At 42.2% G+C, this 138,731-nt stretch overlaps 2 protein-coding genes across 4 annotated transcripts; one reads left to right on the top strand and one right to left on the bottom strand.

Annotated features, from left to right (window-relative positions):
• Positions 1-56,581: 56,581 nt before the first annotated feature.
• KCMF1 (potassium channel modulatory factor 1) lies at positions 56,582-130,173 on the bottom strand. Its single transcript, XM_081254589.1, has 7 exons — positions 129,850-130,173; positions 85,908-86,075; positions 81,971-82,110; positions 68,149-68,265; positions 64,851-65,034; positions 61,342-61,624; positions 56,582-57,205 (listed from the first exon to the last, which is right to left on the bottom strand). The coding sequence occupies exons 1-7, from the start codon at positions 129,863-129,865 to the stop codon at positions 56,944-56,946; spliced, it is 1,170 nt and encodes a 389-aa protein (XP_081110715.1). The 5' UTR covers positions 129,866-130,173; the 3' UTR covers positions 56,582-56,943.
• A 273-nt stretch (positions 130,174-130,446) lies between these two features.
• Positions 130,447-132,743, top strand: LOC308627997 (uncharacterized protein). 3 transcript variants are annotated; one of them, XM_081254571.1, is made up of 2 exons: positions 130,447-130,991; positions 131,187-132,743. In XM_081254571.1, the coding sequence occupies exons 1-2, from the start codon at positions 130,484-130,486 to the stop codon at positions 131,273-131,275; spliced, it is 597 nt and encodes a 198-aa protein (XP_081110697.1). In that variant the 5' UTR covers positions 130,447-130,483; the 3' UTR covers positions 131,276-132,743. The 3 variants fall into 3 exon arrangements, with proteins under 3 accessions (XP_081110697.1, XP_081110698.1, XP_081110699.1); XM_081254572.1 differs by having other exon boundaries at positions 130,447-131,053; positions 131,144-132,743; XM_081254573.1 differs by having other exon boundaries at positions 130,447-131,059; positions 131,144-132,743.
• Positions 132,744-138,731: the final 5,988 nt, after the last annotated feature.

The following is a 138,731-nucleotide window of genomic DNA, read 5'->3' as shown; positions in this document are numbered from 1 at the left end:
TTTTTTTTCCTGTGGTCCATAAACATGTGAAAAACCTATCGTATTAGTTTCCCATGGTTGCTGTAACAAATCACTGCAAACTTGGTGGCTTAAAACACCAGGAATGTATTCTCTCACTGTTCTCGAGGCCGGAAGTCCGAAATGAGTTTCACTAAATCAAAATCAAGGTGTTGGCAGGGCCACGTTCCCTCTGAGGCTCCAGGGAGCATATATACTCCTTGCCTCTCCCAGCTTCTGGTAGCTGCCGGCATTCTTGCGATCTCATCGCTCCGGTTTCTGCCTCTGTGGTCACATGGCCTTCTCGTTTGTCTTTGTCAAATCTCTCTGCCTCCTTCTTACAAGGAAGGACGCCGTGATGTCGTTTAGGGCCCACCCAGATCATCCTGGATAATCTCCCCATCAAGATCGTTAACTTAGTCACACCTGCAAAGACCCCATTTCCTTATAAGGTAATATTCACAGGTTCCAGTGATTAGTACACGGATCTTTGGGAGTGAGCCATTATCAACCTACCACACCCATCAACCTCGAAGAAATACAAATTGAAACAGCGCAGAGATACCATTTTTCATCTATCAGATTGGCAAAGGTAGAAAATAGCAACACCCAGCTTTGGCCCTGGTGCTGAGAAACATACAGCTGCTGGGCATACTTCTGTGTAACGTTTCTGAAGGGAAGTTTGGCAACAACTATGAAAATTTTTTAAAAGTGTAAACCCTTTGACTCACTGTGCTTCTAGGATTTTTTTCTTTTTTTTTTTTTTTGCGGTATGCGGGCCTCTCACTGTTGCGGAGCACAGGCTCTGCGGCATGTGGGATCTTCCTGGACCGGGGTATGAACCCGTGTCCCCCGCATCGGCAGGCGGACTCTCAACAACTGCGCCACCAGGGAAGCCCTGCTTCTAGGATTTTATACTAGGGAAATAACAAGGTACACTAGGAAGCCTGTAGAAGTGTCGTTATCACGGTGAAAAGCTGGAAATAACCTCAAGGTCCCCAAATAGGGAATTGTTAAATAAAATCATTTTATTTGGGACTTCCCTGGTGGCACAGTGGTTAAGAATCTGCCTGCCGATGAAGGGGACACGGGTTTGATCCCTGGTCCGGGAAGATCCCACATGCTGCGGAGCAACGATGCCCATGTGCCACAACTGCTCAGCCTGCGCTCTAGAGCCCGTGAGCCACAACTACTGAGCCCGCGTGCCACAACTACTGAAGCCTGCGCGCCTAGAGACCGTACTCCACAACGAGAGAAGCCACTGCAATGAGAAGCCCGCCCGCATAAATCATATCCTATGCATATGTAGCACTCCATCAATAGATGTTGAATTAATGAGCAAATGTATTAATGAACTCACATCTTAGAGGAAGTCCTGAGGTGTTATAGAATGGTGGAAATAATTATAATGGCCAATATTAAGTCACTAAGTTATTCGTTCAACAAGTTATTGTTCACCTACTACGTGTCGGGTCTTGTGCTAGGAGGCACTGGAAACAGCAATGGACAAAATAAAGCAAATTTATCCCTGGGAGGAGGGATAAATTAGAAAGTTGGGATTAACGTGTACACCCTACTATATATAAAATAGATAACCAACAAGGACCTACTGTATAGCACAAGGAACTATACTCAATATTTTGTAATAACCTATAAGGGAAAAGAATCTGAAAAAGAATCTATCTATGTCTATATCTATATCTGAACCACTGTGCTGTACACCTGAAACTAACATGACATTGTAAATCAACTATACTACAATTAAAAAAACAAACAAGCAAACAAAACCAAATACCGCTGTCCTCATGGAACTTACGTTGTAGTGGGGGAGAATTTATTCAAAATCTACTATGGTTTCTCTCAACTCTTGTCCCTTTGTCTGTTATCACTAATTTGGCATTTACTGATATATATTGAACTGTGAATCATATTTTCATGTATGTATGTGCTGCCTCTGGAGCCAACGCTTATACTGAGTGGACACTGCACGATAGATTGGCCAGGAGTGAGTGGAGGGAGGGGACTAGTTAAGGGGCTAATGTAGTTGTTTCGGCTTGATCTGAACTAGGGGAATGGCCAGTGGGAATGGACTGAGGGGAGGGATCTGGGGCTCTAAGAAAATTTATAAGGAGAGGTCAAAAGAACTTGCATACTAAGGAAAGGGGGATCATCTAGGGTGACTGGGGTTCTAAGCCAAGGATGACTGAGAGAACTCTATGTCACTGACTTAAAGAAAACCAGGAGGGGCTTTGGGGTTATCGGTAAGGAGGGAAGATTTTTATTAAGTAAATTTTTATTGAAGTTAAACATACGTGCACAAAACTGCAAAAAAGTGTAAGTCACAGTTGAATGAATTTTCACAAATGGAACATGTCTGTGTAACCACCACCAAGATGAAGATTTAGAACGTTAAGAACAATCTTCATGCTCTTCTCAGTCTTTACCTTTCCCTAAAAGTAGTCCCGATTCTGATACATATCACCATAGATTAGTTTTGCCTGTTTTTGAACTTCCTATAAGAGGAATCATACAGTATTTTTATCTTCTTTTGCATAACCTTATTTCTGTGAGATTCATCCGTGTCATCGCATGTAGCAGTAGTTTTTCTTCTCTTTTTTTGAGTTGCTGTATAAATTATGTCATATGAACACACCACAATTTCTGTACCCATTGTTTTGTTGATGGATGTTTGAGTATTTTCACATTTTTTGGCCAATACAAATGATGCTGCTATGAGCATTGTTCTCTACATTGTTGGATACTCACTTCCATTGAGTCCTAGGAGTGTAATTGCTTTATCTTGGGATAGGCATTTGTTCAGCTTTGTTAGATTTTGCCAATAAATTTTCCAAAATGGTCATACACCAATTTACACTTCCACTAATAGTATAGAATAGTTCAATTCCTCCACATTCTTGTCCATACCTGGTATTGTCAGTATATATTTTAATAGCTTTAGCCATTCTGGTTGGTGTATATTAGTAACTCATTATGATTTTAGTTTATATTTCCCCAAAGACTAATTTTGTTGACTACCTTTTCATATGCTTTTTGGTTATTTGGATATTTTCTTTTATGAAGTACCTGTTTAAGACGTTTGCCTATCTTTCTCTTGGGTTGCCTGTTTTTTTCTTATGGATTTTTTTTTTTTTTTTTTTTTGGCGGTACACGGGCCTCTCACTGTTGTGGCCTCTCCCGTTGCGGAGCACAGGCTCCGGACGTGCAGGCTCAGCGGCCATGGCTCACGGGCCTAGCTGCTCTGCAGCATATGGGATCCTCCCGGACCGGGGTACGAACCCGTGTCCCCTGCATCGGCAGGCAGACCCTCAATCACTGCGCCACCAGGGAAGCCCTTTCTTATGGATTTGTATGAGTTCTTTATATATTCTGGATATGAGGATCTTGTCAGACATGTCTAATACAAATATTTTCTTCTAGCCTGTGGCTTGCCTTTTTACTCTACTAATGATGTCATGTGAGGAATAGAAATCTTAAGTGTAATATAGTCCACTATATCATTCTTTCCCTTTATTTTAGTGCTTTTGGGTCCTGTTTAAGAAATCTTTGCTCACACCAAAGTCATGAAAATATTCTCTAGTATGTCCTAGAAACTATATTGTTTTACATTAAGTTCAGATCTATAATCGATCTGAAATATATCTTTGTGTATGGCTTGAATTAGAGGTCACGGTCCTCCCCTCCGTGTGGTTGCCAGTGCCATCCTTCCCCCTTTCATTGCAGTGGCACCTTTATCATAAGTGTAAGTGTGGGTCTGTCTCTAGATTTTTCCCTTAGTCTATCTGCCTAAACTAGCACCCGTGACACGTTATAGATGTGTAACAAGTATTGAAATCTGTTAGTGAAAGTCTTTTGACTATTCTTCAAGATCATCTATGCTATTTTTGGCCTTTTAAATGCCATATTGTTTTAAAATGTAGGTTTTATTATTATTATTGATGTATAGTGAGGCCAACAGATCAGGAGATGACTTCCTTTGAAAAGATAGTTTGTTATTCACAGTCCCAAGAGGGCGGGACATGCCAGCCTACACAGGGCCACATGGAGAAGCACCAGGGTTGATTAGGAGGCAGAAGGAACAGGGAGAAAGCGTGGGCCAGAATCTTTTTTGTGGTTTTCCTGGCAAAGAAGGGGAGAGGCAGGGTAAGCAGGCTAAGCAGCTTTGGGATTGGCTTGCTGGAATAATTTCAGCAAGCTTTGGTATATAGACTCTGTCTTGAGTTATCTGGTACCTGGCTCTGGGATGATTAGGGCAAGGAAATATTGGCCTAGAGTATAAGAGCCCAGTGAGAGCCTAGTAAAGATGGTAGTTGTGGAGGTATGGGTGTTGGATTGTTTGATTTGGACATGAAAGGCTCATTCATAGGAGGGCATTTGCTATCTCTAGGAATTAGCTTACCTTGGGAGGGCAGTCTCTCCTGGATTAGCAAGGCCCCCAAGATATGAAAATGGCATGAAATATAGAAAATAAAAAACATGATTAATACACGTATAAATTTTAGAATCAGCATGTTAATTTCCACAAAAAAATCTGCTCGAATTTTTTTATTAGCTTTGTATACTGAATCTATTGATCAATTTGGAAAGGATTAATAATATTCTATAATATTAAGTCTTCCCATTGATGAAACCAGAAAATTTTTACTTTTTCATATTAATTGAGGTTTTCTTTAATTTCTGTGGGTGATAATTTTTAGTTTTCTATGTAGAAATGTGCATATCTTTTGTTCAACTTATTGCTAGGTATTTTCTATATTTTAATACTATCTAAATTGTACCTTTTATTTCATTTTCCCATTATTTATTGCTGGTATGTAGAAATACAATTGATTTTTGTTATATTGAGCTTGTGTTATATTGATCTTGTGCTATAAAATGAGTTGGTAATTATTCCTGCTTTCTCTGTTCTCTGGAATAGTTTGTATAAGATTGTATATTATTATCCTAGGGCTGCCCTAACAAAGTGCCACAAACTGGGTGGCTTAAAACAACAGAAATGTATTCTTTTACAGGTCTGGAGGCTGGAAGTCCAAAATTAAGGTGTCAGCAGAGTTAGCTCCTTCTAAGGGCTCTGAGAGAGAGTCTGTTCTCTGGGTCTGATGCTGAATTTTGTGTCAACGTGACTGGACCACAGGGTGCCCAGATTAAATACTCTTTCTGGGTGTGTCCATGAGGGTACTTCTGGATGAGATTTGCATTTGAATTGGTAGACTCAGTAAAGCAGATTTCCCTTCCTAATGTGGGTGGGCATCATCCAAACCATTGAGGGTCTGAATAGATCAAAAAGCAGGGGACAGGAGGATTCAGTCCCTTCCAGCCTGCCTGTTCAGCTAGAATATTGGCCTTCTCTGGCCCTTGGACTGGGGTTCACACCATCAGCTCCCCTGGTCCTCAGGCCTTCAGACTTGGATTGGAATTATACCACTAGCTTTCCTGGGTCTCTAGCATCTGGTAGATGGTGGGTCTTAGCCTCGATAATCACTAGAACCAATTCCTCATAATACATCTCTCTTTTCCTCTCTCTCTGTATCTATTTATCTAGAGATAGAGAGATCGATTGATCTAACAATTTATCTATGTCTATATCTATTTATATTCCTATTGATTATGTTTTCTTTGAAGAACCCTAACTAATACACATTTCTCCCCTAGCTTCTGGTGATGGCCAGCAATCCTTGTTGTTCCTTGTCTTGTAGACACACCAATCGAATCTCTGTCCTCATCTTCACATGGCATTCTCTGTGTCTTACATGGCTGTCTTCTTATAAAGACTCAAGTCATATTGGATTAGGGCTCATCCTACTCCAATGTGATCTCATCTATAACTAATTACGTCTGCAATGACCCTATTTCCAAACAAAGTCACACTTTGAGATACGAGGGGTTAGAACAACAACATATCTTTTTGGGGGAACACGATCCCCCAAATTGTATTATTTTTTCCTTAAAAGTCTGAAAGAATTGATCAGTGAAGCCACAAGGGCTTGGAGTTTACACTGTGGGAAATTTTGAAATTATGGGTTCTACTCCTTTAATAATAATAGAACTATTCAGGGACTTCCCTGGCAGCCCAGTGGTTAGGACTTGGCGCTTTCACTGCCGTGGGCCTGGGTTTGATCCCTAGTCGGGGAACTAAGATCCCACAAGCCACGCAGTGTGGTCAAAAAATAAATAAAGGGCTTCCCTGGTGGCGCAGTGGTTGAGAGTCCGCCTGCCGATGCAGGGGACACGGGTTTGTGCCCCGGTCCGGGAGGATCCCACGTGCCGCGGAGCGGCTGGGCCCGTGAGCCATGGCCGCTGAGCCTGCGCGTCCGGAGCCTGTGCTCTGCAATGGGAGAGGCCACAACAGTGAGAGGCCTGCGTACCGCAAAAAAAATAAATAAGTAAATAAATAAAAATAAATAAATAAATAAAGGATTCAGATTTCTCAGCTCTTATGATGTCAGTTTTCATAAGTCGAGTTTTTCAAGGAATCCGTCCATTCATCTAAATTTTCAAACTTATTGGCAGAGTTCTTCATAATATCCTCTTACTTTTTAACTGTCAATATGTTCAATGTCTGATGTTCCCCTTTCACTACTATGATATACCTTCTCTCTTTAAAAATGTATCACCTAGGGCAGTGGTCCCCAACCTTTTTGGCACCAGGGACTGGTTTCATGGAAGACAGTTTTTCCACGGGGTGGGGGGCGGAGGGTGGGGGGGTGCGGAATTGTTCAGACGATGGGGAGCGGCAGATGAAGCTTCGCTCACTCGCCTGCCGCTCACCTTCTGCTGTGCAGACCAGTGCCGAACAGGCTGCGGACCGCTAACAGTCTGCAGCCCAGGGGTTGGGGACCCCTATCTAGGGGACTTACCTGTTGGCCCAGTGGGTAAGACTCTGTGCTCCCAATGTAGGGGGCCCGGGTTTGATACCTGGTTGGGGAATTAGATGCTGCAACTAAGAGTTCGAATGCTGCAACTGAGAAGTTCGCGTGCCTCAACTAAGAAGTCCTTGTGCTGCAACTAAAGATCCCGCGTGCAGCAACTAAGACCTGGCACAGCCTAAATAAATAAATAAATAAATAAATATTTTTTTAAAATCACCTAATTTCCAAACATTTGGAGATTTTCAAATTTTCATTTTCCTTTTTAAAGTTGTTTTTTAACCTATCTCTGCTGTGGTCAAAGAACATACTCTGCATGGCAGTTCTTTTGAAATTTGCATGTGCACTTAAAAGCATGGAGATTCTGCAGCTGTTGGGGCAATATTCTATGTATGTCAAGTTTGTGAATTGCATTGTTCAAGTCTTTTGTATCCTTGTTGATTTTGTGTGCCTTGTTCTATCACTTAGAGAAAGAGATATGTTAAAATTGCCAGCTATGTTTGTAGCTTTTGTCAATTTCTCCTTTTAGTTATTTTTTTCTGCATAGATTCTGAAGCTATGTTATTAGGTGAATACAAATTTGAATTATTATATCTTTCTCTTTTTAATTATGAAATGTCTCTCATATTTTTAGTAATATTATTTTTTAAAGTTTGCTTTGTCTAATATTACTATAGATGAAGCAGCTTTCTTTAGGTTAGTGTTTTCACCTTTATCTTCTTTTATCCTTTTACTTTCAACCCACTGTATCCTCATGTTACAGGTGTAGCTTTTGTAAGAAGCATAGAGTTACCTTTTTAAAAAAATTATTTAATTAATTTATTTTTGGCTGTTTCTGGTCTCCGTTGCTGCGCTCACGCTTTCTCTAGTTGTGGTGAACAGGGGCTACTCTTCATTTTGGTGCGTGGGCTTCTCATTGCGGTGGCTTCTCTTGTTGTGGAGCATGGGCTCTAGGGCTTGGGCTTCAGAGTTGTGGCATGCAGGCTCAGTAGTTGTGGCGTACGGGTTTAGTTGCTCCGTGGCACATGGGATCTGCCTGGACCAGGGCTGGAACCCGTGTCCCCTTCATTGGTAGGCGGATTCCCAACCACTGTGCCACCAGGGAAGTCGCTATAGTTACTTTTTAAAAATACAATCTAAGAATTTTATCTTTAAATTTGTTTTTTGTTGGTTTTTTTTTTTTTTTTTTTTTTGGCCACACCGAGTGGCTTGTGGGATCTTAGTTCCCCAACGAGGGATTGAACCCATACCCTCAGTAGTGAAAGTGCAGAGTCCTAACCACTAGACCACCAGGGAATTCTCTAAATTTTGAGTATTTAGATAATATACATTTAATAAAAGTATGAATACATTTGATTTTGATCTATCATCTTAAAGCATTTATTTTCTCATTTGTTCTTTAATATTTTTCTCCTTTATTGTTCATTACTTTGTTAGTAATACATTCTTTAATGATTCTGTGAATGTCATCCTAGAGAGGACAACATGCATCCTTGAATTACTAGAGTGTACCTTAAATTAGTACCTTTACCATGTCTCAGCTAACCCTAGTACAGCTTAATTCCATTATCCTCTGTCTGCCTTTTGTGCTATTGCTGTCATGTATTTTAATTCTACATATATTTTAAACCACACCAAATATTAGATTATTGTTTCAAACATCAGTAGTCGTTTCTACTTATTTACCCATATACTTACCTATGCTGATGCCTTTCATTACTTCCTATTTTATCATGCTCTTACTTGGGATCATTCTTCTTCCGCCTGAAGAATCTCCCTTTGGGGAATTCCCTAGTGGTCCAGTGGTTAGGACTCAGTGCTTTCACTCCTGGGGCCAGGTTCAATCGCTGGTCGGGGAACTGAGATCCCACAAGCTGGGCAGTGCGGCCAAAAAAACAGTTCCCACAGAATAAAGTCATGGTAAGGATTAAATGACATAAACATTTAATAGAGCTTAGCACCATAGCAATTATACAGTAAGCATTCAATAAATATTAGTTTAAAAAAAGAAAAAGAAATTCCCTTTGTTTCTTCCAGAGGAGGTCTGCTGGCAATAAATTCTCAAAGTTTTCGGTTTTCTGTAGTTGCCTTTACTTTGCCTTCAACTTCATTTCAGTTCCAAAGTGAACATGTCTGTTTGTCAAAGCCTGGGTTGTATATCCTGTATCACAGCTGCAAGGGAGACTGGGAGAGTGAGAGCAACAGGAGCAGTCTTAGGTTAGGCTCTCAGGAAACAGCTTCTGAGAAGATTTATGTGCAGGTTTGTTAGGGAATGATTTTAGGAGCAACATCGGTAAGTTAGGGAGGGAGACAGGGTTGAATTAGATGGAAAAGTTGAACTGCAATGTAGTTGCAACAGAGGACTCAGTTGATTCCTAGATCTGGAGCCCTAGAGCTAGAATATTCCTTTAGACTTGCCCCCAAATGAGGCGAGGGGCAGACTTTGTACTCTTCAACATTGATAAGTCATTGAATATGGGCTGCCACCAGACAGCCCTCTTTAGCCCCGAGCAATTTCTAGAGAAAGATTCAGCTGTGAGCCATTGGGAGCCAATACTCCTGGCAGCTGAGGAAATGAGTATCTCAGTCCTAAAGAGGGAACTTTGTGTGGCACACCACAGCATTCACTACAGTCTATCCCTTGCACCACTTGGATCTGCTTTCTTTGTATAGTCAGTTCACTCCATCTGGGAACAGCTCCAGGGTTCTGAATAATCTTCTTTCCTGGGAAGACTTTTGGGAGAAAGGTTAGTGGGACAATCTATAGCCCTCACTGCTTCAGCTGGTCTCAAGCCACAATCTCTAGTCTAGCCACATTCTAGTCTCAAATTCAAGATTTCTCTCATCTTCAATCTAGATGGCTTATCTGATGGATGGCCTAGACCCTCATGACTGGGTAGTTTGAGCCCATTGTCACCATACTTTTCTTGGACTTTGGCTGCTTCCCTGTCCATTTACCATAAATATTGAGCAGGGAGTACCAAGAGATTTCTCAGTGAATCAATCACTTGGGTGCAAAATGCATTCCTTCCCACCTCCACTGAGTAACCACAACCCCACCTCCTTCTGATGGTCACAAACATTTAATTACTTCTGACAGTATGGTTATTCCTTTCCTTTTTTGCTGATTTCTTGGCACAAGGAGCCCAAGATGATGGGCAGTAATGTAGGGAACACTTACTATGTCCTCCGGTGGAAGCAATGCCCTCTGGGAACCTGGATCTCTGGAACTTAAAATTGAGGGGATGGGAAGCTCAAATCCCCCAGGTGGGCCAATGAGAGTGATAGTAGGTGAGGCCACTCCTACTTACATCTCTTGGTTTCCAAAGTCATGTAGTCTGTCTATTATGGATACAAGACTATATAATGAACATTGATTTAGGGTATATACTACAACCTGGAAGATGATGTCCCATTCTTGTTGAGCATCATCTCTAAGCTAGTACCTCAGCTATTCCTTCAAAAGGCTATTCCATCACTTTAGTAGTCCAGAAGCTTCTGAGTGCTGTGGTATGTGTGGTGTGAGATCAGTGGATCCCATTGTCATATGGTGATTGCCACACCTCCCTTGCTGTAAGTTAGGTTTCTTGATCAGAGGTGATGTTATGCAGAATTCCTTACTGGTAGATCACTCTTAAGTCATCAGATAGGATGCTTCCGAAGACACCGCAGGCAGAAAAGCAAGACTATATCTAGAACATATGTTAATGAAGCAATGCTCCTTCCAGAGGGATGCAATAGTCAGCTTGGCTCCAACTGGCTGGTTGGTCTCCTTGAAGAATGGCGCTATACTAGGGACCCAGCATTGGCCTCTGCTGGCAGATTGGGTATTGCATAGCAGCTATGGTGGGTGGGAGCTCATGCTTTTGGGCTAATGAATAGCCACTAATCCTTCCACAATGCCTATTCCATTCCTGGGATGATTGTGCCAGCACTTGGATGGGTGAAAACAGTGGCTGGCTGACATCACCTGACTGAGTTGTTCTGTCTGATGGCTCTTCTGTGGGTAGATGTTCTCATGTGGTCATTGAAATGTAGTACAAAGACATTCACACTTTTGCCCACTTCCTTAGGTCCATCAGTACCAGGAGTTGGCAAACTAAATCCACCCACTGCCAGTTTTATAAATAAAGGTTTAAAGATGTGGCACATATATACAATGGAATATTACTCAGCCAGAAAAAGAAACGAAATTGAGTTATTTGTAGTGAGGTGGATGGACCTAGAGTCTGTCATACAGAGTGAAGTAAGTCAGAAAGAGAAAAACAAATACCATATGCTAACACATACATATGGAATGTAAAAAAAAAAAAAAGGTTCTGAAGAGCCTAGGGGCAGGACAGGAATAAAGACGCAGATGTAGAGAATGGACTTGAGGACACGGGGAGGGGGAAGGGTAAGCTGGGACGAAGTGAGAGAGTGGCATGGACATATACACACTACCAAATGTAAAATAGACAGTGGGAAGCAGCCGCATAGCACAGGGAGATCAGCTCGGTGCTTTGTGACCACCTAGAGGGGTGGGATAAGGAGGGTGGGAGGGAGATGCAAGAAGGAGGAGACACGGGGATATATGTATATGTGTAGCTGATTCACTTTGTTATAAAGCAGAAACTAACACACCATTGTAAAGCAATTATACTCCAATAAAGATGTTAAAAAAATTATAAATAAATAAATAAATAAAGGTTTATGGGAACAAAACCATGCTCATTTATTTCCATGTTGTCTATGGCTGCTTTTGCACAACAGCGGAGTGGAAGAGTGGCATTGGTGACCATATGGTCAGTAAGTTTAAGATATTTGTCCTGACCCTTTACAGAAAATGTTTGCAGACTCTTCATCTACCTACCACCAGTATCTCTTGTCTACAATCTTCCAGTCTTTTTCCTTTCAGGTCCTTGATCTATTTGCCATTGCTGTTAAGTCTGTATGTATTTTTACCTTGGGCCACTTCTCTTTCTACACAAAGTAGATGACCGCATGTGCCACCCAAAACTCTGACCATTGGGAGGATTTCCCCTCAGCACTCTTCCTGGGTCACTGCCGAGTGAAACTGTTCTGTATCAGCAGCGCACTTTTGGCTTTTACACCAGATATCAAGGCAGTTCATCCAGGAATCAACCTTGGAATTTTGCCTCTTCCATGAGCGAGTAGTTCTAGGAAGACGCATCAGTACAACAGTGGAGGATGACATAGTGGTCTAGGCCACTTGCTTGTGTAGCTTGCTTTGGCCTCTGACCCTACTTGCTATGTAATACTGCAATTTTATAACGGATTGCTGCTGAGCTCACTCAATCTTGTAACCTGGTATGTCTCACAGAAACCAGCTCGTGATAGGCAGTTCTGGCTCTGTGGTCACCTGATGTCCCATAGCCACATGTTCCATCTCTACTGTGGCCCAGGAGCACACCGGGAGCTGTTTATTCAGTGGCATATAGTTGTCTTGGGTTTGCCATATACTCCTTACATGTCTTTTTTTTCCACTATAGAAACCTCTACTATCACAGTCTCCTCTATAACATGGCCCACATGGCAGGGTGGCTTGTAATGTTACGTGAGCCAGTTGCAGAGGCTTTCCTTGCTCTGGGCCCCACTCAAAGTTGTCAGCCCTCCCTGTGATCCAATAAATAGGTCAGAGCAGGTTTCCCCAGGATGAAACATACTATCTCCAGAACCCAAAGAAGCTACCAAGTATTGTGCTTCTTTCTCAACAGATCCTTAAACACTTAATTGATGTGGTGGGCCCCAAAATCTTCCTAGGATTTATCTCCCATTCTCTGGAGAGCATGTATTTTACCAAGGTACCAACATACTTCCCACTTCTTGCTAATGTGCTTCAATAAACATGATGTTATTGACATAATGGACCAATGTGATGTTCTTCAGGATGTTCAGATAGTCCTAATCTATTTGGACTATATTATGATGGTGTGCTGACTTTAAAATATGTCTAGAGGGACTTCCCTGGTGGTCCAGTGTTTAAGACTTTGTGTTCCCAATGCAGGGGTTTGATCCCTGGTTGGGGAACCAAGATCCCACATGCCATGCGGTGCAGGCAAATAAATAAATAAGTAAATAAATAAAAATATGTGCACAAATCTTTCATATTCTTTGCTTCAAGAGGTGGAGCTTAATTTCTCTTTCCTTGTGGATCACTTGTTCTCAGGGAAGTTAGTGGTCATGTTGTGAGCAGACATGCAAGCAACTAACGGAAAGGCACATGTGATAAGGAACTGAGGCTTCCTGCCAACAGCCATGAATGAGTCATCTTGAAAGTGAATCTTCCAGCCCTAATTAAGACTTCATATGATTGCAGGATCTGTGGATATCCTGACTGCAACCATGTGAGAGATCCTGAGCCAGAACCACCCAGCTAAGTTACTCCTGCATCCCTGACTCATAGAAACTGTGAGATAATAAATATTATTGTGTGCTCCAGGGCTTTTGTGACATGGTGCCATGGGATGCCTGCAGAAACCTCAGCATTCATGCATGTGCAACCCTGAAGTGTGGGGTATCTTGGTCAATGGGGGATAAAAGCCAGTGGATAAAAGCTTCTCTCTTTCATTACCTGGTAAATGCTTCAGAATATATCATATGGCTTCTCAGATGGTCCCACAGAATCAAGCACTAGTTACCTATAATGGTGGCCAATTTGTTCATGCATCCGTGTACTGGCTTTCCCTGTTTCTCTGTTTCACTCCCTCTTATTCCCTGGGATTGTCTTTCCCCAAAACTATTTGTACAAAATCTTTTGTTTGTTTTCAGGGGAACCCACAAGATAATGTAAAAAGGCACCTGACACAATTCAAACCTGATTTTATATACTACCCAACAGTTAGCATTGTATCTTACTTAATGTAGAAATATTGAAGTTAGGAATAGTGTTACTATCTCCATTATGGTTTAACATCATTTTGGCAGTATTAGCCAACACATATTTTACAAGGGAAAGCATATTAGATAAGAAATATAATTGAAAAGGAAGAGGTAAAAATGACCTCTGTTTAGCAGCATGCCCAGTGGGCCTGTGGATCTGTTCCTTGTTCCAACAGTGTTTGGAGGGAAGAGACCTAGGACTCCAACCTCTGACCACCCTCCAACCTCCTTTCCAGCCACAACCTCCAGGACCATCTTCTTGGCCATCCCCTGACTCTGGGACCAGCCAACGCAGAGGTTAGCTCCTTATTGCCCACCAACATGGAGCTCCAAGATTCATCAGGATTATTCCACTTAGATGGAGGCCATTGTCAACTGCCTGGTCAACCTGCATCTGCTGGCCTCCTACACCCACTTCTTTCTGGGCTTCTATTCTGACCATGAGAATGTGGCTCTGAGGGTAGGAGGCCCTTCTTATGGGAGTTGACCAGGAGAAGTGCCAGCGTTCCTCATGTCTCTTGAAGATGGAAAACCAGCACAGTGGCTGCACCTTCTCCCAGAAGGACCTGCAGAAGCTGTCTCGAGATGAGTGGTGTAAAACCCTGGACACCATGGAAGCCTCTGTGGCCCTGGAGAAAAACCTGAACTAGGCTTTTTGGGATCTGCATGCCCTGAGCTCTGCCTGTACAATCCCCACCCCCATCTCTGTGACCTCCTGGAGAACCACTTCCTAGATAAACAAGTGAAACTCATCAAGAAGTTGGACCACCACCTGACTAACTTCTGCAGGCTGTCCAGCCCCTAGTCTGAGCTGGGAGAGCATCTCTTGGAAAGGCTCACCCTGAAGCAGGACCAGGAGCCGCCAGAGCCCAGCAGCCTCTGAGGGATCCCTCTGCTCCCCACCCGATGTCAGAGCTTCAGCCTGAGCCTGTCTCTGTAGCCACTAGGCAGCTTTTTAACCACCCTGGAACTTTCTCTCAAGCCTTAGACCAAATGGAAACAAACAACAACCCTATCTCTCTTTGCAGATAATTGTTTAGTTGGAACATCCAAAAGGGTTGAAGGAAAAACTATCACAAATGATAAAAATATTTAGTAAAGTATGATATAAAATTAACATGTAGAAATCAATAGCCTTCATATATACAGACACTAAGCAACTAGAAGATATAATGAGAATACACATTTAAAATAGCAAAAATAAGGACTTCCCTGGTGGTCCAGTGGTTAAGACTCTGTGGTCCCAATGCAGGGTGCACGGGTTCCATCCCTGGTTGGGGAACTAAGTTTCCGCATGCCGCGTGGTGCAGACAAAAAACAAACAAAACAATAAAATAGCAAAAATAGAATAAAATATCTGTTGTAGATCTAAAAGAAATGTGCCAAACCTCTGTGAGTAAAAACTATGACACATACGTGAAAGACACAAAAATGAACTGGAACAAATAGAGAGATGTACCATGTTCTTGGATTGGAAGACTCAGTGTTGTAAAGACGTCAATTCTCCCTAAGTTTAGTGATATATTAGTCATGCTCTCAATAGAAATTATCATCAGATTTTGATTGTTTGTTTTGTAGGGTTGAACAAATTTTTTTTTTTTTTTTTTTTTGCGGTATGGACCCAGCTGCTCTGCGTCATGTGGGATCTTCGCGGACCGGGGCACGAACCCATGTCCCCTGCACTGGCAGGCGGACTCTCAACCACTGCGCCACCAGGGAAGCCCCCAAATTTTTTATATAAAGTCTATTCTTCCAAAAAGGAAGAATAAACAAGCAAGAATTGCTAGTAAAATTCCTTAAGAGAAAAGTGGAGAGTCTAGCCCTTAAAGACATTAAAACATTATGGAGTTTTTATAACTAAAACAGCATAGAAGTGACACATGAACAGACAGACCAATGAAATTGAATAGAAATCCAGAAATGGACCTAGGTGCAAAAGGAAATTTGGCATACAAGAAAAGGTTGTATCTCAAATCAGTGGGGAAAAGACAAACTTTTAACATATAGTGTTGAGACCATATAGAAAAAGATAACATGAGATTCATGCTTTTAATATACCAAAATAAATGATGAATGAGTAAAAGATCTAAATGTGAAAAATGAAAATACATAAATACTAGAAGAAAACCTGAGTGCATTTCTTTATAGCCTGGGAATGGGGAAAACATTAATAATTTCACAAATCAGAAGAAATAGAAGAAAAGATTGATAACTTTAACTGTAAAGATACAAATATGCTTTGTGGAAGATAAATTAAGAGACAGAGAGAAAGAGGATACCATAAATGTTCAAAAGACAAATTGACAAATGGAGAAAAGGTATTACAGCTTGTATCACAAAAGGCTAATTAATACTCCTAATGTAGGAAGTGCTCCTGATTTTTATTTTTTAAATTAAATTTAATATTTTAAAATTAATTTATTTGTTTTTGGCTGTGTTGGGTCTTCATTTCTGTGTGGGGGCTTTTCTCTCGTTGCTCTGAGCAGGGGCTACTTTTCGTTGTGGTGCGCAGGCTTCTCATTGTGGTGGCTTCTTTTGTTGCAGAGCACGGGCTCTAGAGTGCAGGCTCAGTAGTTGTGGCCATGGGCTTAGTTGCTCTGTGGCACGTGAGATCTTCCTGGACCAGGGCTGGAAACCATGTCCCCTGCACTGGCAGGTGGATTCTTAACCACTGCACCGCCAGGGAAGTCCCCCTGATTTTTAAAATGAGAAAAATATACAAACATAGTAGACAAAGAAATGCAAATGGCAAAGATGCACAGTCTTTTTCATAATAAGGGAAATGTTTATTAAAATTACCCTGAGAAGGGCTTCCCTGGTGGCGCAGTGGTTAAGAGTCTACCTGCCGATGCAGGGGACACGGGGTCGTGCCCCAGTCCGGGAGGATCCCACATGCCGCGGAGCGGCTGGGCCCGTGAGCCATCGCCACTGAGGCTGCGCGTCCGGAGCCTGTGCTCCGCAACGGGAGAGGCCACAACAGTGAGAGGCCCGCGTACCACAAAAAAAAAAAAAAAAAAAAATTACCCTGAGATAATATTTCTCCTCTAAGATTGGCAAAATCCAAACGTTGACAGCATACTCTGATGGTGAGATGTAGAGAGTTAGGCTCTCTCATACATTACTCACGGAATGCAAAGTGATACAGTCTTTATGGAAGGCAACCTGGCAATATCTAGCAAAATTAAATACGCATTTACCCTTTGATTTAGCAATCCTACTTCTAGGAATTTATCACAAAGAGTCACAGGTAAAACTATGAATGACACACAAACAAGGAGTTCATTGCAGCACTATTTGTGATAAAAAAAGAGTGTATCTTAAGGACTGTCAATAAGGACTGGTTGAATACTATATCTGTGCAATGGCATACTATACAGATGTAAAAAGCAATGAGAAGAATCCCCGTTGCTATGGTCTGAATTGTGTTCCCTCAAACTTCTTATGTTGAAGCCCTAACCCACAACGTGATGATATTTGGAGATGGAGCCTTTTGTTAATTAGGTTTACATGAGGTCATGAGGGTGTGGCCCTCGTGATGGGATTAGTGCCCTTCTAAGAAGAGATACAGAAGGGCTTACTCTCCCTGCCTTGTGAGGAGACAGTGATCAGGCAGCCATCTGCAAGCCAGGAAGTGAACTCTCACCAGAAACTCACCATGCTAGCATCTTGATCTTAAACTCCCAGCCTCCAGAACTGTGAGAAAATTAATTTCTGTTGTATAAGCCACCCAGTCTATAGTATTTTGTTATGGCAGCCCAAGCTGCGTAAGATACTACCTACCTCTATGCAGTGATTCCAGGATATATTGCTAAATGAGAAAAAACAAGGTACATAATAGTGCACAGTATGCTGTCCTTTGGGCAAGAAAACTGTGGAAATATGAATATATAAATGTATCTGCTGATATTTTCATAAAGAAAAAAATGAAAGCATAAATGGTTACCTACAGAGCAGTCTTTCCCAATCTTTTTACTCCAAAGGAACTCTTGAAATTATTTTTAGGTTCCAGGGAACCTTGCATAAAAATTGTACCTATAAAAAAAATATATTGTACCTACAGCTCATGATACATTAGCATGATTTGTAAAATGTAGATATAATCATTCAATAATAATTGACAGTGCTCTTTCGAGTAGAGAATTTTTTTTCTCCTGTGGAGTGTGCATTTTGCTTAACTTATTAGCACACTCTTTTTTTTTTTTAATATTTATTTATTTATTTTTGGCTGTGTTGGGTCTTCGTTTCTGTGCGAGGGCTTTCTCTAGTTGTGGCAAGCGGGGGCCACTCTTCATCGCGGTGCGCGGGCCTCTCACTATCGTGGCCTCTCTTGTTGAGGAGCACAGGCTCCAGACACGCAGGCTCAGTAGTTGTGGCTCATGGGCCCAGTTGTTCCACGGCATGTGGGATCTTCCCAGACCAGGGCTCGAACCCGTGTCCCCTGCATAGGCAGGCAGACTCTCAACCACTGCGCCACCAGGGAAGCCCGCACACTCTTTTTTTGTGGTTTCTCCAGTCACAAAGGATATCAACTCCAATGCAAGTCACTAGTGTAGGTAAAGGAACTTTCAGCCTTCATTTCCTGGTTGTCCAGTGGTTAGGACTCTCGCTTTCACTGCAGAAGGCCTCGGTTCAATCCCTGGCTGGGGAACTAAGATCCTGTGAGCTGCACAGCACAGCCAAAAAATAAAATTAAATTAAAAAGTCCAACATGACTATTTTACATTATTAAAAAAGATCTAAAGTCTTACTTCAAATTTCAACTATACAAGATGATAATGAGGTATGCTATGTGTTATGTGTGTGTTTTTTCCCAACTAAAATAAGAAAATGACTTTATAGCCAAACTCTCTTGGAAAAAAAAATAAGTAAGCTAAGCTTAACTTTCTGGAAATTAATTGATTTCTTTCCTTTTCACAAAATTGTAAACAGTTTTATTGAGATGTGATTCACATACCATGCAATTCACCCATTGCAAGTGTACAATTCAGTGGTCCTTAGTATACTCACAGATATGTGTAATTATCACCACAGTCAATTTTAGAATATTTTCATCATCTCAGAAAGAAATCCCATACCCTTTAGCTGCGACCCCCACTCTCTCCCTTCCACTCCAGCCCAAGGCAACCACTAATCTCTTAAATGGAGTTATCTACTGTGTGGCCTTTTGTGACTGGCTTCTTTCACTTAGTTCATTCACATTGTAGCATATATCAGTACTTCATTCCGTCTGATTGCTTAATAACATTGCATAATATGGATATACCACATTTTGTTTATAGATTCGTGAGTTGATAGACATTTGGATTTTTCTACTTTTTCCTGTTATGAGTAATGATGCTATAAACATTCATGTACAAGTTTTTTTATTGTTGTCATTATTGTTTTGTTTTGTTTTGTTTTTTTGGCCACGTGGCTTGCAGGATCTTAGTTCCCTGACCAGGGATTGAACAGGGCCCACGGCAGTGAAATCACGGAGTCCTAACCACTGGACAGCCAGGGAATTGCCATGTACAAGTTTTTATGTGGACATATGATTTTAATTCTCTTCCACCTAGGAGTGGAATTAACTTTATGTTAAGTTTACATACGTTTCCATTTTAAGTTTACATATATTAACTTTATGTTTAGTCATTTGAGGAAGTGCCAGTCTGTTTTCCATAGTGGCTGTACCATTTTATATCACCCCCAGCAGTATATGAGAGTTACAATTTCTCCACATCCTCACCAACACTTATTATCTGTCTTCTTGACTACAGCCATATTAGTGGGTGTGAAAGGGTATCTCACTGTAGTTTTTATTTGCATTTCCCTGATGACTAATGATGTGTAGCATCTTTTCATGTGCTTATTGGCCATTTCTATATCTTCCTTGGAGAAATATCTATTCAGAAACTTTGCCCATTTAAAAATTTTTTTAATTGTTGTATAATACACGTAAAACTTAGCATCTTAACCATTTTTTTTTTTTTTTTTTTTTTTAAATAAATTTATTTATTTATTTATTTATTTTTGGCTGTGTTGGGTCTTCGTTTCTGTGCGAGGGCTTTCTCTAGTTGTGGCAAGTGGGGGCCACTCTTCATCGCAGTGCGCGGGCCTCTCACTGTCATGGCCTCTCTTGTTGCGGAGCACAGGCTCCAGATGCGCAGGCTCAGTAGTTGTGGCTCACGGGCCCAGTTGCTCTGCGGCATGTGGGATCTTCCCAGACCAGGGCTTGAACCCGTGTCCCCTGCATTGGCAGGCAGATTCTCAACCACTGCGCCACCAGGGAAGCCCAATCTTAACCATTTTAAATGTACAGTTCAGTAGTGTTAAATACTTTCACATTGTTGTTCTTTGCCCATTTTTAAATTGGATTATTTGTATTTTATTATTGAGTTGAGTTGTAAGAATTCTTTATTTGTTCTAGATAAAAATCCCTTATTATATATATATGTACATATATATATATGTACATATATATATATATATATATATATATATATATATATATATTTTTTTTTTTTTTGGCCATGCCATGTGGCATGTGGGATCTTAGTTTCCCAACCATGGATCGAACCCACATCCCCTGCATTGGGAACGCAGAGTCTTAACCATTGGACCACCAGGGAAGTACCCCAAATCCCTTATTAGATATATGATTTGCAGATATTTTCTCCATTCTGTGGGTTGTCTTTTCATTCTCTGGGTAGTGTTTTTTGAAGCACAAAAGTTTTAAATTTGGATGGAGATTAATCTATTTTTTCTTTTGTTGCTTGTGCTTTTAGTGCCATATCTAAGAACGCATTGCCAAACCCAAGGTAATAAATATCTACCCCTATGTTTCCTTCTAAGACTTTAATAGTTTTAGCTCTCATATTAGGTCTTTGATCCTTTTGAGTTAATTTTTGTATATGGTGTGAGGCAAGATATCAAATTCATTTTTCTTTTCGTGTAGCTAACCAGTTGTCCCAGCATCATTTGTTGACAAAACAATTCTTTCTCCATTGAATGATCTTGGTGCCTTTGTCAAAAATCAGTTGACTATAGACAAATGGTTTTATTTCTGAACTCTCAATTCTATTCCATTGATCAATATGTCTATCCTTATGCCAGTACTACTCTGTCTTGATGACTTTTGCTTTGTAGTAAATTTTGAAATCAGGAAGTATAGGTCTTCCAACTTTGTTCTCCTTTTTCAAGATTGTTGTTACTATTTTGGGTCTCTGTCAATTCCAAATGAACTTTAGAATCAGCTTGTCAGTTTTTACAAAGAAGTCAGCTGGGATTTTGATAGGGATTGCATTTCATCTGTAGATCAATTGGGGGATTTTGTCATCTTAATAATATTAAGTCTTCTGATCCATGATCACGAGATGTCTTTCCCTTTATTTAGCTCTGTTTAGTTTCTTTCAACAATGTTTTGTAGTTTTCAGAGTATGAACTCTTTGCTTTTGTTAACTGTATTCCCAGGACTTCATTCTTTTTGAAGCTATTGAAAATGGAATGGTTTTTTAATTTTATTTTCAGATTGTTCATCACAAATATATAGCAATGCATTGATTTTTACATGTCAATCTTGTATCCTGCAACCTTGCTAAACTTTTTATTAGTTTTCATAGTTTTTAAAGTGAATTCCTTAGGATTTTTTATATGCAAGATCTTCTAATCAAGATAGTTTATGTCTTTCTTTTCATCTGGTTGCCTTTTATTGCATTTTCTTGCTTAACTGCCCTGGTTAGAGCCTCGAGTACAATGCAGTTGTTGAGAGTGAACATTCTTGTGTTGTCCCTGATTTTAGGGGGAAAGCATCTAGTTTTTCACCATTAAGTATGATATTAACTGTGGGGTTTTTGTAGATGGCCTTTATCAGGTTGAGAAGATTCCTGTCTATTCCTAGTTTTTAAAGTGTTTTTATCATGAAAGTGTGTTGGGTTTTGTCAGATGCTTTTCCTGAATCTATTCAGATGATCATATGGCTTTTGTCCTTTATTTTATTGATATGGTGTATTATATTAGCTGATTTTCATTTGTTGAACCAACCTTGCACTCCTGGAATAAATCCCACTTGGTCAATGTGTATAAACCTTTTTATATATTGCTGTATTTGGTTTGCTAGTGTTTTATTATGGATATTTGTGTCTATATTCGTAGGGAGATATTGGTCTGAAGTTTTCTTTTCTTGTGATGTCTTTGTCTAGCTTTGGTATCAGGGTAATTTTGGCCTTGTAGAATGAGTTAGGAAGTATTCCTTCTCTTCTATTTTTTGGGATGAGTTTGAGAAAGGTCAAACACTTGGTAGAATTCAATAGTGAAACCATTTGATTCTGGGTGTTTCTGTGTTGGAAATTTTTAAGTTACTGATTCAACCTCTTCACTTGTTATATGTTTATTCAGATTTTCTATTTCTTTTGAGTTCGTTTTGGCAGTTTGTGTCTATCCAGGAATTTGTTCTTTTCATCTAGGTTTACAGTTTGTCGGAATATAATTACTTGTACTTTTCTAATTCTTTTTATTTCTGTAAAATTGTTAGTAATGTACCCTCTTTCATTCCTGATCTTGGTAATTTGAGTCTTCTCTTTTTTTCTTGGTCGTCTAGCTAAATGTTTGTCAATTTTGTTAATCTTTTCAAAAAAATAACCTTGATTTTGTTGATTTTCTTTATTTTTTTAATTCTGTATTTCATTTATCTCCATTCTTATATTTGCTAATTTCTTCCTTTATTTGCTTTGGATTTAGTATGCACTTCTCTTACTAGTGTGTAAGGTGGAAGATTAAGTTATTCATTTGAGACCTTTCTACTTTTTAATATAGGCATTTACAGCTATAAATTTCTCTCTATGCACAGCTTTCACTGAATCTCACAAGTCTTAGTTTGCTGTGTCTTTGTTTTCATTCATTTCAAAATATTTTCTGATTTTCCTCTTCATTTCATCCTTGACCCAATTGTTATTTAGGACTGTGTTGTTTAATTTTCACATATTTGTGAGGGTCCCAAATTTCTTTCTGTTTTTGATTTCTAATTTCATTGTGGTTGGAGAACATACTTTATATTTCCACACTTTTAAATTTATTGAGGTTTGTTTTATGGGTAGCATGTGGTCTATCTTGAGAATGTTCCATTTGCATTGGAGAAGTTCTATTCATTTGTTTTTGGGTGGACTGTAGATGTCTGCTAAATCCAACTGGTTTATAGTGCTGTTCAAATCCTCTATTTCTTTGTTCATCTTCTGTCTACTTGTTCTAACCATTATTGAAAATTGAGTACTGAAATATCCAACTATTACTTTAGAATCATCTATATCTCTTTTCAATTCTGTCATTTTTTGCTTCACATATTATGGAGCTCTTTGTTAGCTATATATGTGTTTATAATTCTTATATCCTGTTAATGAGTTATGTAGCAGCTCTTTGCAGCAGAAAAAGTTGTCTTGAATTCCACCATTATTTACAAATATCACAAATGTTAAGGAGTGATATTTATTGGTGAAGTCTGTTGACTCACCAGCCTGGATAGAGATGTTGTTGATTTTAGTGTATTACATAAAACGTCTTTGGCATCATGTGACTGTCATCAGCACAGTGCCTTATTGTATTTTGGGGGAACAGAATTTTTCCATTTTCTCACACTGTACCCTGTTTCAGAGCTCAGTCAACTCCCATCTTACATCTGGTATTATTAGATTCTCACCGACAGTATGACCTTTTTATTCCTGGGCAACAAGCTCCTGCTTTTGGAGCTTTTTCACTGTTTATAATTTTTTTTAATGAAAACTTTACTCTGTTTAGAGATTCCAGTAGCCATTTACAATAAGTAGCCCCTTTACTTGTCAAATAGCTGTTATTTGTAAAGTGCCTTTCAATTTTGGAGCCTGCTATAGACTAATATTTTGTGTCCCCTCACAATTCGTATGTTAAATCCTAACACCCAATGTGATGGTATTTGGATGTGGGGCCTTTGGGAGGTGATTAGATCATGAAGGTAGGGCCCTCATGCATGAGATTAATGCTCTTAGAAAAGAGACCTTTCTCTTGCCCCTTCACTTCCACACAGTGAAAAGACAGCTCTATGAACCAGGTAATGGGTCTCACTGAATCTGCCAGTGCCTTGATCTTGAACTTCCCAGCCTCCAGAATGGTAAGAAATAAATTTCTGCTGTTTATAAGCCACTTGGTTTATGACAGTCTGTTATAGCAGCCCAGATGGACTAAGAGAGAGCCTTTGCTGAATGTGTAAGTTGTTCACTGCAGACAGTGCACAAAGGAAGAGAACACCTCAAATTACTGGCCCATGTAAAACCCATTCATAAATATATTTCATTATAAAGATGAACTTTTTATATCTATTGTCCTTTAGTGCATTGAAATGACTTGGAAGACTGAAAACCTTCACCATTAACTTAATGAAAACTGTTTATAGACCTAGGCCAGAATCCTCCTTTTCTTTTTCACACTGCATCTTCAAAAATTACCATTTGGGGACTGTCAAACATGTTTGTAAACCACAAATGCTAGTGCTAACACAATATGTAATATAACTGGAGGGACATATTAAATACCTACACAGAAAAACTGAAAAAATACTGAATGCATCACAATACACATCACTTTTAACACACGCAATACACATTTTGCAATATTTACAACAACTGCAAAATGACAGGGGTGGACAGCTAAGTTGCAGCTCTAACAATTCCTTTTTCAGAATGAAATCTTCCCTTTTATATTCTGTTAAACTGGTAAGGCTGATTTGCCCTATGAGTAAGAGAGCAGTATGTAAGGAGTAGTTGGGGAAGGAAATTTGAGTGGGAGAATATGGTGTCTTATAAGACATCCACACATTTTTTGATACTTTTCCCTTCAAAAGGTGAAGCCTACTTGCCTTCTCCTTAAGTATGAGTTATTTTTAGTGATTCACTTAGTGACTATCATGTGGCAGAAGTGACAGTGTGTGATGTTCAAGACTTGGACTCACAAGGCATTGTGGCTTCCTCCTTCCTCTCTCCGTTGGATCACACACTCTGGGAGAAGCTAGCGGCTGTGTTGTTAGGACACTCAAGCAGCCCTGTGAAGAGTCCCACTTGATGAAGAATCAAGGTCTTCTGGCAAAAGTCATGCGAGGGAACCATCTTGGGGGTGGATCTTCCAGCCCCTGTCAAGCCTTTAGATGACTGAATCCCCAGCTGACATCTTGACCGCAAACTCATGGGAGATCCTGAGCCAGAACCTCTTACCTAAGCTTCTCTCAAATTCTTGGCCCACAGAACTGTGACATGATAAATGTTGGCTGTAAATTTTGGAGCAATTTGTATGCAGCAATAGATAACAAATACAGATTGGGGCTGACATCATTAGCTTACCAGCCTCCTCTCCATATAATACAGAGTTCATGCTTTATTAGGAGTCTCCCTTATTTTCTGTCAAAACTGAGGATGGACTCAGCCAAATGAACTCAGTACACTGTGCACTGCCAATAATGTCCCAGTGACATAGCAAGTCAGATGCAAGCCCATCTCCAAAGAGAGGAGAATGGATTCCACCTCTTGATGGGAGAAGCTGCAAAGTCACATACAAAAGGGCATGCATACAGGAATGGGAGGAATTTATGACCATTTTTAAAAGTCTGCCATAAGCAGGGACATCTTATTGTGTCAGAAAGCACAGAAACTGTCAAAGACTAATGGAGCCATTTCAAAAGGGCACAGGAGACAACCTGCAGGGGCTTCCACTGGCCTGAGATGGAAGGATGGAATTTGCTGTAAAATACTCCAGAAAGGGAATTCCATGACAGTCCAGTGGTTAAGACTCGGTGCTTTCACTACTGCGGCCCGGGTTCAGCTGGAGATCTAAGATCCCACAAGCCGCGAGGCGTGGCCAAAAAATGAAATAAAATAAAACAAAGTACTCCAGAAAAAACAAAGTTGGGGTATGCATAGATGAAATAAGATTGGCAGAATACTGAGAATAGTTGAAGCTGAGCAATGGACACATGAAGGTTCATTTTAGTAGTCTCTTTACTTTTGGTATATTTGAAATTTTTCTTAAGCAGAATTTTATAAGACTAGTATGTATTCAAAATTAAAAATGTAGAAAATACAGAGATATCAAAAATATAGTTATTGGTCAATCCCCCCACTCGGAAATACAATTGGTAACATTGATCCATTCTTCTTAGCTGTTCCGAGAACATATTTGCAAACCCTGGCCTGTCCAGCATTGCTCAGGGGTCTCATTAACCATAACTGCACAAATACAGCCTTTTGCCACTCACCAGGGAGCCACACCTCACGGGTACCCATGGGAGAAGCAACTTGTTTGCAAACTGGCACTTGCAATCCGGAGGCTCTGTCCTTGGCACTGTGGCTTTGGGGCACATGTCTGAAACCAGGTTTTTTTTTGCCCTAACTCAGGATTTTACTTGGGCAGGTCCCTTCTGGCCCTCACACAGGTCTCTTCTTGAACTTGTCTAGCTGCCTATCGCTGCACTGTCTGTCAGACCCTCATACCCACAAAGGGAATTTTGAGTATGCCATAAACCTGTACCTGAATCCAGCCCATCCGAAACATACCCTGTATGTTTGGAGGGGCTCTGTGTCCACCTTTTAATTTTAGGGGGAACTGGACTTTTGTTTAATTCATATGGATTCATTTTGCAAACTTAACAAATTGGGATCATACTTTTTTTGCTTTACATATGCTGGAAATATTTTCATGCGCCAGTAAATACACTTTCTAATGTGATTTTTGGTGCTGGCATAATTTTCTGAAATAATAGCCTGCATGGTATACATTTAAATGATTTTCCACAGCATTTTTCACAGTTCTAGATAATGTTGCAATGAATGCTTTTGTAACAAAACCTTCCACTGTCTCTCTATTTCCCTAAGATAGGTTCCTAGAAATGAGATTACTGAATCAAGGTATTTGAACATACGCATGTGTATAGTATGTTAAAGTGTTGTCAATGTGCTCTGTGAAAAATGGTATTTTCCTTTGGTTTGCTTTTCTTTGATTACCGGTAAACTAAAGAAGCATTTCAATGATTTGGGGTAAAATGTCAGGAGATATTAAGGGAAAAAAGGACACAGAACTTTCTCTTCTGAAGGATACCTTTAATGTGCCTGCATCTGCTTTATTGGTGATTGGGAGTAGTAGGGTGTTGGAGACAGACAGATTGGGGCACCCTGGGTAGGTGTCTTGCTCGTTTCATTACCTGTAAGAACAAGAGTCACAGGAGTACTTACCTGCCGTGTCCTGTGACGATCTCACGAGGTAATCCCTGAGAGGCTCAGCTTTTGCCTGCTGTGGAATAAACACATCTCTGTCAGGGTCATGACATGAACGTGACCCTGGAAATATTCCAAAATGTTAACAGAGATTATTGCTGGATGGTAGTATTATGTGTGACTTTTATCTGTGATTTTTGGTCTTCCTTTTTTTCTTACCTTGTTATGCATTTTTGACGTTTTAAAAATAATGATCATGTGTCACGTTAATGAAGTGAAAAGACTTTCTAAAACCTTTTGTAAAAATGCAGCACCCCCCAGCTGTAACCCCTCACTCCCCAAGGTCTGCAAACACTTCAGCACCAAGCTGGCCCCCCAGACAGCTGACACCTCCATCCCGTGACCCCGCAGCTGCCTGCCCCTCGGCTCAAAAGCTGCGTGGAACTGTGTCTCAGGGCCGCCTGCCAGGTGCACAGCTGTGACCCCTTACAGCTTGAGCTGCTCTCGCCATGGCAAATTGAGGGCCTGGCTGGTAGGGGAGAGGGTCCTGCTGGAGTTGAGCAGAGATGGGAGAGCCAAGAACTGCTGTGGTAGCCCCAGCCCATCCGGTACCACCATCTGCGTCTCTGGCCTGGCAAGCCCCAGCAGGCCCTGGATTATTTTTAGAATTGACAGAGGCCTTCCAGATCACCTAGCCTGTGGTTCAGCCTAGGCTGCACATAGGAATCAGGAAGGAAGCGTCTTAAAACACACGGATGCTCGGGCCCCACTCCAGGCCTATTAGATCAGAATCTCCGGAGGTGGCCCCTGTCATCAGCAGGTGAGTCTGATGGTCAGACAAGGTTGAGAACCGCTGAGTCCAAACTCTACATCTTATCATCTGAGATGCTGAGCCTCGTGGTATCACGTGGCCCGTGGTAAGACTTGAACACACTCCGCAGCTGATCATGCAGCGCGAATCGTCACAGTCCTCCCTTACATCTTGAGAGGGCCAGGTGGTTTACAACGATTTTCTGAGACATCATCTCTATTGGTCCACATAACACAGGATGAGGAAGGCAGGCAGGCATTGTCTGTGCTTTGAGGACCAGGACACTAAGGCCCACAAAGGTGAAGTGAATTGCAGGTCTGAGATGGAGCCAGAACTATAATTTGACTTCATTCCCATGACACCCGGAGGCAGGACCCCTTCCAAGGGGAGTCACTCAGATGCAAATGCCTTGAGGGCCTGCATTCCTGAGCCCTGCCCCAGACCCACTGTATCAGCACATCTGGGTGTGGGAGGCAGTGACTGCAGTTTTAAGAAACTCCTCAGGGGATTGTGATGGACACGAAAGTTTGAGGATCATTTCAAGCGCCTCCACGGTGGTGACCTGAGGCTGAATGACAACATGTACGCCTATTTACAATTTAATTTTAATTGTGGGACAGGAGACTTCTGAGTTCAAGATGTCAGAGCAGAAGAACATCTCAAAGAAATTGTAATTAATAGCCTCAGAAAGATAAGATATTACATTCATTAAGTTAGAATACGACAGTCTTTCATTTTATCAAGGAGTGACAACATTGAAAATGGACTCCAAGTGCAACTCCAAGGCGGTGGAGTTACACTTACAAAATTCTGCGCGACAAAGTTTTTAACCCGAGAACTCATCCCCTGCCTAGCCCAACTATCAATGAAGCGTCCATGAAACAAAGACATTTTTCAGGTGTTCACAGTAAAAAATGGACCAGCCAGCAAATAATCACACAGAAGAATGTGTCCTTTCTCAGAAAGCTACTGCGCATCACACCTAGAAACCAACCATTTCAGCCTGGAGGACAGAGAACAGAGATCTCTGGGATGGATGTCTCTGTGAAAACAGTGGACGGGATACATTCGACCCTGTGGAAAATTGTGCTAAGAGACATTGTATAGAGCTGTAGGAATGCAGGGGAAGACGTGGCCAGAGATTCGGAGAGAGCTAAACAAACGAGAAAGAATGATGCAAGGGCTTCCTTGGTGGCACAGTGGTTGAGAGTCCACCTGCTGATGCAGGGGACACGGGTCCGTGCCCCGGTCCGGGAAGATCCCACATGCCGCCTGCGCGTCCGGAGCCTGTGCTCCGCAACGGGAGAGGCCAGAACAAAGAACGAGGCAAACACAAACTGTTATGTTAGAAAGGTAATGTATGTAATCTTTTTTTTTTTTTTTTTTTTTTTTTGCGGTAGGCGGGCCTCTCCCTGTTGTGGCCTCTCCCGTTGCGGAGCACAGGCTCCGGACGCGCAGTCTCAGCGGCCATGGCTCACGGGCCCAGCCGCTCCGCGGCATGTGGGATCTTCCCGGACCGGGGCACGAACCCACGTCCCCTGCATCGGCAGGCGGACTCTCAACCACGGTGCCACCAGGGAAGCCCCAGGAAATGTAATCTTAATACTCTACCTGGCTTAGCTGTGAACAGTATTTCAGAGGCATAATAATGGAAAACCTGATTATCGATTTCACCAAAAAATGGTGATATATTAAAAGGGTAGAGGAATTCAGGGGAGGGTGGGTTTGAGAGAGCTGAAGTCCCTTTCTGTCACAATGGGATGTCAGTGAATAGTGAATGAATAATGAATAAGACTGATTATTACGAGATGACAGAGCATGCATGTTATTTAAAAATATAGAGGTACATGCTAACAAAAAATGAAAACAATTGAAAGGGATAGCTTCTAGGGAGTTGGAGGGGGACAAAGGGGAGAGAAGGGGGGAACCAGCAGGCTAGTGATTTTAGTACAGACTTTTAGCCATTGTTTGACTTTTAAAACTATGTACGTATATTACTTTGATTAAAAAAAAAAAACTCGCATAACCTCCAAAGGTAATTCCAAAAATGTCTGACCCAATAGCATTATTGCTTGCTTGAATTTCAGAAAGGAAGAAGATATTCACAGCACATATACCCACGAAAAGATTTGTAGGGTAACTATATAAAGAACTCCTACAGATAAATAAGATGGCAGGGGGAAACTTGAATCCAAAAGAATAATGGGCAAAAAAATAGAAGCAGGAATCTGTGAATGGCTCACAAATATATGAAACATTTCTCATTAAAATTCAGGGGGATCGAAATTAAAAGCACAATAAGATACTGTTTCATTTTTTCCCCTTTTTTGTCTCTTAAAAACAATGACTTTTAAATATTTTTGTTTTCTTATTCTATTTTTTCCTTCTGCTAGTAGAGAAGTTATATACACTTTAAAAATTCTTTTAGTAGCTACACCTGAAAGTTCGACAGGCACGCTTAAGAAAGCCTAAAGGAGCACAGGGAGCTATATTCAATATCTTATAATAACCTATAAGGGAAAAGAATCTGAAAAAGAATCTATATCTATATCTATATCTATATATATCTGAATCACTTTGTTGTACGCCTGAAACTAACATAACATTGTAAATCAACTATACCTCAATAAAAAAATGTTAAAAAGAAAGCCTAAAGTTACTATCTTAACATTCCTTCTGAAATAATCTAAGGATCTTGTTTATTTGTCCACTATTGTAGTTTTGTGGTTTTTAACCCTAGAAATTAGGCATGATGATGATGATGATGATTAATTGTAATAGAGAGTACTTGTTCAGATTTCCTATATATTTACAAGTTTCTTTGCTCTCCGGTTCTTTTTGCATCTCAGGTCATTTTTCTTCTTCATGAAGTATAGCAGTAAGCACTGTCAGTGCCCCACTCAGATCTCCCTGGGTTGGTGCATCCTCCCCTGGCTGCTGTGACTGTTGGCTGCCAAAAGCCCACAGCTGCACTTTGCCCTGGAGAATTACCTTTAGCCAAGAGAAGCAACCTTACCTGGAGGGGCCTGGAAAATTATTCCCCCCTAAGGAGGCACAGCCAATGACGAACTGCCAATTACTGGGGGTTGGGGGACATCAACCGAATATCAAAGTGGGAGAACTCTGAAGGACTATCTGTACTCCAGAGCTCCCTGTGGGATTAGTCGGATGCTAGATTCAGCTGAAACTCTCTCTGCCTCTCCTGCCCTAACTTGATCTCTCACTTCCTTACAGACTTCTCCTGAGAGCGCTACCTCAATGAATCGTTTGTACAAGGATCCCGTCACAGCTCTGTTCTAAGGGTTTCTGACCTAAGACAGCATCCTACAGAAGCTCCTTTTGTATAGGTCCATGATATACAGCTCTCCCTTTTTTGTTTTCCTGAAACTGTCCATTTCTTCCTTAGTCATGAGAGGCAGCTTTGCAAGGTACACAATTTTAGATTGACATCTATTTTCTTCTTAGCACTTTAAAGAGATCATTTCACATAAGCACATGAAATGATGTTCAGAATCATTAATCAGGAGGGAAATGCAAATTAAAACCACAATGACATACCACTTCACATCCACTAGGATGGCAATAATCAAATAGATGGACAATAATAAGTGTCAGCAAGGATGTGGAGTAACTGAAACCCTTACATATTGTTGGTGGGATGTAAAATAGTGTAGTTATTTTGGAAAGCAGTCTGGCTGTTCATCAAAAATGTCAACATATAATAAGAGACAAGGATATATTGCACAGCCCAGGGAATTATAGCTATTATCTTTTAATAACTTTTAATGGACTATAGTCTGTAAAAATACTGAATCACTATGCTGTACACCTGAAACTAGTATAATATTGTAATTATACTTCAATAAAAAATTCAACATAGAGTTTCATACCCAGCAATTCTACTCCCATTAAAATTTCAGGCCCAGCTCCCCACACACCTCTTTTGCTGCTGGTCCAAGGCTCAATCTCCTGACTGCAGGGCTTCTGTCAGCATTTACTGTCCAGGCAACTCTGCCTTTCAGGAATTTTCCCCTTTTTGAAGGTTTCTCTCTATTTCTTGCAAACCCAGGAAAACAGTACAAACAACGGTTTTTTGTTTTTGTGGGAGGTCATCTAAGAATTCCTAGTCCACCACAGTGCTGGCAGCAGAATTAGATTCCATTTCACATCTATCAGAATGGCAAACACTTTAATACCTGACACTTCAAGTGTTCAGGACTTGAGCAAATTAAACCCCTATGCATTGGTGGTTGGAGCATAAATTGGGACAACCATTTTGGAGAGCTAGTTGTTATTATCTAGAAAAACATAAGTTGCACATTTCCTACATTCTACTCCTGGTATATACTCTAGAGAAACTCTTCCACACATGTCCTAATATACAAGTATAACAACATCTAGCATGCACTGTTTATAAGAGAACTCATTGGAAACAATGTTCATTTAAGAGCGTACATTATGGTATATTTATGCACTGGAATACTATGAAGCAATGGAAAGGAACAAGCCAGAGCTACATGTATTAACATGAATAAATCTTACAAACATAATAGGAGCAAAAAAGCAAGTTGCAGAAAAATACACATAATATGATTATGTTTGCATAAAGGCTAAAACATGCAAAACAACAGTAAATATGACTTATGTAATGCATATGTACATAGCAAGAATATGAAGAAATACATAATAGCAATCAACACCAAACTCAGAACAGCAGTTGCTTCTAAAAAGAAGGGTACGTCTATAAATGGGGAGGGGAACCAAGAGCTCCAACTGGATTAGTATTGTTTTATTTCTTAAACTGCGTGATGAATACATGGCTATTCACCCTATTATTCTTTGTATCTTTTTATAAGTCTTGCCTTGTCATCGAGCCATATTGGTACCTCTGAGTCCTTCTAATGGAGCAAACCCCAGAGTCACCAGTACTGATGCGATTGAGTTCAGTGAGGGAGAAGGTGTGGTGTGAGAAAAGCAGACAGCTGAGGTCCACCAACATCTCTGAAGGCTGCAAAGGGGGGTTTACAAATCCATGGAAGAAGAGAATTTTAAGAATGCTTATTTAGTAGGCAGCTTCTGAAATAGCTCCCAGTGATACTCACCTCCTGGTATTTATATCTTTGTATAATAACCTCCCATTGAACATAGACTAGACACAGTCACTTGATTCTAACAAAGGACATGGCAAATGTGATGGAATGTCTCTTCCCAGCTTAGGCTATAAAAGAATGTGACTTCTGTCTTGCTTGAATTGTCCTATGGAGAGGCCCACTTGACATGGAGCTGAGGGTGACTGTCAGTCAACAGCCAGAGAGGAACTGATGTTCTGAGGAACTGAATCCTATCAACAGCTATGTGGGTAAGATTGGAACGGGATCTTTCTTTAGTCAAGCCTTCAGATGAGACCATAACCCTACTAACATTTTGATTGGACCCTGTGATGGACCCTGATCCAGAGGACTCATCTAAGCAACGCTTAGGTTCCTGACCCACCAAAACTATGCAGTAATAAATGTTGTTTTAAGCCACCAAGCTTTGGGGTGATTTGTTATGCAGCAGCAGATAACTAATGCAGATTTTGGTACCTGGAAAGGGGGGGCTGCCGTAACAAATACCTAAAGGTATGTGGGTGGCTTTGGAAAATAGTGGTGAGCAAAGGCTGGAAAGATTTTGAGGAGTGTGTTAGGAAAAGCCTAAATTGCCTTGAACAGACTGTTAATAGAAATCTGGAGTTCGAGGAGGCTGCCAGTGAAGGTTCAAAAGGAAATGAGGAAAATATTATTAGAAACTAGAGAAAAAGAGAGGGGAGTAGTTGTTACATAATGGCAGAGAGCTTTGTGACACTGTCATCTGCAGTCATGTGGAAGGTAGGACGTGTGCCTAACGAGCTTGGTGATCTGGCTGAGGAGCCGTCCAAGCAAGATGTAGAAGGCGCCTCCCGGTTTCTTCTTGCTGCTCTAGTAGAATGCAAGAGAAGGAGGGTAAATCAAGGAAGGACTTTAAACAAAAAGGAGTCAGGTACACACTACTATATGTAAAATAGATAAACAACAAGGACCTACTGTCTAGCACAGGGAACTACAGTCAGTATCCTGTAATAACCTATAATGGAAAAGAATCTGAAAAAAATATATACATATATGTAAAACGGAATCACTTTGCTGTATACCTGAAACTAACAAAATATTGTAAATCAACTATGCTTCAATTTTAAAAAAATGAAGGGACTTCGCTGGTGGTCCAGTTGTTAAGACTCCACGCTTCCACTGCACGGGTTTGATCCCTGATCCCTGATTCCTGGTCAGGGAACTAAGATCCCGCATGCCTCATGGCGCAGCCAAAAAAAAAAAAAGAGCCAGGACTTGATGGTTTTGAAAGTTCTCAGTCCCTCTAGATGGCAAACTACGCTAAAGTTGAGAAATGACTTCCGAGCACTCCCAGAAAGACATGGTCTGTCAGTTAAGGCAAGGGTATGACTATGCAACCTATTGTTACGACCTCAGAAAGAGTTAAAGAATCAGAGTATTATTCAGTCACATAAAAAGCCTTTTCAAGAGGTTAAGTGCGTCCCTTTCAGATACTCTCTAATCAAACAATAGAATCTCTAGGACATTTAAGAGCCCTGTCCCCCAGCAGGAGCCCAAGGTAGAGAAGGACTAATCTTAAACAGACCTCTGGGAATAATTTTTTTTTTTTTTTTTTTTTTTTTTTGCGGTACGCAGGCCTCTCACTGTTGTGGCCTCTCCCATTGCAGAGCACAGGCTCCGGACGCGCAGGCTCAGTGGCCATGGCTCACGGGCCCAGCCACTCCGCCGCATGTGGGATCTTCCTGGACCGGGGCATGAACCCGTGTCCCCTGCATCAACAGGCGGACTCTCACCCACTGCACCACCAGGGAAGCCCTGGCAATAATTTTTATTGAATGGAATGAACCCCAGTGAGATTCAAAGAAGACCCACAAAGTTTTTAAGAAAACTATGTAAGCAGAAAGACTACTGACTTGGGGCTGAAAGAGACAGGGATGTACAAAATGATAAAAGGCTGCAGGACCTCCAAAGTTTTGCTGAAAGGAAGCAGACTGAGTCAACTATTCAGGTGCAAACATGCACTACCCATCACAATAAAGGAAGGGTGGGCTCAGAGGCAGAAACAGGAGCCTACAGAGAACAGCCGAAAGTCATAGAGAATTACTCCCAGGCCTTGAAAACTAATCAACAAACTTGCAAGCTCTAGCTAGTTGGATTTCAGAATTTTTGTGGACCAACAATTTCCTTTTCTCATTTTTTGAACAGGAATGTCTACAGCAGTTATCCCGTGTCTGTCCCACCACTGCCTGGCGGGGGAGAGGCGGAGGGTTTCAAATAACTCACCTCTTCAGCTTCGGAAATCCACAGAGAGGAGCCATATTCAAGAGCTGGAACCGCACCTGAGCAGCTTCATCCCCAGCTGGACCTGATTTAGATCATGAAATTCTGGACTTTGAGCCGATGCTGTGATGGGAGGAGACTTTGGGGCACCTTGGGAGTGAGAGGAGGTATTTTGCACGTGATAGGGACCTGAATCCTTGAGGGCCAGAAGGTGGGCTGTGGTTGGCCGCTTCTAAGAGGGACCTCAATATTCCCCGCCTCTGAGTATTCATGTCTCATGTAATCCTCTCTCCTTGAATGTGGGCTGCTGGACCCCTTAACTCTTCTTGAAACCAACAGCACTGAAGCCAGCCACCATGGACCAGGCTGTCGTGGTTCAACGCGTGGCCCCGCAGCAGCAGGTTCCCCGAGAAGGGCAAAGGCCGAGCAGACCATGCAGCTCTCCAGGCGGCTCTGCTTCTCCTCCAGCCACTCAGCTGACGGCTGCATGCCTCTTCCCAGGTTCTCTTTGCTCAGTTCGTGAGGGCACCACCTGATCTGTCCTAGGCCCACAAGCGTTACATTCAGCAGGAATCCTGAAGAGGAAAGCAGTCTAGGCCTTCTTGGAAATGTCACGATAAGAAAACAATCTGATTGGGCTTCCCTGGTGGCACAGTGGTTGAGAGTCCGCCTGCCGAAGCAGGGGACACGGGTTCGTGCCCCGGTCCGGGAAGATCCCACATGCCGCGGAGCGGCTGGGCCCGTGAGCCGTGGCCGCTGAGCCTGCGCGTCCGGAGCCTGTGCTCTGCAGCGGGAGAGGCCACAGCAGTGAGAGGCCCGCGTACCGCAAAAAAAAAAAAAAAAAAAAGAAAAAAAGAAAACAATCTGATTGTTCAGGGGCCCTGACTGTCCTTGGAGCCCAGGATCCTCATCCCCTGGACTGGGGGGAGTCACGGGCCCTTCTGCAACGTTGCCAATCTTTAGTCACCACCCTCCTGATCAGACCTGCTGCTGCTATGCCTGGCATCCCTGCCCACCAGCCTCTTCCCTAAGATGAAGGTTGGGCTGGGAGCTGGGGTGATTGACAGCTGGAGCTCCTATGGGGCTTGTTCAGGGAAGCTGGATGGGGGGATCCAGGAGACCTTGCTCTCCCCCGCCAACCCCAGACCCATCGATGGACTCGGAGCATGGAGAGAGGGGTCAGTCCTCCTGGCCTGGATGTCCTCTGCATCCTGCCAGCTCAAGACCCACCTATGTCCACTGCCCAGGGCGGCTGTGCTCCTGAAGGTCCAGCAGCTGGCCTGGAATATTCATCAGTGCCAAAGCTTCCCATCCCGGGGCCTGTGGGTCTCCTCAGACCCCCTGGCACATACCCTTCCCTGCCTTCCATCCCAGAGACCCCACAAGCTACTGTGTACACCCCCAACTCTTCTTCCTCCCCATCCAAATCCTCTCCTTCCCCAGTTTCTCAGTCTTGCGCCACACTGAGCCTGGCTGTCATCGTTTTGATTTGCTAATTTCATCTCCAAAGATCTGATACATAGTGTTAAAAACTAGTTGTAGACATGACTATGTCCAAACATGGGCTAATTTTCCTTTTCTGTTTATACCCTTTATATTGTTCAAATATTTTTATGTCTCTTCCCTTTTGTTACTTTCAAACTCAGGAAGAACAACGGACACCTCCAATTAGGAGGATCATTATTTTCTCTCCTGGGGATCAAGAGCAAGGACTCTGGAGGCTGAATGACAGTATTTGAATCCTTTTCCTGGGTGAATTTGGGCAAAATACTGTATCTCTTTGTGCTTCAGAATTCTCATGTATGAAGTGGGAATTAATAATCATTCCTTTCTCAGAGCGTTGTGGTGAAGATTAAATGAGTTAATGTGTATAAAATCCTGGGAAGCAGAAACTAATAATAAAAAAAAAAAAATCCTGGGAATTCCCTGGCAGTCCAGTGGTTAGGACTTCACGCTTTCACTGCTGAGGACCTGGGTTCAATCCCTGGTCAGGGAACTAAGATCCCACAAGCTGCGCAGTGCAGCAAAAACAAACAAACAAACAAAAACACTTAAAAGTTCTTACTGATGCACAGTATGTCCTAAATAAATATTTGTTAAATAAAAATTTAAAATTCAGCTCAGCTGCCAGTGAAAGGCAGGCGAGTCATAGGGTCCAATGACTCCCATCTCAGCCCCTGCTCCTGTCTCTCCTGACCCACTTGGGACCACGTCTCCCCAGGGTCCAGGTGTCAGAATTGGTGCTAGTTCTGGTTACTACTCCAAGCTATTGGCTCAGACCACAGCCCAACCCTTGGGCCCCACAGGTCCTGTGTGCCTTTGGCCACCTCTATCCTTTGCCTGTGAGCGCCACCCTGCAGACCATCAGGGTCTGCGGACAGGCCATCCCCCCCTAGCTGCCCTCCCATCTGACTTCCCAGGGTCACTGAATCCCCTCCCTGTCCCTTGGGGGCCACCTTGGGACTGTCATCCCGAACCTTGACTGCAACTGCTTGGTCCTCCAACAGCACCATGCCAGGTCTTTAGCCCACCCGGTGTGCTGACCCCTTACCAGGGGGCATGGTCTACGACCAAGTCCCAGCCTTCCCCAGCCTCCCTACCTTGCTGGGTGTGAAGACCACCCCTCCCTGCCAGTGAAGCCTGTGGTTCCCTCCTGAGGGCTAAGCTCTGTCTTCATCCTCTCTCAGCCCCACCCTGCTGCTATGGAGATGGAGATGAACTTGAGGATTCGCTCAGTATTTGGCTCTGGCTGCTTCCAAACTCTCTCAAATAGCTGTTTCCAGGCTATTGTCCTGAAGGTCTCAGGTTTCCACTGGCTGCTGGCTAGAGGTCTACCGTAGTTCTTTGCTACAGGGACCTCTCCACAGTGCAGCTCACAATATGGCAGCTGCCTTTCCCTATAAGTCAGAGAGCCAGAGGGAGCCCGTAGGTGGAAGTCAGGTTACAAAGGTTACAGTAAGAAATATATATTTGGTCTTTGTCCCTGGTTCCTGACACAGAGTTCCCAGATTCCAGGGAATTTCCTGGTAGGAAAGACAGCAACATCTTTTGTTCTCATGAGGCAACTCTCAACAGCCCCTAGATGGCTTCGGGGTGGGGGGGGTGGGCAGGCGCTGGTCACAGAAAGACAAAGGCATGATGGGGGGTTGGAACTTTCAGCCCTATCTTCCCAGTGTATCTGGGGAAGAAAAAGGGGCTGGAGATTGAGTTTACACCATAGTCAATGTTTCAATCAATCGTGCCTACATCACAAAATCGCCATAAAACCCCAAAATGATGGCATTCAGAGAGCTTCCAGGTTGATGAGAACATCGAGGTGCTAGGAAGATGGTATATCCGCAGAAGGCAGGGAAGCTCTAAGACCCTTCCACCATTCCCTGCCCTATGCGTCTCTTCCATTTGGCTGTTCCTGAGTTGTATCCTTTATAATAAATTGATAATAAGGGAGTGAAGTGTCTTCCTGAGTCCTGTGAGCCATTCTAGCAAAATCTGAACCTCATAAGGGGGTCATGGAAAGCCCCAATTGATAGCTGGTTTGTCAGAAGTACAGGTGGCACGCTGGGACTTGTGACTGGCACCTGTGGCTGGGATGGGGGAGGAGGACAATCTTGTGGGACTGAGCCCTTAACCTGTGGAGTCTGGGCTAACTTCGGGTAGTCAGTGTCAGAATTGAATTGAATTGTAGGACACCCAGTTGGTGTCAGAGCTGATTGTTGATATGGGAAAAACTCACACATTTGGTGTCAGAAGTTTTATGAGTAAAAACAGCTTTAAAAAGAAAAGACATAGAGATTGGAAAAGAAGAAATAAAACTGTTTCTATTATCAGATGACATGATTGTCTATATAGAAAATCCCAAGGTGTCCAGAAAAGAAAATCCTTGAACTGGGACTTCGCTGGTGGCACAGTGGTTAAGAATCCGCCTGCCAACACAGGGTACATGGGTTCAAGCCCTGGTCCGGGAAGATCCCACATGCTGCGGAGCAACTAAGCCAGTGCGCTACAACTACTGAGCCTGCGTGCCACAACTACTGAAGTTCGCGTGCCTAGAGCCCGTGCTCTGAAACAAGAGAAGCCACTGCAATGAGAAGCCCGCGCACCGCAACGAAGAGTCGCCCCCGCTAGACACAACTAGAGAAAGCCTGCGTGCAGCAACGAAGACCCAACACAGCCAAAAATAAATAAATAAATAAAAATTTAAAAAAAGGAAAATCCTTGAGCTAATAAGTGAATTTAGCAAGGTCACAGGATACAAGGCCAACACACAAAAACAAACCATATTTCTAGGACTTCCCTGGTGGTGCAGTGGTTAAGAATTCGCCTGCCAATGCAGGGCACATGGGTTCGAGCCCTGGTCCGGGAAGATCCCACATGCCGCAGAGCAACTAAGCCCGTGTGCCACAACTACTGAGCCTGCGTGCCGCAACTGCTGAAGCCCGCGCACCTAGACCCTGTGCTCTGCAACAGGAGGAGCCACTGCAATGAGAAGCCCGTGCACCATAATGAAGACCCAATGCAGCCAAAAAAAAAAAAACAAAACATATTTCTATATGCTAGCAAATGTACAAGTGGAAACCCAAGTTAAAAAAAATCATTTATAATACTAAATACTAGTATTATAAATTGGTACATTTATAGTACTAAAAACATAAAATACTTAGGTATAACCTAATATATGTACAGGATTCGTATGCTGAAAAATACAACACTCTAATGAAAGTCATCAAAGACCTAAATAAACAGAGAGGCATATCATGTTCATTAATTGGCAAACTTAACATAATAAAGATAACAATTCTCCCTAAATTCATTAAACTCAATCCGACAAAAAAATCCCAGCAGAATTTTTTTATAGACCTAGACAAGATATTCTAAAGTTAATAAATAAAGGCAAAAAATAGCTAGCACAATCTTGAAAAAGAGGAATGAAATGGAAGGAATTATAGTACCCATTTTAAAGTTAAAATAACCCAGACAATGTGCTATTGGTGAACATTTAGATACACAGATCAGTGAAATAGGATAGAGAATCCAGATATTGGTCCACAGAAAAATGGAGATTTGATTTTTGACATTTGTTCAACGGAGGAAGGATAATATTTCCAACAGATTATATTGAAATAATGCTACATCCATATGTAAAAAAAATGAACTTCATTTAACTTCATGTCTTATTTTTTTAAATTAAGTCAAATGGATTATAGAGACAACATTAAAAATTTTGTGTATCAGGGCCTCCCTGGTGGCGCAGTGGTTGAGAGTCCACCTGCCGATGCGGGGAATACGGGTTCGTGCCCCGGTCTGGGAGGATCCCATATGCCGCGGAGCGGCTGGGCCCGTGAGCCATGGCCGCTGAGCCTGCGCGTCCGGAGCCTGTGCTCCGCAACGGGAGAGGCCACAACAGTGAGAGGCCCGCATACCGCAAAAAAAAAAAAAAAAAAAAATTTTTGTGTATCAAAGGACACTATCAAGACAACCCACAGAATGAGGGAAAATATTTGTAAATCATACACTTGATAGGGGATTAATATCCAAAAGATATAAAGAACTCCTACAACTCAACAATAAAACAATCAACCCAGTTTAAAAGTGGGCAAAGGGCTTAACTAGACATCTCTCCAAAAAGATATACAGCTGGCCAGTAAGCACATGAAAAGATGCTCAATATCTGCACTTCCACTGCTTCGATCCCTGGTCAGGGAACTAAGATCCCACATGCCTCAGGGCAACTAACCCTGTGCGCCACAACTACTGAGCTTGTGTGCCTCAACTAGAGAGAAGCCCGCATGTCGCAACGGAGAGCCCCGTGCGCCACAACGAAGGTCCTGCGTGCTGCAACTAAGACCTGATGCAGCCAAAACCCCCCCCCCCAAAAAACAAAAAACAAAAAAACAACAAAAAAAACCCTCCAAAACAGAAAAGAAAACCACATTGAGATACCATTATATACCCATTCAAATCACTATAATTAAAAGAATTCTAGGGATTAAGCCAAGTATCAAGTATGTCTATTTCTAAAACACACTGGGGACAAGGGAAATGACCACGGGTTAGTACAAACCTCAGTGGACCTACTGCAAACTGGACATTGGGTAGAACTCTATTTAATGCCATTTACTCCCTTACCCTACATGCTCCTGTCCTAACAAGGGGCCATGATTACTCTTTGGGTCTCAGATTATCAAAGTCAACTGGGAGTCTGCGGGCAAATATCCTCCAAATGTTTACATATTTCCTGAGGCTCAATTACCCAAGTTAATAGCCATAGGTCCCATTTGGGAGAAGGCCAGAAGGAATCATTATCATGTTCAAATGCCATGTGTCACCGGGTCCTTCCTCCTGGAGTTCCAGCCTCATATTTATTTATTTATTATTTCCTTTTATTTTTTGGCCGTGCTGAGCGGCTTTCAGGATCTTAGTTCCCCCACCGGGGACTGAACCCGGGCCACGGCAGTGAAAGTGCCGAGTCCTAACCACTGGACCACCAGGGAATTCCTGCCAGCCTCTTCTTTAGTCAGTGGATTCTGGGCTGGAAAACTGGCTCAGTGTAGAAATAGGCAAGGGGGTGTGGCTTCATCATCATCATCATCATCATCATCCTTGATTTCTTTTTTTTTTTCACTTTTTGGCCACACCACAGCGCATGCGGGACCTTTGTTCCCTGACTAGGGATCAAAGCAGTGGAAGTGCGGATCCTCAACCACAGGACCGCCAGAGAAGTCCCATCATTGATTTCTTTTTTTTTTTTTTTTTTTTTAGATGTTGGGGGTAGGAGTTTATTAATTTAATTTATTTATTTTTGCTATGTTGCGTCTTTGTTTCTGTGCGAGGGCTTTCTCTAGTTGTGGCAAGCGGGGGCCACTCTTCATCGCAGTGCGCAGGCGCCTCTCACTATGGCGGCCTCTTGTTGCAGAGCACAGGCTCCAGATGCGCAGGCTCAGTAGTTGTGGCTCACGGGCCTAGTTGCTCCGTGGCATGTGGGATCTTCCCATACCAAGGCTCGAACCCGTGTCCCCTGAATTAGCAGGCAGATTCTCAACCACTGCGCCACCAGGGAAACCCCATTGATTTCTTTTGATGGTTCAATTTGAGTAGCTCTCTTGCTGCCTAAGCAACTGTTTTGCCTGTGGTTATGCCAAGATGTTTCTATCACCATCTCCATAACTCCCTTCTGCTCTGACCCATCGTCCACTTCAACCTTGCTGCTTGCTGTGATAATTGCAAGCCCCTGGCTTCAAGAAGCTAAGCGCTGCCACCTGTTCTCTATTGCTTTGTAGTCTTACCTGGCCCATTGTTGAGTGAGCCCTTGAAGAGGAGGAAACACTACACTTTTACCCAATTGCCACTACTGCTCTGGAAACCTATACGCGTTAAAAGGGACCCCTTGGAGGCCTCCAAGAGGGTTGGGCAGGGGGTTGCCTTTCCATTTGGTGTTGATGCACTGCCCCCAGGTGGCCACATCCTGAACTTCATCCTTGTTTGTTCTGGAACGCCGGCAGGCTTTTCGGTCCCTGCCATGGAGACCCCCCAACCTCACCCTGCTGGGAGGCACACCCCCGCCCGCCAGCGTGACCCCGGGCAGGTTACTTAACACTTTCGGATCTCGCTTAGGTCCTTTCTAAAATGGGCTAATGATAGTGAATTAAATGAAAGGGTGAAATACTACAACTAAATTCCTGGATCAAACTAAGGACCCAATAAACATTAGCTACGGTGCCGGTGCCGGCAAGCTCAGTTCCTTTCTCTCTAGATAGGGAGGCACCTTCGCTGCAACGCGTGAGGTCCAAGTCACCTGCAAATGTTCAGAATCCATAGTCAATACAAGGCCACCCCCTTTTCAAGGCTCCTTGAAAAACGCTCAGCTTGGTTCTTGCTGGCTTGACTCCGACCACAGTTGAATAAAAGGCTAAAAGTTGCTGAGACGATGGGCAGCTTGGCCCAGATCCCTGATACTGAGACGGTCTGTTCAGAAGTCTCTCACCAGGCAATGCCCTCCTGCTCTTAAAGCTGGAAGGACAGACTTCTCCATGGCTGGGGTCACGGAAGTATGGATTGGCCCCCAGCCTCTCCTCCCTGGACCCGTTGTTGGAGTCTTCTTGGTGTGAGACTGCCAGGTGATTTCACAGACATGACATCTGCTCATTGACACAGCTGGTCTAGGAGGAAGCTATTAGTGTCCGGGTCTCAGAGCAGGAGAGTCAGGCTCGGAGGAAAGGAACTGTGAAATCCCAACCTCACCCGACGCTGAGCTTCATTCCCGATCTGGCACTTCCCGGGCCTCCCTGCCTCTTTGTCAGCATGGAGCCCGTTCATGATGGCTGATCACCAGCCTCGAAGATCAAGAATGGGAGCCCGGCCACCACCTCCATCCCTCCCGTCACTGCTGAAGTGATCCCTTCGACCACAAACGAGCAGAAACGTCTCAGGATCTGCTGCCTCTACTTCACAGGAATTAGCCAAGCTTGTCCATCTCGAGGACAGAAGAGGCAGCTGGAAGGTCAGGGTGGCAACTGAAGGCCTAGGTGACAAGCCATGACCTCAATGTTCCTAATGGGTGATGACCTCCAGCCTTTGGAAACCGCAGGGGCAATTTTGGAGGCAATATTCAAATATAGCATGAAAGCCACCAGTTTAATTTCTAATTTGGAGAAAGACATGTATGTGTATTCCTAGGCCAGTGTTTCTAAGTTATTATTTAAGTGTCCTATCCCAAATTTTCCCAAGGATGACTGTCTAGCTGTCCCCAGAGAGACTTTTCTGAGTTGACTCTGAATTTGTTGTGATAAAGATTAAGGCAGAAATTTCGAGGAGGTCAGAGAAGAACGAATCACACCCCCACCTCCTCTCTTGTCTGTAGCAGAAGATGGTAGTCAAGGCGGGGGGTTCGGGGCCATTTTGAAGAGTTACTCAGTTTTCCTGGGCCCCTTCCATGTATACATATTATTAAACTTTTGTTTGATTTTCCTTCTGTTAAAACATTTTTTTAAATTAATTAATTAATTTTTATTATTGGCTGTGTTGGGTCTTTGTTGATGTGCACGGGCTTCTCCTTGCAGTGGCTTCTCTTGTTGCAGAGCACAGTCTCTAGGAGCGTGGGCTTCAGTAGCTGTGGCACACAGGCTCAGTAGTTGTGGCACGCGGGTTCAGTAGTTGTGGCGCACGGGCTTCATTGCTCTGCGACATGTGGGACCTTCCCAGACCAGGGCTCAAACCCATGTCTCCTGCCTTGGCAGGCGGACTCTTAACCACTGTGCCACCAGGGAAGCCCTAAAAAAAAAATTTTAAAGACAAACTAAAAACGTACATTATTTAAAAACAAAAGAACAAATCACGTTATGTTTTCTAGAAATGTCCTGATTTGAATGTACTGCCACGTCAGATATCATGCCAGATGAAGTGGGCTTTGTCGGATTCAAGTCAGACCACCTGGCCAGGATCTTGGCTCCAGCAGCGGAGGGACCTGGGGAACTTTATTTCATCCCTGCCTCTTAGTGTTACGCATTCCCAAAGCAGCAGTGTGGTGGCCAACAGGGCAGTGAGGATCACTGCTTCAGCTGCCAGGTTGGCCGGCCATTCGTCCACAGGTTGGGCTGCAAGGAGATATTGGGCCCACGTGGATTCAGACTGGGTGTGACACATATAGGCAGCAAAAGCAAAATCAGCATGGTGTCAGCAACTTGCATCCTTATAGGATGACCCTGAGCCAGATGTCTGGGGGACAGATGGCAGGGGCAGTGGGGTGCTCTAGCCAAGCAGTTGTATGGACCGACACAGGGGTATCCTTGTGGAAGCTAGGGAGACGGATGGACACTAGGGCATGGAGCAGAAGTGGCCTAGCAGCAGGCTTCTGAATGGCACAGAGACAGGTAAGAAAGGGCCTCAGGGCAGCAACTCCCCAGGCTGCTCACCTGCTGTTGCCCCGAGTTACTGCAGGGCGGTCCAGCAAGACCCAGGTCGGACTGCGGTTGCCGGCACCAGGGCAGAGGCGCTGCCCTGAACTTAGTTTCATCACCTGTAAGATGGTGAATTAGATATTAAGAATATCTAACACAGGTATATAATTTTTAGGTAAAGTTCACATAAAATTTACCATCTTCAAGTATACAATTCAGTGTTTTAGTATATTCACAGAATTGTGCAACCATCACCACTATCTAATTCTGAACATTTTCTTCAAAAAGAAACCCTGTACCAACTAGCTGTCACTCTCCCGTCCTCCCAGCCCCTGGTGACCACTAAGCTTTCTGTCTCCATGGATTTGCCTATTCCGGTCATTTCATTTAAATGGAATCATACAATATGTGGCCTTTTGTGTCTGGCTTCTTTCATTTACCTTAATGTTTTCAAGGCCCATCCAAGTTGTAGTGTGTGTCAGAACCTCATTCCTCTTTATGGCCAAATGATATTACACTGCATGGATAGATTATATTTTGTTTACCCATTCATCACTTGAAGGACATTCGGGTTGTTTCCCCTTTTTTGCTACTATGAGTAATGCTGCTATGAACACTCATGTATGAATTTTTGTGTGAACATATTTTTTTTTAATACACAGATATGTAGTTTATTTTTTCCCTTACTCATAATTAGTTCTTAATGTTAAGAGTTCAGAAGCCCAGATTTAGCTATGGTTCTATAGGATGTACTGGGAGCCAGAGTATAGATACTGGTTGAAGAGAACATCATGATACAATCTGGATAAGAATAGATAAATATTTTTTTCTGAGAGTAGAAAATTAGTTCCTCTGATATCTGCCATATCACTTGACCTCAAGCCCAACTCTGCTGAAACAGTATAAGACCACAAAATAGCAGATTAAATTCTGTTTTCTTAAAGATTCTGCTTGGAACTACCAAAACCCAAAGGGAAAATATATTTCATTGGGATTAATGGATTATGTCTATTGAATGCAAAAAGTTAAAACTATATTATGTCTACAGTTGTGAACACTTTAGCCAAGAGAGGATGTAATTTTATTTATAGATTCTTGCTTTGAACTGCATTTAACTTTCTCAAAAGTATCTTTGGGCAATAAAACTTGCTGTGATTTTCTAAAACTAATTTTATTTTTGGTTCTGGCTTTAAGTAAGAAAGGTTATAACATTTAAATTTTTTTATAGAACTAAGAACTAATGTGATAATATAATAAGGCTTAGAGAAGTAAAGTTATAGTATATTAGAAAATGGCAAATATGCTTTAAGAGAACATTTTAACATTCACATTTTTTACACTCAAGATCAGGCTTTTTATGGAAATAATTATAATGCCAACTCATTTTAAAAATTGATTTTTAAACTTGAAATTTATTGACACAATTTTTTTATTGTCTACATGTTACTGCTTTATTTTTTTCAGGTTTTTTAAAAAAATTTATTGGAGCATAGTTGATTTAAAATGTGTGCAAATAACTCAATTTCGTTTCTTTTTATGGCTAAGTAATATTCCGTTATATATATGTGACATCTTTTAAAAAATATGTTAATTACAGCTGTATTTATTTATTTATTTTTGAGTCTTACTTTTTAATTTTTTATTATTTATTTATTTACTTACTTATTTATTTTTGCTGTACACGGGCCTCTCACTGTTGTGGTCTCTCCCATTGCGGAGCACAGGCTCCGGACGCGCAGGCTCAGCAGCCATGGCTCACGGGTCTAGCCGCTCCGCGGCATGTGGGATCTTCCCGGACCGGGGCACGAACCCGTGTCCCCTGCATCGGCAGGCGGACTCTCAACCACTGCGCCACCAGGGAAGCCCTTTATTTTTATTTTTTAACATCTTTATTGGAGGATAATTGCTTTACAGTGGTGTGCTAGTCTCTGCTCTAAAACAAAGTGAATCAGCTATACACACACATACATCCCCATATCGCCTCCCTCCTGCACCTCCCACCCACCCTCCCCATCCCACCCCTCTAGGTGGTCACAAAGCACCGAGCTGATCTCCCTGTGCTATGCTGCTGCTTCCCAGTAGCTATCTATTTTACATTTGGTAGTGTATATATGAACAAATGTTTTTAATTCTCTTGGGTAATACCTAGGAGTGGAATTGTTGGGTCATATGGTAACGCTATGCTTAATTCTTTTGGGAACTGCCAAGCTCTTTTCCACAGAAGCTGAGTATTTTATATTGGTGTGCACTTTTAAAATCATAGAAATCACTCTTAACGGAACCTGGCCCACAATAGTCATCCCTTCATCCATAAATATTTATGGAGCACCTACTATGTGCCAAAAACATTGTTGTAGACATAGGAAAATACTGGTGAATAATAGAAAGTTGGGATTCATGTATGTGTATGTTTATGTATGTGCATATGTGTATGTATATGTGTGTATGCATGTGTATGTATATGTGTGTATGTGTTTATGTATGTGTATATACGTGTGTATGAATGTGTGTGTTTATGTATATGTTTATATGAATATGTGTCTGTGTGTATGAATGTGTGTATGTGTGTATGTGTATATGTATGTGTATGCATGTGTATGTATATGTGTGTATGTGTTTATGTATGTGTATATACGTGTGTATGAATGTGTGTTTATGTATATGTATGTGTTTATATGAATATGTGTCTGTGTGTATGAATGTATGTGTTTATGTATATGTGTTTATATGACTATGTGTGTGTGTACGTGTGTGTATGTATGTGTGTGTGAGGGGGAGTCAGATGGTGATAGGAGTGCTGGGAAAACGCTGAAACAGGAAAGGGGACTGGGGAAGTCTGGGTGGGTGGGATCGCTGATTTTAACTGAAAGGTCAGGGAAGGCCTCACTAATGAGGAGGAGGAGGTGAGGGAATGTGGACCTTCCAAGAAAAGGGAACTGCGAAGGCAACAGACCTGAAGCTGTGCTGAGCCCGAGGACAGTGAGGCAGCCAGCGAGGCTGGGGTGGGGGAATAAAGAGAGTAGCAGGGGCTGAGCATAGAAAAGTCACAAGAATTGCATCCTGCAGGGCCCTGGGGCCAAGATGAGAACTCTGGCCTTCACCCCGAGAGAGAAGAGAGTCACTGGAAGGATGTGAGGCATGTGGTGACTGCATCTTCCTTGGGTTCTAACAAGATGGTCCAGTGCTGCGTTGAGGACAGATCCTGAGGAGACAGGGATGCTGGTCAGGGGACCACGGTGATGGTCCTGGCGGGAGATGGTGGTGATCTGGGCCCGGACGGCCGTGGAGATGGTGAGGAAGGGTCCGTTCCTGGACAAGTTGTGGAATTAAAGCCAACAGAGTTTGCTGATTAAATGGATGTGAAGAGAGGAAAAGAGTAGAAATGATCCCAACAGATTTTGCCCTAAGCAACTGAAAAGAAAGCAGACTGTTATTCACTGTGCTGGGGACAGCTCCGCTTTGCTCCCTGTAGAACCTGAGTGCCTGAACAGTGCCTGGCACGTAGGAGGGCTGAACAAATTGAGTAAATGGAAAGGTGGCAGGGTCCTCAGTAGGGCCTTGGTCCACCTCTATTCTTTAGACCTGCGGTCACCTGACCTGGGGTGATACATCCCTCCCCCTGATCTTTTCAGATAAAGAATCTTGAGTTTTTGTGATTTTTACTAGGTCACTGAGCCTCATGGAGATGGTTGCCAGAATCTCTTAGAAGTGTTGGAAGGAGGGCAGGCTAACTGATTCAATGTACTGCCTTTGTAGAAGCCCGCGCCCTGTGCAGTTTGCTCCCAGGCGAATCTTGTGCTGTTCTCTGCCATCTGATCTACCACCTACCATTTATTGAGTGGTTACTTTGTACCAGGCACTGACTGAGCATTTTATTTAATACTATTATTAGTTTCACTTAATAGTGAGGAAATATGCAAACTGTTTAATTAAGGTTAATTATCTCAACTAAGATCACACATCTAGTAAGTGGTAGATCCGGGACTGAAACCCACGTCTGTGCTTGTACCCACTGCACTTTATCTTCTTCCTGTTCTGGGTGGATGTTCACCTGTCAAAAGTGTTTCCGGGGAACCCCTGCATTCAGACAGCGATCGAACTTTTCCAACCCTGAACTTTAGTCCCAGAGATCCATTCTCTAGGTTTCCCCAAAATTTCACCTTTAACTCAACTTGATTTCAAACCCCATCCACTGCTCTTGATTCGAAAGCACACATCTTTTAATCTGTGCTGTGAATTTCAAATTCTAACCTTTTTTTTTTTTTTTTTTTTTTTTTTTGCGGTACGCGAGCCTCTCACTGTTGTGGCCTCTCCCGTTGCGGAGCACAGGCTCCGGACGCGCAGGCTCAGCGGCCATGGCTCACGGGCCCAGCCGCTCCGCGGCATGTGGGATCTTCCCGGACCGGGGCACGAACCCGTGTCCCCGGCATCAGCAGGCGGACTCTCAACCACTGCGCCACCAGGGAAGCCCCCAAATTCTAACCTTTGATCAAGGAACACCATCATCTTCCCTCCCCCTCCCTTGGGGTGAGCGAATCAGTAATCCAGGGAATCCTGCAAATTTCAGACTCTTGGCCAACTATTGCCCGGGACCTGAGGGCTTGTCTAGTAGTCCAGGCATATTCGGGTACTTTTAAGGTGGGAGAGGGAACCTTCAGGTGATAAGCTGAGCCCTAACTTCTAATGCTCAACATTCACATCCATTCTCACCATTCATTGTAATCTTTCCAAGACTTCTCCTCACCAACCTTATTCCATTCTTTCTCCTGACTACCATCTGTTATGGCAGTTACAGAATTTATAAACATGTAAAAGCTGAGCATTTTCCAAATTCTTCATCAAATACTGCCCTAAATTCTAGGTGAAATGCCCCGTAACAATATCTAACTTACAGCAGCATAAGAAATTGTGAAAAGCAACCTTTGTTGCATTCTTTAAGAAATCTTAGCCAATCCTTGGCTGCCTGGAAGGCAGTTTGAAATAGGGCAGTGTGATAAAACTGTCTGACACCAGGGCCACTGGACAAGCACCTGCAAGTCTACACGGTGGGTTGTGGTCTAATCAGATGGACCTGTTCGGTGCTCTGTAGCCAAAGAATGGTGAGGACTTGGGGAAAAAAACACTACAAAGAATTGAAAGCCTTGCTGAAATATACTAAAATTGCTTTTAAAAGATACACTCCGGGGCTTCCCTGGTGGCGCAGTGGTTGAGAGTCCGCCTGCCGATGCAGGGGACGCGGGTTCGTGCCCCGGTCCGGGAGGATCCCACATGCCGCGGAGCGGCTGGGCCCGTGAGCCATGGCCACTGAGCCTGCGCTTCCGGAGCCTGTGCTCCGCAGCGGGAGAGGCCACAACGGTGAGAGGCCCGCGTACCGCAAAAAAAAAAAAAAAAAAAAAAAAAAAAAAGATACACTCCATCTTCCCTCCCAGAGACCACCCCAGGCTCATTAGTCTCAACCCTTAGAGCCCCAGGTTAAAGTGAAAGGCTCTTGTTCAGGGAGATGCCAAAAATTTTATGATTTCACCAATCACTTTTAACCCACTTTTGTTCATTGGAGGCATTTGGCTGTTCACAAAGGGAAAAACCAGCAACAAGCAAAAATCTAACAGGGACTCTGAAGAGGCAAAAAAAAAATGGATGAGGATCAAGCTTTGTCTCTTCTCAGGCCCTGGGTGGGTAGGACTCACGTTGCGCTGACGAAGTTCTGGGGGCTCCTTCCCAATTCCCACTCTGTAGTCTTGCTTGTCCTGGGAGGCTGTGAGTAGGGTAAGTATTCCAAAGTCCTTGTCTGGACTGAGCAGAGGCCACACCTTCACCTCTCCGGCTCAGCAGTCTTCGTGTTCATCCCAAGTGCCATCAACAATGGGTCTTAGGGTAAGCTGGGTGGGTCCTGAAAATTCTGTAGGCAAATGGAGCTAAAACTTCTACGTCACTAGAAGCACTAACGAAATACACACACAGATGGAAGACAGAGGAAATAGAGGAAGCAGAGAGGGACAAGAGGAAGAAGATATTCATGGGGCATTTAAAACTATAGAAAATTCCCTGTAGAACAGCTAAGACACTGGTACCACAGTGTCTGCTGAGAATTACTTAAAGAGGTAATCAACACAGCCACTAACGCTCCACATGAATGAAATGGAAAGTGATGTGTATAACACAAAGTTTGTTTATATATGTACCCCAAAATATATTCAAATCAGACCACACAGATAAACCGGGTGGCTAAGTGATGATGTTATAAAAGATAATCCATGTAAGGATTCAGTGTAAACCAGTCTGGGTGCCTGTTACAATGTAATTCACTTAAAAATACTGCTGTATTGTCAGTGGGATATTTTTCAAGGTAAGGTAAGCTTTAAATCAGACTGGTCAGTGAACAAGGTGGCTGCCATCCAATCTGCTTGCACTCCAGTGACAAGCTCTTTTGCAATGCAGCAGATTTTAATTAGGATGCTGCATATCCAAAGATGGGTTTTTTATTGGTGAAACTAGTGTCTTGTTGTCATGAGAGGCTCTCACAGACAAAATTAAAGGCATTCCAGACTAGGCAGAGCAGCTTATGCAGGATGTTAAGAATCCATGAAATCTTCAGCCGGTAGAGACCGTGGCTGAGGCCTGCTTCCTAGTTGGTCTGGCGCACTTGCTGATTTAGGAGTATTACAAAATCTTACCTTAAGAATATTGTTGCTTCTACCTCAAGTGTTTAAACCTTTTATACAGGGTGTGGTCAGAAGATCTAAAAGGAGAGAACTGGGACTTCATGCAGCTTACAGAATAGGATGTCCCAACTGTTTTTGTGCCGGCTTTGCTAAAACATCAAATTTGGATTGACGTTTTATGTGTAAGGCGGGATTCTAAACATGGGCACTCCAGTCTGACAGCAAGATTTAAAGAAGTAGCTCACTCACCAGATCAGACTGGTCACCCTATCTACCAAATGCAACAGGCTTGGTGACCTTTGCAAACACTCCCAATTGGGTGAGGGTGAAAGGCTCTTCTAGGGGTCATTTCTGATGAATTCTCTTACGGGGGGGGGGGAAATGTCTGTGAAAACCACAAGCTGTAAGCAATGCTTAGGCTTGGACTAAAGCTCTGTACCTACTGAGAGCTCAGAAAGTATACATGAATGAGGAGAGATCAGGGGTGATGGTGGTTTATGGAGACAGAGGGGCCAACAAACCACAGGCCACACCCACTGTCTACAAAGGAAACAAAGGACAGACTAGGTTCTTGGTGGTTCCTAAACTATTAGTGAAGACCTCAGACTCTAGAACTCATCGGTCGAGGTCTGAGAGCAGCCTCAGGAGAGTGTGCGCACGTGTGGCCCGCAGGGTTTCAGGTCACATGTGCACATCCATCAATGTCTGTGCACAACCTGCACACCAAGGACAGCTATCAGGGACACAAAGTCATACTGAAGGGTTTCTTTTTGATTGAACCATCTCTTTTACTAGTTGCTGTAAAGTTCAACTGACTTTATAAAACCTGAGAACTTGAGGGGAGCATCATGCTTTGTAATTTGAGGCCAGCCAAGGCACTGCCCACCTGATAGCAACTGGCTAAAATGTCATGTAGATTTGAGGCTCTGGACCAGCCTGAGAGATGAATAATGTTTCATACTCGAATCTGCTAACCAAGTTAGCAAGGCTTGCTGCAGGGCTCCTTAAGGAACTTCCCAAGCTCATATATTTATTTACAGAACAATTATATGACAGAGATGGGTTGAAAACTAGAACCAATAGTACTACTCAGAAACAAAGACAAAGCATTTCTTAAACATGGTTGAAGCTGATGGCATAGGAATTATATTTTGACACTATTCTGAAAAACAAAGTAACCTAAATTTGGCTTTGTAATACCGTGATAAACTTATTCAGATTAAGGCCACGTTTAAAGCCACAGAATTTCACATTGTCACAAATGGCCAGAAAGTCTGCAAATTCCCTCGCGGTCCAGTGGTTAGGACTTGGCACTTTCACTGCCAGGGCTCAGGTTCAGTCCCTATTTGGGGAACTAAGATCCCATAAGCTGTGCAGCATGCCCCCCCACCCCCCAAATAAATAAAATAAGCATGGAAAAGCAAGACCTTTGTGCCAGACATCACAACTTCAGCATATAATTCTGGGAAAATTTCATACATAGCATTTTACTTATTACTGCACATGAAATCAATTTTGCATGTGCCTCCAAATAAGGGAGAAACAGCAGACCTCGCATATATGAACACTGATGTGGGGCTTTTTGTTACAAAACTGATACATTTGTTAAAGAGCTTTTAGCACCCACTTGGATAGTTTTTTACACACTGCTGTTTCACAGGTCTGTGCTAATCATCAGACTCCAGTTACAGTAGACTTTCCTATTTTTTACCAGACACCTTCAGTGGCAGGGACCTCATTCAGAAGAGCCCTTTTCACCGACCACCTCCTTCCACTATCTTTCCTCTTGACCACCTTTCCTTATGTGGCCTTAAACAGAGCTATGAGTTACTGAAGTCTGTGACGCTCCCAAGAGCCATGGAGTAAAATACACAAGGGAAATGCAATACTTGCTGTGAGGGGCCGTCAAGAGAACTCTTTAAACTCCTTACCTGTTTTTTGTTTTTAACTGTGGCCCACAGACCAGAAAAAATACAACAGGCTTAGTATGATAAAATCTTTGTACGTTATCGAAATTCAAATTGAATGGGATGGATGGATTTTTGTGTTGCTTCTGTTATTCTAATGACATAATCCGCTATCCTAAACTACATTTCTTTGTGGGTCATAGGGAGAGGGACCTTCTCTTCTATTGCCTGAGTCTAATTATAAATGTAATAATCTACTGCGTGACAAACCTAGGCTCCAACTCTCTGGGTTAAAAAAGACCAATACAATCTAAATACAAATCCAAATATTTCACCGTAGCCAATCATAGAAATTGTATCTTACGACAATGGCCATAAAAGTACAGGCATTTCTATTTGTCCAAAAGAGCGGAAGTACTTAAGAAAACTAAATGAATGAAAAACAATCTGAGGAAGCCATGCGGTAGGTTCTACTATTTCAAATTCCAAAATTCCACTGTTCTCCATGATTAACTATCCAGGAGTGGGAAACCCACAAACCCCTACACAGTTACCATTTAGCAGGAATTACTGATACTTTGGGATTCTTAACACACAGCATATTCTAGTCCATAAATTATACAGAAATAGAAACAAATACAGTTTCAAACATTCCCTGTGGGTCTTCCTCTTCACTAGCTTTTTTTTGGGGTGGGGTGGGGTGGGGGGTGGTTTCTCTGTGAGTCATGACATTAAACTTCTTCCAGAACACCTTGAGCAGATTTAAATTATTTCCACGCAGTAAGTGAAGACAAGCACTGCAGAACACTTACAAACTTACACCCTAGACACTCAAAACTCAACAAAACAAAAACCTCTCAAAACTCAGGGTCTGGTCCTTAGAAGTGTGAAGCTGTAGCCAAAATAAACAATGGTATAGTGATTTTCTCTCCTCTACATCACTGTCTTTGCAATTATTTTTATTCAATAATCCCAATAATATGATGTTAATTCAGAAACTAAAGAAAAAGGACACAAGAATTTGAAGGGCTTAAATATATTTTTTATATTGATAATCTGTGTCTTTCTACCCTAATACATTATTATTGATTACATACAGGATGAGGTGAGGTATTTGTAAAATATCTGGTAAAAAATAATATACAGTATTCTGAGATGGAATCTTATAAACCTTTAGGTCCTCTGAAGTGTCAAATTGATCATCTAAATTAAACTGCCCTGACTGGACTTACAGTTGTTCCCTCAAACCATGTTAAAAAAGGAAGGATCTTACATTTTCCCAGAATTTGTGCAGTAAAGGGAAAGAACATAATTGGCAATTTCTATTTCTCACATCCAAAGTAATGCATTCACACAAAATCAGGAGCTTCAAGTCTCGCATGAAACAAACAAAAAACCCCAAAAAACCCCAAACCAACCAAAAGAACTAGATTAGAGATATACAATCTCTGAATAATGGTTAGGCTAATTCACCAACACCAAAGAAATCCAAGTGGTCAACAGTCTTGAAAATGCTTTATTGAAATGTGTGACGTATGTGCAGAAGATGTGTGTGAAAAGACCACAGCTTGAAAACTGGTTTTTGAAACGTCTCAACAACCAATTGAAAAAAAAAAAAAATCCTACTGGACTGGACTTCTAGCATAACCAGAAGCCTGGTGTAAAATTTTCCTTTAAAACATTTTCCATCACAGAAACTAAAGAAAACAAAGCTAGGATACTTGGAAATGGTTGGAGTTTGAAGTTTCAGAGAAGGAGAAGCAACAGTTTTTTAGAAATGTGGGGTGACATCTTTTTTGGATACATCTGGATGAGCATGGACTTCACAGTTCTCGGGAGAACACCGGAGGGTGCTTGAGTCTGTATGCTTGTGTTGAAGAAACAGAGAAACACAGACGGGGAAGGAAAGGACTACAGCGGAAGAGGGGAGACGGAGGAAAGGGCTCAGAGGAGAGAGAGCACTGGAACAAGACATGATTAGGTTAAGTCTAGTTATAAATTTATCAGAAGCTGTGCGCACCTTTTTTAAAAGTCCTAAATTTACATTCCAAAAACTGCCCCCCAACCCCAAACCCACTGTCCCTGCCTTGGAGCTATTGTGAAAAGTCTATGCACAAAAACTGAAACAGAAAATAAAAAATATCCCGGCCCCTCCAAACCCCAAAACAAACCCAAAAGAGTTGTACATTTTTTTTTTACACATAGGATTAATAATATAGGCATATAGGTGTCATGATTCAATTAAAAGGCTTTACTCTTTATGCTGAAAAAAACCCAATAAATAAAAGGTGCTAAAGTTAGCATTAAGAATTTGGTTGTAATATATTGACAAAGTCTGGGAAGGCAAATCCTCAAAGCTCCCCTGATACTGATCTGTCTCAGCAAACTATGAAGCAAATACATAAATAACGCAAAGTATGATTGAGAATGTGAGATTTTCAAAAACAAAGACAACATAATTCAGGTTAACTTTGTTGAACAGTGAATAAATGAAATTCATCTACACCTGAATAAAACATATTTAACAATTGAAAAAAATTTTAAACAACCACAAAAAGTAAAAACTTTAAACAAGTAGAACAGGATTTGTTTTCAGGGCACACAGACGCCTGCAGCAGATTCCCACAGTAGCTGTACTGGTGTGTCTTCTATGGATGAGTTAGACAGGCTGAGCTCCACACGGTAAGATGACTAACAGGGCGACAGGACAGTCACACAGGGCGGAGCGCGACACCGGCTACGACCCCAGGTTCCACTGCAGAGCTGGCTTGTGCGTAGAGGCACACAAAGAAAGGTGATTCAGGCAGACATTATTCAAAAGCTACTTTGTCAAGTAACTCTGTTGCTGCGTAACCATTGAATAATGTTTGGGAAAGCTTTGGGCTTTTATTTTTAAGTTTTACTCCTTGTATTTAAGTTTTTTAAATAACAAGGTCACTAAAACTCATGCACGCTGCAAAAAACCTCATGCAGTAGTTAAGGTAAACCATCCAAGCAGTTTTTATTCATTAATATTCATAAATACACACAGCAGCTTCATTAGAGATTTCAATTTTCCTCTTCAGTTTGAATGTGGAGTATTAGGAGAGCCTTTTGCATGTCAAGGTACAGGAAGCAGAGATCACCCCTGCACTGCTACCTACATTTACCTGCTAGAAGTAAAAATTAGTTAAGTGGAAATGATTATCGTATATATTTTCTCTCTTCCTTTTGAATGTACACAATGTAACAGAGTGACAGACCTGAAATTACAATCACCAAACAAACCCAAGACAGTTGTTGTCCACTTTCATTGGCAAATACAGCACAGAGGACATTGTCTGCGGAGTGGGATGGCATCAAAGAGGAGGTGGTGGAGGCTCATTTCCTTTATTACTCTCTTTTAAATTTAGGTTTTCTAGAGCAACATCTAAAGGCATAATATCTACACAGCCCATAGCACCAAAATCTGCCATCTCCCCCCGTTCATCCTCGTCCGAGGACGAGCTCTCTTCACGAACTAAAGTGGATAGAAGGAGCTCTTGGACAAACAGGCTGCGGTCTGCGCGCTCACTTTCCATGGACTGGCGCTCTGTTTCAGACATTTTAGGATCATTCAACCTGTGTAAATGAAAAAGAAAAGATCTCATTGGTAAAAAGTCAATGAACAACGTCGTGGTCAATTTCTACGATGTCCTACCCTGGACAAGCTTCACAGGTGGCGAAACTCAGAATCTGAGACATATTAATGGAACACCTTGCTCTAATATACCTCCTTAATTACGTTGAGATGAATTCCCCACACTTGCAGCAATACTGTTACCCCGAGGTGCAAGTCTATGCTTTAATTAGATTCAATGAGAAAAAATACATTTACACTTCTCATACTCCCTTTAGAGAAAACTGGGGTGAAAAATTTCCTAAGGAAAACAAAATTTCTAACAGATCAGATACTTGGGGAAGTAGTGATTTCCCTAACCAAAATTTTACCAGTGGGGAGTAAAAAGAGAAGTAGCAACTCTGGTCACAAAAACAAAATCTGCAGTGATTAGAATAGTCAACCGAAAAGAATCCTAAAAGTTCTCTTGGCTTTTCTCTATTATTTCCATCTAATTCTTGCTGAAATGAAGATATGTCCAGAAGACTGGGAGGGCAAACACACACACTCACACGCACGCACGCACGAGCATGTGCGCACCTACGCTTCTACCAAGGACTGTGTAACAGGTCTGACCCAAGGTTTAACGGCCCAGTATGCTCATCTGACAACAGGCACTTATGAGACCTGTGTCATGTTGGGAAACCTGGTTCGTTTGCACAGAGACTGGACGGATGTTAAGAGCTGACTTTTTATTACTAACCTGTTAAGTGACTTATGCAAAATTCTGCTTAGTTTCAGTGCTAATTTTATTTCTCTACATTTTGAGTGGCAAAGAAAGAAAGGGAAACTGGTTGGAGCACTGGGGCCAAGAAAAGCAACAAACAGGGAGAAGATGGTGACAGTGAAAGGAGTTTCAGTAGGCACGCGTGACAGGTGCTCCTCCCGGAGAAGCCAGGTGCACTCGGAGCCCAAGCTCGTCTACACCCCGCACCTGTTCCCTGCTGTCCCACCGATGCTGGAAGGCGTGGGGGCATCCCAAAGTAGCAATGGGGGAGGCATACTGGGCACTCACCATGGGCTCTGCTTTAAGTGCTTTTTGTATGGATTACCTCTTTTAACTCCTACGAGTTAGGTCTCATTATTATCAACTTATAGGCAGAAGAGACTGAAGAGGTTAAGTGACTTGCTCAAAAATCTCACAGCCATTAAGTTCAAAAGCACTCAATGATTAGATCCATGGCTTAGAAAACAAAAGATCTAAATGTAAGAACTGAAAGAACACAAAAGGATCTGGAAGGTAACTACATAAAGGCCATTAAATCCACATTGAAAGGAAATGACTGATGACATTTATGATTAAAACCAAATTAAGAATATAAGGGCTTCCCTGGTGGCACAGTGGTTGAGAGTCCACCTGCCGATGCGGGGGACACGGGTTCGTGCCCTGGTCCGGGAAGACCCTACATGCCGCGGAGCGGCTGGGCCCGTGAGCCGTGGCCGCTGAGCCTGCGCGTCCGGAGCCTGTGCTCCGCGACGGGAGAGGCCACAACAGTGAGAGGCCCGCGTACCGCAAAAAAAAAAAAAAAAAAAAAAAAAAAGAATATAAGAGAGTGTCTAATGAAACAGGAGATTGAGCAATAGGCTACATATTCTCAATCAAAAACTTTGAAAGTGCTAAGAAATGAAATACATTCCACATCTTTAGTTTTGGAAAAGGCCTCAAAAAGAAAAACAAACTAAAGTCAAACCTATTAGGAAGAGAAAGGATGCATAGAAAACTACCTACATAGCAAGCAGGCAAACTAGAAACATACAGGCTGAGGCCCCCAAACCTTCAGAAAGCACGTAATTCTAGTATTACTGTTTTGATTTTTAGGAAATAACTGAGAAAATGTTTCACTCCTGAGGGGGGTAGATAAAATCGGTACTAGGACTAGATGTCTTGATGGCCAAACTTCATTTGGGATCTAGAAGTAACTGCAAAGCTTGTAAGGAGCTTCAAACTGGAGTTAGCAAAACTAGTTGGCTCCATTACCAAGAGACTGGAATCTGACATAGGCACTTACACAATTGCTTTCTAAAAGGTCAACCATTTTTGGATCCCAAAGAAACTGTGTCCCACCATCAGTTCCAAGGCGACAGGAACAAGAATTGCCCCTGGTCAAAGAGACCAAAGATGAGGCTGGGGCCCTACACACATCACATAACAGCTGTGTGGCCAGGGACAAGGATTTCCCCTTGGAAACATCGCAGACCCTCTCCTAGCCTTGAAGATTCTCAGCACACACGTTAATGTATTTGAAGTTCTGAGATGCCCAAGGGTAAATAAACTATTTGTTACTTAGTTTTGCCCAAACTTATTCATCAGGAAAAAAAGTTGAACGTAAGTAACTATTTATATTTCTTAGAATATATAAAGTTCCAGGGAATATTTTTGGGGAAATATTGCCTTAGGTAAACCATATGAGTCAGGATCTAATGACACAATGAAAGATGTAGAAAGTGGTCTACAAATTGCAAGGTACTATGCAATATATAGTATCAGATGACAAAAAGGGGGCCTTCCAGAAGCTACAACCAGAATCCAAGGAAAGCACTCAGAGGCCACCCATACTGTGCCCTGGTTGCTTGCTGTCTGGTCTAGAGTAACTACATAGAGAAAAGTCCCAGATCAAGCTCACTGAGTCTGGAGCTCAGAAAAGAAAAACAAAACCAGAGTGGAGCAAGGGTGGGAAGATGTGTTTTCCAAAGGGCAGTGGGGCAAGACATTCATTCCACCCCCCAGGCCAGCGAACCCTCAGCAGACACACACACTGGTAGGGCTCCTTCCTGAGGTAGGTACCTACATCTGTGGCTCTGTGCTTTCTTTACGCTGAAGCCACATTTTCTGGTAATAATCAATCAGGCACAGTTACTCACTTTGCAGAGAGAATACAAAGGTAAATTTCCCACTTGAAACTTCCTCCTTAGATCCATACCAAATGATCATAAGTACCATTAATTGGGTTTTTATTACATGCCAGATACTGAGCCAGACCATACACATACCTGTATTCCATTTCATCCTCAAAACAATTCTCATTCTAATGCAGCAAAACTCATGGGATATTATAAAACTGAGGTTTGGAGAAGTGAAGTGACTTGCCTAAGGTCCAAACTAGTAAAAGCTGGGGCTCTTGACAGGGGTCCTATTTGCAGAGATCTGAAAACATTTTTTATTCTGCATCAACAATATGTTATTTACAACTATACACATGTGCCACTGTACTAACAGAGATGTTTAAAAGCATGAGATAAAAGAAACATACATAGAAATAGTGTTTTCTTCTAACATCTAGTTGTCACACACATTACTTTTTGGAGGTAACTGATATATTACACATTTTCTTCTTCGTTTCACAGTTTTTAACTTTATATTCCTCTCTATTCCATTAAAAGTCCACATTAGTCCAGGTTCATTATCTGCTGAGCCTACATCTACTCATTACTGCTCTTTCTAAAATTCTTTTATTTTTAAAAGTCACATAAAATGCCTAGGAGGTCTCAGCAGAGGAACATATTTGGTTGCTAATGGTAGTTTTCAGAAGCAAATAAGAACCCTACTCCATCCAGCAGAGCCATTTACTGCGTGTACTAAGTATTTTTTACACTGTGGTGAACCATTTTTTAAAAGTTATTTTGTGTACGCTAACCACAAAAATTTAAATTCCACTTCTTTAGAAATTCTCAGGAGAAAACCACCACGTTATAAAATCTGCTCTTGTACTTTTGGATATTTCACAGCAGACTGAAACTGGCAATAAAAAGACAGCAATGTTAATTATGACAATAAATGTACCTAGTATGTCCCATATATGTAATGATACGATGTTTACATTTTATGGGCAATAGGGAAAAGAAATTCATATCAGATGATGATACACTGTTAGAACAAGACCATCAGCATTCCTAGTTTATCTAAAATAAACTATTATTTTTCATATTTTTAAGGAAATACTGAATATACAGTTTTGATTAGAGATCTGTGAGTTTTAATGGTTTGATCAAAGGCCGAGCCTTTAAGAACACATATAAGCACAAAAGAGAAAAGGTCATCTCAGGCTGCGCGGCGCTAATGAAATACTACTTCTCAAGGTTACGTTAATAGATGAACTACCTTGTTAAAAGAAACTGGGAATTCTGGATAGTTTGCTGACTGCTTTCTGTGTTAGCTGTGTTGGTTGTTGCTGTGGATTGTGTGATTGTAGTGGTGACACTGCTTGTGTTAGTACGCCGGGTTGTGTTGCGTGCAGTCTCCAGTTGTTGCCGTGCTGCCTGGGCGTGCTGCCGTTCTAGCTGCAGCTGCATCTGCAGTTGTTGTAACTGAGAAGCGGAAGGGCCGGAGGAATTAAGCTGTCCTCCTGCAGAACGTCTCACTCCTGATAACTGGGACAAAAGCTCTGCCAACGGAAATGAAGACATTAATGTCTACTGCAATATGAGGAAAACAAAACGCTACAGGTCAGTCTTTTACCAGAGGAACAGTAAAAATGATCGTCAACAGGAAGGTAACCTGTGGCAACATACAGTTTCAGCGTGGAGCTTAATACCTTTTAGGATGCCTCCTAGAGGCAAGAGTTGTGTATGTGTTGTGTATGGGAAATGCAAATACATATGAATATTAGCTCACACACGATTATTTTTAAGCAAAACACAGCAAATTGTTTTTTAAGTTGTTTGCATAATGGGCTGATTTAGTTACACTTTCTCTTAGTATTTTAGTAGGCTAAGGTGGCTCATCTACTGGTCCAAACATAACATAAACCCTCTCAACGTGAGCTCCATGAAAGCAGGGATCAAGTCTACTGTTTACGATATTCCTGGCTCTTAGAACAGCACCTGACACACAGTAGGCAAACATTTATTTAATGATTGAATGACTGTCAGAATTAAATCCAAGAGACCTGCATCATTTCTAACTGTGACGGTTGTACACTTGCCTCTGCCTTCTTTCTCTGGAACCTTCTGGTACTGCTGCTTGAGAGCCCCAGAGCACCACTGCAGTGAGGACCACTGGTGATGCCCAGTGAAGCTGATTAGCTCCTGACTGTACAGCCTATTTAGACGCTCTTGTTTGGACAAGGCTGTGCTCATCAGAAGCCAGGTGGCTCCCTGTCCCTGCCTCGTCATCTAAGTGAGGTGCAGTAGTTGCCTTCTCCCACGTGGAGGGTCTATCTGGCTTACATGGATTTGATGATTGCCCTTTCAACATTCCTAGGCTGGCAAAGCTCTTCACCATTAAAATGCATTTCCAGGGCACATTTCTGCCTTACTGCTCACCGTTGTTTTGTTCCAGGGGCTCTTAACACCATTCTTTCATATAGTCCATCACTAACATAAACTACTTTTCACTGACAGAAAAAAAACTGAATGGAGAAAGTGTCTCAATTGTGAATTTTGCCCCCAGAAATCACATTAACTTTTAGAGCCTGCTACCAAAGACAGCAGGTAAATATTCCTTTTGGATGAAGAAGTATTTTTTAAAGTTCCCAAAACTCAGTTTTTTGGTGCTTACTGCACATCCAAATGCCCAAAGCACATTTGGAATTAAGATTTTACACTGGCTTCCCTGGTGGCGCAGTGGTTAAGAATCTGCCTGCCAATGCAGCGGACACGGGTTTGAGCCCTGGTCCGGGAAGATCCCACATGCCGCGGAGCAACTAAGCCCGTGCGCTACAACTACCGAGCCTGTGCTCTAGAGCCGGCGAGCCACAACTACTGAAGCCAATGTGACACAGCTACTGAAGCCCGCGCACCTAGAGCCCACGCTCGACAACAAGAGAAGCCACTGAAAGGAGAAGCCTTGAGGTGAGAAGCAACTCAACGAAGAGTAGCCCCCGCTCGCCGCAACTAGAGAAAGCCCGTGCACAGCAACGAAGACCCAACGCAGCCAAAAATAAATAAATAAATCTCTTAAAAAAATATTTTACACTGAATATCTCACATTTTAAGGAAGATTTTATGAATAACACTGTTCCTATTTTGATGACAGATTTATACTCAGCTGCATTTCAGGTACGCGTTCCACTGTATGTACACATTTTGGACTTGTACAGGCTCCCTGGACTCTCACTGCCTGCCAGTGCTTACTGTAACTTTCAGGGTCTCAGGCTACAGTGACTTCTGACATTTTGACTGTCAAACCTTGTGTTTTGCTGCTGGCTTCCCAGGTTGGCCGTGCATGAGACCAGTGACTTAGCTATGAACTACATGTTCAAATGTTGTGCTTTTTTTTTTTTAATAACTTTTTTCTATTTATTTATTTATTTATGGCTGCATCGGGTGTTTGTTGCTGTGCGCGGGCTTTCTCTAGTTGCGTCAAGCTGGGGCTACTCTTCACTGCGGTGCGTGGGCTTCTCATTGCGGTGGCTCCTCTTGTTGCGGAGCACGGGCTCTAGGCACACAGGCTTCAGTAGCTGTGGCTCGTGGGTCAGTAGCTGTGGCACATGGGCTTAGTTGCTCCGTGGCATGTGGGATCTTCCCGGATCAGGGCTCAAACCTGTGTCCCCCTGCACCACCAGGGAGGCCCCAAATGTTTTTTTTTTTAAATAAATTTATTTATTTATTCATTTATTTTTGGCTGTGTTGGGTCTCCACTGCTGCACGCCTGCTTTCTCTGGTTGTGGCGAGTGGGGGCTACTCTTCGTTGTGGTGTGTGGGCTTCTTACTGCGGTGGCTTCTCTTGTTGCGGAGCACGGGCTCTAGGTGTGTGGGCTTTAGTAGTTGTGGCACGTGGGCTCAGTAGTTGTGGCTCGTGGGCTCTAGAGTGCAGGCTCAGTAGTTGTGGTGCCTGGGCTTAGTTGCTCCACAGCATGTGGGATCTTCCTGGACCAGGGCTCGAACCCATGTCCCCTGCATTGGCAGGTGGATTCTTAACCACTGCGCCACCAGGGAAGCCCCCAAATGTTTTTTTTTTTTTTTTTTTTTTTTTTTTTTTTGCGTTACATGGGCCTCTCACTGTTGTGGCCTCTCCCATTGCGGAGCACAGGCTCCAGACGCACAGGCCCAACAGCCATGGCTCACGGGCCCAGCTGCTCCGCGGCATGTGGGATCTTCCCGGACCGGGGCACGAACCCGCGTCCCCTGCATCGGCAGGCGGACTCCCAACCACTGCGCCACCAGCGAAGCCCCCCCCCAAATGTTTTTTAAGGTAAGATTTTCCCAAGCTATTAAAACACGAACGTTCCACAATACTATAGTTCTCAAATCAAGGCAAAGACGAGACACTTGTACTTGACTTTCTTCCATGAGAAGAGCTTAATTCTTTAGTCCTGTCAGTTAGTTTTCTTATCTGTGTGCTTGTGGAGGCTGAACCATGAAATTCTGCAGGTTTTTCAACTCTGAAATCTTCTATGATTTTCTTGGGTTTCACTGGAGGCCACAAATAGAACACAGATTGTTCCTTATTCTCTTATACCTCTAAGTACTTAAAGAAATGCCAAAATAATATGAACTACTTTATGTGGTCTACTTTAAGCATATTTTATACTTATAAAATATAGAGGAATTTTGTCAAGGAACATGTGGCGTGTGATAAGAGACTAAGAATACAAATCCTACCAGAAATTTTTAAAGGGAGCTCCACCATCCCCAGCCATTTCCTTTATTCATGTGAAACTAACTTACCAGCTATAGGATCCATGGCTTCCCTATTGCTTGGAGAATATGAACTCTGAGAAGAAGAAAGTCCACCAGTAGAACTGCTAGTAAAGTGCATGTTTGATCTACGTGCACGAGGACCTCCCAATCCCCGGCCAGGGTGAAACATTCTACGTACGTGGCGAACACCACTCGACTCATCATAACTCCAAAGTTAAGGAAAAAACTCAAGTATTTCACACAGAGAGAGAAAAAAGTCACTCGAGTCCTTGCAAGATAGACATGCAGATTTCCCCAATTATAAGCATTTTAAAATAGCACATTTCATTTAGAATACAAATGGTACAACTATATCTATGAGGGCTATTAACTCTAAAAAAGACACTCAGACATAAAGCAACATGTGAGTATGTGTATACTGTGTGTGTATGTTGCGTATGCGTGTGTGTTTTCAAAGAGAAAAAAGTTGTTTCTCCAGGTGGGAAGAAGTTCCTTCCTAACACTGCCAAACGAGGCGAGAGGCACTGCCTGGTCAGACACCCAGGGTGAGACATTCTCTTACCCTCTACTCCGTATTGAATTCCGTATACGTTCATACCGAAGTAACCACAAATAATAACCAGCAATTTTTTATATTTGGTGAGAATTGTGCTAATATACAGGCTAATCAAATCTCAGTGACCATCTGTAATGAGAAACGAACAGTCTAAATAATTTAAATTCAGGAGTAAAAGACTCCTTCTGGCTTAGTTTTAATCTGTCAAGTTTTTTTTTTTTTTTTTTTTTTTTGCGGTATGCGGGCCTCTCACTGTTGTGGCCTCTCCCGTTGCGGAGCACAGGCTCCGGACGCGTAGGCCCAGCAGCCGTGGCTCACGGGCCCAGCTGCTCCAGGGCATGTGGGATCTTCCCGGACCGGGGCACGAACCTGTATCCCCTGCATCGGCAGGCGGACTCTCAACCACTGCGCCACCAGGGAAGCCCAAGTTTTTTTTTTTTCTTCCAATGCTGCTGCTAAGCAGAAAACCAGATTTGAATTTCTTGTACAGGTGGACACAGAGAGAGTAACAGCACATTTATCAAGAAGTCAAAGTTCCAGCAGCCTCGACCACCTTATACACCTGCGTGTGAGTTGCACTGAAGAAGGTCCTGAGGAGCAAAGAGCTGCCGAAACTCACGAAGACAACACTGTGCGTCCTCCACACAGGTGAGTGTGAATGTGCAAGGAGGGCGGGGAGGGGGACTGGGTGAACTAGATATTGTAGCAGGGGAGATCTTCTTTCAAAGCAGCCAATCTATGGGAAAAGAATCTAAAAAAGAGTGGATATATGTACATGTGTAACTGATTCACTTTGCTGTACAGCAGAAACTAACACAGCACTGTAAATCAACCATACTCTTAACAAAAATTAAAAAAAAAAAAGAAACAAAGCAGCCAACAGACAGCTATATAATACAGATTAATTTTTGTGTTGACTTCCCAGGTTTTTCAGCTGATGGTTCAGGAGTCACGTGGGGACAGGGTGGGTGGCTCCACCCAGGAAGCCCTCAGGCGCCACCACAATGCACACTGTTTCATGGTGGTATTCATGACAGTGGCTTGGGTTCTGCAGAAAGTGATGTGATCATCACACTTTGTTTTTAAAAAGTGTACTTTAGGAAGAGTTCCATCAAAGTAGTTTAAAAAAAAAAAAAGTTTGGGTGCTTAAGAGGCTTAGAAGCAAGTCACTCCCTCATGTCAAACAAAATTACCACACAGTAGCACTTGAAGTACCTGAAAAATCAGTTGTATTTCCAGGAAAACTGCTATGCCAACATTTTGCTTTCTAGAACTTAATGATAATACTTGTTAGTAATCTAAAATGCAACACATGACTTCTCTTATTCTTATATTTTGCATAAGTTAATCTTTTCTTGGTAATGAAAGACTCGTAAGAATCTTACAAAAATTCATGTAGATGATATGGGACATTCTACTGAGCGGATACTAATTTCACTAGAGGCCCTTGAACTTGCTGAAAGAGTGCAGGACAACAGCACGGTTTTAAGTTATTTGCCTAGCTTCTCCATGGAGATGGAGTGAAGCATAGATCAAGCATAACTCTGGGTATTGTTATAGGATTCTTTTATACAAAATGAGAAGTGACTCTAAGGCTAAAGTATTCTTGGCCTATTTGGATTTTCACATTCTCTTGGAAAAAACAAAAACAAGCAAGCACCGCTCTCTTCATTTTGCTTTTAGTGTCCCCTGCATCTAGGAGAGAGGCAGAGGGGGTTCCTCTGTTCTTTCCGTACTTGTCCTAGCCTGGCTCAGTCCAGGCTGATATGCTAACTTCTCAGGATGGGTCCATATCTTTATCTTTCCGTTAGTTTCCACTTATCTTCCCCTAACGCTAAAGGGCCATATTTCTAATTAGAAAATTAAGAATTGTGAGCAAGGGATGGGACCTGTACGGCAAGAAAACCACCAGACCAGTTTCTTCCTCAAATAAGTCTAAGCTTGAGTTATGATTGCCAGGAGGCAAGAAAAGGAATCAGAATGAAGTCTGGCAGGGAGAGAGGTTGTGATTAGCTCTTGAATTGCTTCAAACTGCAACGAACACTAAAACCTTTACATGAGAACAGAACCCTACGTTAATAGGTGATAGTTTCAGAAAAACAATTCATAACTTGAAACCAGAAGCACCGAGTCTACAAAATTAATTTACTCTGGGGGGCCAGTAATCTCTTGGAGATTATTAGGGAATACTGACAGGAACTGTCATGAGATTGGTTTGGGAGGGGAAGCAGAAATGAAAGTGGGAAAGGAATTTAGAGCTGGACCTGACCTTATGCTATCCTACTCAGAGACTGGGCAGGAAATGGCTCTCTCTGGAGAAGGAAACTCCAAAAGGGAAGGAAGCCCCACGATGCACACCTGCCCACCATCCAGCCTATAACAGGGTGAGGCAACAGAGAACAGGGGTGGCAAGCAAATACATCCCCCATGTAGTTTATGAACTAGGTTTTAACTTGGATTAGCATTTTCCTCTTTTGTATGAAAACACCCTCCTGAAGACTTATAACCTGGTCAAATTGTCTTCAAAAACATCTGATGGTAACAAACTAAAGATGATGAGCAAGGGAACTTTCACTTACTGAGCACGATTAACGTAACAGTCAGAGCAGAGAAAAAGAGAAATAAGACATTGCATCTCAACACTGAGTCACTCTTAGGAAAAGGTTAAATCAACTCAGATAGTCTGGAGGTTAGTTTTCCGCTTTGGGGATGCCGTCCTTAAAATTCATCGAAATGATACATGTTACAAACAACTTTTCCCCTTGTTGCCTCTCGAAAGGATATTAAATCTCTAGGGGCTCTGTGTTCGAGTGTAAGATGAGCTGCAAAGTCATCCGTGACATGATTAGGATCGCCTCCAGGCAATGCCGCACATATTGGACAAATCTGAAATGAAAGTAAAGAAAGCAGGTTTACTTACAGATGAACACTGATCAGACATCTTTCCGGATGAATACTTTACTGTACATTTTACCTTGACCAGGTTTTAACCAGGCAAAAACAAAGTAGATCCTGAACCAGTGAACAGCTGCGGAGGCTGAACAAGAACCGCAGGCATCAGTGCTGTGACTCCACCGAAGCAGACGCCTGTCAGGCTCAGACAGACAATTCTAAACACACAGATCAAATCTGAGCTCTGGCAACGACTTCCAACAGCCTGGCCGGTTCATCTGCATGGTCTAGTAACACATTTTCCATACAAGTAGTTTTTTAGTGTGCTATTTAGTGCACATTCATGTCTAAGTCCAGTCTTCCTGGTAAAGGCTGAGACATAAGGTTCCCTAAAGTAAGCTAGACTTGAGGGCCAACAGCCAAACAAGACAGCAAAGCTCTTACTAAAAACGCAACTGCAGGAACGTAAATACTTTGAATGTGGTGGGGTAAGGCAGACGATGACGACTGATAATACGCAGATATGCTCTATCGATTCATGAGTGGGACTTCCAAGGTGGCGAGCGGGTATGAGAGACCATTTTTAGAACTCTATTCCCCAGAAGGATGGGAGGTCGGAGCAGGTCAAGGGGTAGAAGCCAACTTCGCTGTGGGCCTGAGGGCAAGGGACAGGAGAAAGAAGAAATGAAATAACGTGTCCACAGGCGGAGGCGGCTGGACAGGTCGGGAATGTGGTTTCCGAAGCAGCCGTTTCAACAGAAGCGGTGAAACAGGACGCAGGAGAGGGAAGGACAGGAGGAACGCACCACGCTCAGGGGAAAGCCCCTTCCTCTTCCAGAAATCCAGCTGGACAGATGATGGCCTAAGAGTGGTAGCCAAGCCTTGAAGTATGAAGAACTTCAACCTTAAAGGACAGAACCAAGAAGAAAGGTCTGGTATCGGCCAAGGAGCGCAACCGAAGGGAGCCACAGGACCTGGACAATGAGAGCTTTCAGCTTCTGCCCCTCCCGGGACAGGAGAGCTGAGGGTGGGATTCATCTTGCCAGTACACGTGTCCTGCGCCTAACTTCTTTCACCTGGAGTAAAGCCGGGCGTCTGGTTGACCTTACTGCCAGCTCACAGCAAGTGGGAGAGGAGAGCGGCACTGGAGATGAGGCGACAGGAAAAAGGCGAGGCCTGGACGGACACCACTGGGACACGGAGGGGAAAACAAACCACGCTGAGTCCTAGAGGCTAAGCGCACACAAATCCCTATCGCTCACGACTACAAAGCAGAAGCTCCCGGACTCTGATGGGACCCCAGGTTCCTCTTAATGTGCAAACAGTCAGCTGTCCTGATGATCTGCCTCGGGACTCTGAGAAATATCTTCAAGAAAACTTAAAGTTGCTCAGGAAAAATAACATTTAAGCGAGACAGTGTGCAAAAGAATTAGGGAGGTCACGATGGGACATACTTGTGAGGCAAATGAGACAAAGTAGATAGCTATGACTGTGTTTTTTCAGAACATGCCAGAAACGTGTTTTTTTCTTTTTCTGGTGCCAGAGAGAAAAGCAATTGGATTTGTTTACAAGTTTACAGATGATCAACTCTCTCCTTACCAGGAACTTGGGTTTTACTGTCTGTACCATTCCTGTGCTGTGACACTGTGGGGTAGAGTCGGATCTACTTATTTTACTTTTCACATGTTTCTGTCTTGTCTAGCTGGATTGTAAACTCTATGAGAAACGCAGGACAGTGTGATTTCTTTCTTGTTTGGGAACTGTGACCAGATTTGCTAAAAGGAAAAAGACCGACAATGTTTGGAGAAGCAGAAACAACCTCCAGTTGCATGTATGAGATTTTTATCCAAAGAGAAAAAACTACCAAAAGGAAAAGGCATCTTCCTTCTAAGATATTTCCTTTTGGATTGGCCTTTGGATAAAATCTATTTATAACCTGAACTGCACAAAGATAGCTACAGAAGTTGCAGTACTGTGAGGATGCATGTAAATGAACTTAGATGAGGAAAGTCTCCTTGAGAACATGCATTCCTGGAAGGAAGACAGAATGGGAAAGTACAGATACCAAACATACTAAGAATGTCCTAATAGGACTGATAATCTCCTACAAACTAGAAAAGCACCTTTGAGTTAGGGATGTAAAATAGAAGGAAAATCAAGATCCTTCAATATTGTATATTAATTTCAGTTCTGTAACTCAAAATCTTTTATATTTCACTATAGGGATAAGGCAGGATGAAGGTATTGAGACTGCTTCACTTAGAGAGAAATAACCCAAAAGCAAACACTTCTCTAGTAACTAGGGATGAAGAATTACCAAGGATAAGGAATTACTGGGGTAGGAGGACCACCTAGTTTGGCAGCTGGCACAGGAAAATCAAGAGGCTAGATGAGAACCAAGTGGAAGATGCTGTGACACTTGGGGCCACATGAAGCTAATTCAGATGAAGACCTGGAAGGGAAAACTAAGTGCCGATGGAACTGGAGGCCCGGTCACCTTACAAGTTTTTACATTTTATACTTAGCAAGCTAACTTATGTTTTAGGATGAAAACCTTGATAAATCAAGGTTGTACTTTCTGAGAGATAATGGAGGGAACAAGAGGAAGGGAGAAAAAGAAGAGCAAAGTGGGGCAGGAGAAGCAGAGAAGAGGTGGGAATAGAGACAGACGCCACCCTGCACCCAGGAGCACAAATGCAGCTTAGCTCTGAGTGTGTCTTTACTTCCCAGAGATGGTACCTAATACCTTTTACAGGACAGGCAAATTCCACACAAAGAATAAGCTATTAACCCTAAAATTATGAGCCTGTCAGCATTAATACTTATCATACTTCTACCACCACATGATATAGAAATATCTATCACCTGAACAAGAAAATTCCATTAATTTTAAGCTAACACACTGGCTTAAAATTATGACAACATTGTAAATCACCTATATTCCAATAAAATAAAAAATCAAAAAAATTACAACAATTTGTCAACGTTAAGGCTTACTGAATTGGCTTAAGTCAGTGCTTCCTAAACGTGCTAAGGATATAATTCATCTGGAGCATTTGTCACATATATAGTTTCCTACAAACGTATGAACACCAAGGGGGGAAAGCGGTGGGGGGAGTGGTGGCGGTGGGATGAATTGGAGATTGGGATGGACATGTAGACACTAATATTTATAAAACAGATAGCTGTATAAAAAATAAAATAAAAGAATATATATATATAAAAATAGTTTCCTAGACTCCTGCCTAGAAAGTGATTCTAGGTTTGAGAATCTGTATTTTGACAAGGGTCCCAGTTACTTTATAATTAGAAAGTTTGGTAAATACTGCTTGAATATACAAAGGTACTGAAAAATAATACTTACCCTGTTGTATGAAACACCAAATGTTGTCCTTAGCCACCCCTCCCCCACATGCTTATCCACAATGTCCTTGCTATTCTCAGTCTTAGCAAATCTTTGCTATTGCTTGAGTCATCCCCTTCTGCGTCATCCTGCCACCGAGGGTCACCATCAGTCCTGCTTGTTACCTGCAGCACCTTTGAAGCCGTTACCCGTGTACTGAGGTGAGACCCCCAGGCCAAAAACGTAATGGAGTTTCCATTTTTCTGCGTGTTCCCAGTGCAGGATGCCAGTGAGTAACCAGTCAGTGCAGATTCTTAACACCGGTGGTCACCTGTGTGGCCAATGTCTAGAACATACCTTCTGAAGTTACTATTCAACATGTAAATGCTAAGTCACTACTGAATTTACAAAACCTTTTTCCCTGTGACAGGCTATGTGCATTAAAAAAGAAATCTAAAAGCAAGCACCCCATACAATTATCAACCAGTCTAAAGCAAGTTCGGATTTCCCCCAGCTTCTTTCTTGAACTCGAAAACCCTCTCCAGGTGGCATTGTCTGGCTACTGTACAGTGCTTTAAAACAACAAGAGAGGAGGATTTAAGTGCCTATGATGTGGTGAGTTCTTTTCCTCTCTCTCTCTCCCTCCTTTTTTTGGATACGCTTCATAATACACTTCTTGCCCATTCTGTTCACTGCTACAGAAAAACGCATTTTAAAAACTGCCTATCTGATCCAGCATATAACCTGGCCTTCACTGAAGCTAGACTGCAGCATTAGAGAGAGACTGGTCTTTCACCAAATTCATTCAGCAGCTGCTGGGGAGCTAGGTAGGTTCTTCACCATGAGGATGATCCACTTCGATGCATCATCTCCTTAGACCACTTGAAACTGCCCTTGAACTCAGATTCTGGGACACCATGCTTCTTCTCAACAGCAAACACCTTAAGTGAAATAACTGCCTTGGCAATCGTCATTTGTTGACTAGGTTTCTGGATCACAAACTTGATAAACTCATTTATTTCTCTGATCTAATTTTACACCCATGAGAAACATTTTCCTTTTGAGAATACATGTTCAAAAGCTGTGATTTCCTTACATCATCTTCTATTGTTACTTTCTGGTGATACCAAATGTCTGAGGCATCATTTCTCTGATGATCATGGTCTTTTAACAGGCAGCAAAAGCTTCTTTGTAATTGCTACCCTTTTTTGATCCACGTTCATCCACATAATCATTACGATTAAGTTCATCCTGTTTCAAAAGAACTATAGAATCACTCAACCCCCACCATCCTTCCCTTCCCAAATGAGAGCCTAGGTGCCATGATGGTGGAGAAAATGTCACTCCTCTGTCCAGGGGCAAGCACTTCTCTTTAGTGTCCACCGAACCAAGTGGACAAATATTCTGGTTTTAAAGGTTCTCTGCTATCTGGCTTCACTTGGCTGATTCAGTTTTCCCACAACTTCACACAACGATCAATGCCTCACCATCCTCTCCACCTCCAGTGTTCTTTCTAACCCTGCATCTGGGTTCATGTCTCTTCCCTTGAGTAATACCATTCCTTCCATGCTGTCCACTTCTTGAAGTAACACCCATTTTTCAAGGCCTACCTCAAGTCACAAAGCCCTGACTCCTTCTTGCATTTTTCTCCATTTGTGTCCGAAGAGCTGGTTTGGTTTTCAGACACGCTATGAAGTCTGTGTGGGGAGAGGCCACGTTTTAAATTTATTATGCTGACAGCCATCGTGTTTCACTCCAAGAATCTGATGACTTCGGAAAGCACTACTTCACACTTGACGTATCAGATGTAACGTTCTTGGTTAATAGTTGGAGAGACACACTGAGAAGTTAGGAATACGTGAAGTCTTGAGAAAGACCAGCAAATGTTTCCCTAAGCTGTCCTTAATAGCTGACCCAGGCATGACCCAGAACAGCCTTTCTTCTGACATCATCCGTCTGAGGGCAAAGTAAACGTGGTGCCCCACCCTGACCCATTTCCTCCACCACAGCTAACAACTCAGTTAATTTCTGCTCAGGCACCCACATTTTCTCTCACACACCAGCCCTTCTGCAGCCCCCATCCTCCTCTGTTTCCGTTTTTTGTCCGGTCATTGCTTCAAAACTCCTTCCCCCTTTTCCATTCCTCATTCCTTTATTACAGCTGTGAGCCAAGTTATGAAGTTAATCATGGTTGAAAAGATTAAAAGTAACAGCCTTGTATCTGAGGAGTTATAAGTTCTGAAGCAAAATTAAAATGCAGTGAAGAACCTGCCCACTGCCATAGCTCTACTGTCTTCAGAAAAGCTCTGCTTATTTCTTGATCCTTATGTGAATGTGCTGTTTTCCCCCAATAATAACACAAGAAAGAACATAATTTCAAGCCAAATAATTTTCCTGTGTTGTTTAATACTATACTAATTTTCTAGTATAAGGTTACCTAGGTTTTCCCAAGCTAGCTTTGAAATCAAAGTTCACTACATGATGTGTTCTGGCAACTTATGTGCTTACTGTGCTCTGAGTTCCAAACCAGGTGTCCAAAGGGCATTTACAAAAATAGCCTCTTCTAAAAGTTGGGGTCTTCCTTTTTTACGATATTTATGTAGACTATGTAGTAAATTCAAATACAAACGTTTTAGTAAAGCCTTGTGAGTGTCGTTTAAGATAAGGGCAACTTCTGGAAGTGCGACAAGCGTACCTTCTCTTGTGCTGCCCTTTACAACTGCGTCCTAATTGCTGTAAGTTAAAGGACTTACACTGTGAAGTCCAGGTAAGCTGGTAAAGTTAAAGTTCTGACTGGTTAAATTTGCCATACTGTATAATTTTGTTACTATGGATTAACTAATTCGTTAAGTATTTACTGAGTAAATACTTAGGGACAATTCATGCCTGGGGCACAATTTGTGTCTCTCCTTTTGAGGAACTCTTAAATTCACCTCTAGAAATACCACGGGCTTGTTCTGTAAGGCAGATTTTCTGATCACCTGCAATTCAATGGGGGTGTTTTTAACAAAGTTTCTTTTACTGAAAGGTGGTGACCCAAAGGAGCTATTATAATTTAAAGCCATGACATACAAAACCCCTCACATGCATTATATTTTAATCCTCATACTAAAAAGAGAGTTGACATTCTACTGAATTAACAACTGCTAAGGCTAACTGGTAACTCCAGGTTTTTGGATCTCTTGCGTAATTAAAAGTAGTTTATCTTATAAAATCTGCAGATATAATGAAAATAAGACCAGAGTGCAGTTTTGCTTTGAGGACATACAAAAGGCACTAGTGGAAAATCTACGCTACATGGTCAACAAACTCATTTTGGGCCTTCTCTAGAACCATCTAAATTGTAGCTACATGCACCTTAGCCATCCGTTTTGTCAATACAGATACAGGTTCTTTCAAGACCCGAGTGATCACAAGGCACAACTCGATTATAATCTGATTTTCTGCTGTTGCAGTGGAACACTCAAATTAACTGACAATTAAGTATAAGCTACTTGATACTGAATTTATTTTTCTCCTCAGTTCCATTCTCCCCATTTTAATGCTTTGGTTGGAACTGTCACCTGCTTCCAAAGAGCAGCATTTAGAATGTTAGGGAGTTTCTGTTAAATACAAAAATTTCAGCTTTCCTTACATTTTTATATATGACTTAAAAGTACTAAATAATTAAAGTTTGGTTTTAAACATGTTTCTTGGACATAGATTTGAATTACATGTGTACACTGATGTCCTGGGAATTCATAACACTTGAAAAAACATAATTTAGCCACAATGAAAAATAACTCCAAAGGGGTCAGGGCGCTCGCATTTCTTTCTCCTGTTCACAGTTCACTGTGAATATAAGCGCTCATATCCATGAGTACTTAGGAGAAAAACCCCAATGTAAGCGTCACTGTTTCCACCTATCCTGGGGTAAGCTATATATTTCCCCTGTAGACCTAGAGAAAGAAAAGGAAACGGGCACCTCCTGTGGCACAGTGTGTCAGTAAGCACCTGCGAGCTGCAGGGAGACACGCACGGGGAGGCAGAGCCCAAAGCCAGCAGCAGTTTTAGTGAAAAGTCAGAAATGACTCTACGTAAGTTCGTGGGTTTATGTTGTTCATAATGAGTTTAGTGTCTGGCAATGACAGAAGCTTTGTATGCTCTCCTCAAGAGCATTACACGTTTGTCAAGTGAGGCTGAGTTTGGTAGGATTTCCTAGAAAAAATAACCTCAGCTATGAAGACCGAGACTGGCGTCTTCAAAAAATTTTCTTAACCAGTTTCTCTTTCTTTTAAGCTGAGGGGCACGATGGGGAAAAAAGGGATACCAGGAGAAGAGACAAGGCTGGAAAGTGTTTAAAGGACTTCTGAGCTACCTTATAATTTTCCAATAGTTGCCAGAGAGGTCCCATCTTTAATTTATACCCCCCCTCCCTACAAATCTTTCTGCAAGCCCTGCAAGAAGAGGCCCTACTTCTAGGCACGGACTTGAAATTAGCTGTCCAGACACTGAACTAGACAAGCCAGAATTTCACAGGACAAAGAAGAAACCAAACCAGTGGCCAAAGGAAAAAAGAACTCACAATGAATGTCTCTGCCCCTGCTGCTCTCTTACCCAGCGCTCCCCGTCATATTGGGTGCCCTTCCCATTCTGAAAACTGCCTACTCACCTTCCCCTCCAGGAGTTTACTTCAACACAGAGGGAAGTACAGAGCAATGGAAACCCTACCCAGGACAACAACATACTCTGAAATACCAGGCACGACACCTTCTTGGAAAAGCTTTGATTACCTCATTTTCATAATATTCTAAACGATTCCCCTCCTGGTTTTCATATCACCTTAAGGAACGCATCTCTTATAGAAGTATCTTTTAAAGTACCATGACCCACACACAAATTGAATTACCCTAGAACACTCCGGAATCCCCAACGTGTCTCCTATCATGTCCTTCTGTGCTATCAACCCAAAAATCTACTGGGAAACCAATGGCTGTTATCACCCTTAAAATCAAAAGTACTTACTATCTGATTTTAAACAAGTAAATATGCTCAAAATAACTATTATTAAAAAGGTGCAAAGACAGCCAAATACTAAAGATAGTAAAAAAGTGATTTATAAAAAAGAAAGTGTTCTGAGTCAAAAGTAATGAAAAGCACAAATGGTAAAAGTTCCAAATCCTGGTCTTCTATAATCTCTCTAGCTAAATGCAATTGAGTAGTAGCTATACGGTTGCCTGGAGAAACGGTAGTTTTATGTATTCCTCCACTATTATTAAATAAAATACCATTGTTAGTTCACAGAAAAGCAGACAGCATCCAACTGCATTCTTTGAAGAAGAATGCAAGTAGTAACGGTCAATCAAAGCCTATTTTTTTTTTTAAAAAATGTGTATTTGGCTTTTAAATGCTTACTTTTCTTGATTACCTGATTATAAGAGTAAATAGGTAATTATAATATTTAAGAAAATGTACAAGATTAGATTCGAAGATTTGTAAAAATTGTGGTTCACTCCACTATTATTGTTCCTAATAAGGAAATACCTATGTTGGGAAGTTAGCTCTATATATCTACGTATTAAAATGGTCTTTCAATGAAATACAGATACTATTTTGATGGTCAAAATTTTAAAGTCCTATACACAATTTACAAATATGTATCCTTTCATAGCCCTCATGTATAAACCATATCTGTCACATTATTTTGGTTTGCAGTATATTTGATCTTACATTCTCCTGCTTGTTTAATTCAGGTATCAAATGCATCTGTTTATACACAAAATGCCACATGATGATAACTTCTATTCTGTGTTCTATGGATCCTTTTAATTGACACTCAAACAACTGTCTAAATATTAAATAAATTATCAGCTAAAACAGATTATTCTGACTCATTAAAAAAAATTTTTAAAGTCCTTTTATGTCATCATGTTTCTCCATAAGAATAAAATTGTATAAAGGCAGATTGTGAAAAATTTCTAAAATCATTCTTTCTTCTTGGTTTTTACTTCTTATCAAATCAGTATAAATAGAACACAATACAACCATGCTATTTCAAAATTAAACTCAATTTGTTACAAACACATCTAGGTCTTCATTAAAAAGGGAAGGATTAAAAAAAAAAAAGGAGGGATAGGGATATATGTATATGTATGGCTGATTCACTTTGCTGTATAGTAGAAACTAACACAACACTGTAAAGCAACTATACTCCAATAAAAATTAATTAAAAAAAAGAAAAAAGGTAAAACAACAAACAAACAAAACCCAAAAAAGAGGGCCTCCCTGGTGGCGCAGTGGTTGAGAGTCCGCCTGCTGATGCAGGGGACACGGGTTCGTGCCCCGGTCCGAGAAGATCCCACATGCCGCAGTGCGGCTGGGCCCGTGAGCCATGGCCGCTGAGCCTGTGCGTCCGGAGCCAGTGCTCCGCAACGGGAGAGGCCACAACAGTGAGAGGCCCGTGTACCGCAAAAAAAAAAAAAAAAAGAAAAAAAAAAGGAAAAAAAAGAAATGAGAAAGAGTCAGATAGTGTTGACATCGACAATATAATAAGATGATATTATGAATAACCTTGTGCCAATTTCAGAAACTGAAATTGGATGTATCCCTAGGAAAATAAAAATTAACAAACTAACACAATTTAAAAAAAAGGGAGGGACTGTATCATTTACATGTATGAACACCTAAAAGCTGGAGATTGCCCTAACCTCCCCTTTTTGGAGAGTAAAGAAACCAAAGAGTAAACCAAATGAAAAATAGACAGCAAAAAGCTTCCAGCAGGGAATGCTAGAGAACTGATGCAATTGTGAACAGAGTAATATACTGCAACACAGATTTCTAGAAGTGAGAAGAAAATGTTGGTGAACAAAAGTGCTTTTACTTTTTAAAGCATAATGCTCTTAATATAAATTGCAAGAGATTTATTAAACAAGGAACTGAAAGATTAATTACATATCATTAATTAGAGGTAAAGCTACATTTCATTTAAAAACAACAACAAAAATCCCTGAAGGCTTTCTAATTAGCTGTAGTGCAAGTCAGCTCAAATGTAAGATTTAAGAAAAATTTCAGGAGTCATGCTTAATGTTTTTATGTTCAAAGCTTTCCCACTGTGTTTCTTCCACATTCCTACCACTTCCTCAACAAATCCTTCATGTTTGCAATCCCATTTGACCTCTAGCGCTCACTTCTACTACCAGCTTGATGGATTTTGATAATTACGTACTGTGCTACTTCCCCTCTTAATTCTTCCCGCAACCAAAAACTAGTTAGTTGTCCCAATCTACCAGCTTTCATAACTATGAGGGTTTTTAAGAACTTGTGCTTAACTTCAAAATCACACTGCTTATCAGATTTGGTGTTTATAAAAAGATCCCTGAGACTATACCCAATCTGCTTGTAAAATTTTTAATCATCTTCACTATGCATTCTATGTCAGATGTTTTTAATAATATCTAGTTTTGAAGGATCCTCCATATCCTCAAAATCAAAAGCCTCGGGCCTCCCTGGTGGCGCAGTGGTTGAGAGTCTGCCTGCCGATGCAGGGGATATGGGTTCGTGCCCCAGTCCAGGAGGATCCCATATGCCGCGGAGCGGCTGGGCCCGTGAGCCATGGCCGCTGAGCCTGCGCATCCGGAGCCTGTGCTCCACAACGGGAGAGGCCACAACAGTGAGAGGCCCGCGTACTGCAAAAAAAAAAAAAAAAAAAAAAAAAAAATCAAAAGCCTCTTGAGCAATCTTAAATTAATCTTAAGAAAGGAGGCAAATCTTAGGTTGGGGCCTTAAGAGTCCCAAGGTGAAAAAGGAGACAAAAATATAGACAAAGACAGTGTTATTTTAAAAATTAACCTTCCGTACACTTTCTTACTAGCTATGTCATGTATTGGTAAGTGCTTACTAGTGGTGACAGTAATATCTGCAGGGATATATCCTTTCGCTCCTAAATGTTCCAAAGGGATGCTGGTTAGAGGAGTGAGATCCTTAAGTCCTAGAGGAAGGTACAAGCTGGTGGTACAGAGGAGAGACATGCAGGAAATGCAGGGGCAAAGAAGGATAGCAAATTGAGCATTTAGGAATAAAAATATAAACAGGAATAGAAACAGAGATACAGTTATTATGTGAATCTAATTCCCTACCTTCCAAAATGACAGGAGTCACTCCTGAACTCCAGAATTCAAAAATGTTTTTAATTACCATGACTTGGCAAAACACAGGGGGGAGGGTGTTGAGAGGGGACACATAATAATATCACATGGACATTTACGTATAACTGTAACACATCAGAGCTGATAATGTGTTTCACATATATACCTAGAGGCATTCAAAATACTTAACACCTGGCAAGGCACAGGCAGCAATCATTGAGCATGGACACTGGTCAGTATTCCACACGTGGTACACCTGCTGATGTCAGCCCCGGATCTAGGACACGACCTACACGATTCAAAGGATCAAGCACCTTTGTATCAAAGAGTCTTGCCTGCTTGCTATTTTTCACTTTGAAATGTCTGGGTGTGCTAATGAGCGGGAAGCGAGGTAGATGCAGTGGTCATGCAGACCAAGAGCCCATGAGGAGGGAGAAATCCTTAAAATATTCTACAAATACTAATACGAAAAAATGGTATGGCCGCTGCCTTGAGCTATGTTCCAAAAGTTGGGGAACTAAACGAAGGCATATAACTGAACACAACTTATGAGAGACAGACCATAAAACTATTTGTAGATGGTATTTAATTTTCAAACTGTGTATCAGATACAAAGGAGTTTAAATAAATTGTATTTACTTCCTGGAAAAAAATAAAGGCAAGGCTGCTGGTAGCTGACTCTCATTTTTAAAAATGAATAATTAGCTTTTCATTCATGGAGAGGACTTGAATTTCCACTGGATTCCCCAATTTTAGATGTAGAAAACCGACACACTGTCCTCTCCCAATGGGGTGCTGGAACTACTACACTAGGGCCTACTGGCTAATATAATAATGATTTTAAGAATGCCAGGTTTACGATAGGGAAACCCCTCCTTATTATATCTAGGTAAATCAATTCTCAAACTTAACAGCATTTAAATCAAAGAGAAATTATTCCAACTTTCCCACAACAACCAGGACAGAGATGCAATCAAATCAGCATTCATTCTTCACACTGTTATCTGGGACTGTTCCAAAAGGAAGCAAAATCACCTTTGTAGAATAAAAAGAACAAATTAAGAACACAGGTAAGCTGTGACAACAGTGTTCTGAGGTTCCCCAAGGTGCAAGATGAGAGCATTTTTGAGTTGTTAGATGGTAAAAGTTGATTTGAGAACTACGTAATGTCAATTTACCAACTGTTGGAACTACAAATCTTATAACAACTTTAACATCAACGAGCAGTCTAAGTGGAGATAACAGTGAACCTGTACTCTCACAGCTGTAACAGCAGGGCTGTAGTGGAGACACAATAAGACAGTGGTTAAGTAGGGACTCTACAACCCAGAGGGACTCTGGCTGAGTTCAAACACCTGACTCTGCCCCTTACGAGCTGTGCGTCCTTGGACACACTATTACTTTACTTCTCCTGAGTTTCAGTTAATTTGTTTTGAGTACATTCAGGGGCTTATGAGTTGAAGCAATGTGCAAATGCTTGTGCCCAAACTCTCCGAGTTCCACACCCACAGTTCCAGCTCTCATGGCTCACTTTATCGACTGTTACCAATGGTAAACGGGGGGAAGGGGACTCTTTGGGGTGCACTCATCATTTCTTGAAGTTGGATATATGCTGACTCAGGTGTCAAGTAAAATATCCAAAAAGCTTTCAAGCCAAGATTTTCTTTGTGTATTACTCTGGGTCCCTGGCCACTGGCAAAGGTCAGAGTAGGAGGAACTTCTAGGGACCTCAAAGCTCTGACCTATGAAGCAAGAGATATGATCTGATGAAAACCAAGGAAGGTCAGTGATAGGTCACAATGAGATGGGACAATGGATTTCTACTTAGTATATGACCGAAGATTTTAAAATTTCCTTGTGAAGGTTTCCTTATAAAAGAGAAATCAATCAGGCAGCTAGAATACTATGGAAAGAGATGTGTTGCAGGTCGGGGTGCTTTAAACCTTTTCACCACGTGTTTACTGAAGGCTCCTGAATTTGGTTAAGATTCCACGTTGTGCTTTTAGCAACACGGCAAGAAAGGCTAGCGTGGACAAATAGGGGGCATCATCTCGTACACGTGCAGCCTCCCTCCTAGGATGTGTAAAATTTGCTGTTAGAAGATAATTTAACAGTTATCACACAAACAGTATCAGTACACTTAGCAGGAGGTAGATGATAGTGACATGGCTTTATTTATGTTAGAAATAATATACTTTACCATATCATTTAGACACAAGGCTGCTTCACTTACCACTTCTGTTGATGTTTCTGCGTGTTCAGAAGTAACATGTTCTTGAAGAGATGTCTCCGTATAGCCCATTTTTCCACAATAGGGACAAGTAAAAGACTGTGGCTGCTCTACAGAGAAAGCTTCCCCACCATAGTACAAATCTGAAAAACAGAGTGGAACTGCATTGAGAAATAATTATTATTCATTTTTAAAAAATATATAAAAAGGTAATCATGTGGTACGATAATGTAAAAAGAAAAAGGGGTGCCTGAAATCTCCACCAACAGCCTCACTTTGTCAAGGAGTGCTTAGGTACCTCTCTGTTTACCTCTGTAACATCCTTATTCTCCCAAGGACTCTATGTCACTCTTCCCAAATTCCTTCTCTACTTGCTACTACAGCCTTAAGAGAAAAACAAGCAAACAGCTTTATATCCCTTCATTTAATTTTGAAACATCTCTAATTTCACATCTGGTTCTAATTTTATTGTAATTTGTTTTTTCTTTATCTCTGTATATACTGTGGCAACACCAACGTCAATACAAAGAATCAGCAGGATATATCATATACAAGAACACAAGTGCTCAGAGGGAAAGAACAGATGACGATGATCAATATGCCAACTCCTAGAGGCAGCTATGTATCTACAGAACATACCATTCATATAGCAGGAAGGACCCTAAGCATTCAGTTCTTATAAATGCTCACTTGAATGGGGAACTATCACAATGTACTCTGCCCAACTTGGTTACTGAAGAACTGACCAATTAGTGAGAGTCTGTGGGAATAATTTGTTTGCCTGATTAACACATGTCAAGGAATAAGTCTATTTTTCTCCATTAGTAGCACAAAAGGGAATGCAATTGAAAGTACACTTAGTATGTCATGCCACTTCATTACAAAGATCTCATTATTTAACATGAAACAAATACCTACTTTAAGAGCATATGATCGTTTTTGTGAGAAGAGAAAATGAAAGAAAGTGTTTATTACATGGTAGATTTGTGCACATTCATTTTTAGGGAAATTAAGACTATCTTAAAAATATTTACCCATTACACATATAATGACCATTTATTATATGCATAAGACTTGCCAAGTGAATTTGGGTAGGTGGAGATAAACATAAAAAAAAAGAAAGAGAACTTTCTTACCTGATAAAGGGCATCTACAAAAAACCCAGAGCTAACATCATACTCACTGGTGGAACACTGGACGCCTCCCCCCCTAAGACCAGAAACAAGACAAGAAGGTCCACTTTTGCCATTTCTATTCAATATGTTACTGGAGGATCTAACCAGAGTAATTAGGCAAGAAATGAAATGAAAGGCATCGAGATGGGAAGGAAGAAGTAAAACTATCTCTATTAGAAGATGACATGACCCTGTATATCAGCAATCCCCAACTTTTTGGCACCAGGGACCGGTTTCCATGGATGGGGGCAGGGGGGGGATGGCTTTGGGATGATTCACTCACATTACATTTATTGTGCACTTTATTTCTATTATTATTACATTGTAATATATAATGAAATAATTATACAACTCATCATAATGAAGAATCAGTGGGAGCCCTGAGCTTTTTTCACTTGCCACTCACTGATAGGGTTTTGATATGAGTCTGCAAGCCATTGATTTATTATGGTCTCTGTGCAGTCAAACCTCTCTGCTAATGATTATCTGTATTTGCAGCTGCTCCCCAGCACTAGCATCACAGCCTCAGCTCCACCTCAGATCACCAGGCATTAGGTTCTCATAAGGAGCGCGCAGCCTAGATCCCTCACATGTGCAGTTCACAGTAGGGTTCGCGCTCCTATGAGAACCTAATGCCGCCGCTGATCTGACAGGCAGTAATGTGAGCAATGGGGAGCGGCTGTAAATACAGAAGAAGCTTCGCTTGCTTGCCCGCCGCTCACCTCCTGCTGTGAGGCCCCGCTCCAGTAGCTGTGGGGACCCCTGCTGTACATAGAAAACCCTAACGAATCCACTAAAAAACTATCAGAACTCATAAACAAGTTCAGCAGCATTACAGGATACAAGATCTATATATAAAAGCCTATTGTTTTTCTGTAATTTGCAATGGACAATCCAAAATAAAAATTAAAAAAATTCCATTTACAAAAGCAAAAAGAATAAAACATTTAGGAATACACTTAATGAAAGAAGTGTGAAACTTATCATCTGATAGCTACAAAATTTTGCTGAAAGAAATGAAAGATGACTTAAATAAACAGAAAGATATCCCGCATTCATGTGTTGGCAGACTTAGTAACATTGCTCTCCAAACTGATCTACAGCTACAAAACAATTCCTATCAAAATCCCAGTTGGCTCCTTTGCAGAAATTTGACAAGTTGATCCTAAAATTCAAATGAAATTCAAGGGATCTAGAATACCCAAAACAACTTTCAAAAAGAACAAAGCTTGAAGATGCATACTTTTTGATTTCAAAGCTTACTACATAATTGAGACACTGTGGTACTGGTATATAGGCATATAAATCAACAGAACAGATTGGAAGTCCAGAAATTAAAACTGACATTTATGGTCAATTGATTTTTCTTTTTTAACAGCTTTACTGATATATCTTTGACATATAAAAATTGTATATATGTATGGTATAAATATGTTTTCATATATGTATACACTGTGAAAAGATCACCACAATCAAGCTAATTAACATCTCTATTACCTCTACATAGTTACCATTTTGTGTGTGTGTGTGTGTGTGTGTGTGTGTGTGTGTGTTGAGAAGATTTAATTTAAGATCTATCCTCTTTGAAAATTTCCAGTATACAATACAATATCATTAACTATGGTCACCATGCTATACATTAGATCTCTGGAACTTATTCATCTCGCATAACAAAACTTTGTACCCTTTGACCAACACACCCCAATTTCCCCTTTCCCTCTGGTCAACTGATTTGCAACAGTAATGCCAAGACAATTCATTGGGTAGAAAATAGTCTTTTCAACAAATGACGCTGGGACAACTAGATATTCACATGCCAAAGAATGAAGTTGGAACTCTACCTCATTCCACACACAAAAATTAACTCAAAATGGATCAAAGATCTAAATGTAAATACTAAAATTATAAAACCCTTTGACAAAAACATAATTTTAAGTCTTTATGATCTTGGATTAGGCAATGGTTTCCTAGATATGACACTAAAAGCACAACAAAGGAAAGAAACAAACTAGACACCATCAAAATTAAAACTTATGTGCTTCAAAACATACCATCAAGAAAGTGAAAAGACAACCCACAGAATAGGAGAAAATTTCTGCAAGTCATTTATCTGTAAGGAACTTGTATATAGAATACACGAAGCACTATTAAAAGTCAATAATAAAGGACACATTACCCAATTAAAAAATGGGCAAAGGATCTGAATAGACATTTCTCCAAAGCAGATCCACAAATGGCTAATCAGCACTAGAAAAGATGGTCAACATCACTGGCCATCAGAGAAATGCAAATCAAAACCACGTGAGATACCACCACTTCACACCCACTAGGATGGCTATAATCAGACAGATAATAACAAGTGCTGACTAGTAAGAAATTACAGCATGAAACATTTAAAGCTTTTCTTATGAATTCACAGTGCCTTCTAATCAACTGTAGAAATAATCTGCTTCCTGATAACCAGAGCAAGAAGACTTGTGTATTGTTAGCAAGAACGGTCAGTTTAAACTTTATTCCTTCTTTACTGAGGCACTCTTCCATTTCATACCTTGCCGATTGTATTTATTTCTGAATGGCTTTCATAAATAAACTATAAGAGGAAAAATTACTTAGAATATAAAAGTAGACTCATGTTATTTTTAATGAATTTGGAGCCTCATGTATGCTACTGGGGACAGTTTTAGAACATTTTGCCTTTACTTCTTCATACACATACACACAAAGTTCTAAATGATAATTCATTAAAATTTTAATTAAATACGTACCAAAATCTACCCTTGTTAATATGCACTGCATTGGGTGGTCAGTTGTATGCCTTGTTGTTGTTGCACCACTTTCATAACAAGATGCACAAAGATCGTAATCGTAGCAAATTAAACACTTATATCTGCGACCTCGAAAATTTCCTTTTAAACATGCATCACAGCTGACACCTATAAAAAAAAGAAATATCATTAATTAGCAGCCATAAAAGGCCACTCTCCATTTCATTTTTATAAATAAAAAGATGTACATTTAACCCCAGATTTCCTTTCCAAAATGACTAAAAACTACACAGTAAAATTACATAGGAATTTCCAACTACATGGTGGATTTGTTCCCCTGATTTACATTCCTAATGGAAATAACTTAAAATGTTTCAGGGCTTCCCTGGTGGCGCAGTGGTTGAGAGTCCGCCTGCCGATGCAGGGGACACAGTTTCGTGCCCCGGTCCGGGAAGATCCCACGTGCCGTGGAGCGGCTGGGCCCTTGAGCCATGGCCGCTGAGCCTGCGCATCTGGAGCCTGTGCTCCGCAATGGGAGAGGCCACAACAGTAAGAGGCCAGCATACCGCAAGAAAAAAAAAAGTTTCAAAAAATGCAGAACTTTTTAAATGCCTTGATGAACTAGCAAGAGGGTACAACTCAAGTGAAAGAGGAATGGTTAAATGGAATCACTCAAGAAGTAGGCATCTATTTGGAAAAATCTGAGCTTAAATTTTCACAGCATTGCAGGACAGACACAGGAAGCAAAGACCAAGGTCTGCCATAGCGGGGTGTCTGAACAGGCAATTCCTCATAAAGCTGAGACCCTAATATACACTCAGTATATGGGTGAGCTAGAAACCCTCCCTAGGGGATTACAAAACTTGCACGTGAAATCCCCCTCGCCCCAGGCACAAAACAACAACAACAACAACAACAAAGCCCTGAAAAGTTATAACTACAAACCAGTCCAGACTTCTTATAAGTGGAGAGCCCAAATTCAGACTTCCAAATGGTTCTCAGGTCAAGAATCTAATTTAAAGTGGTCCTAAATTAGTACTGCCACCAGGCAACTGGCAGAAATAAAATTTGAAGGAATGACAGTTCATACACAAAATACCAACAAAAACCAAAACACCATCAGAAAGTAGCAGAAACAGCAGAATCAGAATGGCAAACAGTTTATAACAGAATCGAATATCAAATAACACTTAACAGTTTAAAAGAAATAAAGAAGAGCTTGAAGAGGCAACCAACAGATTTGAAAATGAACTATCTAGGTATACAAAAATTAATTAAAATTTAAAACTCAATGGGCAGGTTTAACAGTAGGAAAGCCTTTTACTCACACGTGGTATGCTTGTTTATGTAGAAAACCCCAGGTAAATTATTGGAATTAATATTTTAAGCAAGGTAGCTAAATACAAAAACCAATTTAATAAAACACTGATTTCTTCACTCAAAAAAGACAAATACTGATATATTTTTAAAATGCCATTTATGATTCCACTTATATGAGGTACTCAGATTAGTCAAATTCACAGAAAAAAACAAAAACCGCCCCCCCCCCAAAAAAAAACAAACCAAAGTAGAACAGTGGTTACCAGAGGCTGGGTGGAAGGGGGAATGGGGAGTATTGTTTAATGGGTTTCAGTTTGGGATGATAAAAAAATTCTGGAGATGGACAGTGGTGATAGTTGCACAACAATGTGAATGTACTAATGCCACTGAATTGTACATGCAAAAAGGGTTAAAATGATATGTTGTGCATATTTTACCACAATAAAAAAATTATGTCATTTGTAGTAGCATTTCTGAAAAGTGCCTATGAATAAAGCTAACCAAAGGGGACTTCCCTGGTGGTCCAGTGGTTAAGAATCCACCTACCAATGCAGGGGACGCAGGTTCAATCCCTGGTCAGGGAACTATGATCTCACACGCCATGGGGAAACTAAGCCCACGTGCCGCAACTGGAGAGAAGCCCGCATGCTGCAACAAAGATCCCGCGTGCTGCAACAAAGATCCCGCGTGCTGCAACTAAGACCCAACGCAACCAAAAATAATAAAAATAAATAAATTAAAAAAAAGCCAACCAAAGATATGCAGCCCTTTATGAAGTAAATTAGTAAAAATGTGTTCAAAGACAAAGAGCTTTAAAAAATAAAAATACCAGGTTCACTGACTAGAAGGTTCAACATAATAAAATATCATTCTCCCCAAATTGATCTGTGGATTCAATACAATTCTAATAAAAAATCACAAAAGAATTTTTTGTGGAACATGATAAGCTGACTCAAATTTTTACACAATTTGAAAAGTGTCAAGAATAGCCAAGATATTCCTGAAGAATAACAAGATGGAGGGGTTTGCTTAACATATCAAGAGCTATTATAAAGCTACAGTGATTAAGACAGAATGGCATTGGCCTAGAGACAGACAAACTGACCAAAGGAACAGTATAGAAAGCCCCCAAACAGATGCACACATGTTGAAATCTGTTTCATGACAGTAAGGTCACTAGAGATCAGTGGGGAAAGGAGGGAGTAGACAATAAATGGTACTAGGACAGGCGATCACCCATATATGGGGAAAATACCATTGGATCTCTTCCACAGATCCTACACACAAGAACCGATTCCAAATGGTTTAAAGACAAACGTGAAAGGAAAGTGAAAAAATCTCTGAAGACAATATAGGGAATATTTTTATGAGCTCAGAGTAGGAAACGATTTCTTAAACACACACACACACACACACACACACACACACACAGCCCAAACCATAAAAAGATATATTCAACCACATTAAAATTAAGACTTTTCCTTCACTTTTTTTTTTTTTTTTTTTTTTTTTTTTTTTTTTGCGGTACGCGGGCCTCTCACTGTTGTGGCCTCTCCCGTTGTGGAGCACAGGCTCTGGACGCGCAGGCTCAGCGGCCATGGCTCATGGGCCCAGCTGCTCCACAGCATGTGGGATCTTCCCGGACCAGGGCACGAACTCGTGTCCCCTGCATCGGCAGGCGGACTCTCAACCACCGCGCCACCAGGGAAGCCCTTCCTTCACTTTTAATACCCTAGAGTGACAGAAGAGACAAGGCCCAGAAACTGGTGATAAATACAACATACGTGACAGACAAAAGTAAGGTATACAGAATACATTAAGGAACTCTCACATATCAGTAAGAAAATGACCAACGCCCAAAAGAAAAATGGGCAAAGACCTCAATCGGCACTACAGAGAACAACAAACACAAGTGACCAATAAATATAGGAAAAGACTCTCATCTCATTAGTCATCACAAAAGTGCACATCAAACCATCACGAGCTATCATTTTACATCTACCAACCTGGCAAAAACTTAGAAGTCTGTTGATATCAAGTGCTGGAGAAGACAAGGAGCAACAGAAACCCTTCTGCGCTGCTGGTGGGAACATACACCTGCACAACTACTTTGCCAATTTTGTTCATATTCTAGTCAGGTTAAACATGTACAATTACTGTGACTGCAATTTCACGCTTAAATCTACTCCCTGGGGACACGTTTGCCCAGGAGCACCAGAAGAATGTAAAAGAATGTTCACAGCAGTTTTTGCAACTGGAAAGAAAAAAAAAAGGCTGTTAACAACCCAAAGGGCCATCAACCGTCCATTATAGGATGAATTAAAAAAGAATGAATGACAGCCTAAAACAGTGGGTGAAGACAGGCATGTAACCAAACTCAGTTATAAAGCAGGTTAGAAGACAGGTGCCATGGAGAAGAATAAAGCAACAAAGCATAAATAGTGTGGACAAAGAAAGCTTCACTGAAAAGATGGCGGGCAAAAAGATGGACTACTTCAAAATTTGCCTATTCAAAATGGCTTCCAAGCATGACAATGCTTTAAGCACAACACTGAAGGTATTGAAAAGGGGTAAGTATCTATTCAGATTCACAAATGAAAGTTTAATGTAATAGGGTAAATAACTTTGTCAAACAAAATGTAGTCTGACCTGAGCTAAAGAGGTTGCCTGAAAGGCAAGTTCAGTTTTGAACACTAACTTTTTGGCACGTCCCATCCACCATTACTCTGAGGGCCCCACTTTTCTTTCTGTGGTGGGGATGCCCACCGACAAGTATAAATGAACAAAGCTTAAGGCGACTGGGGATGGTGATATTGCCAAACACTGCATCAGTGTCAGTAGGGACATGCTGATGATGCCTGTCCCTTGCCTGTTCTACTCGGCTGATAAAATTCGAAGCTATCTAAATCTAAATGCTCTCCTAAGGGGTGAGGATGTTGAGTGGTGTCAGGCTTCACCTACAATCCAGCTGGAGTTCAGTAACTGTTAGCCCTTTAAGAAACTGGGGTTCTTTTAAAAAATTATTAACTATTTTTGATGGAATCATTTCTAAAATGTATGTTTTTGGGGAATTCCCTGGTGGTCCAGTGGTTAGGACTCGGTGCTTTCACTGTTGTGGGCACGGGTTCAATCCCTGGTTGGGGAACTAAGATCCCGCAAGTCGTGTTCCCCTCCCCCCCCAAAAAAAGACATTTAACAACTTTTGTGATTCAAGGTCATTATTTCAAACACAAATATATATTTCAGTCTGACCAGTAAACATTATATTAGGTAAGTTCTCAGCAGGGTTTCTTACAACATAAGTTAAGAGTAACTTTTTTTTTCTTTTCTTTTTTCTTTTTTGCGGTACATGGGCCTCTGTTGTGGCCTCTCCCGTTGTGGAGCACAGGCTCCGGAGGCACAGGCTCAGCGGCATGGCTCACAGGCCCAGCCGCTCCGTGGCATGTGGGATCTTCCCGGACTGGGGCACGAACCCGTGTCCCCTGCATTGGCAGGCGGACTCTCAATCACTGCGCCACCAGGGAAGCCCCAAGAGTAACTTTATAATAATCTATAGCAGCAAGTATGCTACAGAGGATTTGCTTTGGTGAAGAGTGTACTATGAATAAGAAGTCAGGGAAGTAAAAATATTTTATCACATATAATTTTTCATACAACCTGCTACTCCTTCTCACTGTAACAGCTCTGCCAATTTAATACGTCTAATCTGTCATCATAAGCTTTAGTCAATATCTCACTTTAGAGAAGATACCATACGACCTCTCGACAGTAGCTCGAAGTGTCTGAACACAAGCACAGAAGCATGCACAGGCTTCGCCACAGTTTCTCAACAGCAACCCGGTCTCCCTCTGCCCCAGCTGGAAATTACTAAATCTCATTTAGCTTTGAAAAGAACCCCCGATTTCTCACTCAAAACAGAACCTCTTCCAAGTATACCTGTCAGAATTCACTCTATAACACAGACTAACAAAATGTGCTCCCTTTGTGTCCACTACCGGCGCTTTCCCATCAGGGAAAACAAGCCAGCTCTTCAACGCACAGTCGCTGGGTTAATAACAGTGCTCTCTACCTGGTACCAGGAGACTCAGGAAAATCTGAAATAGAACATATACGTGGCACATGTAAAACGATCAGTTCCTTGAGAGGAAGAATGAAGCTGCTTCTGGTGAGACAGTGATAAGATATATTTAAGATGCTGAGAACTAAAGTTCCTATGCAAGAGGGAGGGGGTGTGGGGATATATGTATACGTAGAGCTGACTCACTTCGTTATACAGCAGAAACACAACACTGTAAAGCAATTATACTCCAATAAAGATGTTAAAAGAAAAGTTCCTATAGAAAAGTATCATTTATAATAGAAACAAGAATTCAAATATTGTCAGATAAAATATCGCCTTGAGAGGGAAGGCTGGAGAACCACTATGTGTTAGCACTGAGATCTCCTGGATTTAAAAAATGTTAGGTTTCAGTTACTCTATACTATATACACCCTGCAAAAACTGAGTTAACCAAATAATAAAATACGCAACTCATCCTTGAATAATCTAGCTTTAGCCATATTGTCATAAACAAATTCAGACAATCACTACTTTGTAACATGGCAACTAGCACAAGCTACATCTTTTTTTAAAAATTTTATTGAAGTATATAGTTGATTTACAAGGTTGTGTTAATTTCTGCTGTACAGAAAAGTGATTCAGTTATACATGTATATAGTCTTTTTCATATTCTTTTCCATTATGGTTTATCACAGGATACTGAACATAGTGCTATACAGTAGGACCTTGTTGTTTACCCATCCTATATATAACAGTTTGCATCTGCTAACCCCAAACTCCTGATCCATCCCTCCCCCCCCACCCCCTTGGCAACCACAAGTCTGTTCTCTTTACCTGTAAGTGAGTCTGTTTCTGTTTCGTAGATAAGTTCATTTGTGTCGTATTTTAGATTCCACATATAAGTGATATATGGTATCTCTTTCTCTTTCTGACGTACTCCGCTTAGAGGTCTATCCATGTTGCTGCAAATGGCATTATTTGATTCTTTCTTTATGGCTAATATTCCATTGTATATATGTATCACATCTACATCTACACAAGCTACATCTTTTTTTTTTTTTTTGTGGTACGCGGGCCTCTCACTGTTGTGGCCTCTCCCGTTGCGGAGCACAGGCTCCGGACGCGCAGGCTTAGCGGCCATGGCTCACGGGCCTAGCCGCTCCGTGGCATGTGGGATCTTCCCGGACCGGGGCACGAACCCGTGTCCCCTGCATCGGCAGGCGGACTCTCAACCACTGCGCCACCAGGGAAGCCCAACACACACAAGCTACATCTTAAAGTTATGGTGGGATATTTGTGATTCCCCATCTGGTCAAGTTCACCTAACAAGACAAACAAAAATGCTAGGAAATACAGCTTAACCTCAATTTTGACATGCCCATGTGTGAAACTTACATAAAAAGAATGGTGTGTATCAGACAACCCCTATCTATAATAGGTATATCTGAACACATTCATACCCTCAACACTTACCTTTATATTTAGCAGTTCTGTAAAATATATACATAAAAGCTATGAACTAAAATCAAAGGAAATAATGCCCTCTAGTGGGAACAGATGTTTAAAAATCCACTGAAATAATATGTAAAGTCTTTTTTCTTTCTTAATATTCTAAAATAAACGAAGGTTTATTTACTTATATATATATTACGTGTACATTATATATACATTTATATATCTTTTAAAAGAAAAACCCAAAGGTTGATACAGCTTTTTCTTTTGATTTGAATGAATTTTTAGGTAGGGAACAGAGAGGTGGTGGGAAGGGAAGGCCGACAAAGGGAAAGCTACCTGTCAAGATACACAGTGAAAAGAAACACAACAGGAAGAGACTCCACCTGAATTTGAAGCTCTGGGATTATTCAGCCTTTGCCACTGACAATCTATTTTGACTTCTAGATGCCATGTAATTTGGAGAGAAGGCCCTCTTTTTACTTCAGTGAATTCTCTCTTCAGGCCCTATGCATCTCTAAATAAGTGTGACTTTTAAAAAAAGAATGTGTGTTACATGCTCTAGAACAATTTTAATATTAAGATCTGCACAGAGAACTATGCCACTAAAATAACTTGACAATGATAAGGGCAATTCCCAAAGAGGCTCTTTGCATTTAGATGGTTGAAGAATCATGCAACCTTTTTTTTTTTTTTTTTTTGCGGTATGTGGGCCTCTCACTGTTGTGGCCTCTCCCGTTGCGGAGCACAGGCTCCGGACGCACAGGCCCAGCAGCCATGGCTCACGGGCCCAGCCGCTCCGCGGCATGTGGGATCTTCCCAGACCGGGGCACGAACCTGTTTCCTCTGCATCGGCAGGCGGACGCTCAACCACTGCACCGCCAGGGAAGCCCCATGCAACCTTTTGAAGAGGATCTCAGATGAACACAAGCAATTAAAGAAATGAACTATTATAATTCAGTGAACAGCAGAAGTAGCCAGAATTAAAGAAGACGGTCAAGGGATATTTCTAGAAGCAAAATCGCTGGAACCTAAGACAAATTTTATAATGCTTCACAAGCTGGGAGCCTAGATCAGGAGTAGAAAGCCTTTCCCCCTTCTATTAAAGAAATATTGGGGGAAACAGAATCAATCATGCCTTGCAAAGGTAAAGTAACTCTAGGAGTTTGTTTCTTTCTTTTTAAAGAAAAAAGAAAGCCCTACTCAATTATTTTTAGAATTAGGAGCAGAATCCCCCCCCAATTAAATACACATGTAATTTATACATGTTTATTTTTTAAAAATCTATGCCATATGATAAAGGGAGAGACTCAAAAGGAGAGAAAATTGGGTAGAGAGACCCATACAAAGATACCATTCAAGGAAAGACCTTTAGGACTTCCCTGGTGGTGCAGTGGTTAAGAATCTGCCTGCCAATGCAGGGGACAGGGGATCAATCCCTGGTCCAGGAAGATCCCACATGCCACAGAGCAACTAAGCCCGTGAGCCCCATCTACTGAGCCTGCGCTCTGGAGCCCGTGAGCCACAACTGCTGAGCCTGCGTGCCTAGAGCCTGTGCTCCACAACAAAGAGTAGCCCCCGCTCGCCCCAACTGGAGAAAGCCCGCGTGCAGCAATGAAGACCCAACGCAGCCAAAAATAGGAAAATTTTAAGAAATTTAAAAAATAAATAAAATTAAAAAAAAGAAAAGACCTATAAAGAGATTCCAGGGGCAGAGAAAAGAGAAATCAGAAGAAGCATATACAGCTGGGGAGGGTATGATTCAGAAGAAAGAGGGCAGGGTGATGGCGAGGAACTTTAGGGGAAAACATGGAACAGCTTGGTAAATAGATCTTGTAGTATGTGTGTTCTTCACACTTAGCAGACTTGCTTGGAGCTGTGATACCTTTACCCGGCCACTTAAAACAACCTTTTCTGTACTGGGACTCAGCTTTCTAACTTTTGCTTTATTGTTTGCAGGTGGAATTCTACAAGTTTGGTGACATGTAACAATGAGGAGCATCCACCTATCCTTCCACTACTATCTATTCTGTGCCAACATACAGCAGTGAGCAAAGGTCTTTGCTACACAGAGCTAATACTCCAGTGGTAATAGCAGCAACTTCCATCATTATTTATTGTGTGCCAATTTTCATAATTACTTTATTAATCTTCACAACAAAGTCATGAGGTAGTTGGAAAATACGGTAAAACTTCTTTCATGGCTATGGATGACTCAAAGCTAGTTCACGTCTGTCCAACGAAGTGGACAGAAAGGCAGGGGTTGGACATTATATTTAAGGAGTTCCTTATGTCCAAGAGGGAAGTTTAATTCATTTCTAAAAGTTTTTAGTGTAGTGAGATTTGGTCCATTTTGGAACAACTGGCTGTTTTGCTTGGTTTTAAAGAACTGTTCTATGCTCTGATTTCGTAGAAATGCATCCCTGGCCTGCGAAAAGAAACCTACCTTAGTAACAATGGACTTGCTCACGAGTAAGCTTAGTTAGGAATAGTCTTTCAGAACCTCTCATCTGGAAATAGAGAAGCTTCTATATTACTCAATCTCCTATTATACTCGGCCATGATTAGAGCTATTTTCTGACTCACACATAAAACGAAGGAAGAAGAGGTGTGTAAGGAATGCCTGGAACAAAGTGGGAATTCAGTGGGTATCTGCTGAGTGAATGAAGTGGAGGAAAAGAGAAAGGGACACGTTCCTAGAGCATTCAGATAAGAGCTCAAAAGAGAGAAGGGAAACAAGGATTAATGTGTGTCTACAATAGACCTCTTGATGGAAGAATGACTGAATGATGAAAGTAGGGGGGAAAAAGAAGGCACCGAACAACAGGTACTTGTTTCCCGTAGGAGAAAGGAAAACTAAGTCAGCAAAAATGCTGTGCCGAATACTTCTAGGCATCAGCCCCCATTCGGCAACATCAGTCCAGCTGTATAAACGAAGGGTTTGTTCTTGGGAAGCAGGTTTTTTATCAGCCACAGATTTGTGTTAACAATTTCATATGTAAAAGGCAAAACTAAAATCTCAATATTTTCAAATATGTGTGCAATTCCATTTAGTTGCTATGAACAATGCACACTAATCAGAAACACTGCCCTGTTGTTTTTTTTTTTGCGGTACGCGGGCCTCTCACTGTTGTGGCCTCTCCCGTTGCGGAGCACAGGCTCTGGACGCGCAGGCTCAGCGGCCATGGCTCACGGGCCTAGCTGCTCCGCGGCATGTGGGATCTTCCCGGACCAGGGCACGAACCCGTGTCCCCTGCATCGGCAGGCGGACTCTCAACCACTGCGCCACCAGGGGAAGCCCTGCCCTGTTTTAAAGACCCTCCAGGCAGGCCTACAGGGCAAGGGCAGAAAGCTCCAGCCCTCCCAAAAAGACAAGTGCCCTTAAAGAAGGTGGTAATTTTTATAAAAATATCTAGTGATTACATGAGCATTTTGCAGAGACTTGTAAAGGAGAATACTAGTAAAAAATACATTACGTTTCAAACCTACTGGGGGCGGTCTGAAAAATTAAAGCCCTTAAAACAGGTATAAAATGACAGGAGACTCTCCCTCAGATCATCTCCACTAACCAATTAGTGTTTAACTGACCTTGATGCCTCAGGCATCTGCTAAGGGCTTGGTCACTGAACTGCTGTTCTTCTTTTACAGATGAATAAACTGAGGCCCACAAGCACTAAGTAGCTTGCTCCAAAGGCACACCATCACGAAGTGACAAACAGTGATGACGATGAAGGGTTACCTACTAAAGTAGATCATCTGACAACAATTAATCTGTTTTTTGTTTGTTTCAGAAATGGATGTCTTTAGAACTTTTTATTTACTATGGCACAGAGATATACATTTAATGTCATGTTTATTATTCTTCCCTGAATTCTTTATTTTGTGAGAGACTTTAATTTTACCTATCACATAACTTCTCTAAAATGAAACCCTGAGATTGAGGAATTACTTTCAAGGCAGGTGTTTTTACATATACATATTTATTTATTTACAGAGGTTGATAATTGATCAAACACAGCTCTACCTAAAGTCACTATTTTGTTAAGTTCTTATTCTACAGTAGTGTTCTCTTAACTTTTTGAAAATCCATGTCCTATATTGGTAAATGTTTAAAAACATTACCATCTCCTTTATTTAAAATTTCAGGGACTTCCCTGGTGACAGAGTAGTTAAGAATCCACCTACCAATGCAGGGGACACGGGTTCGATCCCTGGTCTGCAAAGATCCCACATGCCGCGGAGAAACCAAGCCCCATGTGCCACAACTACTGAGCCTGCGAGCCACAACTACTGAGCCCACGCACCATAACTACTGAAGCCTGCGCTCTGCAACAAGAGAAGCCACCAAAATAAGAAGCCCATGCACCATAACGAAGAGTAGCCCCCGCTCACTGCAACTGGAGAAAGCCTGTGCGCAGCAATGAACACCCAACGCAGCCAAAAACAAAACAAAACAAAGACAAAAGAAAAAACCCTAAAAAATAAAAAATAAAATTTCAGTAAGCAAGATACATGTCAGGCCTCACTCTTTCATATCACAGCAGAATATCAACATGACTCAAAAATATAATTTATTTTTCTTTTTTGGTCTTTTCAAACATAAGGAAATCTGGCATACATACATCTTCAGACATGGGAATCAACAACCTATTATACGTGACATAATCACATAATGAAATTCTAGAACATCGTACTCCAACAAACTGCTATTATCATGTATAAGTCCCCACAAAAACAAGTTGTAAAAGGATACAAACCACATGGAAGCATTTCTGTAAAATTTAAAATACACAATACTCTATAATTAGAGCTTATGGACACATACGTATGTGGAAAGCATGCTGAAGTGTGGACGGAAAGGATACACACCAGCTCCAAGGAGTGAGGGCCTCTGGGAAGGAGGGAGAAAAAGGAAGGAAATAGAATGGAATCGAGAAAGGGTACAAGGTGAAATTCGTCCATATCCGCAAAGTCTTCTTTCTTTCTACATGTTTAAAATGTTTCATTAAAAAACTCCACAAAAACCGAACACAGACAAAACTCCCCCATCCCATCTCAACTTGTACAGTAGCATGGAAGGTGACAGGATGGCTGGTTTTACACTGAGGTATAAATGGGTAAAACAGTTGACCTAATGAAATTATAGAATAAAACTAATGTTTTTTGGCCCCAGAGATAGATTCTATATCCTGTACTTGTTAATTCTTGCTGAAGTATCAACTAGTCACTGAGTTTCAAGCTAAGCGTTCACAGAATGACTTCTCCCAAGCACAGTGTATAATCTGGGTACGCCAGACACCGCACAGGCAACGTGGAGAGCGTACTAGTGGGCACTGACAACGGGCTGAAGTTGCGGTTTAGAATGCCTTCCCATTGCATACTTGGCCAGTACAGTACAAAGAGCAGTAGGGGACTTCTTGCCTTTCCTGGAAAGACAGACTACATGTACCTGTGAGAGAGAAGAATGTCATTTTAAACAACTAAAGGGTGAAACATACTTAATGGGATTTGCCACCCCCCACCCCAGAACATCCTGCCTATGGTTTAAACACTTTAAAACTGATTTTCTGCAACTGTTTTAGGGAAAGGGGAAGAAAACCACAAGATGAATAGGGAGGGACCAGAAAACATACTATTTAATAATTATTTGAGCTAGAAATGTCTGCACGTTTATTTGTGATAAATTCACAGTCTGCACATGACAGCCCTTTCTATTATAGTGTAAAGGATTTGTCCTGCATGGATATTAGGAGATAATTCTGTATTAAATTACTGTAACAACATTACTTCAATAAACACAAGTTTCTGAGCACCTATAGGACCCATTTAGTGTTTAAAGTTTAATAGGGAATAAAGATAAGTAAACAGGCAATTAAAATACAGTATGAGGAGTAAGTGGCAGAGAACTATGGGAACATATCCAACAAATAAGAGCAATATAAGATGACCTGTTCTAGTTGGGAGAGTACAACAGAGCCCCACAATTAGCCTCACCCTGACACAACGCTTCATACCAAGCAGTCCCTGAGGTACGTTCTCTTCAAAACACTGAAATACTTCGGGTCCCTTTGTTCCATTTTTCCTCCACATAAAGCAGTTACTCTAAATCCACTCTCAGAAAGCCACTACATAGCTTAAGACAAGAATCAAGTCGCTTCTGGCACTTCCCTGGTGGCGCAGTGGTTAAGAATGCACCTGCCAATGTAGCGGACACACGTTCGATCACTGGTCTGCGAAGACCCCATATGCTACGGAGCAACTAAGCCTGTGCGCCACAACTACTGAGCCTGTGCGTCTGGAGCCTGTGCTCCGCAACGAGAGGCCGCGACAGTGAGAGGCCCGCGCACCACGATGAAGAGTGGCCCCCGCTCGCCGCAACAAGAGAAAGCCCGCGCACAGCAATGAAGACCCAGTGCAGCCAAAAATAAATAAACAAATATAAATAAATAAATTTATTTTAAGAAAGAATCAAGTCACTTCTTCCTCTTTTCTTTTTTTTTGGCTGTGTTGGGTCTTCATTGCTGTGCGTGGGCTTCCTCTAGTTGCGGCAAGCGGGGGCTACTCCTCGTTGCGGTGCATGGGCTTCTCATTGCGGTGGCTTCTCTTGCTGCAGAGCGTGGGCTCTAGGTGCGCGGGCTTCAGTAGTTGTGGCACACGGGCTTAGCTGCGGCACGCGGGCCCTAGAGCGTGTGGGTTTCAGTAGTTGCAGCATGCGGACTCTAGGGCGTGCAGGCTTCAGTAGCTGTGGCTCGCGGGCTCTAGAGAACAGGCTCTGTACTTGTGGCGTAAAGGCTTAGATGCTCTGCGGCATGTGGGATCTTCCCGGACCAGGGATTGAACCCGCGTCCCCTGCATTGGCAGGCGAATTCTTAACCACTGCGCCACCAGGGAAGTCCCCTTCTTCTTTTCTAGGCGAACCAATTTCAAATCTAACAGGTCTTCAAAAATCCTACCTTCAACTGTTACGTTATGTTTGTGTCTGCTCTAGTTCCTTCACTGATTTTAAAGCAAAGAGACCTACAACAGATATAAAACTCTGGAGAGCACTAGGAATAACGCAAAGTACAGAGAATGCTCTAGCACTGGAAGAGAAAAAGCAGTTTATGTCTGGCTTAGAAAGCACACTAGCCTACTTTGGATGTTAGGTCTGAGGCGATCATGAGTCATGCAAGGCGCGAGGTACTGTAAACTATTAGGCTGATCTTTGGGAGATTTCCTTTGAGAGAGGACATGTCTTTCTACCACTGAGAGTGATACACAGCAGTATGGAATAGAAAGAAGTAAAGGACTAAGCATAAAGGCAAAATGAGAAAAATAGGCAGTGCTTGTACAGTCTGAAGCAAATCTCTAGGAAATCAAGTTAACTAGTACTCAAATATCAACATCCAAAACTAAAAAAACAAAAGTAAGACACTGGCTTTAACATAATTTTATTTTTTGGCCACATCGCACAGCTTACGAGATTTTAGTTCCCTGACCAGGGATCGAACCCGGGCCCTCAGCAGTGAGAGCGCAGCGGCCTAACCAATGAACCACCAGGGAATTCCCTAACAAATATTATTCATGTATCTTCTTCCCTCTGTTTGTGAACATTTTTAGCCGTTATTCTGAGCATGGCTCCGGTAGGGCACCATCCAGAAAATGCACCCAGGTTGACAATATATCCATAATGACTTGAAAATGCAACACTCAAAAGAATAGTTGCCCCGCTTAAAAAGACTATGGCAATAACTACAACCTAAAAATTCAAGCACAAACTTCAAGAGGATGTAAATGAATAACTTTATCAGCAAGGATTTGAATCCTGACTGTGAAGAAATTACTTAACTGGTCTTTGCTTTCCTCATCAACTAAAGAAAAAAAAAAGCATATACTAATCTCTCTATATTGCAGGGCTGTAACAGGAATGTAAATGTTCATTTCTCTTCCCTTCCTTCACACTTCAAGGTTGTGTAAAGTAAAGCAGGGTGCTGGTTAGTACTACTGTTTCTCAGCTCCAAGTCTACCCTTCTATATTCTTTTCTGCAATGATGGTCCAGGAGGTGGTCTTCAATGGGGTCATTTTGCCTCCTCAGGGGATATTTGGCCATATATGGAAACATTTGGGGGTGGGGTGGATACTGGAATCAAGTGGCTAGAGGCCAGGAATGTTACTAAACATCCTACAAAGCACAGGACGGCCACCTGGCCCAAAATGTCAATGGTGCCGAGGCTGAGAAACAATGGTCTCGGGTTTGCAAACTCAAGTTATTCATACTCCCTTGGCAGCTGGCTTCTGGTTCACGTTCTGCCAATGGGAGGTTAAAGAGGGAGAGAGAAAGCACCCCTCCAGCAGCAGAGGGGTTCTGGCACCAACCTCTTCTGGCATTCTCATCACCAACCAGCTGAATCCACTCAAAGGCCAAGCACCAACTGTGCAGAGATGGGCCTGGGGAAGTAGGAGTCTCTGAACTCCTAAATTCTAGTCACCCCATCTCTTCCCTTTTTGCGATGACAGAAATCTCTCTTTATCTGTAGTGTCCAAAGCCATCAGTCTTTAAAAATCCCTTGTCAGCTTACAGAGCCTAGAAGCAGTGCTGGTCCAGCAGCAATGAGCCCACCAAACAACCAGATCTTGGTTTCCAGTATCCTCCACTAAGAGGAACCAGAGCTCCCTGGAGAAATGGATGATTCCAGAGGTTAGGACAGGGTGAGTACGTGAGGAGCCTGTAATGTCTAAGGTCAGGAATGAATGATCCAGAAAGAGGGTCCATGTCAAAAAGACACAGAAGAAACCTGAATGGGGTTTCCACTGTCCAAATCTGGGATAATTTGAGCATCAAAATCAATAATAAAAAAATAATGCCCACTGAATAATACAGAAATCCATGTGTCCACACTGATATGAATGAAGAAATAAATAAATTAAGGAGAAGGAAACAGGAAAAAAACTTCCATGTAGTAGATATGTTGACTACAATTTACATTCCAACTCCTAGTTCACCAGCACTGGACCTGCACTGTCCAGTATGGCAGCCACTAGCTGCATGTGATTATTTAAATGTAATTTATTAAAATAAAATAAAGGGAATTCCCTGGTGGTCCAGTGGTTAGGGTTCCACATTCCACCGCAGGGGGCATGGATTCGATCCTTGGTCGCGTAACTAAGACCCTGCAAGCTGCACAACACAGCCAAAAACAGACAAACAAACAAACAAAAACAAATAAAATTAAAAATTCAGTTCCACACTGAATTGCACAGCTGCATTTCAAGGGCTCACATGGCTAGTGGCTATTGCGTTGGCCAACAGCGCACTGGACAGTGGCATTTAAGACTGAACCATAATTCTGTGACGCTAAGGTCTAGAACAGATAATAAGGTAAGACCTAATTTTGTTCTTTTCTGAAAATCTTAAAATTTAGTATTGGAATTTAAATAAGACAATTTCATAAGAATAGGGAGAACACGAATAAATAATAGCAACAAAATTTTGGAAGCTGGGAAGCAGATGGACGAGTGGTAACTGAGTTAGGAGGTTGGAGAAAGCTGAATCCTTGTATGGGTAAAGGGGGAAGCAAAAAAACCACCCAATTTACAGTACAGATTGGACAAAATGTCTAGGACTGGCAGCATCAGGTACTGCTGGAACTTGGATTGGAGTGGAAAATCATTTAAAGATGACAGATGTAAAAGCTCTTCCAGAAGCAGTTGAATTTGTAAGTTGCCTTTCCAACATACTCTTCTCCAAGTGGAAATGGGAAGTTTATTCATTAAAGAGGGTAAAACAGAGGGCCTCTGACCTAGGGAACTCCAGGCACTGTTGACAACAGAATAATATGCAAGTATTACTGAAAAGAGAAGAGCTTGAGTTAAATCTTAACTAAATTATTTCCAGAAGGAGAAGGCGGAGGAGGGAAAGAGAGAGAATAGAACGTTAAAGAGAAGAAAACTGGAACCCAAATCTAGAAGTTTCAATATCCTCAAAGTGACCTTACACATAAAGGAACTAGAAAAAGAAGAACAAACAAAACCCCAAATTAGTAGAAGAAAAGATATCATAAAGATGAGAGCAGAAATAAATGGAGACTAAAAATACAATAGAAAAGATCAATGAAACTAAGAGCTACTTTTTTTGAAAAGATAAACAAAATTGATAAACCTTTAGTCAGACTCATCAAGGAAAAAAGAGAGAGGGCCTAAATCAATAAAATCACAAATGAAAAAGGAGAAGTTACAACTGATACCACAGAAATACAAAGGATCATAAGGGATTACTACAAACAATTATACACCAATAAAATGGACAACCTAGAATAAATGGACAAATTCCTAGAAATGTATAATCTGCAAAGACTGAATCAGGAAGAAATAGAAAATATGAACAGACCAATTACCAGTAATGAAATTGGATCAGTAATCAAAAAATTCTCAACAAACAGAAGTCCAGGACCAGACAGCTTCATAGGTGAATTCTACCAAACATTAACACCTATCCCACTGGCTGCAACTAAGGAGCACACATGCCGCAACTAAGGAGCAGGTGAGCCACAACTAAGAGCCCGTGACTCTCAACTAAGGAGCCCACCTGCCGCAACTAAGACCCAGTGCAACCAAAAAAAACAAAAACAACTTAAATGTTAAGACCTGAAGCTATAAAACTTCTAAAATAAACATAGGCAGTAAGCTCTTTGACACTGGTCTTAATAGCATTTCTTTGAATATGTCTCCTGAGGTAGGCAAAACAAATGCAAAAATAAACAAGTGGGACTACACCAAACTAAAAAGCTTTTGCACAATGAAGGAAACTATCAATAAAGCGAAAAAGCTGCCAAGTGAATGGGAGAAGATATCTGTAAAAAATATATCCGATAAAGGGTTAATATCCAAAACATACCAAAACCTCACACAGCTCAACATTAAAAACAAAACGAAACCCCTGATTAAAACCTGAATAGACATTTTCCCAAAGAAGATATACAGATGGCCAACGGGCACATGAAGAAAACACCCATCACCACTAATCATCAGGGAGATGGACAACATTATGGCAACTCCTCAAAAAATTAAACATAGAACTACCATACAATTCAGCAATTCCACTCCTGGGTATTTATCTGAACAAAATAAAAACACTAATTAGGAAAGATATATATATACCCCTATGTTGTTCACTATAGCATTAACTACAGTGGGCTGGATATGAAAGCAACCTAAGTGCTCATCAATGGTTGAATAGGTAAAGAAGATGTGGGGTGTGTGTGTGAGTGTGGGTGTGTGTGTGTATACATACATACATATACATACATATGTATAAAATAGAATCTTACCCAGCCATAAAAAAGAACGAAATCTTGCCATGTGTGACAAATGGATGGACCTAGAGGGTATTATGCTAAGTGAAATAAGTCAGACAAACACTGTATTATTTCACTTATATGTGGAATCTAAAAAACAAAACAAATGAACAAACATAACAAAATAGAAACAGAGCTATGGATGCAGAGAACAAATAGGTGGTTTCCAGAGGGGAGGGGGTAGGGAAGGGAAAGAAATAGGTGAGGGAGGGAGATCAAGAAGTACAAACTTCCAGCTGCAAAATAAACAAGTCACAGGTATGAAATAAACAGTGTGGGGAATACCGTGAATAACTATGTAATACCCTTGCATGGTGACAGACAGTACCTAGACTTACTGTGGTGATCATTTTGACATGTACTGAAATACTGAGTCACCATGTTGTGTAACAGGAACTAACACAGTACTGTAGGTCAATTATACTTCAAAAACAAACAAACAAACTCATAGAAAAAAGAGATCAGATTTGTGGTTACCAGAGGCAGGGGGTGGGGGAAAGGGGGACTGCATGAAGGCAGTCAGAAGGTACAAACTTGCAGTTGTAAGATAAGTAAGTACTAGGGAGGAAATGCACAACCTGACAAAGATAATGAACACTGCTGTGTGTTATACGTGAAAGCTGTTAAGAGAGGAAATCCTAAGGGTTCTTAAAACAAAAAACTTTGAAAGCGAGAAAATGGAGGAGAGGAAAATAATCAACAGAATAATTCAAGAAAACTTCCCAGAAAAGAGGATATAACTGCCAGACTGAAAAGACCCACAGAATACCGAACAAAATGGAGGAAAGGAAAGCAACCAACCACACTGCAAAAGAGCAGGCTTAAGGGAGACTCTACTACCTTCCAGGAGAGGGACTAGGGGAAGAAGGTAATGGAGGTCACACACAAAGATCAAGAATCTGATACGTTCAACAGGAACGCTGGACTCCAAAAGGTAATACACTACTGTCATCCAAGTTCTAAAGGAAAGAACTTCCAAATTAAAATGATACACTTTGGAAAGTTATCATTCATGGATGAGGGTAGGATTAACAATATTCTCATATTTGTTAAGTTCTTACAAAATTATTCCCAGTGCACCCTTTCTCCAGAAACTACAGAAGAGTGAGAAGAGGAAATAATGGGGAGATCGAATCTGGGAAACAGGAGATCCAAAATAAGAGTGAAGCAACTAAAATCCCCAGGAAGATGGTGACGTGGGAACCCCCAGAATGCAGCCATGCAGTAGCTGAGAACAGCCTGTCCACACCAGAGCAGGGACCCTCAGGAGCCATACACACCGAGCGGTCACCGCCCAGATCTTGAGCCACAGTATTGTTTGTTTCACACTATTTATTGAAGTGGAACAGCATTTAGAAAAGTACGCAAATCATAAATACGCAGCTTGGTTTTCACGAAGTGAACACATCCTGCGTAACGAACACCCAGATCAAGTTAACGGAACAAAAGTCTCCCTTATGCCCCTTCTAGTAACCACCCCGAGTTACTATCCTGACGTCTAACATCCTGGATTAACTTTCCCTGTTTTTGTGTGTGTGTGTATGCATGTGTACATATGTGTGTGTGTGTGTACATGTGTATGTGTATATGCGTGTGTGTATACACACACACACACACATACACATACATACATACACAGCATACCTGCAGTGCTTTCAGAGTCACTCATGCACATCTGAGTTACCAATGTGCACATTCCTAGCTGGGCTCAAACAAGTGGCCGCTCTGCCTTCTTGTTTCAGTTCATCCTGTAAACAAGCAGCTCCTTCATGGCCTATGTACTGTCACGTTTTTCAACTTTCTGTATTGTTTGTAGGTGATCTCACTGTTTAAAGTGGCCCCTAGTGTAGTGCTGAAGTGCTGTCTAGTGTTCCCAAGCACCACAAGGCTGAGAAAATATGTGTTAGATAAACTCTGTCCAGTCATGAATGATAGTGCTGTTAGCTATGCCTTCTATATTTATGAATCAACTGTATATTAAATGAGGTGTCTCTCAACAGACACACACAGAGAACAAGGTTATGTATTGATCTGTTGATGAAAGTGTGACCAGAGGCTCACAGGAACGTAGCCCTGTATTTCTACTGGAGCACTGGTTGAGTATTTGCTACTTCAGTATTCATGGCAACACAGCTACCAAGAACAACAAGAATCAACCACACACACACACACACACACACACACACACACACACACACACACACACACACAATCATATACTTTTTCCTTTTGACCTGAGGACAGAAAGATGCCCAGGGAGTCTGGCCCAGGCTCTGCTGCTCATCTGGACTTGGCTGATGAAGAAAGGTCCTGTTCTCCACTCCAGGAGGGAGGGGTTCAGCTTCGCCCCACAGGTGTTCTGCTCTGACCTGCTCCTGAGAGCGGGGGATGTGAGCGGCTGTCCTCTGACCGCATCTCGGCTGGAGATCCAGCCTGGTCCACACGAAGGCCCAGCCAAATCCCCCGCTCTGTGGTGGCCCTGATCTTTCAAGGTCCACTCGTGACCTCACCCAGTGACTTCTGCAAAGGGTCTCTGGGAAACTCCCAGGGAGGCTGAAGACAGACTTTGTTCAGCTTCTCCTCTCCTAGGAGCTTGTGTCCAATGGTGCAAACTGCCCTTTCCTCACACAGAGAGCTCTGAGCTTGTCACTCCGCGATTCATAACTAAATAGTACGCTGCTTAGATAGGAAGAGATTTACTAGGGGTAAAACTACAGAGGAAGGCAAGAGGATGATCAAGACAAAGGTCCAGATAGTGGTTATGGACATGTCTGGGAGACAGCCTATGTTTTAATATACATGGATACAAAGTCCTCTGTTTTATTATCTTTTTACTGAATGTAGACATCTTGCACATTTCTGAATGCATGACACATTTCTCACACATGCATAAAAATTCCATTCTCAACGAAAAGGACTGACTGGTTGGCATATATCATAAAAATGGCAGGTATGTTTAGATTTTTTTAAAAAGCTATACACTTCTTTTTTTTTTTTTCTTTTTGCAGTACGCGGGCCTCTCACCGCTGTGGCCTCCCCCGCTGCGGAGCACAGACTCCGGACGCGCATGCCCAGAGGCCATGGCTCACGGGCCCAGCCGCTCCGCGGCATATGGGATCCTCCCAGACCGGGGCACGAACCCGTATCCCCTGCATCGGCAGGCGGACTCCCAACCACCGCGCCACCAGGGAGGCCCTATACACTTCTTAAAAGAAACTACAAGAGGATCTCTTTACTTTACCTCTTAGTGTGTGAGAAATTTCTAAGCAATACAGGGAACCTGAAACCATAAAGGAGGCAAGGAAGCACAATGTAAATTTGATAATAGGTAAGTATAAAACTTTAATAGTGACAAAAGAGCCACAAAATAAGTCAATTACAACAGATGGAGAGAAATATTTGCAACAATACAACTAACAATGGGCTCTTAAAGATTAAGAAAAGACCAACAGGAAAAACAAAAAAGAAAAACGGGAAATGATACATGAACAGGCACTACTGAAAAGGAAGTATCATTTAAATACATCCTTGAGGGACTCCCCTGGTGGCACAGTGGTTAAGAATCCGCCTGCCAATGCAGGAGACACAGGTTCGAGCCCTGGGCCGGGAAGATCCCACATGCCATGGAGCAACTACGCCCGTGCGCACAACTACGGAGCCTGCGCTCTAAAGCCCACGAGCCACAACTACTGAAGCCCACGTGCCACAACTACTGAAGCCTGTGTGCCTAGAGCCCATGCTCTGCAACAAGAGAAGCCACCGCAATGAGAAGCCCGAGCACCGTCATGAAGAGTAGCCCCCACTCGCTGCAACTAGAGAAAGCCCGTGCGTAGCAACAAAGACCCAATGCAGCCAAAAATAAATAAAGAAATATTTTTAAAAATTCCTTGATATTAAAAAAAAAGTGTGTCTAAAGGCCTTCAAAATTTTCAATGCCATTCATAAAAAGGCCTAATTCAAGAAAGGCTCATGAAATCTTAAAGTAGAAGTTTCAGGCACATCCAGTCAAATGAAGCATAAGCGGACAATCTTATGAATAACAGCTGGCTCCATTCTTAGGTAAAATTGACCCTCCACCTACCAGTCCTCCAAAAACTTCATTTGCTCTCATTCTGCAGGAGTTCTAGTTTAGGTGCCACCCCAGTCAGCATATAAGTAAGACTGAATTGCGGCCTTCAGCCCATGCTAACAACATGTTTTAGCTTCCTCATACAGTTACATACTTGCTATACAGCTTCTTTTCACTTGCCATCTTGCTCCATGGTAAGGTCCTGTATTTGACCCTGTTCTATATGATATTTTTATTAGTGTCTTAGAAAATGACAGAAAGCATACTTATAAGCTTTGCATAAAAGAAACAGTTAAAACACTGGAGGACAGGATAGAAATTCAAAGAGGCAAATGGGTGTGCCAAAACAAATGAGATGAATTTTTAAAGGGGTCCACATAATGTCTTGCTGTTGGATTAAAGAGCAATTCATGTGATTAAAACAAACAAGCAAACAAAACAAAAAACTCTGGGTGAATTAACTAAGCAGAACTTCAGCTTCAGCATTAGCCCAATATGGGATGCAGTTGCTTAAAAAAGCCAGGAGATAAACAAACAAGCTTAGGCTACATTAACAGTCACGTGGGATACACAACTGTACTATTTCCACAACATTTTGCTCTCGTCAGACCATATGTGAAGAACTGCGCTCAGTTCTGGATGTCTTGTTTTAAAATGAGAAACAAATACAACATACTGACAGAATGGAAAGAGATCTAGAAAGTCAGTCAAGAGAAATTACTAAGAGACAAAATGAGCGGAAGAGCAGAGTGCAGGCAGTGTGGAGAAAATGTGCCGGCTCCACACAGACCCGGTACAGAGAAAGAGCGCACCGCTCTCCGCGCAGCTACTCAAGTCCAAACCAGGAGGCACTAAGTGCAACGTGGAATCTTGGGCTGGATCCTGCAACAGGAAGGGGATATAAGGGGAAAAACTGGTAAAAATCTGAGTAAGTCTATAGTTTAGTGAGTAACAATACACCAGTGCTGGTTTCTTAGTTATGACAAACGTGTCAAGTTAACGTTAACATTTGGGGAAACTGGGTGAGGGGTAGGTGGGAAGTCTATTTACCATCTTTGCAACTTTTCTGTAAATCTGAAATTACTACAAAATAAAAGGTTTATTGAAAAAACCCCAAAAAACAAGAAACAAGGAGGCAGATGGTTCAACGAATGACACTCAAACAGTGTAGCGAGTGCTGCCAATGCATGGGCTGTGTTTAGAGATTAGACAAACTGATACATGCCTTTGAAAGAATTTCTGCGTGTTTCACGGGACAATGAGACCATCTAAACTGGAGGTCAGATGAGTTTATTAAGACTATCAGTATCTGTCTTAGAGCATGAAAGCCAGAAGGTAAAGAACAAAAGCAAACTGAAGTGACCCATCAGCACTAGGGAAACAACCATCTTACACTTGCAATAATGTTGCAAGTCATTCTTCTACTAGTTTTCAGGAGGACCCAGAGGCTTCTCTAAGTGGTTTTCAAACTGCCAGTAAAATCAGTTTAATCACGGTAGCTTTCACCTGGGAGGTAACCATTCCCAGGGAGCTTATGGGGGTTATTTTTTGGTCATCACAATGATTGGGGTCCTACTGGCATTTATTGGGGGAAAGGTACCAAAGATGCTAGGAGTCTGGAAATGCAATAAAGAACTGCCCAGCATCCCAACAAGATTTTTCCAAATCTCCCACCAGACATTCAAGTTGGAAATTAAAACAAACAAAAGACTTTAAAATTGAGCATACTACCAAACTCCATCTTCCCCATAAACACAAAACATTTCTTGACGCTTTAGTAAACTTATTTTCCAGGTGTGACACTATCCTGTAAGTTAAGAAAAGATTGTTTTGCTTCATTTAGAACTAAGACTGTTTAGCATTTCAGAAAATCTGATGACAAGCTGTTTGTAGTAGCTGGGTTTCCAGTACAGCATACCTCTATCAGACTGCTTTTATAGCCGTAACTTTCAAATAGTATGTAACAGAGACGTCTCTAAATAGATTTATTTCTAAACATTATTAAGTTAGTAAGGATTTATGAAACAGAGGGTTCTTTCTAAACTTTATTAACATTAAAAAAATTTCCCATCAAGATCATCCTGTATGTTATCCTATATTAGAAATCTATGTTGTAAAAAGTAAATATTAAACTTATTTATTTTGGGGCTGCTTCTCTTTCTTTTTTTTACTCTGAGAATGTCTCTCCAAGTTTACCACATGGCTGTTAACTGTTTCTTTTTCTAATCCATCCTCTACACCCCACTGCCCATCAAAGGATATGCCCTGCAGGGTAGTTAAGTAGTAGAGTCTGAAAGCAGGTTGCTAATGATGGATTCTTCCAGGCTTTCTGTGAGACTTCATCACTTCCTTGTCTCATGCCAGGTCATTTCACAGGGAATTATTTTGACACCACAGGTATAAATAAGGTCAAACTCACTGGTGAGTACGTGATACTACTTTTACTTCTCCATGTTGACAGTCTAATTTCTTATGTTATCCTCACATCAAGTAAAATTACTTCCCTCTTATCATATTTTCCATTTTTTAAAATTTCCCTCTTTCTCTTATCATATATTGTTTTTATTTATTCTAACAGTTTTTATTTTAGTATCTACATATATCTCAGCTCTTTCATTTTCCTATAATTTTTATACGGTATGTCTTCTGGGCCTATTTTTTTTTTTTTTTAACATCTTTATTGGAGTATAATTGCTTTACAATGGTGTGTTAGTTTCTGCTTTATAACAAAGTGAATCAGCTATACATATACATATATCCCCATATCTCCTCCCTCTTGCGTCTTCCTCCCACCCTCCCCATCCCACCTCCCTAGGTGGTCACAAAGCACTGAGCTGATCTCCCTGTGCAATGCGGCTGCTTCCCACTAGCTATCTATTTTACATTAAATCCGAAGGTATTTACTGTAAGTAGGTACAGGCCATCAACTACTTCACTGTAACATCTAAGGTAGCTGATGACCTATCTACTAACTTTATTTCAGGATAATCAACAGCCTTAAAATATCTGTTATAAGAATAAATGAGGCACTAGGTCTGACTGGGTTGAGAATCATTAATTTAGTGGATCTTAATCAGAATTTCTTGAAAACGGAACTGAAAATTATCAGAGTACACTGCAAACAGGGTACCATTTCATGAAACTTTTGTTTCCATTGTGTGTGTTTTCTGGGTGTTGTAAAAATGTATTTCTTGCTAGAAGTCAAGGTCAAATAACTTTGTGGTCCCCCAGTTACTGAACAGACCGGTGGCCAACAACTGTCCTACAAGGTCCCTCACACTCGCTGCCTGCTTCACAAACGTCCCTCACCTCCTGGGCTCTCAGTCTACTCTGGGATCTACTTCCCACCTCCAGGTCCTCCCTGTCTCTGTAAAGCAGGTGCTTTCACCTTCCCTACTCCCCATATGGATGCCTTCAAGTCACTCCCTCAATTTCTTTTTATCTTTTCTGTCTTAAAAAACAAATAAATAAACAAACAAAAAAAACCTGTGGGCATGGCAAAGGGCAAAAAAGTAGGCTTTTTAGGCAGGATGAAACCCAGAAGGCATACAGAGAAGACAGAGATAAGTCTATAATAAAAGTGAAAAGTCTTTGGGGGAGCCAAAGCATATACAAGGCAAATACAATTCAGAAAAAAGTCCTATAATATAAAAAAGGTTTAATATCCTTAAGACTGGTAACAATCAGGAAGAAACAAGCAATTCTACAAGGCGGAAAATAAGTGAGTGCAAGAACAATTTTTAAATGAAAATTAAGTTGCTCACTTACCCTATGACCTAGCAATTCTCACCTCTAGGTATATACACCAATCCGCTTACTAAATTATCTCAATAATTATAATAATGTTAAAAGAGTTTCACGTTTTCTAGGCATAAAGTGATATTAGCAAAAAGAGAGGTGGTTTGGGTTTTTTTGTTTTGTTTTAAATTTATTTATTTATTTTTGGCTGTGTTGGGTCTCCACTGCTGCACGCGGGCTTTCTCTAGTTGCGGTGAGCGGGGGCTACTCTTCGTTGCAGTGTGCAGGCTTCTCATGACGGTGGCTTCTCTTGTTGCGGAGCATGGGCTCTAGGCGTGCGGGCTTCAGTAGTTGTGGCACGTGGGCACAGCAGTTGTGGCTCACGGGCTCTAGAGCGCAGGCTCAGTAGTTGTGGCGCACGGGCTTAGTTGCTCCGCAGCATGTGGGATCTTCTCCGACCAGGGCTCGAACCCGTGTCCCCTGCATTGGCAGGCGGATTCTTAACCACTGCGCCACCAGGGAAGCCCGAGAGGTGGTTTTTATCTCCTGTTTTCAAATGTGTATTTATAGTGGTTATTTGATTTCCTGTCTTAATAATATTTGCACTTGACTAGTGGTTTTTAAAGAGTGTGGTATTACTTCCGAAAGGGCATTTTGAAATTTGGGTGCCATCTTGGCATTTGGGAGGTCAGTGCCAGGGATTTAAGAAACCTGCAGTGTGATGGACAACATGACACAATGAAGAATGGTCGTTCTACCTTTCACATATCTTTCAAAGGTCCAAACAGAAAAACCTGTTTATAATTATCTGAACTTGGAAGCTAACTGAATTTTACGTATAGATACTAAGTATCGTTTGTAACACACTGAAATCATCAGTAATACAACTGTTTGGGTAAATTGTTTAAAACTTGACACCAAGAGTTGTTCAACAGAGAAACAGCATTGATGGCAACATTGTTGCCAACACAACATGTCTGTATGGATTTGCACCTGAAGCTACCCGACTCACAGGGAGTCGTACGTAGGTACAAGTATCTAACCTCTTCATTATTGCCTCTAATTTAATTATGCCTGAGCATTCACATCCGGAAAGGCACTATTTCATTTTATTTATCCTTTATGAGAGCATTACGGTGATTTCTTTAAAATACGTGAATCAGAGTTCTTTATAGAAAAATTCCAATGAATAAACACAGGAAAAACAAAAACGGAAAAATCAACATCTTGCAATCACTGTGAAACAACAGATCCAGGCAGCTTACATCAGTAACTGCCAATGGAGGGACAGCTGACATTTGAATCCACTAAGACAACCAGTCATTATGGGCCTCTTAATGTGATATAATAAGTATTATGAAATATTCAGCACCTATAAAATATTCTATGAAACAAACATCTGAATCAACCCTCTAGAACTGATTACCACTTAAAAGAAATACAGAGAATGAAAGAATATGATAAAATAACATCATAAAAATGCAAACCAGAATGTTAGAAATACCAAAGAAATGATTCGGTTTCTTCAAAAAATAAATAGGGCTTCCCTGGTGGCGCAGTGGTTGAGAGTCCGCCTGCCATTGCAGGGGACATGGGTTCGTGCCCCGGTCCGGGAGGATCCCACATGCCGCGGAGTGTCTGGGCCCGTGAGCCATGGCTGCTGAGCCTGCGCGTCTGGAGCCTGTGCTCCACAACGGGAGAGGCCACAACAGTGAGAGGCCCACGTACCGCAAAAAAAAAACAACAAAAACAAAAAAAAACAAAAAATAAATAGCATTTTTAAGGGGCGGGGCGGCTGTTATAGAGATTTTAAAGGACATAACAACCAAATGTAATTATGTGGACCTTTTTTGGATCCTGATTTTAACAAACTAACTTTAAAAAGACGTTTCTGAGACTACTGGGAAACCTGAAGATGAACTGGGTGTTATATAATACTATAGAATTGTTGTTAATATTGTGAGGTGTGATAATGATACTGTGGCACGTGTGTGCGCACGTGTGTGCGTGTGTAGTGCATCCCTATCAGCTGGGGATAAATACTGAAATATTTGTGGGTAAAATAATACACAGGTCTCGGATTTGCTTTATAAATGTTCACACCCCCCAAAAGGAAGGGGGTAGGAAATTGATATAAAAATGGCAAAATGCTGATGTGATGAACCTGGTTAATAGAACAGGGGACTATATTACCAATGTGTTAATCTCAGTCAATTAAAAACAAAATCTTAGAACAGAAAAAAAGAGGTACAGAATCACCTCCTTAGTCCTCTCTTTACTCTAGGTTGCCACTAATCTACGGATCAACACTCTGAGCTACTCAATCAGTGATGCACTGCTCTGAATCATCATCTAATATAGCTAATATCCTGTCCACGAGGACAACGACAGTCTTTATACACCTTAATGAAAGATACTGTCTATGGTGATACTTTGATCTACCAATTTAGAAGCCCAATCAAAAAAGAGATAAGTCTGGTATGCTTGGTTTTGATATATCCTCAATATATCCTAATCACTACTATTTTTCATGGGCCTTTTCCCTAGCAAAACTGTTCTTTTCACTGTTCACAAACTGTCACAAATTGTGTTTTCCTACCTTGGCCTCCTTATTACATACTCATTTCTGCCCACCCCATTGGTCTGGAATGTCTGCTTCTCCTCTATCCAGGCAAGTCCCTTATCCACAAAACTTGCTCAAACCTCTCTCTCCTTAGTCCCTTTGCCTTCACCTGAACACTCAGATTCACAGAATGTTAGGAGAGTAAGAGATTATTCCTGGCTTTCACTGTCCTGTAACAAATAGATAAGCCTTTTAAAACTTCTCCCTCCATTATAATGTAAATTCCTCAAAGGTAGAGACTATATCTTACCTTATATACCTTATCTTACCCTACCTTCCTATATCTTCTCTTATATACTTTGCATAACGTTAACACTCAAAATTACAGGCACAGAATGGAGAAGTATGGTAGACCACTGTTTTGTACGTCCAGGATGAAAACAATGATGATGGCTCGGACGATGAGTGCTTACCATATGCCAGGCACTGTTCTAAACATTTTATATGTAATAACCATCAAATATAACCATCCTGGCATTATGCCCACCTCATGAAATGATACACACAGAGAGGAACAACTTACCCAAGGTCACAGTTTGTAAAGTAAGTGACCAGGCTGGGGTCTGAACCCTGGTGGTCTGGCTCCAAAGTCCCATTGATAAACTTACTATTCAGCATCTCAGAAAAAAAAAACTTGAGTGAACAGAAAATTTTATCCACCGAGGAAATCTAGCCTCAGAGTATCTATAAACTAATAACTCTCCCTGAGCCTACAGTTTTGGGTAACTTCATCCCAGCAGCATATATAGTACAAAATGAGCCTGGAATAAGAGTCATGGGATCTGAATTCTAGTCCTCACTGTGATCTCAAGTAGTGTGACTCAGCCTTTCCAGACTGCCATTTTATTTGGGAAAAAAAAAGGTTGATTTCCTTCTGGACCAAAAGGTCTATTATTCTATCTTCTCTTGATTTTATTGGAGAGAAAAGGATTAAAATAAACTAATTCATTATCCAGCTGCCAAACTGGCCTAAGTCCCACACTGAGCTCTCCTGGCCTGGACCTGTGTCACTGCAACACTGGCACAGGAGACACACCGGGCTTGTGACCTCTATGCTCCCTCTCTCTTGCAACTTTGGGGGAAGAAACAGGTTCATAGGCCCCCCAAACAGACACTTACCTACTAAAAGGTTCAGGGACTCGAGCCACAATAAACTGGAAAGAAAGGCAGCAGAATCACACCAAGTCTTGACTTTAAGACACCTAATGATATTGCTGAGCCTGTACCTGTTCACACTCGTTCAACCAACTCCAGTTCATTCAGCACACATCTCCACTTGAACATTTAACAGACATCTCTTACCTAATATGTCTGAAACAGAACTCCTGACTCCAGCCTCCAAAAACGCTCCACGTCTCAGTAAATGGCCCTCCTCTCACGTCTCAGTAAACGGTCCTCCTCTCACACCTCAGTAAAAGGCCCTCCTCTCACCCACCCGGCCTGCCTGTGTCCTTGTTAGATCCACAGTCAAAGGATGAAACCCCAATGCCCCACCATCACCTATAAAGCCCCATCGAATCTGGACCCAGTCTATCCCCACCTCCTCACCTCGTCAGCTCCAGCCACCCTGCTCCTTGCATAACCTACTTCATTCTAACTCCAGGGCTTGTATACCTGAAGTCTCTGCTTGAGATGGGTCACCTCCCCTGAAAGGCTTTCTTGACCACCCTTTTTAAAGAAAAACACACAGACCACTCACTCACCTCCCATCATATTCAATCCTTAATCCCCCAGTCTGCTTTATCTTCTTCAGAATATTTACCAGTAACCAAAATTAAATTATATGCTCCTTTTCTGGACCCACGCTCCCCATTAAGACATAAGCTCTACAGTGAGAACTTCCTCCTATCTTTCATTACTCTGTCTCCAGTTTCAACACCAGGACCTGGCACAGTACTTGTTGAGTCAATGACTTTTCCCAGTGTTTAGTATCAGTCTGTAGTATCTACCTTTTAGCTACAGACACCTCTCCTTTCCTTCACAGCTTAATCTTTAAGAAGCGTTCCCAGTTTCTCGTGTTCCTTCAGGATTGAATACACTGCAGTCTGGGCTCTAGCCTATGCCGTCGAAGGCGCTCATCAGGTTCCACAACCTTCCTCACTCCAACAATCCCAGCCAAAGAGCACTTCACTCCTCATCTGCCTGACCTTTCTGCAGCAATGCTAACCACATCCTCCTTCCGGAACATCACCTTCCTAAGTTTCAGTGACAACGCCCTCCCCTGGCTCTCCCGCTCTCCAGGCTATCTGCCCCCTTCAGCCAGTCTCCTGCTCCTTAAACGTGAAGTGTTCCCAAGGGCTTAACGACTGGTCCTACCAATCTTCTTAATCTGTATGCTCTCACCATCACTGAGCAATCAACTCTACCACTATGGATTTGTCTCAGCCCAGACCTATTCCTCCTGAATTCCAGACCCACGTGTTCAGCTGTCCCCGGACATCTCTACCTGGATGTCCCACAAACATGGGTTTGAGGTACCTCAAACCCAACATGCTAAAAATGGAAGTCACTTCTCTTTTCCCTACTTCCCACCTTCACCCTTAAAGCATGCTTCTTTGTCCTAGATATGCATCTTGAGGAATAGCACTGCCCAACTAATGAAGCCCAAACCCTGAGTTTTCCTCGACTTTTCATTATTCCAAAGTCCCCACCGTCCCCCCGCCCCAACCCCCGCAAATCCATCCTTCAGAGCATCTCTTTCTAGAACACAAAAGTCATACTGGTTTAAAATTTCCTAAAAACTCGTTCCCATTATTAACCTATCCTATTGACAAGGTTCATCTCCTGGCATCAGCCCCTCCCTTTCTGCTCCAATAATGTTAACTTTCTTATGGTCTCCCCTCAGAGCAAAATTCTTTCTGCCCATGTCTCTTTCCATGGGACACTCTCCCCAACATCAGATACAGCTCAAATACACAACTCCTTTTGGGATGCATTCATGAATTCATCCATAAAACTGAGAAGCCTCCCATATCTATTCCTTCACTACACCTTGCAGATATAAATTTATTATAGTTCATACTACATTGTATTACAATTACCCGTCTCATCTTCGAAGGCTGGAACTGGAACTCCCTCTGCTTTTCATCCCCAGTGGCCAACACAATGTCTCCGCATAGAGAAAGTATTCAATGTATATTTATTAAATGAATGGATTAAAGTAGGAGTCAGCAAACCATTGCCCATGGGCCGAATCTGGCTCACCACCAGTTTTGTCCAACCTACGAGCTAGGAACAGTGTTTACATTTAAAAATGTTTAGAAAATTTTAAAAAGAATAATATTCAGTGATGCCTGAAAATTATATGAAATTCAAATTCAGTATCCACAAATAAATATTTATTGGATTATAGCCATGCTCATCTGTTTATGTTTAGTCTTATGGCTGCTTTCATACCACCGCAGCAGAGTGGAGTCGCTGCAGTCGAGACCATGTGGCCTGCAGAGCCGTACTTGCTATCTAGCTCTGTACAGAAAGTTTACCGACCTCTGAATGAAATAAAATGATTATGGGCTTTGGTTTTTGACAGAACTTAGTTCAAGTCCTGGCTTTACCACTTACCTACTACCTGGGTGACCTAGAACAAATAAGCTAACCTCTCTTACTTAGACTCATCTCCCTAATTTGTAAAGCAGGATAACATATCTGCTGGGTTGTTTTGAAATTTTACTAAGCCTTTTAATTGTGATCCCTGCTGTAGGAACCAGTCTATAAAGTGCCTGGTACAGAGTACAGCTTAATGTTGAGAACCGAGACCTGGGTTTGAATTCCAGCTTCATTGCAGACTGCGTGACCTTGGGCAAGGTACTGAACTCAGTGCTTCAACTTCCTCGTCCATTACACTGGGATAATAAATACACACCTCTCAGGACAGTTGTGAGAACTAAATGAGTTGGTACGTGTGAAATGCTGAGCACAGTGCCCCTCAGATAGTAAGCACTCAATAACTATTACTATTATTATAGCAGATGTTTGGTTAGTATTAGATTCTCCCCTTGCCACCTCCTCATGTACTCTACCTCTCACCCCTATTCAAAGCAGCCTGTATCTAAAGGAGTAAGTCAATACTTGCATGACAAGGGCTACTGCAGATGATGGGTGGTCAGGAACGGTCTGTGGCTTCCAAGGCACATCACAATCATGGTTCTCCCTATGCTCTCCGATCCTCCCTTCTCTAGATGCTTTCTTCCTTAGAAATCTAGCCAATCCCCAGACTTCAATGTAGGGGGCTATAAGATTCTTTTTTCTAACCAAGGTTTCTCTCTCCTGAGCCCCAGTGTAGTATTTCTCAACTCCTGATTTCTACCTAATGGCCTACCGTCACCTTAAATTCAGAACGTCGAAAGCTGACAATTATTCTCTGCCCCATCTTCTCCCCACCTGTCCCTTTCTATCCTCCTTAACTACCAAAAGAACCCGCTATCCCTCCAGCACCCTGGCTGGTTGTCCTGAAATTATACTTTAGTCCTTCCTGTCTTGCAATAAGACTTTCTCTCAAGTCACATTTTTTCTTTTTGCTCCTACTGTCGCTGACTAATTCAGGTCCTTTTGACGTCAAGCTCATTCCGCCAGAGTCTCTAACTGGTCCCTGCCCCAGGCACCAACCTACCCTGCACACGGACCCCACGGCTCTTCCTAAAACATGCCACTCTTCTTCATCATGCCCTTTCTCTGCTTAAAACTTTTGATGCACTACCCCTACCCCCCTTCCATCCCATAACCTGTATGGAAAAAGGAAAAGACTGACCTTAGTGTGGCAATCAAAATCCTTCCCTATCTACCTTGCTCCACTCTTCCTTTCTAATCTTATCTCCCATAATAAAAATACCATCACCTTTCACTTGTGCAGCGCTTTATCTGACTTAGAAAACATTCTTACATGTGTTGGCATTTCATCTCCCCAACAACCCTTGGGAAGAGGCCAAAGAGGTATATTAGTATCCTTTTACAGAAATCAGATTCCTAGCACTGAACTGGAAGTCAGGACTTACGTGCATATGGGAGTCTCCGGCTCTAGAAACCCTGGTCTCCTCAGTATTGTCCCATCTACCTCTCTCCAACTCGCTCACGTTTTCTTAGCCCTGCAGTCTAGTCCCTCCCATTCTCCTACTTGGGGGACTCCCCAGAGTGAAGAGTATAGGGGAAAGTTCAAAAAGAAATGTTTCTTAGAGATGCTGGGATGGGCTTCATTAGGTTATTTAGTTTCCAGCCTTTGCCAGAAAGATCTCTCTAAAGAAGGGCTTCTACAGTGTAGTTCTCAAAGCACTAACAATTCCACAGTCCTCACCACAGCCCACCACACAGGGTACGCAGGGTCTGGCCTGGCTGTGCCAACTTCATCTCCTACCTCTTCCCCCTGGATCACTGTCCTCCCTCCACAGTGGCCTCACTGCTGATTCCAGAACATTCCAAGTCTCGAGGCCTCTGTACTTGCTGTACCCTCCTTTACACATCCTTCACTTAATTCAAATTTTTTCTTTTAAAGTTCTGTCTTCGGAAAGGCCCTTCCTGACCACCATATCTAAAGCAGGCCCCCGTTCTCTATGCCCTTAACCTGTTGTATGGGTTCTCGTGACACCTGTCACCTCCTAACACTCTATTACTTATTCATTCTTTCGTGGTCTTTCCCAGGGATCCACAAACCTTTTCTGCCAAGAGCCAGAGAATAAATATGTTCAGCTTTCTCTGTCACAGCTACTCAACCCTGCCACTGTAGCACAAAGCAGCTTAGACAATATGGGAGAGAGGAGATGTGGCTGTGCTCCAATATAACTTTATTTACCAAAACAGGCAGTGGCCAAGTTTGGCTCGTAGGCCATACACCCCCAGTATATTCCTTCTAATAGAGTGTGAGTGCCAGAGGGACAGGAAGCTTCTCTGTTTTGTTCACTATGGTTTCCTTGTGGCCAGAATAGTGCCTAGCCCCAAGTACACATTCAATACATACATGTTGAGTAAACAAACAAACAGAACTAGTCTGGAGCGGGGAGCTACGCTCCTCTTGCACCTCCTCAGGTGACAATGGCACGACGTTCAAGAAGCATGATGCCAAGGTCATGAGCTCCATTTCCGTTTGGTTGGTATCATACCATGAAAAGTGGTCCCACAACCACTGTGTGCCTGTCACCAGCAATAACAACCTCAGGCACAAAATGCCTTTGGTTGTAACTGGGTCCAGGTAGGAGCCTGTAAAAACACAGACTGCTGGGCCCCACCCCCAGAAATTCTGATTTGGTAGGTCTAGGGTAGAGTCCAAGAATCTGCATTTCTAGCAAATTCCCAGGTGATGCTGATACTGCTGGTCCTGAACCACACTTTGAGAACCACTGGATGAGAGTACCCAAAAATGACAGTACTAGCATTTTCATACTATTAAAAAAAAAGAGAGAGAGAGAGCGCGCCACAGATTCCTTATGTTCCAGTGATCTGGCTGGAGGGGGACTGCAGGGGAAAAAAAAAAAAAAGAACCGTAAAACTGCTCAGTGGAAATGTTGCTCCAATAAAATGAAGACAGAAAAACACTAGGTCTTTAATTTTTAACAGACTGTCTTGCAACTTTCACTTGCAAATCTAGCTGTAACTGGAAAACAATAAGCCAAATAGGTAAAAGAGAGAAGTCACTAGTGGGTGGCTAACCTTGATAGTGGGCTAAGTATTAACTCCATAGTCAGTTTCCTTAAAATTACTTTAAAGAACAATCATAACCACCTGCCTTTCTATTGCTAGATGCCAAGAGACATCTGGAGATGGATACTAGAGATCTAATCTATACAATGAAATATATCGACAGTAAATTACCAAGCCTAGGGGTCACTTTTTTCGAATGACGAATTCACCGTAATAGAACTTGAAATGGACTAGTAACGATTTTTGCAAATTCTACATCTGTCAACGCAGGGGACTTTAAAAAATAACCCCCAAACTCACATTAAAATCACCCCGAAGCCATTACTTTATACCTCATCAATCTGAACAGCTCACAAAGGAATTAGAATTTATATACATTTGTAGCTGTTTATAAAGTAGGTTTCTATTGTGATGGTTGTATACTGTTAAAGTAGGTTAAAAATAATTTTAAGGTGAAAAAGTAAGGTAAAACCTAGCTTCATAGGAGAGAAATTCTAGGAACAGAAATCTAGAATGCTAATGAATAGACCATTAAGTAGATGGGAATACTGAATCAACATGTACTTACAAAAAGAGACGGTACATGATCAAAAGATGAATGAGCAGACCGCCGATATATGAGTCTAAAGTATGTCTCAACTAAGACCAAGTATTCTTTATGAAAATTTAGCATCTGAATTGAAAAGTGTTAAGTGTGAAATACACCCTAGATTTTTATAACATTGTAAAGAATAAAGAATGTAAAAATATCTCATAAACAATTTGTATATCGATTCAATGTTGAAATGCTATTTTGTATATACTGGGTTAAAAGCATTAAATTATTAAAGTTAATTTCACTTCCTTAGTTTTGTTACTGTAGCTATCAGAGAATTTAAAATTACATGTGACCTGCAATTAGATTTCTGCTGGACAGTGTGATCATGCACCCCAATTCTGCAAGTAGATTTGCTATCTCCTCTTCCATTTGGGTGATTTCTAAGAAGCCTGCAGAAGATGATATGGAGCAAGGAATGAGCATGAAGATATGCAGTATGTCTGACATGGAGTGAAGCTCCTTGATCCTGGCCTCATACAGGATCACCACGGGCCAGGTGCTCATCCACTGTAACTTGAGGTTCTAATCACCATTTTTCCCAAGGATAGGAAGACTGCTTCTACCTCTGTGACTATGTATATCCATATCTATAGCTACACAAACACGTGAACAGGTTACATTCATTTCAAATTGCAGTTAACTGTGTCAGCATCCCTCGTAGTGTCAATAAGGATGAACATAAGACCTCTGATTATGAAAACTACCTGGTTCCCAACACCTAACCACCCCCCAGCTCCCAGCATGTATCTCATTCTTGCAGAGAAGGGACACATCGTAACAACTCCTTTATATAATCCCCGCCCGTTTTACTTCAATGTTTTTAACTCCTGATTTAGAAAGTTTCTCATTTGCTTGCACTGCCAAACCTCTACAATCACAGAGGACACCAAAGGAGAATGCTGGCTGAGGAAGAATAACAGAAGGAAGTGGGGTCTAGTTACTCACCCCAACAGTTGCTATATAACCTATAACCATATGGACTTCGCAAAAAAACTATACTGAGTACAAAAAGCTTAATCCCTTGAGCTCTTTTCTAAGTATTCAATATAAAAAAGATACGTATATATGCAGATGTGTGTTGAGTCTTGCAGTCTAAGGATAGTATTGTTAAAGAAAGAAATGTACTGCTGGACAGCATTAGAAGTGATTGTGAAGCTTGAATGAAAATAAGCTTAAAAAAAAAAAAAAAGGGAGGGGGGAGCAAATATTGCCAAAACATTAAAACACTTACATGACTTAACTATCCTGTCATAAAATATAAACTTCAAGGACTAACTCGAGCACACTGGAAAAGAGCCACAACCTATGCAACAGCATTTAATTCCCAAACATGTGTTTCTAACCCGCTGAATATCATCATCCTACAGCAAGGGTCAACAACTTGTGGCAAGCTCTGGAGATGACTTCGAGTGGTACTTGAGTAGGTAGTCCATAAATATTTGCTGAATGAATGACTGAATGAACCGAAAAGCTCATACACAGTACAATGAATATGCAGAATCCACAGCCAGCTAATCTGAAACCAGAGCCAGAAGGAGAACAAAACAGCACCTCGGAGTCCAGTCCCAGGCCATTCCCACAGGAGTCAGCTACCCTAAGTTCTTTTTATTCTAGGTACATAGTTTATTCATCCTCTCTTACTTTTATGGAAGTTCCAAGTTCTCTTTCCTACAATCTCTCTCCCTCTTAACCAGTCCCCCCAGATAAAAACAGGAATGCACTGTCCCGTCTCACCATTTTTTAGACAAGTATTAACATCTCTAACAATCATCGGCAAATGTTCACTGGGCCTCCACAGGCCAGACACTATGCTAGGTGGTAGGGTACAAAAGTAAGTGTAACACTATACCTACCCCTCAGGTAGTTTGTGGGGCAGGCAGACAAGTAAACAATTGCAGCATAAACAAATGCCTGGAGAATGAGGCAGGAGTGCCACTGAAGGAACTTAACTTTGCTGGGTGGGTGGGGAGGGTGACAGAGTCTTAAGGAACAAAAGAAACAAAAGTCAAAACCAAACAGTATAGTTGAATATACCTGTGACTGTTCGAATGGTCAACTCATCAAGTTAGCACTCTAAAGTGGCGCTCTGAATGAAGATCCTCTGACTGTAGAAAAATTTGAAGTTCATGACAGTGGCAGTGAGTACTACCAAGAGAAGGAACACACAGACACACACTTCAGCAGAACATAATGTGCAAACCTAATTAGTCATGATGTCAAGAGGCTTCACCCACTTATTGTCTGTCCCTCCAAGCTGAAGGTGACTTGATTGACAGACCCACTCCTGTGATTTCAGCTGGTTTTTTCTCACAGCAGTGATGGATTTGCAAGGATCCATCCATACTTTCTCCCTGATACCCCTTGTGGCTACTGGCAAAGTCTGCTGGACTGCTGGCTGGTACTGTGGCCCTGAAAAGATACACAGACCATGTACATGAACTGGAGAGACCCACACTCTGCTTGTCACTATTCAGAAAGACACAGCTAAAAACACGGATTAACAAACATGTGGGAGGGCAGTGAGAAAGGTAGCAGGGATGGCACCCTGGAAGGTGCCTAATCAGGCAATTCATCTCTTGCTAGTTTCACAGGACAGTGGGTTTTTACCTCCTGGTATGCAGCTCTTAAGACATTTCATCGGCACAAGAGTTAGTTTCGTGTTTCTGACTCCCTGTGACCACAGATAATTTCCAAGCTTCAGGCCCACCCTAACTTTCCTCTGTCGTCACCCTCCTGGCCTCTTGTCCTTAACCATCCCCAAAATGTCCTCTCTTTTCACCCAAAATACTCACTTCCTTCCCATGGAACGTAGGTAATTTGTTCCCTCAGGAAACTGTCTGCCTTATCCAATATCTCCAACATGAATCAGGACACAGATAATATATAAAAATTACCACATTTAAAAAATGCTCTGATCTGTATACCTCTTACAGACTCTTTCTTCAATTATAATGAATAGCTTAAGTGACTAAAGAAGTACACCATATCATTTTAAGGAAATGAACAACATAATGGCTCCTAGCACAACACTAAAATTAACATGAAATTAAACTTTTATTAACAAAGATTTTAATTATGAACAGCACTCCTTTAAAATTTTATGAGTATGATGGGTAGGAAACGTTTCCATATTCATGAATGTAGCCACACAGCAATATTTATAATGAAATTAAAAACACACTATTTTTAGGATAACCCAACGATACCTTAAGCTTCACTAAAAACAACTTCTGGAACCCCCAGTCTAAAATAAACACCCAAATATATATGGTAGATGTTATAAAGCTGATTTTTGAAAATTAAGTTATGACTCACAAGGGCATGGATTTCTTTTTTGAAATGTTGCAAGAGTAATATGAAGGAATTTAGTAGTTTCACATCAGAAGCTTCCTAATTTTCCACTGTGAAAAAGTTTTCAATCTTTAAGCAAGATTGCTGCTAATAAATTCTTAAAATTCTAAGACTAAAAGAAATTTCTTCCAAATTAAATTTCTAATTTAAAGTAAGATAGGGAAGTTATATTTCATCACATTTTAACTTTAACACAAATGTCAATATATGGGGAAAATGGGCTTCAAGATCAACTTTATACAAAATCATGAAATCAAAGACCCCAGAAATTAAAATATTTACGTTCTATCCTTTATTGAAAGTCAAGGTAAATGTAATTCATGATTTATTGAAATTTAAAGTCAAGTAAGAATGTCATAATCTTTTAACAGATCATTTAAGTAAAATAAGTTGTCTGACACGATGGCAAAGACCTTTTCAGTGGGAGTGAATCTACTTTGCCACAGGAAGGCAAAAGTCACCACATTAAAATCACATGCTAACTGCCAATCCTGGCTTTCTAGTCCCCAAATCCTGAAAACAAAATTATTGCAATTCACTACGGAACTGTCTGCATGTGCATTTTTAGCATCAGACAGCACTTTCAGAGAAGAGAAATCTACTAACAAAAGAGTTCTACAATTGCAAAAAAATGGTACAACTTTCAAAAACTAGAGTAATGGCCTACTTACTCTTGTACATTACATTCTGAAAATAAACAGTATCAGATGCTTCTGAGAATAACACAGTATCATCACTTGTCCATTTATTCACTATCATTGTTACATATGAAAATCTTCAAAAAACTAGGGGAAATACAAATCAGGTAGAGATAGGAACTCTATCTGAAATCTTGAACAGTTTTATCCAAAATCGAGAGTAGCCCACAAAAAAGCTGAGGCGGCACTCAAGAAAAAGGAGTTAGAAATCACAATAGATTCCCTCTCTGAAACTGGGGAAAATTAGGAAGAAAAAAGTTGGTAATTATTTTGTCATCAGTTTGTTTATCACGGTACGTCTACTGGGTGGTAGAAGCTGTGCACACACGCACCTTCCCCACCAAACTTAAGGTGAGAAGCTGTGTCTTGTTCATTCATCCCCACATTCTTTGTAACTAACCCAGGGCCTTATACATAGTAGCGAATGAAAAAAGGTTGAATGATTTAAGGTAATAACCCCAGGTAATCAATTAGGCTCCAACTCATGCAAGAATGCTCATAATTTCATTTTAGCGAATAAGCACTGAGTAATTTGATGTTTTGAAGAACGTGTGCAAAGCTATTACATAGTTTTTAAGCTCTGCATAACACAGTTATACTTTAAATGTATTTTTAAAAAGTATGTAGCGAAACATTAAAAAAAAGTACTCTTACAAATGAAATAGAAAACGATTGGTTTCACTGTGTATAACATGTAACTAGATGGTGTTGGTATGTTGAACATAAAGTGACTAGGAACCGATGTTGTAAAATGTTTGTTCATGTGACAAGAACGTTACAAAGTGAATTAAAAGGCCCTGGAATTCTGGTTGGAAAAGTCACGTTGGGCAAGCAGGAGACAATGTAGAGTACGATCATCTCCACTCAGACAGTGTCTGGGAAGGCGGGTGGGGAGTCTGTTTCCCATGCCTCAGGAACAATGACTTCTATCCCAATCGACATGGTTCTGCTGGAAACAGGTCCAGAACTGGCTCAGTCCATGGACTTGCTCCCCATTCCCCAAAGGAAACAACAGGACACCAAGCAGAGCGGGCCCTTTCTGGACTCCCAACAATTCCAGTTCTATCAACTCTCTAAAGGTCTGCTCTAGAGTAAAAGTGGGCAAATTATAGCCCGCAGGCCAAAATGGGCCAAATTCGGCCACCTCCTGTTTTTGAACAGCCTGCACGCTAAGAACAGTTTTTACAGTTATAAATGGCAAAACAAAGAATCATATGTCATGACACATGAAAATCAAAATGAAATTCAACAGCAGTTCCATAAAGAAAGTTTCACTGGAACATGGTTGTGCTCATTCATTACATGCTGTCTGCTTTTACACTACAACGGCAGAGTGGACGGAGACCGTATAGCTTGCCAAGTCTATGATACTGACTACCTGGTCCTTTACAGAGAAAAGCATGCTGACCCCTGGGCTAGGACATTTTTCTGTGCTTCTAGTTGCATCTCATTTCTCAGAGGTAGTCCACTGCTTCACCAAGTACAGCCTCTAAGCTTGACAGATGTCCATCCTGGGGCTGTGCTGTCCAAAGTTACATGTTACATATAAAATAGTGCAACTCATTAGGATGGGCCCAAAGACAAAGTAACAAATTACATGCCTACAGAAGGCACTGAAAAGGAAGCACAATGCAAGCACAACAGTACAGGCAGCTTAGTCCAGATCTTTTTGCAGACTACTACACCCAGTCCTGGGTCACACTACTGCGAGGAAAACAACAACTACAGAGAATTTGGAGGTGGACAGATGATGAGAAGAGCTCAAAAATCATACCACGAAAGAAACGGGATTACTTGGCCCAAAGAAGAAAGGGTAAGAAACAAGCTATAATACTGAGGGTGTCAAACTCTACATTGGTTGATAGGCTAAATTTCTAGTGATGAAAATAACAGGCAGCCTAAACTAAAATTCCACAAAACATATACCTAATGAATTAAATGTGATTCTTAATGAGATTGCCATTCTTGCCTTAGGCCATAAACCAGACCCTTAAAAAGTAATCACTTGTCAAATATTGTACTGTTAAGTCTTCAACTGATATATTATAGGAATGCTCCTTTTTCAGAAACCTCTGGCATTATGTAAGTTACCAGAAAAGGTGTGCTATTCATGTGCTGAGGAGTTCAGTAATATTCAAGTAACTAAAAGGTAAATGTAAGTTTCATGACCACATGCCTTTCCACAGGACCAAACAGGGAAAACTGGGCTTAAATTACAGAATTTGTGTTACATTCAAGAATGTTCACGCTGTGGGATTTTAATTACTCTAAAAGATTACTGAGGGTAAAGGAGTCTTCCCAGGACACCATTCAATCAGAATACTCCGTCTGGAACTACCTGGATATTTTCTTAAAGCAAGGAGGATGGGTCTCAAACACCCTTCTTCCATTGCTATGATTCTGTAACTTTAACTCTTCTAGTTCTTATGAGTAAGAGAGCCTGCAGCCATTACTCACTTTCATTTTGTCTTGAAGGTGGTCAATGTACACACGACTTCAGCCTAAGATAAACTTTCATATCCCAAATTAAATTTTTATTATAACTTTAATTACAACTTCTTTTAAATTACCAGATAGGAAATGTATTGCCATTAAGTAGAAAAAAATGGGAAAATAGGCATAGCTTCTAAATATTTCTATAAGCCTATGTACCTTATTATTTCAAACTGTCCAACACTTGTACACAGTAAGTGAAGAAAATATAGCCTATTTCCTATTAGTTTTCTGACTTTAAAATACAGAACCCCTGGACACAATATTTTCTTTGAGTCCATCTCAAATTACATTATAATTAGGAATGCTCTGAATATAATTTTGAACAATCTGAGTTTTTCAATCTTTAAATTCTAAGGCCTGTATTTCCCTAAGAATACCCTTCTAACAGTGTGATGCACACACGAATGTGACTCACTAAACTTTCTCCACTCCTACATCACCTATACAGTATTTTAACATCCAGAGTACACAATATCTTCAAGCCACTTCTACAATCTTGCATTAACCTTACCAGGATAAACTTTTCGCCAAGTCTCGTAATACTTTTTATTTAAAGACCTGTGGTAGTGAAACAAAGAAAACACAACCCCCCTCCCCCTTTTCTAAACCATATGGCAGCAAACTGAAGTTAACTTATTTTTTACCAGATCAACGCCTATACCTCGGCTCTAAACATTTTTCTCTTTGTGCCCTGGGGCCGGGCTAGAGCTGTCTGCTGATTTGCAACTGTACCCCCATCATGGTTTTAAATCGCAAAACAAAGTCCAAAACGCTCCCTGACCACTAAGAGACCTCACCACGGTCATTTACCAAAACCTGGTTTAGGGAGACATGCACGCCGGGAGAGGGGCCCACGGCCGGCCGGGAGCCAGTCCCCCTCCGACCGGGTGACCGAGCAGGGAGTTTGCTCGCCCGGCCGGGACGGATCCGCCCCGGGAACTTGGTTACCCGAGCTCAGGGCCGCGCCGAGGCCTAGCCGCGAGGCCGGGGCGGGCTCCAGGCGGCGGGGGCTTCCCGTTCCCCGGCCGCAGAGCCTTCCCGCCCGCCCCGCAGTCGCCCGCAGGCAGGGCACTCGCCGATCTCTCCCGGCGACCGGACGCGCCAGCCGGGTCCCGGGCCGGCTCCTCGGTCTCCTGCCTCCGTCTGCGGCCCCGCTCGGCGGCCGCGGCGGGCCCTTCCGGGACGGCGGGAGCGCTAGGCCGCGCCGGGGCCCAGCGGCTCCGGGGCCGGGCGGGCGGGCCGCGGCGTCCGGTATCAGTCCTGAGGGCCCGGCTCCCGCCGGTAACGGGCCCCGCCGCCTCCCCTCCCCCTCCCCCGCCCCATGACAGTGCAAACCCTCCGGCCTGCCCGGCCGCCCCGCCTCCGGCACCAGGCCCAGTTCAGGGCCGCGGCGGTGTCGGCGGCAGCGGCGGCGGCTGCGCTGAGGCTCTCTGCCCTCGATCGCTCTCGAGCCCGGCGCCTCGGGCCCGGCTCGGGCTCGGCCCAAGTCTCCGCCGCTTCCCGGCCGCCCTCCGCGGCGCCCGGCCCGGGCGGGGTAGGCCGAGGCCCTGGCGGTGGGGGTGGGGGCTCCTCTCACCTTCATGTCGGGACATCCTAGTTCAGACGGTGGCGGCGCGGCCCCTCCCGGGCTCCGGCTGCAGTGTCCCCCGCGGGGTCCCGGCGCTGCCGCGCCGGCCGGCCGACTCCCACTCGACTCCCGGGCTCGGCCGCGGGGGCGGGGTGGGCAGCGGAGCGCTCCCGCGGCGGCGGCGGCTGCGGCGGGGAGGCGGCGCGGGGCGGGAATGGGGCCGGGCCTGGCCGGGGCTGAGCTCCTCCAGGAGGCGGGTCCGACGCCGCGGCTCCGCCGGCGCCCGCCGTGACTCGGTCACTCTCGGGCCCGCCGGCTCCGGGCGGCGGCGCCGCGCTCCGCAAATCCCGCTCCTCCCCTCCCCCGGCCCACCCCCCGCCCCTCTCCCCCGGCTCCCGGCCGCCGCCTCCTCCTCCTCCTCTTCCTCCTCCTCCGCCTCCTTCCGCCGCCCGCACGTCGGCCCCGCCTCTCGCAGCCCGCGCCGGGCCCAGCAGCCCGGAGCCCCACGGCTGGAGGGCGCGGCGGGGGTGGCGGCGCGGCGCGGCGGCGGCGGCCCGCGCTCGTCGGCAGGCCGCGATCGGGCGCCCGAGCCCGGCCTCGGCCTGGCCGCCGCCGCCGCGCAGCGCGTAGGGAGGAAGAGGAAATGCCCGGCCGCCGGCGCCAGCCGCTCGCCGGTATGATCGGCCCGCGCGGTTCGAGGGGCGCTCGGCCGCCCCCCGCCCCGCCTGGGGCCTATCCGGGCCCGGGCCGTAGGCGCCCCGCCGCTGGGCAGGGCCAACCGCGACGGCGGGTGCTTCCCGGCAGCGAGCTGCGACCCCGGAAGGCTCCCCCCTTTCGGGCGCATGGCTGCCGGGCCGACAGCGGGCAGCGCCCTGCGGCCCCCGACCCAGACGGGAGGCTGCGCACCGGCTGGGGACATGTGTTTGTATTTCTTTTTAAGCCAGCGGCCCCGAAGGGAAAGGCGGCTGGCCTCCGGGAGTCGTCCGGTGTTGTCCGGCGGGGTGACTCGCGGTCGGGAGGGCGTGGACGCGCGAGGCCAGCCGGGAGGCGGCCGGTCTTGGCTGCTGTGCCCGAAGGCCGGCTCCTCGGGAACCATCTACTTCGAAGACTCCGCTCTCGCCAGCCCGGGTGTCTGGCAGCACCCGCGCAAAGTTTGTTCCAGCACCTTGGCTCACCCTGAATACTCTTCTCTGAAAACTGTTGGGGTGTGTTTGTATGTGTGTGTGTTTCCTTTTTTTTCCTGTCCGTGAACTACTTCTCTGTTTTTATCTATCTTTTACATTTTTACCCTCTTCCTTGTCAGCTTTGTTTTCAGGCCTTAATTAGTTCATCAAATATTTATGCAGCCCCTTACCACGTGTCGATTGGTAACGTGGTTTGGTGGAAAGAGATCGCACTTTGGAGTCAAGACATCTGCCGTGGATTCTGGTTCTGATATCCTCTATGTAACCTTGGGCATTTACCCTTTTATATTTGAAATTTTGTTTTTCTCCATAAACTAGAAGTGTGTCCCTAGGCTAAGTCTACTGAAATTGGATTCTAAAGTACTGCTTGCTTTGGGATTACTCTTTTTCCTTTCCACCAATACTATCTGTGTGACCTGGAACAAATGACTTGGCCTCCTTGTGCCTTGACTTTCCCATCTTTAAAATGAGCGCGATTACACATGATAACAATAATAATAACAACAGGTATTTGGAGGATTAAGAGCTAAAGTGTATATAAAATATCCATCACGGGACACAGTAAAAACACAGTTTGTTACCATATTTCATTAAATCTGATTTCAAGACGCTTCTCGATTTGAAAGGTATTTTAAAAAGCTCATCTTAAAGTCAAGGAACTAAGTATTAGGTCACTCAGCTCTACCCAGGGGCTGTATTTGGTAGTAACTAATGATGAACTAGTTACCAGTCAAACTAAGGTTTAAACAAACTGGGGTTTAAATGAGGACTGTCACCAGAAATACTTCCAGTGCATGTATGGAGCTTTTGCCTAAATTCAGTCCAGCACAGCTGTTGAAGAGGTTCGTCTAGGCCGTAAGGGGGCTTAGTGGGATAGAGAAAATAGGTCTTCCAACAAGGCTAACTAATATCTACTGAATGCTTGCCCTGTGCCAGTGTCTTTCTAAGCATTGTACAGTATTGTGTGTGTGATCCCCGGTACCAAACTCTTAGGACCCTTAACTTCTTGGGCTGTAAAAGTGAAGACAACCCCCCCCCCCCATAGTCTTGTGATGAGTAAATGATGTCTGTAAATAGTAAGTTATAGAGGTTAGGGCATTATCAATAATATAGTCAGGTAAAATGCTGGAGCAGGTAGGAGAGCCGACAAATACTCTAGGAAGGAATAAGAGTTAGTTTCTTTTGGTTTAGGGAAATGTTAGCTAGTCCTGTTAGGGAGAGGATACAGATGACTGTCTAAACCTGAGGGAATATCAGATCTTTGACAGTTACGTTATTGTTTTCAATCAGGCAAAAGTAAGAAAATGAAGACGCTAACTTAAATATATTTTTTCCTATTTGAATAAGAGTAAGCAGGAATATTATGGTTATTCAGGGTTTTCATGACTAGATGAAACATTTCCTCAATTCAACTAGAGATCAGGCCCTTCAATTAAAACAACCTGCTTGCTGTCCTTCGTATAGGAGACTGCATTTCCCAAAAAAGGATTAATGTAAACGCTCACACCAAATTGTTCATCAAATGATTTTTGGTCTTGGGACTTCCCTGGTGGTCCAGTGGTTAAGAATCCGCCTTCCAATGCAGAGGATTCGGGTTCGATCCCTCGTCAGAGAACTAAGATCCCACATGCCGCCGGGCAACTAAGCCCACGCGTCGCAGCTACTGAGCCTGCGCGCCCTGGAGCCGGTGCTGCAACAGAAAGATCCCGCGTGCCCCAGCTAAGATCCAGTGCGGCCAAATAAATAAATAAATGTTTAAAAAAATGATTTTTGTTCTCCAGAAATGCTTCTTCCAGTCCTTTCCTTTGCCTGCACTTCCTTGAGTTCTTCTGTGTCCTTGCCTTGCCAACCCAAATCCATACAATGGCCCAATTATGTACCTTAAAACAAGCTAATGCTCATAAACATTGGTGAAATCAGGATAAGGTCTGTAGTCTAGTTAATTGCACTAATGTCAGTTTCCTGGTTTGATATTTTTCTATAGTTTTGTAACATATTACCATGGGGGGCAGGGGGGAGTGTACATGGGCTCTCTGCAACTTCTTGAGTGTATAATTTTATAAAGTAAAAACTTAGGGAGTTCCCTGGTGGCCTAGTGGTTAGGATTCCAGGCTTTCACTGCTGTGGCCCAGGTTGATTCCCTGGTTGGGGAACTGAGAGCCCGCAAGCTGCTCGCGTGGCCAAAAGAAGAAAAAAAAAAAAAGTAAAAGTAGAAACTTAAACTGTAGGAACAGAAATCAGATTAATAGTGACCTGCAGCTGAGAGGGTGGGGGGATGGGGATTGACTACAGAGAACTTACTGAGGTGATGAGAATACTGTCTTGACTGTGTTGTGTTTACTGTATACATTGTTGCAACTTATAGATCTGTAAACCTAAAAGATTACATTTTACTTCTGTGTAAATTGTACCTCACTAAACCTAACTTTAAAAAACAAAAGCAGGGCCTCCCTGGTGGCGCAGTGGTTGAGAGTCCGCCTGCCGATGCAGGGGACACGGGTTTGTGCCCCCGTCCGCGAAGATCCCACATGCCGCGTAGCGGTTAGGGCTGTGAGCCATGGCCGCTGAGCCTGCGCGTCCGGAGCCTGTGCTCCGTGAGGCTCGCGTACCGCAAAAAAAAAAAAAAAAAGAAAAGCAACCGCTTGTCACCCTGGCCACCTGTGATCTAGAGGGTGAAGTTTAACTTCTCATATAAGGCCCAACATTCTTTTCCAGCATAAGGACTTTTCCTGCCTCTGCCAGTGTACCCTGTGCCGCCTCGTATTATATTGATTCCTGCCTCTGGGCCTTTGCACATGTTCTTCCCTCTGCTTAAAGGGAGGACAAGAAATTCAAGCCTAAATTCAAATTCCTTGTACTCTGTTAAGCCTTCCTTGCCCCTCAGGCACACCAGTAAGTTCCTCCCCTGTGCTCACTTATGCTATGCATAATTTTTAATTAGTTTTCATCTTGTTTCTTAGGTAAACTCCTCCAAGACAGGCAATCACATGATTCCTTTCTGTCTCTGGGATCCAGTAGTGTGGTTTAAAGCTGGAAAAAAACTTAAAGTAACTGTTCTCAAAGTGTTGTCCAGGGTCCTCAAGACCCTTTCAGAGGGTGAGTTGCTTGGGTTTTCTTATATTGAAACAGCACAACTCAATAGATAGAAGGCAGAAGCAGCTAAGAGAATCCAGCTGTCTTCAGTTAAGCCAAACATTAGAGGTACTATTTGCAAGGATGTAAAACAATGTCACACTTCCAAATATTTTTTATTTTGAAAAATTACTTTTCTTAAAAATATTTGTATTTCTAGGAAATGGGTTATGTTCAAAGATTTTCTAGGAAATGGGTTATGTTAAGATTTTAATTTTAATTAAAAATCAATTGGGGACTTCCCTGGCAGCACAGTGGTTAAGAATCCGCCTGCCAATGCAGGGGACACGGTCCGATCCCTGGTCTGGGAAGATCCCATATGCTGCAGAGCAACTAAACCCGTGCACCACAACTACTTAGCCTGTGCTCTAGAGCCCGCAAGCCACAACTACTGAGCCCACATGCCACAGCTACTGAAGCCTGCATACGTAGAGCCTGTGCTCCACAAGAGAAGCCACCACAAGGAGAAGCCCGTGCACTGCGACGAGGAGTAGCCCCTGCTCGCCACAACTAGAGAAAGCCCGCGTGCAGCAACAAAGACCCAATGCAGCCAAAAAAATAAATAAATTTATTTTTAAAAAATCAATAGGTATAATACACATTAAAAAAAAAAGTTCTTTGGAGTCTTCAGTAATTTTTAAGAGCATAAAGGGATCTGGAGACCAAAAAGTTTGAGAATCTCTGCCTTAGAGACTGTCACAACTCCTTCACTGCACAAATAAGAAATCATAATGATGTTGACATTTAAGTACTGCTCTGCTACAGGTAGAGCTTGTGATAAGCACTGTTCTTGTGGGTGCTATTATAGCTTCATTTTACTCATAAGGCAAGAGAGGCACAGAGAAGTTGATTGACTTGGCTGCATACCTAGTCGCTGGTAGAGCCAGGATTTGAGTCCCCGTGTGTTTCAGAGGCTCTGCTGCTAAGCACCCTTTTCTGCCACCTCCCTAGAGCCCTGGAAATGGTCAGAAAGGCTCGTGCTATCTGGTACCTCACCGCTCTGTGCTCTCCATCGACCTCACTGTCACTGGCAAGAGTCATGGAGGCCTCCAACTTTCCAGTTTTCATTTCAAATTCTGCCACTCTGAGTATTTTCAAGCACAGCCTTGCAATGCCTTGGTTTCTAACAATCTATGTGCACCTGCACTTCAACCACCCATTCCCCTCTACTGACCACACCCAGAGCTCTATTATATGACTTCCTGTTCTATTGTGACTGCCTACTTTTCCAGTTTTCTTACTCTGCCATTAAATCTATTCTTTTTTTTTTTTTTTTTTTGCGGTATGTGGGCCTCTCACTGTTGTGGCCTCTCCCGTTGCGGAGCACAGGCTCCGGACGCGCAGGCTCAGCGGCCATGGCTCACGGGCCCAGCCGCTCCGCGGCATGTGGGATCTTCCCGGACGGGGGCACGAACCCACGTCCCCTGCATTGGCAGGCGGACTCCCAACCACTGCACCACCAGGGAAGCCCTAAATCTATTCTTTTACTTCTTCAGGACCTCAATCCTTTGATCTTTCCACTTAACTTCTTTTCTTTTTCTTTTAACCCTATTCTCTTCCTGACCCAGTGGGTTCCCTATGGTCAACTAAAACTATTCTCATTCATGACTTTCAACTCTTTAGACCCCTCATTCTCAAGCTGCATCCTCCCCCTGCAAACTCCCAATCCGGAATCAATTGCATGATGGTTTCCCCCCACCTATATTTTCTTGGCATGCAGAACACAGTGTAAAATATGATGGAAATAAACGGATTCGTTGGGCAGGGGGGGAACGGCTACAAAATCTCGTGGATCCATCTTCAGTTGGACCTCAGTACCATTGAGCAGCGCTTACCTGATATGCACCCTCTTCCTTTCTCAGATGATTACAGACCTTCACCCCTTGGCTTCAACTACTTACCTATCCACGCCCCCAATAGACAACCTCATCTTCTAATTCACAGAGGGAATATAGTTCACAAAGTAAGAACTTCCCCTTCCCACTATTAACCCCCAAAGGAATCTGTACATGTGCATCCGGCTGCTTTATGCCCTCACTCCCAGCCCAGAAGAGCCAAGATGTCCTTTTTCCAGTTCCATCCCACCTCTGCTTATGATCCCACTTCACCCCGTCTCGGATCATTCTCCTTCAGTCACCTCCTTAACATCTATACTTCCAACCACTCAGCCTCCGCTGGTTTGTTACCCTTGACCGAGAAACACCTCAGCCCTACATTCCCTCTGCTTACCACCTTATTGTTTCTTTCTCTTCGTAGTCAAGCTTCATAAAATGTCACTCCTCTTCCTCAGCTTTATAACCTGATTCATCTGATTGCTTGGCTTTTGATGCCGTAGGCCACTCTCCTTTCCTGTGATACCACTGTTACCTTCCCTCCCAAGTCTGTGCTCTTCCTGTATCCTTTTATTGGGTTGAGCAGAGTCAACATCAACCTAGTCAGTTACCCAAGATGAAACCCAGCAGCCATCTAGGCTTCCTTCCCATTCACCTCCTGTGGCCAATCAGTCACCAGTGGATTTTACCCATTAAACATTGGTCAGGTTCATCCCTGTCCATTCCCATGGCAACCAAACCACCCCAGGCTGCTACCCGCCCTCCTCGAGCCTCAGTACATCTCGGCCCCTCGCCACCAATCACACCCCTCCTGTTGTCCTTTGTACTACTTCTAGTTAGCTTTTTTCCCTTTTTTTTAAAAAAAATTAAAAAATTTTTTTGCTGTACGCGGGCCTCTCACTGTTGTGGCCTCTCCCACTGCGGAGCACAGGCTCCGGACGCGCAGGCTCAGCGGCCATGGCTCACAGGCCCAGCCGCTCCGTGGCACGTGGGATCTTCCCGGACCAGGGCACGAACCCGCGTCCCCTGCATCAGCAGGCGGACTCTCAACCAGTGCGCCACCAGGGAAGCCCTCCCTTTTTTTGACTAAATTTCTACAACTATAGAAGTAATACATACTCACTGGAGAAATGTAGGCAAACACAGAAAAACATAAAGAAAAAAAATAAAGATCACTTAAAAACCTACCACCCAGAGGTAAACATGGTTATAGTTTGATGTGTTTCCTTCCTGGAGCTACAGTTCAGAGTCACAAATGGATCATAGATCCACTGCTTAGAGCCCTTCAGATGGTTCACCTTCAATGCTCCCCACCTCTTACAGACTATCACTCAAATTCCTACCAAGGTCTAAAGTCCCGGTAGGGTCTGCCTCTACTTACTTCAGCTTGTCTTCTGCCCCCACTATGTAATCCGTGTTAGATGGGTTGCTCTGGCTGCAGAGTGGTTTCCTTTCCTATCCCTGGAGTGTCTGGACCTGATTCTTCCTTAACAGCCTTAACCTAAAGTCATCTCCTCAGAGAAGCCTTTCCTGACTACTTTATCTAATATAAGGTCCCATCACTGACTTTTTAAAATCTTGTTTATTTTGTTAATAACAATTCATATGAATTGTCACAACCATTCCAAGACAGGATTTCAAAGAGCCATAGAATCTTGCCCAGTCTTTGATATAGCAATCCCACTTCAACTCACTTGGTCTCTTTAAAGCATGATTGATACATGTAAAGATTTTAGATACAAGGACATTTATCACAACGTTCTTTTTAATACTTAAGACTGAAGACAACCTAAATAAATTATTTATCGAACCCAAAGCAGCTAGAAATATATTTGTGGTATCTTTTCAATAAGAAAATCAGACTTCAGGGCTTCCCTGGTGGCGCAGTGGTTGAGAGTCCGTCTGCTGATTCCGGGGGCACGGGTTCGTGCCCCAGTCTGGGAGGATCCCACATGCCGTGGAGTGGCTGGGCCCGTGAGCCATGGTCTCTGAGCCTGCACGTCTGGAGCCTGTGCTCTGCAGCGGGAGAGGCCACAATAGCGAGAGGCCCGCGTACCGCAAAAAAAAAAAAAAAAAAAGAAAAAAGAAAATCAGACTTCAAACATACACTGATCTTTTTGTAAATGATGTATAAACAGCATGATGCCATTTTTGTTTTCTAATAAAGCAAATACATAAAATAAAGACTGAATGGATGATATGAAGGATTTACATTATTTGTTCAATTTATACATGTTTATTGGGAGTCTTCTGTGTCCACCGAGCTTACAAGGATGAAAAAGAAAATCACGTCCTCATCCTCAAGCCATTTACATTCTGGTGACAGAATTAATTGAATTGTCATTCTGATAAGAGTGTCTTGAGAGTCTATGATGTGGATGTGAAGGGCCTTTTCCCCCTTAGTTTTGAAATTTTCTGTGATGAACAAGTACTAATTTCGTATCCCTTTTGTTCCTTTTTTTTCTTTCTTTTATGTTTAAAGAAGCTTCTCATTGAAATAAATGGGAACTAGAAGGTGGTAAGTGGAGGGGTCCAGAGTGAAGGGAATGGTTTTGATGATTTGAGGAATGGGGGAGACTCCAGTGTGTTTAGAGGCTTAGGGGAAGGCATGTATGTGTGTGTGTGTGTGTGTGTGTGTCTGTGTGTGTGTGTGTGTGTGTCTGTGCCTGAGTAGGGCAGCGGGGAGGATGGAGGAGACAAGAGGAGCCCAGGTGAAGTAAGCGTTCACCAGGCAATAGGACTC

The sequence above is a fragment of the Mesoplodon bidens genome, assembly GCF_964165515.1.
Source record: "Mesoplodon bidens genome assembly, chromosome: 14".
NCBI classification, from domain to species: Eukaryota; Metazoa; Chordata; class Mammalia; order Artiodactyla; family Ziphiidae; genus Mesoplodon; species Mesoplodon bidens.
This window is presented reverse-complemented; position numbering and strand designations above follow the sequence as displayed.

Coding starts and splice junctions, on each gene's coding strand:
- KCMF1 (XM_081254589.1), bottom strand. Junction 68,266..81,970: donor CAGAAACATCAACAGAAGTG/GTAAGTGAAGCA, acceptor CTTTCATTTCAG/ATTTGTCCAATATGTGCGGC. Junction 65,035..68,148: donor ATTTAATATCCTTTCGAGAG/GCAACAAGGGGA, acceptor TTTCCTTAACTT/TGGAGTTATGATGAGTCGAG.
- LOC308627997 (XM_081254571.1), top strand. CDS start 130,484: ATGCCCGGCCGCCGGCGCCAGCCGCTCGCCGGTATGATCGGCCCGCGC. Junction 130,992..131,186: donor TCTGGCAGCACCCGCGCAAA/GTTTGTTCCAGC, acceptor ATATTTATGCAG/CCCCTTACCACGTGTCGATT.